Below are 126,757 nucleotides of genomic sequence, written 5' to 3'. Positions count from 1 at the left end.
CTGCTGCTTTTGATATTCCGGCTTCATTTTGTTTCTTCTTTTTATTTATTTCGCCTCTTGCGTCTGTTTTTTGGGCAGGATCCGCATTACTCCCCAAGCCAGAAATGGAAACGCGTTGGCTAACGCTCCCAGCCAAGCACTGGCCACAGTGACGCCGCAGGCACACGGCACGCTCCGCTCGCTGCCAGGCCCCAGGTGGGGAGACCTCGAACCTGCCTGGGGACCATTTTGGTCTCTCTGCCCGTCCCCAAGCAGCTCTCTGCCTCTCCAGCTGGGCTGCTAGGCCAGGAGACGCAAACGGATGCCTCCGGTTCGGCAGGGCATCTTGGAGCCTTCTCTCACGAGGGTGGTGGCAGCTGGTGGCGGTGGGGTCTACTTGTAGCTCCTGGCACCAGGAGAAGAGCGATGGGGGTGATACCTTGCGTATGCTGTGATGCCATGTCCAGCTGTCCACCCCACAAGTGCCTTGTCACCAGGCTGGCCCTGCATTGGACATCCCAGCTTTAGGGCTTGGGCATCACTGGGAAGATGGAGGAACCAGCCCCGAGGCCAGGGAGTGGGTTTCCCATTAGGACAGACAGGGCGTCCATTGCCACAGGGTCTGGGGGTCTCTCTCCGGGTTTCTTGGGGCTTTTCCTTCTGCTCCGAAGAAGGAGCCTCTGTGCTGCTCCATCTGTGGTGGACAGACAGCTCACCTGGGTTTTACTGGCGTAGTAACACCAATGAGAGGCGTCAGCTCTAACGACAGACCTTGCCTTCCCCCTTTCCACGGGCCATCCCCACTCCGGCGACAAACATCTTTTGTGGCATGTTTGAAGGTGCAGCTGAAAGATGACAACCTCGTCGGAGCAGCTGCCTTCTCCTGCCTGCTCGCGCCTGGGGGACAAAGAGTGGGCAGGAAGGCCACGAGTCCTGCTGGGGACACGGTGGGCCAGGCTGCTTCCCGCTGTCGTGCTGTGCGGCCCCTCTTCCCCCAGCTCCCCGAAGGAGCTTGCAGCAGGTTCTAAGGAGAGACGTGTGATGGCATCCCACCTCCTGCGCAAGAAACTGAATCTCTTCGTTACGAGCTCGGAGGTTGACATTTTGAACCCAGCCGCTGGGGCTGACACAATGCTGCTTCTGCGTTGGGAAGGGGGTTTCATGGCTTGAGGCTTTGGGTTGCTTCCCCTTGGATCTTCCATGGGAAGCTCAGGGCTGGCCTCTTCCTCCCCATATGCTCCAGAGGGCATTTTTGGGACTGGCCTCCGTGCTAGCTGGAGAAGCGTGGAGAAATGAGGCATCGCCTCCGGTGAGCGGTGCAGCCGGGAGTCAGCAGTCAACACGCTGCCTCTGCTGCCCTCCTCTGCAGCATCCCCAGGAGAAGCCTTGGGCTGGGAGGACACCGCTGATGGGTGAGAATTTGGGATCACAGGAATAAGGCAGGGAGGGACCCTGCTGTGCCTGGGAGCCGAGGGAAGAGCTGGCAGCTTGGGCAAGAACAGGGAGGGCAAAGTGATGGAGGGGAGAAGGATGCAGTGGATGAGCAGAGTTTGGGGCGCTTGAGGAGCCCCAGATAACAGGCAAGGAGCCCAGCGGGGCTGGCAGGGGCGGGAGGGGTGCCCGCAGGGAGCCCTGGCTCTGCTCCAGCCCCTTTCTGGGGACCGCGCAGCAAGAGGCTCCGGAGAGCTGCTCGCTGTGGGCAGAGCTGGGCCTGCCCCTTGCTCCCCTGCTGCCCCAGGGCTGCAGCATCGGATCCCCCGTCTCCTTCATTATCTGTCCGCCAGCCCTGAGCCCCCCAGGTCCGACTTCAGGAGCCGCCGAGGGCTCCTAATTGTAACCGGAGACAAAGAGAGCCAGTCTTTGACCGCGACACACACACTGCGTCTGACAGCCCGTGCCTGGAGACGCTGAAAGCGCTGCCAGCAGCCCCTGGGATGGCCGGGCTGCATGGGGGCCTGTGACTCCCCGGGAGCTGAAGGCTGGAGTGGCCACTGATGCTCAGCAGCAGGCATCACCCCCCCGCCAGGCTCCCTCCCGGTTGCAGCTCCCCACTGCTGAGCCACAGCAGTGAGGGCAGCCACGCTCCGCACGGGGACGCGGGGAGGACCCGGCTGCTGCCGCTCGTTAGTCGGGAAGCCCCCGCGAAGGCTCAGGGCCGGCCTTGGCTCGGGGCAGGACGCGGGCAGCCGGAGGAAGGTCGGGCAGGGAGCGGAGGCGGCGGAGCGGGGAGCACAGAGGGGGCCGAGGCAGGGAGGGCTGGTGTGGGCTAAACCGGCCCCGCATCTCCTGCAGGCACAGAGCGGGCATGAGCGTGTCCCAGCGGCGCTTCCACGCTTCTCGCTCCTCGTCTTTGCGGCCGGGGCTGGCTTTTGATCAGGATTTCGCTGTGTGCGGAACGAATGACTGCGACCTCTGCGGTAGCTGCATTTAAACGAAGGCTGCTTTTGTAGCACCGGCCAGGGTACACGTACCACGCAGCCGCCTGCCATGAGGACGTCTGTCTGAATAGCCTCCCCTCACCACCCCCCTGCTTTGACTCAAACCTGCCCCATCGGGGACCCTCATTTCCCCCCTCCCAGGAGGCTTTTGGTGCTGCGGCTCTGCTGGAGCCTGGCCAGGCATCCCCCCGCTCTGAGATGCTGCTGGTTCGGGGCTTGGCTACCTGGTCTCCCCAGGTGTGGGGGTCCAGCGCGGTGCCCCGCTCCCTGCCCGGCCGCCCTGACGTCCCTCCCTGGCCCCAGTGTGCCAGCACATCACTGTGGGAGTTGCAGGGTGGCAGCTGAGACAAAGTCACTGGCGGGGGGTTACAGGGACTTTCCCCCTCTTCTCCCCAGGCAGCTGGGGGCACACAGGGACCTGTCACCTCTGGGAGACCCAGAATGTGACATTACAACATGACCCAGGTGGCCGGGTCCCCACCCCGGACGGGTGACAAGGCTGGCAGCTGCTCCAGCCCCAGCGACTGTTCAAAGCCGGCAGCTGCCCGCGTCCCAGCGCCTGTCACCGAACTCGGGGTGAGAAGCGGTGGGGTGCTACCGCACGCCGCCCGGGGAGCTGCCGCGGGCCCTGGCCACCCACCTCCGTGGGAACGGCCCCGCTGCGGGTGCGAGGGTCCCGGCTACAGCATCTCGGCGGAAATCTCTTGCTCAGGTTGTGCCGTGCTGGATACGGCATCTCCATGGAAACCCTCCCGCTCAGGCTGTGCGGGCTCGGGAGATGCCATCTCCACGGAAACGCGGCTGCGGCGGCCGTGCAGGCCGGGATGTGCCGGCCGGGCACCGGGTGCCCACAGCAGGAGGGTTGGGGGTGCCGCTGGCTGCGGGGTGATGGAGGAGAGCCGGACCCACCTCCGAGGCCGAAGGGGAGCTGGGGGAGCAGGGGACGGAGTGCAGGCCACCCGTCCCCGACGCGGGGGCAGGAGGGACAGGGAAATTGGGGGGAGCGCTCCTGTGCCTACAATACCAACATAAAATCTGCCTCCCCTGGCCCACCCTCTCTGCACTGTGCCAAGCAGAGCATTCCGCCTCTGTCGGGTTTTTGGGGGGGTCACCCCCTCTCCCACCCCAGGGCTTGGCCAGGTCCGTTCTGGGGAGGACCGTTTCCTACGCCATGGGGGGGGGAGGCATTCAGGGACATGGAAATGCCCCGATGCCAGTCAGCAAGGGTGCAAGACCCCCCTCCCCTCCCCGACAGCCGGGGTGGCCCCGTGGTGGCCCCAGTGCTCGCACTCACATCCCGTGGCGTGGGAAGCCAGAGGGCCGAGATTTCACCCTCAGAAATACCCCAGATGAAATAATTTACAGGTTATTTATAGCTGCATTAAAAAAAAAACACAACAAAAAACAAACAACAGAAAACCAACCGCCAAAAGCCTTTTATTTGTTGATTTTAAATCTGCCTTTTACTTTCATTCAGCTCCTGCTGGTCTCCTGGGATGGTGGGTGCAGGAGCCCGGCTGCACCAGCAGCTCCCCAGCAGCTGGAGCGACCCTTGGGCTTGGACGGTCGGCTCTCCCCGGCCGGGTCCCTGCCCCGGGGTGGCTCGGGGGGGTACACCAGCAGTGGCTGTGCCACTTCCCCGGCATGACGCCCGGCCCGGGCATGCCACAGTGGGAGAGGCACAGCCCCACCACAGCGCTGCCTGTCCCTGCCCACGACTGCTGCTGGCTCCCCCGGGGCCGAGCACCCATGGGTGCTGGCCAGGCTGGGAGCCACCGCCGCCACTCACGGCCGGGATTAGCCACTGTTCCCTGCTGGCACCGGGAGCAGCTCGGCCGCCCTCACCGAGGCTCCCGGCTCTGTAAGCCTGGCTTTGACGTAGCCCAGAAAGTAGGCCAGTAAGAGCAAACTGCAGCCGCTCACAGCTCTCTCAAGGGACGCGGTGCTCGTGCAGCCGGGGGAAGGCGTGCGCACTCGCACCGTGGCTCCCGGGGGGTTACCGCTTGGCCGGAGGGGCGGCTGGCAAGGATGGGGGGTTTTCTCCCGGCACCGGAGCTCCTCGTACCCACCGACTCGCACATTGTTTGGCAGCTGGAGGCCGGCCCCGCCGCCGCACCGGGAAGGGAGCCGGGCTGGAACATGCTGTGGGAAGGGCAAGGATCAGGCCGGGGAAGTCCCCGCAGGGAACCAGTCCCCAGCCTGCAGCAGCGCCTGCTCCACGCCAGGGCCCCGCGGGGCTCCCCAGCCCATTTCTGCCCCACCAGCAAGCAATGACCTCCCTGTAAGGGGCTCCCCCCAGCCATGGCTCCTCTCCCCGCCCTCTCCCCACTGCCCTGGGAGCTGCCAGTGGGCATCCCCGGCATCCCCCTTCCCTGCAGCGGTTTGCAGACCTGGAATTGGTTTTTCATTTAAAAAAACCCCACATGCTGACATTCCTGTGCCCAGCAAATTTATTTCTGCAGGGATGTGGGTGGCACAACCGCTGCCCTTGATGCGGGAGCGCAGCAGCTCTGGAGGAGCCTGTGCTGGAGCGGGGCAGCCCAGAGGGGCTGGCATGGCAGCACCAGTGGCCCTGCTGCATCTGGGTCCCCCCTCTAACTTATCCCCAGCAGCTCACACTGATGCTTTCTGTGTTTAATTTTGAAGCATCTCTGGAGAGTGGAAGCCCCAGTTCAAGCCCAGTCCAGCCCAGCGCTGCCCTTCCTTGCAGGATGAGGCACATTCAGCTCTGCGGCTTGAAGCCGTCCCCTCTCAACACAGGCTGAGCATCAGCCATGCTTATGCCGCAGGACCCACCAGCCAAAATTCAGTGCGAGGCAGCCTCCAGACTGAGGGGCTGCATGCCAGTAGGTCCCGCTTGCTGCTTCAGGTGGTCCCAGTTTGTGACAGCCATAAACTCACCGATTGTGCCGAAGCCTGAGCTGGTTTCAGACCCAGTGGCCTCAGTCCTCTGCTGGATCTGCACCCCAGGAAGGGACTGCCCCGGTGTCATCATCGCCCCAGCCCCGGCGGGGAGCATCGCTCCCACTCTGGGGCAGCTGAGGAGGTGCCAGCCCAGGGTGGGGCAGGGCCAGACCCCGCTGGGCTGTGCAGCCCCTCCTCAGGGGTGCAGGGAACACACGGTGTAACGGCAGAAGACGGTCCTTTGCCATGGAGCAGGTCAAGTGTGGGGACAGAGGCCAGAGAGGTGTGCAGGGCTCCCCATCCTTGCAGACAGCTGAATGGCAGGACATCGCTCTGAAGACCCTGCTCTGAGCCCGAAGGCAGCTCTGCTCTGACCGGCATTGGGCCTGGAGGCCTCCCAAAACCCTTCCCAGCCCAGGTACTCTTTGAGCATCCCAGGACCGGGAGCTGGGGGAGCTGGCCTGGGTCCCGGGACAGCCCATCACTCCCAGTCGGGCACCATCCCGGGGGCTGGGAAGGAGGAAGGCAGAGCCCTGGGTCGGGGTGGGGTCCTGGCTAGGGCAGACGAGGGAGGGCCACCGCAGAGAGGGACATGGACAGGGGTGACACAGGGAGCTGGAAACTGGGGCTGCGGGGGAGCCCAGGGCTGGCTGCGGGCAGGCGGAGGGGCTGCACATGCCCCATGCTGGGCACTGCCTTCCCCTGGCTCCAGGGCACTTCAGCTTTTACTAAAACAAACAAGAAATCCCCTCTATCCCCCACCCTCTGACATCCCCAGGGGCCAGAGGCGAAGGTTTCCCACAGCTTTTGGGGCAGGCGGGGCGGGGGGAAGCTGGGCTCCAAGCTGGGGCCACCAGCCCAGTGAGGGGCTCTCCAGCACGGAAATGCTCTCTGCTTCCTTTTTTTTTTTTTTTTTTTTTTTTTTTTTAACCCCGGGGTAAATTCATGCAATGCAACCGCGGCCCCGTCTGCAGGCGAGTGCTATCTGGCCGCCCCAGGGCGCTGCACGGGGCCAGCAACACCCGGGCCGGGTCCCTGGCAAGGTCACGGCGCAGGCAGCGCCCAACCCCGCATCCCAGGCAGAGCTGACGCCCACGGCAGTCCCCACCTCCCTGGGAAGAGTGCCAGCACCCAGAGCAGAAGAGCCCTGCGTGGTTTTGGGGGAAGAATCGGGCCCCAGCCCCACAGGCCAACCCCCGCCTTCCCCCGTATGACCCAGCTGCAGGGGAGAAGGGCGATGGCAGCAGCTCTGCCCAGGGGACAGGCTGCTTCCCCGGCCAGGCTGCGGTGCCAACGTGGGAGGAGGCGTCCCTGGCACAAGGGACGTGTTTCCCAGGAACAGCAGCAGCTTCAGCTCCTTCGCTTGGGCTGGGGAGTGTTTCTCCTGCTGGCGTGAGCACAACACACATGGGAAGAGAGGCCTGGGGGGGCTCCCTGCCTGCCCCTATTTTACCGTAAGGCTCCGGCACATCCCTCAGCTAGTGGCGGACACACCGAGCACCCTGCCGTCACCCTCTGAGGGGTGGGCTGGGCAGGGAGGCCGGGCTCAGCGGCAGGAAGAAGGCAGGGTGGCTGCGCTGGGAGCGGAGCCAACTCCCAGTGTATGCAGAACAGCGGCACCACCTTACAGACCCGTTTTCCAGCTAATCGGGTTTATTTGAGCTGGGCAGAAGTTACTTTGGAGCTGCAGATGAACCTGAGGAGTGGTGCCCTGGGGCTAGGCTCAGGGCCGTGAGAAAGTCCCTTTTGCCAAGATTAAAAAAATTAAAAGATATATACATAAATGTTGTATTATGTATAAAAGGGGGGGGGGTATGAAAGACAAAAAGGCCAGGCAGGTGAAACACAGCCCTGAGGGAGCGCTGGCGGCTGCTCCACCCCCCTGCCACACTCCCAGCCCCAAGCTGTACCTCCCCGGCCTGACCCGCAGCGAGCGAGCTGTTCCAGCCGCTCACTCACGTTACAGCAGGCCAAAATCACCCTGCCCCGCGCGGGGCCCCAAGGACAGGCAGGAGGGCAGCAGCTGTCCTGTCCCCGGGGCGCTGCGAGGGCAGCCACCCAGACCGCACAGACAAGGCAGCCCAGGAGTTTTTATTGTGGGGAAAGCGGTAGAAGGTACCAGACAGAACCAGGAGCCTCTCCTGGTTCCTCCGCCCGCTCCAGTCCAAGCACCGGAGACACACAGGCACAGAGCTATCGCGCTCTCGTGCACGAGCGGCGAAAAGGCTGCTCTTGCCGCTTGGGCGCAATTTCTAGCGCCGGCTTGGCTCCACTGCCAGCTGCAGTGGCCACGTCGGGGATGTCCTCAGCAGAGATGGGCTGGATGATATGGCCTGCTCGGGTAATGACATGGGGGGCGGTCAGCTTCTGGAAGGCACGCTGTGTGTTCCACGTGGGGCCCACAGGTGTCCGGATGCTCTGCTCAAACTGCTGGTGCCTCTCGAAGGGGAAGGGCAGCTCGCTGACCTGTGGGGAAAGAGCGTGGGGGGGTAACTCCCCCTGCAACCCGGCCCAGTACCCCAGGGGTTGCTTTCATCCCACACTGCCAACAATTCCCACTTGCGCTGTGCTTCCAGCCCCCTGCTGACCACTTCGCTCCATCCCCTCTTCTAACAGATCCCAGGAGGGCTGGCACAGCAGCAGCCACCATCAAGGGAGCAGCCCTGTAAACTTCTCCTCCCTCCATCACCCTGCCAGCCTCGGGGTTGTCAAAGCTGGAAACTAAGCAGACGGGCAGGGATTCAGAACGTTTTGGGAATGGGTCATGGGAAGGTTTTGGGCCAGCCTGCATGCTAGAGTGCTTGCCGCTGCCACTCACGGAGGCCGGGCATCACTCACCTGATGTGCTGCCACGTGGATGTTGCGCTTCTCGCTCATGATGACATGGGGCAAATGCTGGTCCTTCCTGGGAGGCGCAGGGGGTGGCTTGAGCAGGAACCTGCCGGGCAAGTGATAAGTCAGGCCCTGGTGCTGGGCTGAGGCACGTTGCTGCAGCTCTTCCACACTTACCGTTTCACTTTCTTAGCGCTGGGCTTCAATCCCATCCCTCCCCACTCGCCCCAGCCTGGCAGCACCAGGTTCACTGGCTGCGGCTTCGCAGCCTGCTCTGCCTTGCGCTTCTCCCGACGGAAGTCAGCAACCACGTCGTCCCCAGCGAAGGCCTCTGTGATGACTCCTCTTTGGTCGATGCCACCCTCCTGTGGAGAGAAGGGTCAGTCACCTGCAGTCAACCCTGCCCTGGGACCAAGGGGCAGGCCCATCCTGCTCACCTCCTCCTCCATGATCACAGGTAGGCTGGGGCACTGAACCTCCTGGGGCTTCCCAGACAGCACAGCCTGCAGGCTAATCATCTTCTTCTTGGCTGGTGGTTTCTTGGCACGCCTGTTCTCAGCTCTGCCTTCTTTCTGCTGCTGCACTCGCTTCTCTGCTCTTGTGGCCGCCGGCTTCTCCTGCTCTTCCACACACTCCTCTGAGGCCAGAGCCTCAACGTCCTCCATTGTCCGCACCCGGCCCAGCTGCTCCGACAGCAGGATCTCCTCCTGGGCCTGTGGAGGCTGCTCGATCCCTAGGCTCGCCTGCTCCTCGGCACAGACAGGGTGGACAGGGCTGTCCCCCGGCAGTTCAGAAACTGCCTCCCTCTCATCAGCACCTATGCATTGAGGCAACAGGTGAGAAACGGTCACCCACGAGCAGGGAGTGAGAGTGCAGGACAGCCGTGTGAAACCGGGCAGAAAACAGCCCCCAGACCCCCTTTCCTTCACCCAACCCTGCAGTACACCAGACCCACACTGCTTGTGGCTGTGAGCTCCTCACCTTGTCCCTCAGGGCTCCCTGCATGCTGTTGCCGCACGTGCCGTTTCTGCGCAAAGTCTTGTAGCAGAGCTTCCTCCTCCGACATCTCCTCCTCCTCCTCTACCTCCTCCTTGCTCTCCGCAGCACCAGGCACCGCAACATCTCCAAGGCCCTCCAGCACCTCAGGCTCCTCAGCCGGGTTGCTGGGCCTGCCCAGCATCCAGGGATTAGCTCCACTGGCACCCGCAGGGACAATGGGGACAGTCACTGAGGCGATGTCCTCCTCAGGCACATCAGCTGGCTCCTCCTCAGGCAGCTCTACCCGCACCTTCTGTGTCAACTCCTTGTTCTTGGCCAGCTGCTCCTGCAAGGCCTTGCGGGCCTGGGAGGGGATCGAGACGTTTCTAACACAGGCCAGAAAAAACATGCCCACCCTCCTTGCCCCACCTCAGCTGTCTCCCCCTTCCCCAACCAGAACTGGAGACCTTATTGCAGCCTTTCAATAGATAAAGAGGGCTTATAGGTAAAGACGGAGGGAGACTTTATACCAAGGCTTGTGGTGATAGGACAAGGGGCAACTGCTTTAAACTAAAAGAGGGTAGGTTAAGATTAGATATAAAGAAGAAATATTTTTTTATGAGAGTAGTGAGACTCTGGAGCTGGTTGCCCAGAGAGGTTGTGGATGCCCTGTCCCTGGAAGTGTTAAGGTCAGGTTGGATGGGGCTTTGAGCAACCTGGTCTAGTGGAAGGTGTCCCTGCCCATGGCGGGGAGTGGGGGGGGGTTGGACTAGATGGTCTTTGAAGGTCCCTCCCCACCCAAACCCTTCTGTGATTCTGTGTTCTCACCTCCAGGTCATACTTAGCCATAATAGCTCTGGAACGGGCCCATTTTCCCTTGTTCTGGTGCTTAAGACTCATCCGCTCCTGGGGGCAAGAGGAAGAGAAGAGCATCAGAAAGAGCACCCTCACGAGCGGGGACCTCCCAAGGGGTGGGGGAGAAATGCAAAAGCAGCACCTGCATCCTGAGCTGCTCCAGCTCCTCCAGCCTCGCCAAGGCGGCCTCAGGGTCCGACTTATGCAGCAGCTCAAACTCCTTTAAGGCCTTGCGTCTCTTGCTTTTTTTCAGCACGCGATGGTACCTGCAGAACAAGGGCAGAGAGACAGCAAGTGAGACCTCATGGTGCCGGGGAGGCCTTTGGGATTGCAGCACTGTTCTGGGCAGGAGGCTGCCCAATACATTGCAGATGCCAAGAAGGAAGGGGGCAGTCCTGCCTTCCTCTGTGTTTTGGCCATACCCACACACTGGGCACGGTCAGCTCCAGCGCCAAGGCCAGCACCTGACCCTCTCCCGCCGCACCCAGCCCAGCAAGGGCAGAGCCTTACTTCTTGCTCTTGATCTTCTTCTCTCGCCGAGCCTTGGCTTCGTAGTAGGACTGCATGACCCGAGCCTTCTGCAGCTCTGCCCGCCGCTGCCGGGCCTGCCAGGGAGTGCAGACTGAGGGCAAGCACCAAGGAAGAGGCCTCCAGAGCCAGGGGATGGCAGCAGGGGGGGAAAAGCACTCACCTCCTCCAAGCTCATTGCCTGCAGTGAGGCGGTCTCCTCCGGCGTCAGGAGCGGGTCTGTGATGGGCTGCTGCGTCTTGTGGAGCAGTCCAAAGATCTCCTGCTCCAGGGGAGTTCGGGCCTGTTGGGGCAGAACAAACACAGCAAGATGATGATGAGAAAAGAACAATTGCAAGAGCCAACGCTGCCCTAGACATCCCTATCCTTCCTGGTGCCCCATAGCAGGTCCACGGGAGGGCCCAAAGAAGCATGCCCCCCTCCTCCTGGGGGCTGGGGTCACAGCCCTGCTCACGGGTCCCACGCAACAGCCTGAGGCTCGGTATGGGCCTGCCTAGGTGCCCTCCCAGCTGTCACGCCAGGTTAGGGCAGGCAGAATTCCTCCGAAGGTAGAGAAATAAATAGGCTTGCAGTCGGCAGGTGGTGCTGACCAGGCAGCACCAGACAAGAAGCAGGCAGCAGGAGTTCTAGGCCACGCGACACCACGTCCCACCAAAGTGGAAAGTGGCCTTTGGGCAGATCGAGGCGAGTACTGGGTATGTGGGGAGCTTGGCAGGGGCTGCCTCTCACCTGAGCATCTGTACAGCTGGGAGAGCTATCAGCGATGACAGTGACTCTCCTGCCAGCAGCACAACCCCCACGGGAACTCACATTCAAACCCAAAAGCATCCTTCTTTCATAATGAAGATTTACAGATGCACAGGCTTTGGCAAACCAAACACCACCACCACCGACCACCCCCCCGCCTCAGCACAAGTGGCCAAGGGCTACTAGCAAGCAGCTGGCTCAGTGCTGGGACTGAAAAATCTGCAGACTTGGGCTGTGTGTCTCAGGCTGGAAGACTAAAAAGAAGAGAGGGGACAGAGCAGGCTCCAAACCCCCTGCTCATGCCTCACCCGGCTTCTCCCAGAGAGCATCTACACATCTACTATACTTGAGGAATGAAGAAGACTCCTCTTCAAATCCTCCAAAGCTCAGCGCACACCTGCCCAGAGCCTCAGCTACAGGCTGGGCCTTCCTCACGCCTATGTCACTCCTCCCAGCGCAGCCAGAAAACGTCAAGCTGCCCCAGCCAACCCCTGGGAGCTGCATGCAACCCGACAGCACCCACTTTCCATGCTGAAGCCACTTGCTCCAGGGGGACAACTGTAGCAATCTCCTGCTTCAGAGGGAAGACCAGCTGCTCCGCCCGTCGGTTCTGCAAGACCACCTGCTGCCATTTGCCCACATCTTTAGAGGTCCTGACGTAGGCAGCTTCCCTCACAACCTGCAGGCAGGGGCAAGAAGGGAAAAAGATGAGCAGAGAAAGACTGGTGTGAAGAGTGAGAAAAGCCTGTCAGCATCAGAGAGGAGTAGAGGAGCACTCAGGGGCTCAGCTCTTCTGTCCTGTAAGGCCAGAACTTCCCTCTGCTGCCTGCCCAGGCCCACTCACCCGCTCTGCCTCCTCTTTGCTGAGTGGCAGCTCCACTGCCTTTTTTTGCTTCACTCTGGCCAGCTCTTTCTTCACGCTGCTCAGGGCAGATTTGGGACGGATGGGCTGCAGGAGCTCAGACAGAACCAGCTTCTCCCCAGAACCTAGATGAGGGTCCCGCACCACCAAGTCAAGGGGCTGCAGCTGCGTTCAGCCCAAAGACCCAGGGCAGACCCAGCAAATCCCAAGCAATCAGCTGCGGGCGGGCAGCACCGTCCCAGTCGGACAGTAGGAGTTCTGCCCAGCCTCCCAGGGATCTCACCTTTGCAGCTGACATTGAACTCGGACACCTGCACGCTTGCCTCCGTACGCTCTGCCAGCTTCCGCCTACAAGAAGAGGTAAGAAAATAAACCAAAAGGCTCCTCGCGTCCCCCCCACGTGCTTCTCCTCCTACTTACTGCTACAGCAGAGGCAGAAGCGATGGTGCCAGCGGGCTGGGGAACCGAGGGTCCTCCCTCCCACCCCCTTTTTCAAAGCGCTCTCGTGCAGTCTCACGGGGGAAACGGGGCTGGGGGAGATGCAGCGCGGCTGCTGCCGGAGCCTCAGGCCGAGCCCCGAGAGCCCCTCAGACACCCCCCACCCCCCTCACTCACCGCCTCCGTCCGGAGAGGGAGCTGACCGCCTCCAGGAGCTGCCGGTGCCGCCGCTCGTCATCCTCCTGCGCCTGGCACACGGCAGACGCGGTTAGCCTCGACCGGCGCTACCGGCAGCGGCGCCTGCCCCTCACCGCTAGGCCTCGTCCCAGGCCCCGGCTCCCCCGGCCACGCCAGGCCGCCCTCCGCTGCGGCCGCCCCGGGACGCCCGGGACGGGGTAGCGCCCGGACCTCCGCGTACGGCGGCGGCGGCGGCGGCGGCTGCCGGAGGAGCCGAGCCCGGCCCAGCCCCACTCACCTCCTCCTCGCCCTCGCTGGCGCTCACGGCCGCCTCCACGCCCAGCCAGTCCTCCGCCATCGCGCCGCACAGCCGGGGTCAGCCGGAAAGCACCGCGCCGCGCCGCGCCGCTCTCCTCGCGATCCTGCCGGAAAGCGCGCAGCCGCTTCCGCCCGGGCTGTCACCACCCGCCGCGCTTCCGCCCGCCCCGCCTGACGTCACGGTTGCCGTGGCAGCGGGGCCCCGGCGGGCGGGGGCGGGGGGGCCGCGCCCCGGCCTGGCCCCGGAGCGGGGAGACCCCGGGGGTCCGGCCCGGGACCCCCGTGGTTTCCCCGGGAAGCGGGGACGGGCGGAGGCGAGGACCCCGGGACCGGCTTCCCCGCACTGGCGGCTTCGCTGCCCCGCTGGGCCCCGGACTTTTTGGAGCCTTTCGTGGTGTTTTTTTGTGGTTTTTTTTTTTGTTTGTTCGTTTGGTTTTTTTGTTTTTACGGGGTCCGTTAGGTCGCAGAGCTGCTCCCGCAGCAGAGGCCCCAGGCATCCTTCCTCCTCCTCCTCCTCCTCCGCCCCTGCCTGCGGGCCGCCCTCCCGAACCGGGCCCCAAAGCGGGGGGGGGGGGTAACGAGCTGTCCCCCCGCTACTTGTCTCCATAGCAACAGCCGCCAGGAAAGTTCTTTTTTTTTTATTGCTTTTAGGGGTTGTTTTTCCCCCTCGGGTTTAAAGCGCCGGGCCCTGCCTCCGCCGGCAGCCACGCACCCCGCCGGGCGGGCGATCGCACCGAAACGCAGGCTCTGAGCGTGCAAAACACCGGGAAAACGGGTGTGCGGACCCAAAATGAGGGCGGGGGGGGGAACGCCTCCCCCCCCGGCGGGACCACCCCGGGGTGGGGCTTCACCCCCGAGCCCCGCCGGCTGTCCCGGCCCCCCCGGAGACGCCGCCACCCCCTTCCCCGGTCCCGGCCGGTCCCGCCGCCCCGGGGCTGCGGCCCCCGGTGCCGCCGTGCCCCGCCCCCGGCCACGTGCCGAACCCCGGGGCGGCCCCGCCCCCCGCCCCGCCTCCCCTTGTCCGCACCGGGGCGGGGGTTGGGGGAGCGGCCGCGGAGTGACGTTGCGCGCGGCCAACGGGAAGGCGGGAAGCGGCGGGGCGGGGCGGTGAGCTGTGAGTGGCCAATAGCTGGCGCGGCCCCGCCCCCGCGGCGGCGCGGGGCGTGGTGACCCCTCCCGCGGCGCTGAGGGAACGAGCGGCCCGCCCGGCCCGGCCCGGCCCGCCCGGCGCTGCCCGCACCGGCACAGGGTGAGCGGCAGTGGCGGCGGTGTCGCGGGCCCCTTCCCTTTCCCTTCTCCTCCCTTCTCTCCCCTCCCGGCCCGGGTCCGGGTCCCGGCGCGGTCCGCGGGGCGGGGGCTGCCCCGTCCCGTCCCGTCCCCTCCCCTCCCGGTGGGGCCTGCGTGGGGCCGCCCTGCCGCCCTCCCTCCCGCCCGCCGGGCTCTCCCCTCAGGGCCGAGGGTTTCCCTGGCCGCGCCCTGCCCACCCCACCCCCCCTTTCCCCGGTGGGTTTCCATGGCGACACCCCTCCCGGGGCGCGGGCGTTTCCATGGTGACGGCCGCCCCCCCCCCCCCCCCCCCCTCCCGCCGTGGCCCCGCCGGTCCGAGCCGTCGCCGCCGCCGCCCCGGTGCTGAGGCGTTCTCCTTCTCCCCCCCAGCCCAGCCGAGCCCCGCGGGGCCCCCGATGATGCCGGGGGCGCGGGCGGCGGAGGAGCAGCGCCTGGACGTGTGGCGGCCGCCGCCGCCCCAGTGAAGGCCCCGCCATGTCGGTGATGGTGGCGAGGAAGAAGGTGGTTCGGAAATGGGAGAAGCTGCCGGGCAGGAACACCTTCTGCTGCGACGGCCGCATCATGATGGCCCGGCAGAAGGGCATCTTCTACCTGACGCTCTTCCTCATCCTCGGCACCTGCGCCCTCTTCTTCGCCTTTGAGTGAGTTCCCCGCGGCGGCCCGGTGACCCGCGGCCCCAGGGACGGGGCTTGGCGGGGGCTCGTCTGCCCGGTGGCCCCGGGAGAGGGAGGGGAGCCTGGCGCGGTGCAGCTCTCTCTGGTGGGACCTGCCGCTTCGCCCTTAGCAGATTGACCCCGGAGGTTTTGGGGGAGGACGGGCCCCGCCGGAGCTTTCCCCCGGCTCTGCCTGCGGTGTGATGCTGGCTCTTTGTCCCGCACGGTTGTGCTTCCCTGCGTTTGGGACTTGCAGGTCCCTTGTCCTGAGCGCAGCTAGAGGGGACGGGGCTTTGGGGCGCGCACTCCCTGCTCGGGGACGGCCGGGGTGCAAGGGCACTGCTGCCGCAGCGGCCGAGGCCAGCGTGGGCTGAGTGGCTGGGCCGAGCCTGCATCCCTGCAGCCCCTGGCTCAGCCCAATTAGGGAGGTGACCCAGCCGGAGAATCAACAAAATAAGGAGTGAGCTTGGTGGCACCAGGGTTTAGCGCTGATCCAACTTGCCCTGCAGCTGCCTGCTAGCTAGGTGTTGCAGAGTGCTGTGCTACAGCAGACCCTCCCGCGAGCTGAAGCCCTGGTGTTTGGAGAGGATCTGGCCACCCTTCTAGGTCAGCTCGGCAGCCTAAAGAGCTGCGGCTGAAGTCTCGGATGCTGCCAAAAGAGCAGGACCTGCCCCCTCCCCGCAGCTCTCCTGGGTGAGCTGGGTTGGGGAACTGATCTGGCCTTAGACTAGTCCCAAAAAAAGCAAACAAAAAGGAAAAAAAGCCTGTGTTTGCCTAAGCACCGATGTTGCGGGGAGGGGGCAGGACTGCCCCTTTTGCCTCCTTTCAGGACGAGCTTGGATCAGCTAAACAACTATGAAACTTTCCTTCCTCTGTTTCCATCGGCATGTTTATGTTGTTCTTAGGGAGGCGAAGGTCCTAAACGGTGTTGGGTAACACAAAAGCTCTTGAAGCCAGGAAAGCAAGTGGAAGAAACTGCTCACTGGTTAAGTCCTGGCTATTCCTCCAGATACATAAAGCTCTTGGCCCAGATGCTGGCCTCCTAGACATCTTCCCCAGACCAGGGGACTTGTCTCAACTTCCCCTGGCCTGGCATTGCTTTCCCTAGCTCCTCTCACTAGCGGATATCGCTGGCAGCCTTGGAAAGGGCTTTCTGGAACAGTCTGCTGAGGCTTGCCACATCCCAACGTTAGTGATGAAGTGGCTAATGTCGGGTCTCAGTCAGGTATGAGACTGGTTTTTCTGCTTAGTCGTTGTGTAGCTTTGGAGGCAGGCGCCGTACAACTGTAATGTGAGGTGTTGGGGTTCCCGAGTGTGGAAAGCCCAAATTATCCCTGACTCAGTCTAAATTCAAAGGTATGAAATGACACCGCTGTTTGTTTTGTTGTTTGGGTTTTTTTCCCATCTGAAAAAATGGGGCTAAGACTTCCTGCCTTGCAGGAAGAACTAATAAGTGTTACTGCTCCAGAAACGCTTATTACTGCTCCAGAAGCACTTATTGCAAGGGATAATTGCTCTCACTCCCTGCGGAGCCTGTCCTTAGCAGAAGAGTGAAGCCACATCCCATTCTGCCATGTTTGCCCCTGCCAGCTGCCCGCCGTGGTTGCACAGGGCAGAGCAAACCAAGGCTGCCTTTCTAGTCCTCGGTCGTGTCGGCAGAGCCGGCAACGTGATGGTTAGTTTGGCTGTGGGTGCAGCGGGTACGTGACTGGGAATTCTTTGAGAAACCCCTTCCCGTGCTCTGGGAGGCAGAGGCCTGAGGAGGGATCGCTTGCACCCAGATGTGCAGGACATGCCTTCTGCCCAGAGCTGGAGGGTGTCCTCTGTGGTGGCCACTCTCCCAGGGGAATTTTTGCTGGGAACAGGATCGTGTCTGAATTTTAGTAAAATCGGCTGAGTGGTTTCGACTGGGGAGATGAGGAAAAGTTTGGGGAAATCCACAATATCCGTTTGGTTCTCTCAGCGCACAACACCTTAATGTTTTCTGTTTGAAAGAGATGGGTTTGTTTTGAAATTGTTTGGGGATTTTTGAATTTGGGATAGGGATGAAGTGTTGCCTTCCCAACCAGAAACACTCCACAACGTCTGTTTCACTGACCAAGCTGAGAAGATGAGCAGCTTGGCTGCTCGAGAGCCCTGCTTACCCTGTGTGCCTTCTGCCTGCGATAGGGTGCTTTTGCCTAAGGGTCTTGGCCTTGATCTTTTCGCTGTTACCTATTCATTTCAGCTTTTGGCAGATTCTTCGGCATTTGTGCGGAAAATCGTGGTCTCCCCCTTAAAGTTTGTGCCACAGAGGAACAGTTCGGGTTGTTAGGATCTGGTTTTGGAGAGAAACAGACTGTGGTGGGTGGAGGAGTCCTTTTAATTCTTGTACACTCACTGCAGGGGTGCCTGTGTTGTGAATGCTTATTTCATTCAGCTGAATCACTTGCGCAGTCACACCTTGTCTAAACAAGGCTCGGGGACGCCTGAAGCCAGAAAATGTCTTGCTACGCGATCCAAGCCAGTGCAGGTCTGATCCTCGCCCTCCAGGCTGCTCTGGCTCGGCTCTGATTACAAACGCTGTCGCTGGAGAGCCAGTGGTGACTGGCATCACACGTCATGAGATAAGCCACCGCGTTCGTCTCTGAAAGAGTCCTCCCCAGCCGTGAAATGACAGCCTCTCTGTTTGGGCTGCTGGTGGTGGTTTGTTTTTTGTTTTTTTTTTTCCTCCAAGTAGTTCTGATGCCATCGGCTCATCTGCTGTGTCTCCAGATGAATGGTCTGAAGCTGCCTCAGCCCTGCGTGCAGGAATTTTTATGTTTTTATCCCCTAGACCGCAAAGCTGTGGTCTGGAATCGGGTAAGGCTTTTCACTGGGGAGCAAGTGTGACCCAGAGGGCTGACTGAGCTATCAGTCCTGTACCTGGAGGTCCGGCTCCTCCCTCCCAGATAAAGCAGAGGGCCTTGGAGCTGTACTGGCTCCTGGGGAAGTGCTCTGCCGCGATCAGAGTCCTCTGCCCAAGGGCACCTCTCTCGCCACCAGCTTGGCAGAAAGCAGCTCCTACGGCTCAAGGGCTGAGGCTGGTCCCTGCAGGGTCCGAGACCTGTATTTAATTGGGTCTACTCTGTGACTGTAATGTGTCACATAAAATTCTGTTTAATATCCTCTTGGCATTATTTCAGACACTTAATGGGTATGTCAGCTTTCGTGATGGGGCGCTTAGTTGTCTAACTATGCTTGTGGTATTTGAGCACGAGGACAAGCCCGGGTAAAGCACTTGTGAAATCCATTCGGGAATTAAGATGATGGGATGTAGCGTCCTCTCTCTGGCTGCTGGGAGTTTCCTCTTTGCAGTTTGCCAGGATGTTTGTCATGGCCCTCCTGAAGCGAGAGTTCTCCATTCAGCTCTCCAAAGCAGCTGCAAGAGAACTGGATTTCTTTTGTCTTCAGCTTTTCAGCACGAATGCTTGACGTTTGTAAACGTTACAGGCAAGATAGCGCCAGCAATGCCAGGCTCCTGCGTGCGGAAAGGGGCTGCTGTTTGCTTTTCCAATAACCAAGCATGTTTATCACTTTATTTTTTTTTCCTACTTTCTTAGCTATGTAGAGATTAAAATTTCTTTGTTTTCTGATGAGTTGAAAAAACCTATGCTGACCCCTCATGTGACCTAATTTTTTTCTTTTTTCTTTTTTCCCCCCAAAGCCCAAATATCCAAGATTTTGCACTGATAAAAAGTTGCTTCTGAGATGGCTTTTACCTCTGGTTAGGTCTATGTCAAGCATTGTCAAAAGTTACACACAAGTTGATCGGTGCTTCTTAGTAGCTAGAGTTTCTCTCAATAGAGGTAAGCTTGTTGGTATCCAGAGTTCTGCTCACAAAGACGTTTCTGTGTGAAGTGGCTGCTCGCGGCTTTTTGAATTGCATGCCCTTTTTCTTGTACACGGGTTCTTTCTCACAAGACAACTTTGCTCTCCCCGCAGCGTGCACGTCCTCTGTAGCACCACCATTCCCCATGCGGATCTCGGGGTGCTCTCTTGCCTGTGAGGAGACTTGAGCGTAGCTGGGAAAAGAGCAATAACATTGGCATAACGTTTCTGTCTCCTGCCTGAAGTCGGCTGCTGCATCGGTTGGGTTGGAAGCGCGTGGCATGGGCTCACAGTGGAACTGCACTTGAAGTGGGTCTCTAGCGAGCATTTTCTGTGTCACTGTTGACAGACGGGGAGAGTTTCTGTAGACAGCTCCAGTTCTGCCCGAGTGCTGCTTGGGAAAGAGCCCCAGATTGTAGCATTGCAGTGCAGCGGTTACCCAGGTTTTCAGAGCAACGGTTTCCACGCTTACCGCAAGTACATCAGCCTCTGGAAGTCGTCCCAGGTCTGGGAGGTGCAGATGACTGTAAGTGCTCTGCTGAGGGTCAAACATTTAGTAAAGATACTGCTTTGCTTTGCTAGCCTTCGGGATGAGTACGCAGTGTGGTTATGCATTAGTTTAGGAAAGTTAAATAGGTGATTTGCAAGTGAGATGTAAATGAATTCTACAAAAGAGCTTCCGCTGAACCCTGGAGGGACCTGGCCGTGAGATGTGCTGCCTGATGGCTGTGGATGGAGACCACTTCCACGGGGGCTGGCATGTTTGTTTTCCCCTTCGTCTAGAGCTTTGCTTAACGGGCTGGTTACAACAGACCTTCTCAAGTGGTCGCAAAATAACCGATCAAGCAGTCCTTGCACCATGAACTCATGGCACCTCCCAGCTGCTGCTTCCTGCTGCTTCCCAGCCGGCCCCCCCATTCTAATGATGTCTTTGTTTAAGCCTTTCTCACCCCCCAGTCGTTATGTCTGTGTCTGTCGCCCACCCCACCCCCCCGCCCCCCATGATGATGACTTGTGATAGTGCTGTTATTGTCTGCTATTAGATGACAAAATGCTCAAGAACACAGATATTGCACTGGGAGCGGAGGAGGAGCAATATCCTTACATGCCAACAGTGTGTCTCTGTTGACTCTCAGCTCTCCCAAACAAAAGATCTTTAAAATGTCTGGTAGTTAGCAGTGTAAATGAATTGCCGAGCGTAATCGTGCTGTAGACAAGGCGTAGACTGAAGATTCCCCAGCACTAGTGAGTACCAAGTCAAAACCTCACATGGTGGCCTTACCTGTTGCTCAGCCATTCTGGACAGCACTTGGCTTTCTCTGCCGTGGCAGATGCACTGGGCATGTTCCCTGAAAGACACCTTCCTCAAAGCAAGGCTCTGTCAGCACAGGGAAGGATGGGAGGCACGTGGTGGGCTCAGTGTTGGGTCTCAGGATGCAGTTTCAGTGCGGTGGGGGTTTGTCTTGCTTGTGCATCTCTGACCTCGCCTGCAGGCTGTGTTTGTGCCGAGGGGATGCAGCAGCGTTTGCCAGCCCTGCTACCTGCGGAAGCAGGAGGGCCCTGCTCAGCCCCCACTGTGCCAGGGCACATCTGAGTGACGGGGTTGAGCATCCAGCACAGTGCCTGGATGTTTGCTTCGTGACGGAGGGATGATGGCAACAGCACAATGGCTTCGCTGAGCAGACATCTCATGCGCTTCAGTGAATGGCGGCCGAAGGAGCTAGCGTTAATCCTTCCTTGTGTGAGTTTCTTGGTATCTTTTCCTCATCGGACAGGAGAGCAGGCATCTGGTGTTTTCTGGGCCTTTGTTCTTGTCCTCCCCCCTGCCCACCTCCAGGCAGACAGGCAGTCTCTAGAATTGCTTCTCTCCCGTCCTGAATTGGGGACCTAACCTGCCCAGTGCCTGTGCCACGCTGGGAGCTGGATGGATGGAAGGGCTGGATACCAGCTGGATGGTGCTGTTTCCCTTGCTGCAGTGGGGAGGACGGTGGCTCACTCATCTCTTTCATCTCTTAAAATTGCAGAGGCTTCTTCCCATTCCCACGCCACGCTCTGCGGTGTGGTAACATCAATCTTGAGGCCACTCTTGCTGTGCCTCAGGGACAGCAGGACTTGCTGCATCCCCAAAGGGCAGGTTTCCTTACAAAGATGCATAGGAAATGGTCAGCAGGGAGTGAGTCACATCCCACGCTCATGCTCATACGCAGATTGAGCAGGGATCGTGCCGGTCGCTGCAGGGACTGATCCCGTTTATTCTTGAGTACTGCTGTGTAAAGCTTTCAGGTCTGTGCTTGGGAGAGTACACCCGGCACAGATCATGTGCTTGCAGGTAATAAATCTCTTTTCTGGCAGTACCCTGAAGAAACTTATAAGGCATTAGTGTATATCTGAGGCTGGAAGCTCTGGCGCAGTTTTGGCTGAGCTTTAACACAGTCCGTGAATCCATATTTTAAGCCCGTAATATGTTCATGTTGTTACAACAGTTATAAAAGCTGTTGTGTCAGCTGGACAAGGGTCAAGCTGCAGCCCTTCGGGGCAGACCGTGTCCAGCTTTTCGAAGAATAAACCCATATTCCTTCCCAAAATGGGATCCAAGGTTTCTGTTTAATTGCTGACTGACTTACAGCTCTCTTTCTAGACTTTGCCCTTGCAAAGGGAAAGCAAAGTTATCTTAGGCTGGCTGCCTAAAGACAGTAAGCTCAGCCTTCTGGCTGCTCAGCCTGGCTTCAAATGTAGGCAGGACTCTGCACGTGGATGACTTTTTGTTTTGAGTAACCGCAGAGTTTGCAGTGTCTAAAATTAACAGCACTGGTTTAAGGAACAGGCCCTGTGCATCGCTGTGGACACTTCGTGTTGCAGTTGTGGCCAAAGCATACTGTAGCTTCAGTATGCAGCCGTTTCTGTATCTTGTCGCACGCAGGGGACAGTCACTGGAGTCAAGCAATGGCAAATTAAAGCCCAGTGAGCCTTCCTGCAGCGGATGGTGGGCATGCAGAATTCAGTGCTGCAAAGGAACCAGCTGGAGCTAGAAACTTTATTGCGTTCAGAGAAGCTGTGGGTGGGAAGGCTATCTAGAATTAAATAGTTAATGCTATGGATGTTGTGGAAATTGCCTTGCTCAGGATGACAGACCCACAGGGGAGGGTAATCCCATGCCTTTCACCACAGCAGCCTTACACTTTCTTGGAGAGCAGCTGTGGAGAGTGGGAGTCTGGGTTGGATCCTGCCCTGTGGAGTCAGGGCTTACTGGAAAGGCTGGGTATGCAGCTTCATTGGGAGGAACCTGGGGAAGCAAGGCGTGCAAGGAGGGGTGAAATTTTGCACAAGTGTTGGGATTTGGGTGGGGTTTCCCTTAAACAGTAGGAAACCTCTGTAGGAGCATCACCCCGACATAAATGGGGTTTTCTGAAGGAATTGGCCTAAAAATGTTTTTTTTTCAGCCCAGTACGTCTCTAAACCATGACTTCTGTACAGGCCTTCTACACATCCTGTGCTGCAGCGCCCATGGAGACATGTTTGCGGGTGTCCAGAAGTGACACGGGCCACAGTGAGATTAATACCCTTGCTCCCTTTGCACTGCCTCAATCAGCAGGATTAGTAACACAAATTCCTCATTGGACTTTTCTGTATTTGTAAAGCAAACAAACCTTACACCGTGTTTCCTCTTTCGAGCTGGGGTTGTCTTGGGGCAAGAGCCTTTCTACTTTATTTGGAGCATTGCCTCGGAAAAGTCAAAGGAAGCCAGATGTCTTGTTGCACGGGAATGTTGCACTTCCATGTGAATCCATTCCTGAGAAGCGCAGGACGCAGTTAATCCCTGGAAAGTAATTTCTGTGGTACTGGAAGCTGCTGCCTCTTCAGGGGACAGCCAGAGATTCCCACCATTCCAATGTGCTTCCATGCCTCCCAGATCTCTCCAGCGGTGGGCTCTTGGACCAGGCCATGGGTGCTTCTCCTGGAGGTACGGTCCATCCCTTGGCAGCTGGCGGCAGCGGGTGTCCTCTGGGCAAGATCCCTCTAGCTGGCTGGTTGTGTTTCTGGCGTTACCCGTGACTCTGAGCAAAATGGGAGCTGGAAACAAAACAAAATGCTGGGAAGTATTCTGTGCCTGGCTGGTTAAAAACATGGTGGTACTTTGATTGTGGCTGGTCATTAGAGCTGCCCCAGGGGTATTTCCCGGTGGTGGTGGGATCAGAAGGAAGTGCTGAAGAGCTTCTCTACTCTGGATGTAACCAGCATTCAGAAAAGTCTGGACTCTGATGCCTTGCCAGGCTTTCAGGCCCTGGCTCGGGCAGACCTTGCAGTGGTCTGATTCATCGCCTCCTGACGTTTCTCTGCAGGTGTCGGTACCTGGCAGTCCAGCTGTCCCCAGCCATCCCTGTGTTTGCAGCAGTTCTCTTCCTATTTGCCATGGCTACGCTCCTGCGGACGAGCTTCAGTGATCCTGGGGTGATCCCAAGAGCCCTGCCTGACGAGGCAGCCTTCATCGAGATGGAGATTGGTGAGTGCGGAGCCAGCCGAGCTGGTAATAGCTGGAAAAGCCTCTGTATTTCTGGCATATCTATAGGCTACACTCTCTGCAGAGCCTTTCTTCCCGGCTGGCCCTCCAAAAGTGAGGATTGCCCCCAGTGGGCATCTTACCACCTGCTGGCTAATTCTGTTTGGCTGAGTCTCAAAAAGATGGTGCGATGTACATCCTTCTCTTTCTAGGAACCTGCTCACATGCTGTTTTCTGTCTTGTAGCTGTATACGTACAAACTCAGTTTGCTTTCAGGAAGGGGTGTTGGAAGCTTGGTGTGGGCCTCTTGATCCTTCAGGTAGAGAGGAAGTTTGGTGTATGCGGGTGACACACCATACCATCCCCCAGCCCCTCTCAATATGCCCGTGAAAGCTCTGGCATCCCTTTTCCTGTCTCCAAGCTGCCAGGCTGGCTCTGGACCGTGTGAGCAGAGCTGCAGCCACTGGCTCTAGACCCAGCAGGCTCTGATCCCACTGGTAGGAAAAGCAGGGAGGCCAGTTGTCATTCTAGGCCTGTCGTGTTGTAGCAGCAGGTCTGATCTCTGCTTGGTTCCCTCTCTCAGAGGCCACCAATGGGACCGTGCCACAGGGTCAGCGCCCGCCCCCGCGGATTAAAAACTTCCAGATCAACAACCAGATAGTGAAGCTGAAGTATTGCTACACATGTAAGATCTTCCGTCCGCCCCGTGCCTCTCACTGCAGTATCTGTGACAACTGTGTGGGTGAGTAGTAGAGGTTGCACCTGCTCCTGCACCTGGGTGTTAGGTGAGAGTCTTTGGAAGAAAACAGGTGAAGACCTGCACCTGGTCTTGGTCTGTATTGGGTCTCACACTGTGCCTGCTGAGCAAGTCCTGAATGGTGGTGTGTGAACAGACAGGGACAGTCTGCCTCATCTTAAGCTCAAGGAGCTTGAGATTTGCTCAGAACCTGAAGCCAGATGGTTCATCTTTGCCAGTGCTTCTTTGGCAATAACTAGTCTAACTTAAGTCTAACTTGTCCATGGAAATGTGCAGTCCATTTTTTGAGTTTCAGTGAACTGCTGGCCTTGCTGGGCTAGAGGGTTTCACTGGAGAGCTGTGTCTTGCATGAAGGCAGCTCCTTGCATCAGCACAGAGATTCTGCTGTTATGTTGAGTGCCCCTGTTTTTTGTTCTCCTTGCTGCATAGCAGAGGCTCTCTTAGCCCCTTTGCATATCATGATTGGCTCGTGTTCAGCATCCCTTCTCAAGGAAGAAATCTCATTCTTTTGGATCCCTTTCCTCCTCTGCATGTTCCCAGCCCTTTGAGTGTTTATGCAGTTCCTTGAACCCTCTGCTAATTATTCTGGTAGGAGTAAAGTGGCACATGGGTTAGATAAGAACTTCTGAACCCCCAGACCTTAATCTAACCTGTGTGCTGCTTTAGTAAAAGCTATTCTACCTCAGGGCTCTGGAAGAGAAGACATACCTGGGGCCAAGCTCTTAAACTCTATCTTAATGTGCAAAATGACTCATTAGTAAAATGATTTTGCACTTTCTTACCTGGCCTCCCCTTCTGGAAAGGGGGTCATGATGTGGGACCCTGAGTTAGCAGAGGGTTGGACTTGATGGCCCAGGGAGTCCTTGTCAGCCTTGGAAATTTTTGAGTTTGGGGCACAGGAATAAGCATCTGGAGGCAGGCAGGACCGTGCTAGAGCAGCACTGATCTCCATCTTCGCTTTCACAGAGCGCTTCGACCATCACTGTCCCTGGGTGGGAAACTGCGTGGGGAAGAGGAACTACCGCTATTTCTACCTCTTCATCCTCTCGCTCTCACTCCTCACCATCTACATCTTCACCTTCAACATAGTCTACGTAGCACTGAGTGAGTCTGGCTGTGGAGAGGTGGATGGCTGGGCTGGCTAAGGGAGCGGGGGGGATACAGATGGTGTTGCGAATGCAAAAGCAATGGAGTGGGAAAGGGAACTGGACTCAGTGCAATTCTCTCTTTGTATTGCCAGAATCTCTGAAGATTGGATTTCTGAACACATTGAAGGAAACCCCAGGGACATATCCTTCCACAGTGCAGAGGGGTTGGCTTCTCCAAAGCTGGGGGTTAGTGTGAGCTGCGTTATGGACGGGCTGGAGTCTTGATGCCCAGGCTTCTCTAAGGAGTCTTTCAGGGCATTTTCCCCCATGATTACAAGGCGGGGAGCAATTTTGTGGCTTTTGGGAGGAGGGTAAAACAGAAAACCGTGTCTAGGAGAAGAAGAGAGGTTAGGGTAGTGTGCTTGGGGTAGTGACAGAGCTGGGTTGGGACTGTTCCCAAGCTGTTCCCAGTCCTTAACTGTCCTCACTGTACTGGAGGTGCTCATCTGTTTCTTCACCCTGTGGTCTGTGGTAGGGTTAACTGGGTTCCACACCTTCCTGGTGGCACTGAATCAGACAACCAATGAAGACGTAAGTAGAGTCTTTCTGTTCCTCTGAGCCATCTCTGTTTCTCGTCGCTTCCTCAGTGTGTCATGGCTGCGTCCACCTTGCTGACGTGCCCTGCAGGCTGAGGCAGGGCTCCATGGGCTGGGGGCAGGTGTCGGTGGAGCAGACCTGAGCTTGTGCCCTGACCGTTGCAGATTAAGGGTTCCTGGACTGGGAAGAACCGCGTGCAGAATCCCTACAGCCATGGCAACATAGTGAAGAACTGCTGTGAGGTGCTTTGTGGGCCTCTGCCCCCCAGGTAAGCTCTCAAGGGGCAGCACTGCCATTTTTGCCCCCAAGGGTCCAGTGAGGGACTGTGAGGAGCTCTTCTTGCTTGGGCACCAGACCTGGCCGCTCTTCTGCCAGCACTGTGTGTGTTCAGGGCGTTTGGAGGTCACTTGAGACACGGCTGGATGCTCTGGGGAGGAAGGTCTTGTGTTGCTTTCCTCGCATATCTTCAGCGATTCAAGCTTGTGGTGTGCTCCCTATCACTGTGGGCTTGGGAAGCTGGTGGAGGAGTGGCTCCCCTTCCCCGGGGCAGTGCTTGGAGTGGAGGCTCTTTCCAGGGTACTTGTTTCAGTGGGCTCCCACCCTCTGAAGTGGGCTGCTCTCCAAGGGGCTTGGTTTTCACAGGAGGAACATAAACGCTGTAAACTAGGTCTGGGCTGTGCACAGCCTGTTTTGGAGAAGAACCCCTTCCCCAATGTTTGTCTTCCACCAGCACTTTTCCTGCCAGGAAAAGAAGTCTGCTTCGGGGGAGGCGTGCGTCTCTGACAGTGTGATTCTGTTCTTGCAGCGTCTTGGACAGACGGGGCATCTTGCAGCAAGAGGAGAGTACAGCTCAGGAGGAGTCGTGCCCACGGGGGCCCAGCACTCAAGAGCCCACTGCTGCTCAGGGCCCCGGTGGGCAGGCAGAGGAAAGCAGTGCTCAGCAGAAGGATGGCAGCCTTCCTCACCTGAGTGCCGTGAGTGATTCCCTCTGCGGGGCGGGAGGGTGAGTGGGCTGTGCCTTCTTGGAGCTACTGGTGTTTTGGGCCAGCAGAGAGAGAGCTGATAATGTGACTTAGCAGGAACAAAGCAACCTGTGGGGGCCTTGTCGAGAGGCTGCTGATGAAAAGCCTGTTGTGCTCTGGCCCTGGAAACCAGCGTCTCTTGATTTCCTCAAAGGAAATCACAGCTGGCTGACATTTTGGAGATGTCAGTCCTGCCATGAGAGTGCCCAGGAGCTGGCACCTATGGAGGCTAGGAGGGGTTGAGGAGGGGTGGGAGATTGCAGGCACCTTGTTTTGGCACTGAGTGCAAGCTGAAGGGCTGTCCCTGGGAAGGGCCCTGGCAGGTGTGGGATCTCCATCCTTGGAGAAAGCCATTGCCCCACTGGATGTGGCCCTGAGCAGCCTGCTCTGTCTTTGAAATTAGCCCCACTTTAAGGGTATGGTTGGACAGGAGACCTCCAGAGTGCCCTTCCCACTTACATTATTCTTTGAACATGGTGGGAAATGGCTGGGCCTACCTCTGCTTGGGCATGAGCTGCTGTTTCTCTGGTGGAAACAGTGCAGACCACTTCTGCTGGAGCAGTCCAGTGCTCCAGATCTTCATGAAGCTTCTGGTTTGTCTGTTTGGTGGCCCCTGGTTTCTCCTTTTCCCAAGCACAGCTGAGACCTCTGCCTGGTGGAGCTGGAGGCAGGAGCAGGGCAGCAGGGCCAAGTGTCTGTGTGCTCAAACAGATGCTCTGTATTGGGGTGTATTCATGCAAATCACTGCTGTCTTCTCTCTCCAGATCCCTGTGCCATCCATGAGCAATGCTGAGATGCCAGAAGAGAAGCAGCTAACGTCTGGGGAGCTCCCAGTCCCATCCCAGGACGCTGGGCAAGCAGAGCACTAGCATCTGCTTGAAAGGGAGAACTTTCTTGTTTTGTCTAATCAAAGCTGGAAGTGATAGAGGAGAGGAGGAGATGGGCTGGATGGCAGGCAAACGATTCCTCATGGCCATTTTGCTTTAGTCATTATTCACCTCAATGCACAGGCAGTGTGGGCTGGCACTGGCCTTGCATGGTGTCAAAGGATAACGAGCGTGAGTGGCCCACCTTGGTCACCGAGGGGCACTCACCACCACTGAGGCTGTCCTGCCTGCAGGCCGAGGCAGGACCTCTTGCTCTGCAGGTTGTCCTGGATGCTAAATACTGGCTCGGTGGCTGGGGCTGTCCCTCCGTCTGGCCCCGACTCTTTGATGAGACGACTTGCGGTCAAGCAGCTCAGAAGCGACGTTAGGGTCGGCCTGCTCCCTACTGCTGAGGAATCCTGGTGGAAGGGGGAAAGCAATTTATGGCAGTAGTGTCCTCTCTCCCCTCCTCCCTCCTTCCTCTAATCTGTGGCATTGTTTTATTGGTTAACGTGCAGGGGTTGTCGGGAGACATTTTGGTGCCAAGAGGGCCAAAACAACCGGGAAGGCGTTCTGCTGGCAACGATTTTTAAAGTAGCTTCCTTCCCGTGCTCCTTCTTTTCATGTGACTTAGCCGGCGTGAGAGCGGTCGAGGCAGGGGCCTCCTTCCCCAGGGCTCATGCCTAACTGGGGGCTCGAGGGAAGGAGTGGGGCAGCCCGTCTTCCTGCCGCTTGTCTCCGCCCCGCGCCGGCCGCAGAGCGGTTGTGCAAGGGGTGTATCGAGCTGCAGGGAAGGGTCTGCCTGTGCCGCTGGGTCTCTGGCTAGTGCCAGGGCTACATTTGCTCCTGGGCGCCAGTGCCGAGCACAGGCGTGCCCTCCCCTTGCCCTCCAGGCTGTGGCACGCCACTCGGCCTCTGCTCTGCAGAACCTCAGCCCCGATTCTGTGTCGTGTCGTTGTGTCCCTCTGTCCCCCCTGCCTTGCCCTGCATTTCTCAGCCATCCTCGACTGGCTTTCAGAGCCTTCAATCTCCCCTGGGCTTTGCCGGCTGTCCTGGGGCTGGCTGTGTAGTGTCAGCCATCTGCATCTCCTTGGCAGAGGAGGGAGGAGAGGCCAGGGCCAGGCGGTGGTGGGAGACCTCTGTGCCATGGCCGGGCTCCTCTTCCACTGTGACGCTCCCTGTCCCACGCTTGGCAGCCGGGCTGGGAAGAGCCTCATGTCTGCAGGGTTACCACAAAGGCCGGCGATGGAGGGAAGGCCAATTTATCCCCTGGCAGCTCTCCATCCTGTGCTGGGTACTTCTGTGTCTCCCTGCAGACATGTGGTGAGTGGGTGGCAAGTGGAGGATGTCCTGCTGGGGCAGTCCTGCTTTTTTCTCCGTGATGCTCCTGCCTGGCAGCGTGAAGTTGCTGCTGCTTCTTCCCTGGCCTCATTTGCCATCCCGCTTTCGACAGCGGAGTGAAGCAGGGAGCCTCGTCCCTCCGGAGCCTGATGCATGCCTCCCGACTTGCTCCTCTTCCCTGGCCCCTCCCAGCGTTGACCTGGGCTGTGCCTGGCAGCAGGTGAAGTGGTATTAAGGTGGCGACTGGTGCTGCCCCTCTCCCGTAGTGCCGGGGTCCCCTCTCCTGGGTGAGAGGGCAGAACTGCCGCCCTGGGCTCCGGCAGTGGGTTCACAGTTGCCCCGCAGCTGCCTTCAGCTGCTCCCTGCTGGCACTTACCAGGGAAGGAGCCCTGGCCTCCCACTGCCAGCAGGGCCATTGCTGCCTGGCCCGCAGCCGCTGGCACCCTGCAGCCAGACCTGGCCAGTGTCCCCCCCCCCCCCCCCAGCCAGGGCAGGGGGGGTCCTGGGACCAGCCCCGGGTTGCTGCTGCGCCTGGCCCCACGCACACCCTGCTGGCAGTGGGAGCCAACCCTCCTCTCCCACCCGCCCCAACACGCTACTGACCAAATCTCAAACTCGTTGTGAAAAAGTGTATTTTTTGGTTTTACTAATCTATTTTCTAATGCGGTGTGTCGAGTGCTGCCTGCTGGGGCCGTCACGGATGCTGCCTGCACCTGTGGTTCCTGTCTGCTCTGTTCAGGTTCTCCGTGAAGGAAGTGGGGGTAGGGCGAGGGTTGGGGTTTCTTTTTTTTTTTTTTTTTTTTTTTTTAATTTTAAAACAATGAAGGAAACTTAATTGGTTTGAAAAATGGCTGAGCTGTAGCTTCTGCCTCTGTCTGTGCCTCCCCAAGCCAGCTGGCTCTTTCCCCTTCCCTGTGACTTTTCCAGCCTCTACATCTCACACTTCCAGGGTGTCTTATCTGCGTTGTCTTATTTGCGTCCTGCTGTCCCCCCACAGCGGGTGAAAGGGGGTAGGGGGGTGGTCTCGGTGCACAGATGCTGCAGCCCTGGCTGAGTGGTGACAAATCCTGGCCGGTGCAGCTGGGGAGCGTCCTGGGAAGCTTTGTTACCTGCAGACACAGCTCCCTTCCCCAGCTCCCTCCCCGAGCCTTCCTGGCAGGTGTAGGAAGCAGGCTGAAGGCCGGAGCAAAACGGTCTTGCACGCTTTTATTGGGATTGAGCGCAATGGAACAAACTGGGCGCCCAAAGGCTGATGCTGCTGCCCAGGAGCTGGAGATGATGGCATGCAGCAGCGAGAGCTGGGCTGAGGGGGGCTGGGGTATGTGCCCCCAGCCGGGGACTAGCCTGTGTGTTTGTTACAGGCTGCCCCATGCTCCCGTGTGGATGCCTTCCCTTGGCAGCCCCTGCCTCGGCTCCTGCCTGCCCAGGGAGGCCCTGTGGGGCCCTGGCTGGGCTGCAGCTCCCCTGCCCCTTCCCGGGGGCGGGGGGGAGGTGCGTGCTCGAGGTGGCTGGTGCTTTGGGGGATCCTGCTGGGTGACAGCCTCACCTTGCTGAGGCTGTCTGCCTGTGGGGCAGTGGGGTGGTCGCTCCAGCCCCCTCTCGTAGCACACACACACGCACACACACACACACCCCGGACCAGGCTTGGTGGCAAGCTGTGGGCAGCCTTTGGGGCTCTCCTCAAGCCAAGGGAGGGGGCTCACAGTGCCCTTGCTGGACTGCTCTCAGCTCGGCCGAACCTCTCCCCCCACAACCCAAACTTCCCAGCAAACCTTTCCCTGCCTGCTCTGGCTGTGCGAGGAAGACGCTGGAGGAAGGCAGCGCGGGCGTCCTCCCTGCCGGCGAGGAGCTGGGCTCGGTGCGACCTCTGCCCTCTCGCACATGGCTGCTCAGCGCCGGGTTTGCTCCATCCCTGCCTGACACGGATCTCCCTGTCCTTGCGGGCTCCTGCGCGCTCAGCCCAGCCTCGGTAGGCGAGGGCTCCGGGAGAAGCTCTTAAAGCTGTGGATAAAGTGAGGCAAACCCCGGAGAGGCAATCCAGGCCCACGGCATCTCAGGGGAGAGCACGGTGCCCCAGGGTGCCTGGAGCACCCGCGTCGGGGCAGTGGTGCAAAATGTCCTGGGGGCAGCAAATGGGGCAGCCTCGGGGGACCGAGGGCTGAGCTGCCAGCAGCCGCGCAGCACCTGCCTGCAGCGCAGGGGTCCCACTGCTGGGGTTCACCTGCTTCTCCCACCTGCAGCCCTCCCCTCCAGTCTGGACCCGCTGCCAGGGCCCGAGCAGGAAGCGGCTGTGGGATGTGCCGGCAGGCAGGGTGGGCTCAGGAGGATTCTGCCAGGGAGAGAGCCTGCAGCTGCCCCTCGGGACCCCCCACCTCGGCCTCATCCCGGCTGCCGTCTAGGGTCTCCGATCCCTCGAAGCAGCCCGAGTCCCGGGGAATGTCCCCCTTGGGCTCTGAAGGAGAAGGCTGGGCTTCGGAGCTGTCACCTTCCTCTGGCTCGCTCGCTGCTGGTAGAGACGGGACGTGGTGTTAGCAGGCAGCGAGGCCGCTGCTGGGGCTGCCCCGGGGCAGGGGCTGTGGGGTGTCTCCCACTCCCCCCAGTTCTTACTGTCGTAATCCAGGAGAAGCTCGGCGGCCGTGAGCAGCTTGGCACGGTGCTGGGGGTCCGTGATGTTCAGCTCATTGAGGTGGGTCTCCCGCAGCTCCTTGAAGTCCTCCAGGGTCTGGTAGCCGTTCAGCAGCAGGGTGGAGGTGTGCTCCTGGGGCGGGAGGGCAGCGGGCAGCGCGGCAGAGGGATGAGCGGACCGCGGCATGGCTCACCCCAGCTTTCTCCGCCTGGCCCTCGGGGCTAGCCATGTGGCTCCCGCCTTGGCGCAGGTCCACGGCGGCCACTCGCCCAAGAGTCATCCGGAAAAGCCCCATGTGTCCCCTCTGCCCCCCCCCCAGTGGTGCTCGGGTGTGAGTTGGAGGGACCCACGGGAATGGGGGATAGGGAAGGGCTGCTGGGGAGCAGAGGGGAGGGTGGTCCTGCTGCTGGCACCCTGGGCTTGTGCTGGGTGCCGCTGTCTCCCCAGGCACCTTACCTGCAGGTTGATGCGCTCCAGCAGCTCATGGAGGGTCTTGGGCTTGAGCCGCTTGCTCTTGCTGGGGCCCCGGCTCTTGCGGGCAGGGGCCGTCTCCTCGGGGATGACGTCCACGTAGATGAACTTGAAGGAGCCCACCCTGCTGTTGAGGAGCCCGGTCCAGGTGCCCACGGGCGGCTTCTCGATGATGCTGATGATGTCCCCTTTCTGGGCCAAGGGAGATGGGGGTGGAGGCGGGTGCAGGCTGCCTTTTGGGGGGGTCCCCAGCCACCCTCCCTCCCCGGGGCCCACACCGTGGTCCTGCCCTTCACCCCAACTCTCCCCAGCCCCGGGCTGGCTGTGGTGTGGCTCACCCGCAGCTTCAGCGAGTCCTTGTCGTAAGGGCTGGGTGTGAAGTCGGTGTGGACACGGGCCCGGCCGCAGAAGGGGCCGCTGTAGGCTGGACCACTCTCCTCCAGCCGCAGGCTGTCCCGGTTGCTGCCCCCGGGGCTGGAAACGTCGCTGCCTGTGGAGGGGAGGGAGATCAGGATGGAGCCAGCTGCAGGGTGAGGGGCCGGTGTCCTGCCGGGACCAGGCTCACCGCTGGACAGCTGGCGGCTGACAGATGGGTGCCCGTCTTCCTCCATCTCCAGGTAAGACAGGGGCACCTTTTCGTGGCTCGGCTCCTCGGTGCTGCCAGCTGGGGACAGGGGGCACAGGGACCCCTCCTCCTCCACGTCTCCCTGCTGAGGGGACCAGGATCAGGCCAAGGGAGGGGGAGCTGCCTCCCGCCTGCCCAGGCCCCCCCACTCACCTTCCCCTCGGCTAGTGCTTTCACGGCCATCCTGCCCATCTTGCGGTTCATGGTGCGGGAGATGACGGCCCGCCACTTCTTGCTCAGCTTCATCCCGCTGCTCCGTGCAGCATCATCGGGGATGGAGCTGCTGGACTCATCCTCGGGGATCTGGCAGAGGGATGAAGAGTGAAGGCAGAGCCCCCCCGCCCCTGGGCAAACCTCAGATGGCTGCAAGACTCCTTGGGAAGCGAGACCCCAAATCCTGCCAGTGCTGGAACCCCTGGGGCTGCCCCATGGCATGTGGGCCACCAGTAGAACCAGGAGTTTGGGGAAACAGGCTCTGAAAAGGGCTGTGACTGTCAGGAAGGTGGTCCTGGGGGAACAGGATGTGGCAGGGATGCTGCCACTCCATGGGGAGGCCGGGCACTCACGTCCTCCTCCAGGTTGAACTCCTTCTCGCTTGGCACAGGGGAGCTGACTTTGGACTTGGCGAAGTCTTTGAAGCTGCTGGAGCGCTGGAGGGAGAGCTGGGGGAGACAGAAAGGTGTGGGGGTTCTCCCTGTGCCCCCAGTCCCAGCTCCCACCCTCCTCTCCGGCAGCCGGGCTGCTCAGCAAGCCAGAGCAGCCCTGGGGCGATGCTGGTGCTTGAAGAGTTTTTTTGGTTGTCACAGCTTCGCCCTTCCTGCCCCAACCCCACAAGAGCCACTGTGTGTTGTGAGCCCCCCCCGGGACCTGGGGTGCAGAGACCCAGCAACGCTCTTGGTGCTCGGACATCGCCTTGGCACAGCGTCCCCAGGGCAGGGGCCACCCAGCACTGTGACACTCGCTGCTGCCGACCGAGCAGTGCTGAGAGCCCTGGCTCTAGCACCCGCTGCGGGTGCTCCGGCACTGAGCCTGGCACCGCCGAGCTGGGAGCAGCCCAGGACTGCGCCGTGCTGCTGTTGTGGCACATGGGCTGGGCGTTTGCTGGGAAAACACAGAGGCTCTGCGACACAGCCGCTCTGCTCAGCACCCAGATGTGAGCATCCTGCGCTGGCCCAGCCCCTGAGCCAGGGATTTTGGCAACGAGAGCAGAGTGAGACCTGCCTCATGCTCAGTCCTGCTCCTGTGGTGGCTGTGCCGTGGGTCGCTCCCTCCCTTTCCTGTGAGTATCTGACATCTAAAGGCTGTTTTCAGCAGCTGAGAGCATGTGTGCTGCCGTGCCCGGGCTGCTACCCTCACGTTCGGCTCCAGGCCTGAAAGTTGCCCATGTTTTCTGCCTGTGAGCATTGTCTCACAGCCCGGAAAGCACCTCCCCTGCCAGCATCACCAGCAAGCTCAGTCCTGCCTTTGTGCCAAAGCCACCAAAGCAGGTTTTGTATCTCAGTCGTGGTGCAACCCTCCATCACTGCTTCTTCCAGTCTTCTGTGAGCCCCCTGCCTGCCTCCCTGGCTCTCCTTCCTTCCTCTCCCTCTTCTCAGGTGCCTGTCCCATGTGGGAAGGAGTTCCAATGGCCAGGAGCACCCTCGGTCCTGGCCAGCCGGGATCCCTGCACGGCCACGCAGTCCCAGGTCTCCCTCATCCCCGTATGCCCCGCACCAGCGCTGTCAGCTTGCGTGCTGGGGCTGGGCAAGCTCAGCTCCTGGCTGCCAGCACCCTCGCAGCACACACCATGGCGCTCGGTCTTGCCTCGACCGCAAATGCAGCAATTTCCTTTTTTTGAGTTGTCCTGCCTGCCCCGGGCTCCTGCTTGCACCAGAGGTGGCCAAGGCCCTATCCAGCCCCTGCGCAGCCTGGTACTGCTCAGGCACGGCCCCGCTCCTTTCCCTCCTCCTCCTCCTCCTTTTTATCGACTTGACTGAGCATCCTTTTTCACTTTTTTTTTTGCCATTTTCTTATAGAGGGCCAGCTTGGATGAGGGAGACCTGGCTCCATCCCCAGTGTGGCTTTACTTAGCAGGACCAGCTCAGTGCATCTGTGCAGAGGAGATGCTGGTGATGTGCTCTGCTCCAGCCCCAGCACCCTTGAACCCACCAGACCTGGCTGGCTTGAACCCCTCGGATCTCCCCCTGCACCCTTCAGACGAAACAACTTTACGCCCTGTGCCCCCCCTGCAGCTGGGAAAGCTGCGGCTTCAGCCGTTGCCCCAGGGCCGGGGGTGCAAAAGCAGCTGCGGAAAGCCTGACAGTGGGTGCCCATGGAATGGGGCTGCTGGGCCCACCCTGGGGAGGACAGCAGGGAGAGGGAAGTGAGAGCAGTGGCTGCGGCTGAGCAAGGGCAGGGGATGCCCGCCGGGGCATGCCTGGCTCGCTGGGCCACCCCTGGCACAGGGAGGGGGGGGCTTCACCCAGATTTCCCCCTGGGGAGATTCCCAGCATGGAGGAGCTGCCGTGGGGAGGTTCCCAGCATGGAGGAGCTGCCATGGCGTGAGGCTCTGCCGGGATATCTGCCCGCCGTGGGCAGGACCACAGCACCAGGCGCCATCCCCCTGCTCCGAGGCCGAAGCCAGCCCACCAGGGCCTGGCAAGAGCCGAAGAACCTGCCGGTGCGAGACCCAGCGGGGGGACCGAGGGGCCGGTTGTGGCCCCCACCGCTGGCTCCAGCCCTCCAGGCGGGGCGGCACGTGGCCCCGCTGTGCCGGGGGGGGCTCTCGAGAGCCCGCGGTGCTGGCAGCCGGTGCCGCCGGTGCGGTGCTGCCGGAGGAAGCGGCCAACGCACGTGACAAGAGCTGCAGCCTCGCGCTGCCTCGACCGCAGACACCTCGCTGCGCGGGCTGGGCTGGGAGCTGCGCGCCCGTCACCACAGCCGTGCCCCCCCATCCCTGGCAGGAAACGGCAGGCGGCCGCCCACGCGCCGTGGGGAGCCCACGGGGAGGGGGAGCCGCTGTCCCCCCACCAGCGCCCCACGGGTCCCGCCGGCACCCTGGCTCACACCCATGCTGACCCCAGGGGTCCGCGCATCCCCGCTGCCCGTCCCGCCGGCGTGGGAGCAAGGCGCGGGATGAGGCCAAGACCATGCGCCGGCAAGGCCACGGTGGCCGGCGGTGGCGGGGACTGACTGCCGGCGGTGCAGCCCCCAGGCTCCGCGGAGCTCTGCCCCGTGGCTGCCCCAGCCCCCCCGGCACCAGTGTTGCCTGCTCAGCATCCCCGGGCTGACGCTGGGCGTGCAGGGACACCGGCGGGTGCTGAGGGCAGCCGGGCACCGTCGGCGCTCACCTTCTTGTGTCCCGGCTCCTTCTCACCGGCGTTGGAGGGCTTGCGGCGCAGCATGGTGCTGGGGCCCGGTGGCAAGGGTACAGTGTTGGGGCAAGCGCCTGGCACGTCACGTACCGAAGCACCGGCACCGAGGCCGGGAAGCACACAGGAAGCCGGCGGTCACATGAGAGGTGCTTGCAGCGGCGCGGATCAGGGTGCCTGGCGGGTGCGCAGGCTGGGGCAGGAGGAAGGAAACCCTCCACGAAGCTGCCGCCCTGCCCAGGGCCCCCCCCGGGGTGGGGGATGCCTGCCTGCACCCTGCCAACCCGTGGCTATGCTGCCGCCCCTCGGTGATGCTGCTGGGGGGGCACCGCGTTCCCCACACCCCCCGCCATGCAAAGGATGAAGGTCCCCAGCCCCTCCACTGTGCCCGCTCCTTCTCCCTGCCGGTCCTCCTGGCTGGGCATCGAGCCCAGGTGGGATGCGCACATTGGCACCCTGCTGCTGGCACCCGTGGGGCAGCGGGGACGGCCCTGGTCAGGCCGCCTCCCCCACACCCTCTTGCTCTGGTTCCCCCATCTCTGCTCCCAAGCATTAAAATTGCCCTGAATCCGCCTCCTCTACGCCGGTGCTGACTAGGCCACCCCAGGGCAGGGCAGATGGCATGAGCTGGGGGACACGTCTGGGGCCGGGGGCCACGTGGGGCCAGACCCCAGCCCCACACCAGCCAGCGAGGCATCGGCCAGGCTGGCGGCACACTGGGCTGCTGCGGCAGCGGCAGGGCACAGCAGTGCGCAGGCACCCGCCGGCATTGCTCGTGTTTAATCACAAATGAGCAAATGGAAAACAAAAAAAAGGAAGCGAGCGGCAGGGAGAAGAAACGGCCGCGGCAGGGAGGGGGCTGGCGCAGGGTCAGGCCTGCAGCCCGGTGAGCAGCGCGGAGAGGAGGGAGGCGAGGGCCAGCGTGCCCAGGGTGGCGGTGGCAGTGGCAGCACTGCCCAGCGGGAAGGGCTCGGTGTTCCTCTGCAGCCAGCGGTACTCCTCCTCCAGCCGCTGCCGCTGCAGCTCTGGCCCCACGCGCGCGCGGATGGTCTCGTAGTAGGCGTTCAGGTACCGGATCTGCAGCCAGGCACCGCGGGGGGCTGCGGCGGGGGCTGCCGCCGCCACCTGCCCCCCCTCACCACCTGCACCCCCTTCCCCTCCCCCCCATCCAGCTACCCCACACCCTGATCACTGGCCCCATCCGCAGACCATCCGTTGCCCCTCTCCATCCACGCATCCATCCCTGCCCCGGCCCCGTTTACCCACCCTGACCTCACGCCGTGGTCCTGGTTTCCCACTACGTCCACTTCCTCAGCCCCCTTTGCTCTCCCCGTACCCCAGCCCCACATCCCAGCTCTGCCCCCCTGCCCCGAGCACCCCATACCTGCTCCAGTGACAGGAGGCTGAGGTCGATGAGGTTGCGGTCATAAGGCACCAGGGACACCACCTCGAAGGTCAGGAAGGGCTTCTCCCCGGTCTGGTGCTGCCGCAGAGAGCTGGCGTTGGGTGCCCCCAGCCCCACCGGGGGGCCATGTCTGCCCCCACCCCTGACTTGATGCAGCCCCCCCGGTGCTGTGCCACCCTCACCAGCCCAGCCCCATTGCGCTACCTTGGTCTGCGCCTCCACCACGAGGGCAACGTCCTCGATGCGGATCCCAAACTCGCCGTCCCGGTAGTACCCGGGCTCTGGGGGCCAGGGAAGGTGCCCGGTGAGTTGCGAGCCCCAGCAACTCCCCCAGCCCATCCCACCCCAGAAGGGCAGGTTCTGGCCCCTGAGCGGGGCCAAGAGTTGGATGCTTCATCCCCTGGCTGGGCTCCACGCCTCAGGGACACCCCTGAGAGCCCGAGGCACCAGTTGGAGCTGTGGGCGCGCGTACCGATGGAGGTGAACATGCCGGCCATCAGGGGCACGTTGTTGGACTGGAAGCCCACAGGCCCTGCAAGGGACACGGAGTGGGTTACAGCTCCTGGGGATTGCACGTGCCAAAGGGACACCCCAACAAGGACCGAGGTGTCACCCCAGCAAGGACCACGGGGCCACCCCAGCAAGGACTGCAGGGCCACCCCGGCAAGGACTGCAGCATCCTGCAAGTAGGGGACACCCGCCCACAGCAAGAGGCTCAGCTGGGCTATCAGAAGCCCCAGATGAGCCTTTGTCCTTGTCCCTGTCCCCTGGAGCTCAGCCCATGTCCCCAGCACTGGTGCCGGTGCCGCAACACCTACACTCATGGACCGAGAGGAAGTTGCCGATGCCGTGGCCAGTCCCGTGGCCATAGTTGAGTCCCACGTTCCAGAGTGCCCGGCGGGCGAAGGACTCCACCACTCGCCCTGGGGAATGAAGAAGTGGGAAGGAAGGGGGCCAGCGAGCCGACGAGGGCCCCCCCGCCCTCCTCCACCCCATGCCTGGGGTCACCTAGGCAAGGCTGGGCTGCCTGACACCTGGCTCAGCACCAACCTGCTGTGTTGGGTGGGAAGATGAGGCGGGACAGGTCAATGTTGCCCATCAGCACACGGGTGTAGGCTTCCTACAAGTGGCATGGCGGGGGGACTGAGCGTGGTGGTGCCCGGATGCCTCCTCCTGCACATCCAGCCCTGGCTGGGACTTTGGTGCCGAGTGCTGCAGGGGGATGCTGGGCACCACAGGGGGATGCTGGGCACCGCAGGGGGATGCTGGGCACCGCAGGGGGATGCTGGCTGGCGTGGGAGAGGCTGGTACCTTCTGGAGTGCGGTCGGCACACCCCAGTGCATCGTCCGCGTGATGTCTGTCGTCCCGTCCCTGCAAAGGGGAGATGTGAACTGGGACGATGCAGCCCCAGCGCTGCATTTGAGGCCCTCTGCCACCACCCAGCGCTGGGGGGATGGAGAGGGGATGGGGGTCTGCACAGTGCTGGGGGGGGGGGGCTGCACTAAGGGCTACGCACAGATATTGCCCTCCGGTGTCTGAAAGGTACATCTCATCCACAGACAGCTTCCTGCTGCTCCTGTTGGAGGGGCTACGAGGGGAAGGGTTGTCAGAGCCCGCTCCCAGCCTCCGTCTGCCCAGTCCCTGCTGCCAGCCCTGGCTCCACCGGCCCTGACCGGGGCCGAGCCATACCTGTAGTGGGCCAGTGCCGCGTTGAGCCCGCTGGCGGAGATGGACTGGAAGCTGGGCCCACGGTTGTGTTCCTGGGCCCTGGAAGGCAGCAGGGAGGGAGATGCTGGGGGTCCCCGGCTGCCCTAAGCCAGGGGAGGGGGGGGGTCGTGGCGGCAGCACTGACTGGCGGAGCATGTCGATGTGCTGTGCCCCCGAAAACTCGTCCACCTGCCCCTGCGGGACCATCTTCTCCAGCCACAGCAGGTACTGGATGACAGCCACTGCGTCCCGAACCTGGGGGTGGCCCAGTGGCATCAGGGAGGGGCATCAGCACCCTGCTTCTGCCAGCTGAACCCCACTTCTGCTCAGGTCTGCGGGGACGGGGACAGCCCTTACGTGAGCAGCTCGCAGCAGCTCCTGCTCCTTGGCGTTTTTCACAGCCTTGGCCAGCATGACGGGGGAGTAGCTGTCCTCTAGCAGCTTCTCCTGCAAGGGCAGGCTGGGGGTGGCACGGCCGGGCACGGCCACCCACCCCCTCATGCCCCGGGGACGGCTGCAGCACATCCTGCACCCCCACATCTCGGTGGCACGGGGCCGTCCCCGAGCCTGGCAGGACCCACATTGCCCACGGCCGGGCTCAGCGGTGCAGGTGCCAGCACCGGCGCTTGGCGGTGTCCCACCTGGGGAATGACGCCGTAGAGGCCGTAGGTGGTGTACTCGGTGCCCAGCCAGACGGTGACGTTGCCCTGGGCGTAGCGGCGGAGGTGGGCACGTGCCTGCCCGTATTCCTGCAGCTCCACGCACAGCGGCCCCGGGCAGCCTGCCCGCAGGGACTGCCGTGCCGCCGCCGACAGCCGCATCTCGTCCACGAACAGGCTGGGGAAGGATGCGGGCTGGGGTGGGCGCAGCCGTGGCGTTGGCCTGCCGCCTTTGGTCCCCACCGAGCCCAGCCACGTGGGGCACGCCGGCGGAGAGGAGGGGGCTGGGGGCTGGCTGGGGGGCTCAGGGGGGATGCTGGGCTGGGAACGGAGGTCGGCCTCAGGCTGTGCTGGAAGGGAGAGTGCTGCACCCCAGGGTGGGCTGCGAGGCGGGGGGGGCTGGACCTGGGAATGATGTGGGGCTTGGAAGGGACACACAATGGGGCTGGGCACTGCAGGATGTGGTGGGCTCAGGGGAGGGGGGCAGCTGGGCCAGGGTAGGGTCCATTGGGTGCTGGCCCTGGAAGGGAAGGGGGGTTGCTGAGCACCGTCCATGCCCCATGCCCACAGGGAGATGCTGCCCACCTTATGCTGGTGTTGGTCAGCAGGGTGTAGGAGTAGAAGACGGGGTTGTAGGGAATGTCATTTCCGCGGAGGTTGAAGAGCCCTGCCAGGAACGAGACCTCCGAGCCTGTGCCCACTGTCTGCCCTCCCACCCCAGGGCTCAGAGCCCATGGCACCCTCCACAGAATCCTCCACGGCACCCGCCACGGCACCATGGTTACTCACAGGCCGTCTCCTCCAGCCCTGACAGCAGCACGGCCGTGGGGCGTCGAACATGCTGCTCCATCTGCTGCCGGATCCCGGCCACCTTCTCCTGCCAGCTGCTCCCTGGAAGGAGAGTGAGCGGCCAGCTCAGCCCAGGGATCACCACGGCCCCCCGGGCTGGGGGCTGCCGTGGGCGGGCATCCGCCTGGCACCCTTGGGGAAGATGGCAGTCATACCCGTGAATGCTGCTGGGAGGCTGTAGATCTCGCTGGAGGCTGGAGGGGGTCTCTGGTCACCCCACACTTGATCTACAAGGTTGGTCTCGATGGGCAGCAGGGTCCTGCCAGAGCCGTGCAGAGCCTGGCTGTAGCTGTTCCAGGTGTCTGAGGGAGGGGAAACAGCCTGCGGTTGGGGGCACCTGGTAAATCCACACCCGGGAGCTGCCCTCACATCAGGCAGGGTCACCCCATGTGATGGCCAACCCTACCGATGGAGAAGAGGAAGGGGTCCAAGCTGATGTTCGCCCCCACAGGAACTGCCTCCAGGATCCACAGCCCGATGGACTTGATCCAGACTGCAGGAGAGAGCTGGGTGGCACCACGAGGATGAACTGCATCCTAGCCCACGCTGAGCCCAGATGAGGCCGTGGCGGGGGCTGGGGGGGTCCTGGGGGCAGGGGAACGCAGCAGCCCCCCAGCCTCCCCCCCACTGACTTGTCCTCTGCAGCTCCCAGTTGCAGTCCAGCTGCCTCTCTGCCTGGGTCCAGTAGCGGCTGTCGGTCCACAGGGCAGCCTTGTCCCACGTCACCACTGCGGTGCCTGGGACAGGAGTGGGGGCTCAGGCGTCACTTCTCCCCCGCCTCCAGGCAGCCGGCAGGGACCCCCAGGGATCCCCGGCCTGACCTCCTGTGTGGAGCAGGACCATGCCCTGCCCTGAGGAACCCCAAGGATGAGGACCAGCAGGCAGACGGGTGCTGGATCCCCCCCCAGCAGGGACTCCAGGGCGGCAAGGATGATCTCACCTGCAGAGCCAGTGAAGCCGGTCAGCCAGCCCAGCCGGGAATCCCGCTCGGCGATGTACTCGCTCTGGAGCCGGGGATGGAGCCGTGAGAGGTGGCCGTGGGTGCCGGCTGGGGAGCCGGTCCTCAGGGGCACAGGCAGGCTGCTGCCTTACCATGTGGGCGTCCGTGGAGGGCACGATGTAGGCATGGACTCTGTGGGCTCGCATGGTGCCCCGCAGAGCGGCGAGCCGCGCCGTCGTGTTGATGGCCGTAGGAGGCAGGTACTGGTGGCACAAGGGGACATGTGGCAGGGAGGGCACCAGCTGCAGTGGTGGGGCTGGGGGGGATGATTCCATGGGGGGTGTCCCAGGAACAGGGAGGGCTGGGCACGGCGGGGCTCACCGGTGGGTCCGTGGAGCAGTTCCGAATGTCGGTCCTGGTGGAGGCAGCCTGCGGCAGCCGGTCCGTGGCACAGCCTGTGGGCATAGGAACGCTCTGGAGCCTGAGGCTGCAGCCCAGGGTCCCGCTGGCCCCTTGCTCCAGCCCAGAGCCAGCACCGGGCAGCTGTGACCCTTTTCCCCAGTCCCAAACAGCAAGCCAGACCAGCTTTGGACTTTTTTCAAAAAACAGCGTTTCTAGCCCTAGGACTGGTGAATGAAAACCAACAGCATCACCCAGCTCAAGAGGAAGTAAACGCTCTCAAGCATGGCCAACACCCATGGCACGCATGGAGATGGCCCCAGCGGTGTGGTAGGATAGATGTGAGGTGCAACCAGTGCCCACCATGCCCGGGAGTTGGGGAGGGGAGTGGCAGGAGCCAGCCCTGAGCATCCCTGGCGCTGAGGCTGCTGGAGGACATGGCCAGCAGCCAGGGATGTGCCCGGGCATGACCTGGCCTCTCCCCAGTGCTGCTCTGCATCTGGTGCCACCACCGGCACCGCCTTTCCCTGAGCTTTCCATCACTGTCACCGCTGCAGTCTGCGGGCAGGGAACTGGTTCTTTATCTCAGGCCAAAGGCACCAGGCTCTGGTCCGTGGGGCAATGGGTCGCCCTTACCATGGTGTGGCCTTGGGTACCTGGTGTCCTTGCCCCCAGGAGCTGCTCCTTACCCATCACCTCCCCAGAGCTCATCCCTGGTGTCAGGCAGGTAGGATGAGCCCCTCTCCGCAGCCCGGCCCCCTGCCCAGCGGGGCTGGATCAGCAGCACACCCCTGGCTTCCTTAGGGCAAACCCACCCTTCCTGCACCCAAAGTTGTGGTTTGGGCTGCTGCGAAACACCCCTACTTCCTCCACGCTGGGGCCTGCCTGGTTCCCGGAGGGGGGTCCCAGGAACTGTCGTCCCCTGGCAAGCCCACCCCACCTCCCAGCCCTCCGACATACCGTGGAGCAGGAGTACCCAGGCTGCGATCCACTGCGGGGGGTGCATGGCTGCCCTGGGGGTGCCCAGCAGGATGGGGAGCGGAGGGGACCTTTCCACAGTGCTTTGGGTGACAGGTCCCTCCTCCTGTGCCTTTGCCCCAGGGGTGGAGAGATGCTGGATGGGAGGGCCAAGGCCCAGAGCAGATATGGGGGGGCGGGGGGGAGGGGGGGGTTGTCCTATGCACTGAAAGCGATTCCTGCTGCTAAATAAAAGCAAACAGCAAAATCAGCACAAAGTCCAAAGATCCTCCCAGAGCAGAGGTGGGGTTGTGCCAGCTCAGCCTGGCACGTGCCAGCTGCCCGGGGTTCAAAGCAGGCGAGGAGCTCTGCTCTGCTCCCTTGTGTCCCTGGGGAAACCTCTATCCCCTGGAGCCACGGAGACCTGACATGGGGGTCCTGGGGTGAGGGCACCCCAGGGGAGCCACGCTGCCAGGGCCAGCTGACTCCCGGAGCCAGCCCTCCTCCTCCACCAGGACATGGAGTGGTGCAGAGCATCCCCCGGGCACGGCCGTGCTGGTCCCCAACCCATCGCCCCGTGGCACCCCCGAGGCTGGAGCTGGCAGAGGCCGGAGTGGGGGTGGGGGGGACTCCAGAGCAATTGCTAAATATCACAGCTGTCACGGGGAGGCAAAAATGCCCTTCCTCCCTGTAGGGCCCTAACTGCACGAGCAGGGCTGGGAGCTGGCCAGCAGGGCAGCCAGAGCACCGATGAAACACGCGCCCCAGTTTTTGGCTCCTGCGGATGGCTGTGTGCTGGTAACACACGGTTTTGCATCCCCTGGCCACAGCTGGGCCCCTGATTTTTTTTACATGGCTGTTCTTCCACTGTGGCTCTAGTAACAGGGTCAGCAGTCTGGCACCAGCAGGCTTTTTATGCCAGGGAAAAGCCAGTCGGCACTGAGGACCACGTCAGTGCCCGTACCACTCTGGCTGCTCCACGCTGAAACCTCTGCACCCCTGTGGTGAGGCAAGGTGCCGGCACCCAGCCGTGGGTGGGAAGGAGCTGACCATCCTCAGCGGCGAGCTCTGAGCTCCCCGGGAATGCCTGTGGGCAGTGCCACAGCAAAGCGGGGCGAGAAGGGGACGGGAGAGGAGCAAGTGACGGCACGGGCAGCAGCGTGGCGCACTGTGCTTGCCGATGCTCTGGTCTGCAGGCTGGCTGTGGGTCCCACGCACCCCCAGATGCTTCGGGCTGCATGAGAGGTGGTGGTGCAGGAAAACCCTGAATGCTCTGGGGATGGGACAGGTCTCACTGAGTATTCCTGGCCTGAGGGAGGCTGGCAGGAGGGCACCCAAAATCCTGCCGTGGACTGCAGAAGGAGCAGAGGCAGATGCTCCCACCGCTCCTGCATGCCCTGCCCAGCCCCTGCCTGTGGGTAGGGGCAGAGCCAGAGAGAGGTCATGGGGGAGCACGGGGACCCCGCAGGACAGGGAGATGGTGTCTGAGAGGAGCGCGGAGGGATGGGGCCAGAGCACGCATGGTGCTGGCATCCCAGCTTTTAGCCAGTGCGATTACACAGAAAAGGGACTGGGCTTTGGAGAGACAGAGCTGAACGTCTGACCCCACCTCCAGTGTGTGGGTACAGGTTTCTGGGGAGCAGGAATACACGTGAGGCCTTGAAGGTAAGCACGGGGTAACTGCAGTGCTAGCAAGAGCAAATTGTCCTGCTAATGGAGTAATAGGAATAATAAATTTGGAATGCATTAGTGGGTCGGGTTGGAAACGCTGGCAAAGGAGACAACGGCAATATTTTAGCGTCGAGCAGCCTTACGCGATCAGAGATGTGTTTGGCAGCAGCGTATGGAGGGAGGGGAGCATGCTGGTGGTGAACAGACTGAGCCATGCCGTGCAGGCAGGGTACCAGCCCCTGCCCACACCCTCGGCACAGGTCTCGGGGACCAGTGGCCACCTCCGAGGGCTGTGCTGGGACCCCGCTCCCTAGGATGTGCCCTTTGTCCCACCAAGCCTGTGAGCTCCAGACCGCTGTGGCATTGCCTTGCTAAAAAGCTCGTTATGTTAGTCATAATGAGCCTTGACCCCAAGGCCTGTCACTTTTATTGCACACATATTTCCTCTAACTGGTTTGATGACTTCTCTGTGGTTATTGAAGAGAAAGGCTGGCTGAAGGACAGACCTGTTGTTGGCAGGCAGCAGAGGTGTCCGTCCACTGTCAGACACGGACCTTCAGGGGAGGATGCATGTACCCACCCAGGACAGGGGTACCCGGAGGAGTCCCTGCTGCAGAGTTGCTCATCACAGACTGTGAAGCTCCTTTTCACCGGCCGGGATGTCTCACAGACCTGCTGCACCACAGAGTGGCTGCAGCATCACCGTCACAGCCAGCTGACTGCCAGACAGCCCCGGGGCTCTGTCTGAGGGCACAGCCAGCTGCTTGGCACAAACACACATTTGGAAGAGGGTAAAAGAGAGAGGGGACTGGGTGAGGCGTGGGGCAAGGATGGGAGGCATGCTGAGAGCAAACACCAGGAGAAGGCTGGAAGGACCTTGTTACCGTTGCGGCAGCACCTTGCGCTTGGTGGCTTGCACAGCAGGATGCAAGTTGCAGGAGATCTGCTAGGTCCTACAGTAAATGAACAAACAGGTGTTTTACAAACAAACCTCCCTGAAAATATAAGAGGTCCTTCAGGAAACCTGGGCAGCAAATCGCTGTGGACCCCCAGTGAGATGGGCAGCGAGGAAGCCCTGCCCGGCTGGCTCCTGGGCTCTGATGGCTGCCTGCCACCCTTCCCTCCTCCTCACAAGCCTCTCTGCATGGCCAGACCCCTCTCCTGGGATCACCTCCAGCACTGGGCTGTGGGTCCCTGCACCATCTCACACGAGCTCTCTGCTTCCCCTGTGCGGGCACAGCCACAAGGCTGGAGACAGCCGGGCCAGGGATGGAAGCCACGGACCCCCTCAGAGGCGCTGCCTCTTTCCAGCAGCATGTCATGACCTGTTGGACAGCCAGTTTTTAACCCATTTAACGTGCTGCCACGTTAGGCAGCACTTCTGTGGTATCCTTTGAGCCTCATGAATGGCAATGGAAAACCTTCATCGGCCCAGGGCAGCTGGCATGTTCCATCCCGGCGTCACGGCAGCACTAAGGGAACCGGCACAGGCTGCCTCTCCGGGCGCTGGGATTTGGGGTGACCAGGCTTGTCCCCCAGAGTGGAGAAGCTCACAGTGCCAGGACAGCAAGGATGAAGGGAACCTGCTGGGCAGTGGGCTGCAGCCGGGACCGGCTGCTGCAGCGCCTGCCAGCACTGGGACACACACCGCGGCCCCTTGGCCACCTTCTTGTCCCAACCTGGTGCCCTCGACCCTCCAACCCTACTTTTGCTGGCATGAGCCGGCTAGTCGGCTCTAGGGGCTGGGGAGCAGCCTGGCCCTGGGACTGGAGGGTTGGGGGGGGGCAGCGTGCCCACATGGCCACTGCCCGGCTTTGCCACCAAGCCACTGCTGAGGCGGTGTGGTGGTTGCCTGGCCCGCAGAGGGATTGTCCGTGTGTGCCATTGCGGGGGCTGTTTGCTCCATGCGGTGACCGTCTGTCCAGCTGTGTGTCACCGCAGAGACTGTCTGTCCAGCTGTGTGTCACCGCAGAGACTGTCCAGCTGTGTCACTGGGATCCTGCTCACCACGAGGTGGCACCAGGACTGCGCTGTGGAGCCGAACAGACCCCTGTCCCCCTGTCCCCCTGTCCTGTCCCCTGCCCACTCACCCGGTCCTGCCACAGCTCCGGTGCAGTGCTGGGGCCGGCAGCAGCAAAGCCTGGTGGTCCCGCTGCCATCCCGTCCCTGCCTGCGGGCAGGCCGAGGACTGGCGCACTCATGTCACAAATGCTCTCAGGCTGCCTGGCCCTGGCGTCACCCTCTGGTCCCCCGCTCAGAGAAGCCGGGTGGGGGGGGGGGGGCACTGGGGATCCCCAGCCCCAGCGCAGGCAGGATAGGGACGGGAGGGAGGGGGGACGCAGGGTGACACCAAAGCTGCCTGTAATTGTTATGGCGACAAAAGTTTCTCAAGGACGTGTGACGCGGTTGCCGTGGTGACGGTCAGGCAACAGTCTGCTGCCATCCTGCTAATTAGTGAAATGCGCTAATGATGCTTCCATCCTCCCCGCCTGGTCTCTGCCCCGTGCCAGGGTGGGGGCTGCGCCCATGGCGGTGCCCAGGCCCCCCCGGCCCCCCCAGCCCTGCCTGCCGGCCGCCCCTCACCACACAGCTGCACACGCGATCCCATGGGGTCCTCGTGGCAACAAGGGAGTCCCCCCACCCCCTTATTCCCAACCCCTGAGCTCAACTCCGCAATGCCATCCCCGATGCCACCCACCCACCACATCCAAGGGATGGGGCTGAGGCTGACCCTTTCCGTCCCCATGGGTACAGCGTCAGCGTGAGCCCGGTGGCTGCGCATCCCTCCTCCTCCTCCTCGCCCAGCATGGCGAGGGGTGGCACCGGCCATCCCTGGGGACTCCCCAGGCCGCGTGCCGCTCCGAGCAAGCCAGCGTCAACAGGACGAAGCTCATCGGCCGCCGCGCGTCCGGTGGGGCCCTTCTCTCCCGCGGGAGGTTTCCTCGAAGACGGGCCGGAGGAAGGCTTTGGGGGGACATCCTCCCTTTGTGGGCTATTGTTGGCCTTCCGTCACCTGCAGAGGCCGTGGGGTGACTCAGGCCGGGGTGACGCGCCCGGCAAACAGGACGTGGATCGGGGAGGGAGGGAGGGTGTGCGAGGCCGCAGGAATGCGGAAGCGAGCGGTGGCACGGGGATGCTGTGACAATCCCTTGCGAAGGCAGGGCCTGCCTGCCGCTGCCTGCCCTGAAGCCTGGCAGGTGATGCGTGCCCAGGGGGGGTGGGCTGTGGGGGGTCCCCACTGCACCCCAGAGCCTGGCAGCTGGCCTGCAGGGATGGGGCTCCGGCTTCTGGACCTCCTCTCGAAGAAGCATCCCACTTCAAGGTCGCACAATGCTGGTGGGGAGCAGTGACCCCACACCACGCCAGCAACAGGGGGGGGGGGGGCCGCAGGCAAACCTGCCCAGAGCCCTTGGCCAGGCTGTGGTGGTGCCGGAGCAGGGCACAGCCAGCAGGACTGGAACCAGCGCAGAGGCTGTCCTCCCGCGGTGCCTACGGACACAGGCAGGGTTGTGAAGTGGTCCCCACACACCCCCTGGAGCCCCTCCACACCCCCCCACTCCCTCCTCAGGGGCACGACTCCCTCACTCTTCCCCTGCTCCAGCATGGAGTCCCTTCCACAGGAGACAGTCCTCCACGAACTTCTCCAACGTGAGTCCTTCCCACAGGCTGCAGTCCTGCAAGCAAACCTGCTCCAGTGCAGGCTTCCTGTGGGGTCCCAGCCTCCTTAGGGCATCCCCCTGCTCCGGCGTGGGGTCCTCCCCGGGCTGCAGGTGGAGATCTGCTCCCCCGTGGACCTCCCTGGGCTGCAGGGGGACAGCCTGCCTCACCAGGGTCTTCACCACGGCCTGCAGGGGAATCTCCGCTCCGGCGCCTGGACCATCTCCTCCCCCTCCTTCTGCACTGACCTTGGTGTCTGCAGGGTCGTTTTCTCTTACATGTTCTCACTCCTCTCTCCAGCTGCAGTTGCTGTTTCACAGCAACTTTCCCCCCTTCTTAATTATGTTCTCCCAGAGGCGCTACCACCATCGCTGATGGGCTCAGCACGGGCCAGTGGCAGGTCTGTCTTGGAGCCGGCTGGCGTTGGCTCTGTCAGACATAGGAGAAGCTTCTAGCAGCTTCTCACAGAAGCCACCCCGGTAGCCCTCCCCGCGACCAAAACCTTGCCGTGCAAACCAACACATACGTGTACCTACATGCTGCCCTTAGCCACCCGCTCAGGGCATGCCCGTGCCCAGACCTAGAGCAGTCGCTTTCTGACTGTTGGCTTGCACAGCCCCGCTTGTGTCCTCGGTGAGCTGTGTCTGTCACCGCGTCAGTCCTTGGTTCGTCTTTCACAGTGTGCCCCAACTGCCCCCTCTCCAGCTGCCATCTCCCAGCCCCAAATCCCTGAGGAGCAGCATGGGGGGGGTTCCAGCAGCCCTCACCCCCAGGATGCTGGGGAGGGGAGTGTTACAAACAGGGTTGGCCCTCCCCAAACCCTCCCACAAGGTCTGCAGGCTCTGAAGGGTGACGTCCCGGCATGGTGCGTGGTCCCCATGGCCTCCCCGGCAGCACCCGGCTGCAGGCAAGGGGGTCACCAGGCTGTGGGAGACTTCGGCTCTGCCTTCGTCACCTGCCACACGACACCGTGCCGCTGGCTGTACCTGCACACCCGGGTCAATGAGGGACTCTGTCGGTGCTCAGCCAGCACCCAGGCCATGCAGGACTGGTGCCCGCAGCCCGCACCTCTGTGCATGGGGGGCCCAGGGTGCTTTAGCCCCCACCCTGGGCCCTGCACCGCAGAGCTGGGGGCTGCAGCGCCCATCCTGCAGCGGTGGTCTGTCCCCCATCCCTGCACAGGCAGAGGCACCCCGGGCAGAGGGGGCTTTGTGCCCCCCCCCGGGCAGTGGCTGGATGACCTGGAGGGCAGTGGGGGGGGCTGCTGATGTACCCCTCTGCGGGCACCGCCCTGGGGGGGGGGGCAGAGGGGCAGGGGCTGCCAGGGTCGGTGGGCATGTGTGTGGGGGGGTGTGCCAGGACAGCCTCCTGCCCCCTTGGATGCCAGAGGAAGGGGGGCGTGGGCTGGAAGGGGGGCGTGGGCTAGGTGGGGTGGAGGCTCCCAGGACCAGGCTGGGAGCGGGTCCCCAATCCAGCCTGGGTGGGAGGTCCCGGGCCAGGCTGGGAGCGGGTCCCCAATCCAGCCTGGGCGGGGGGATCCCCGGACCGAGCTGGGGAGGTGGTCCCCGAGCCCTGGGGCCGGGGCTGTGGGTGGGGGATCCCCAGGAGGGGGGTGCCGGTGGGGGGGACCAGGCTGAGGTGGGCTGGCGGGTGTCCCGCGAGGGGTGCGGGCTCTGGGGCGGGGCGGGGCGGGGGGCGGACCCCCCCCCCGGGGGCCCGGCGGCCACATGACCGGGCGGGCGGCGGGGCCGGGCCGGGCTCTCACCGCCTACAAATGCGGCTCCCCCGCAGCGGGGCCGCCGCCGCCCCCGCAGCCCCCCCAGCATGGCCGCGCCGCGCTGGCTCCTGGCGCTGCTGCTCCTCTGGCTCGCCCTGGCCGCCGCGGGTGAGTGCCGGGACCCGCGGGCTCCGCGCCGTACCGGGGACATCCCCCCCCTTCCCCGATTCCCCTCTTCCCCCGGTCCGGCATCGCCCGGTGCCCGGGCTGGCAGCGGGCAGGATGGAGGGGACCGTGCCCGGGGTGACCGTGGGGCAGGGTGGGCTGAGCGGGGCTGGGGGGAGCGGCACCCCCTGTCCGTGCCGGCCAGGAGCCGCTACCGCCGGGCTGGGGAGGACAAAGCTCTTTTCATGGTGCCAACAAACCTCCCCCTGTCCATCCGGGCAGGCGAGCAGAACAACAGCCGGCCGAGGGCCGGAGAGCCGTCGCTGCCACCGGCTGCCGGGGCACGACCCGCCTGGTGCCGCGGGTGACAGCCCGGGGCATCGCCGGGGCGCTGGCAGCGGGAGCGACGGCCCTGCCAGGCTGCCCACGGCGGGTCTCGGCCCCCTTCGCCGGGTGCCGTCCCAGTCCCGGCTCAGCATGGCACTGCCACACGTGTGCTGGGTGTGGGACTGGGGGTGCTGGGACCGGTGCTGGCACCAGAGCATCTCTGCCGGGCGCCCCGGGGAGTGGAGCGGGGCGGGGGGGGAGCCGGCTGCAGGGAGAGGGCACTGCCCAGGGAGAGGGGGTGAGGGTCTCGGTGGAGCCTGCCTGTTGCTGGCAGGGACGGGGGCACAGGAGGGTGGCTTTGGGGAGGGCTGGGGGCCAAAGCCTGAGGCTGGGCCGCTGGGTGGCCCTCGGTGAGGCCGGTGGCAGCGGCCACACGAAGTGGCCATGCTCGGCGCAGGTGGCCTGGCCGCCTCAGCGCAGGAAACACTCGGCAGGCGAATGGCTCCTGCTGCGGGCAATTCAGGAAACGGGCGGCTGCCCGGTCCTGCTCGCCTTGGGCCAGGCGGCGGGAGGTGCAGGCAAGCCCCACAGCATCCCCGTCCCACATGCAGGGTGAGGGAGACCTGGCTAATGCTCTTCCTGCCGTCCCCAGGACCGCTGGGCCAGGCGCCGGGCGGGAAGGATGCGGAGGACGGCCTCATCCGAACCCTGGTGCGGCCGCGGGGTGCACGGCGTGGGGCTGGGCACCGGCCGAGCGGCTGGAGGAGGTACCGGCGGCCCCGGCCCCGGCTTTCCCACAAGGGCCCCATGCCCTTCTGAGGCAGGTGAGGAGCAGCGGGGTGTCGGGGGGACAAGGGGACACGTGTGACATCGTAGGGAGGGAACTCACACATGCCTGGGTTTGCTCTTGTTGCAGGGTTGCCACCAGCCTTCCAGGGACGTGGCTCCCATCGCCCGCTCTGTGTCCTAGCCTGCTCTGCTCGTCTCCTGGCCCCGAGTGCAGGGTCCCACCTGTGAGCCCTCGGCTGGTGTCACCTCCTCCCTGCAGCTGTCCCTGGTGGCCCAGGCACCATGTCTGGCACCGCAGGTGCCTCCTGCCTTCCCTCACCACCTCCTAGGGCTGGCTGGGAGTGGGTCACCCATGTAGCTCATGGTGGTGCCAGATGCCGCCACGCTGCCCCTGTCCCAGTGGGTGCGGGGCTGCCCTGGGCATCGGCTTGCTGGGACCCGTGGGCTTTGCGCAAAGCACTTTGTCAGGCAGAGGAGCTTCTCTGCAGGGGTCTGTCAGCTCCCTCGGGGCTCCTGCCCGGTCCCTGCTAGTCACCTGCATGCCGGGGTGAGCACACAGCTTGTCGTGCGGAGGGGTCTATTTATTCCTGTGGTGCTAATCCCATGCCCTGGGTGACCTGCCTTCCTCTCCCTGGCGAGCATGGGGTCCCCTTCCCACTGGCAGGCCTGCCTGCTGGGGACCCCCAAGGCATGGGGTGCCCGCCCAGGACACAGCTTGGGGTTCTGGGCCCCTCTGCCTGCTCCATGCCATGGGACAGTGGGAGAATGGAGGGGCATGGGGGTCTCTGTCAAACACTGACATATGCCAAAGGGGGCCCTTGCTCTGAGTGCCACTGGGTCCTGTTGACCATGTCTCTCGTGTCTGTAAAGATTTATTCTGTGTAAATACATCTTTATAATAAAGAGTTATGATGACAGCAAACCGTTAGTTTTGGAGGTATGGGCAGGGGTTGCTCACCTGCCAGTGGGAAGGGCTCCCAGGGGTCCTCTGCTCCCTCCTGGAGCTGCCTGGGGGCAGCTGGGGGGCCAAAGCAGCCCCTTCCCCAGCCCAGTGCTGGCAGAGAAGATGTCCCCAGCAAAGAAACAAGCTGCAGGGCTGCCTGGCCTGTAAGACTGGGGAGGAGGGTGAGAAAACACAGGTCAGCACCCCTCAAGCTTTCAGAGGGGCTGGGTGATGGAGGAGGGGATGCTGGAAGGGCACAGGGATGCTGGTTCCAGCCAGGGCAGCATGGAGTGGCTGGGGCTGGGGGACCCTCAGGCTGAGGAGCAAAGACTGGCTGCAAATTCTGCCCTGAGCCCCGCTGCCTTTATCCCCATCTGGGGTTTATTTTTCTGCTCACCCGAATTCCCCTCCATGGCTGGCATCGGCTGCATGTTGAAGGGCTGAGCAGTAATAACCACTTTAAAAGCGGGGAGCAGGACGGTGGGACAGGCTCTGCCACCGAGGAGCCATGCAGGGATGCTTCATGCACAGAGAGGGGACACAGCCCGGCCCATCCTGCTCACTGTCCCCCACGTACCGTCAGGGCCTGGGTCTGGGGATTTGAGCGGTTCGTTAGCCAAAGCCTTTGCTGGAATAACGGCTTTTGTAAGGCGGTTTCTACAGGGATGTGCGGGTGCACGGATGCTCCTGCCCTGCTCCCGCGATGCTGCTGTTGCCATGGTTACCAGCACCCACGGGTGCTGGGTGAAGCTGAGGGTGCAGCACCTGGGTCCAGCAGCGCGGTGCCAGGGCAGGGAGGAGGGTTTGGGCCTGGCCTGGCCCCGTGGTGGGAGAATGAGGCCAGTGGGACAGGCGTGGACTGCGTGGCGGCTGCCGGAGCTGTCTCTGCCGAGCACCTTGCCAGGATGCTCCAGCCCCTGGTAGGGGCAGGCAGCCGTCCCAGTGCTGCGGGATGGTGGCCCAGTTCTGGACACGGCTCTCTGACTGGTTCCGTTTGACTCCGCTGCCTTCAGGCAGCCCCAGCGGCTGCCAGATCCCCCCTTTTCCCCCAGCCTGACCCCACCAGCCCTAGGCAGCTGTTCCCACAGCCCTGCACACAGGAGCAGCTGTGGGTGCCTGGTACCTGGCATCTCCAGCCCTGGCATCCCTATCCCTGGCATCCCCGTCCTTAGTGTCCCTGGTGTCCCCATCCCCACAGGGCTGTGTGTGAGCAGGATCCATGCAGTGGGTCAGGGCTCAGCAGACTGAGGGTCCCTGTAGGACCTTGCAGGTGGGTGGGGGCTGAGCCCTGCAAAGGGATGGGACCCCCGGGCACAGGACCTCCCCCAGCCAGCACCCCCAAGCGAGGCAGTGCCCATGCAGGGCCCCCCCCAAACCCGAGATTGATCGCAGCAGGCCTCCCACCAGAGACGTCCCAGGGTGGAGGGCAACTCGGCCCCGGCACCTCGGCAGGACTGTGGGCATGGGAGCGTGCCAGCCGTGGGGGCACGGGCCAGGGGGGTTGGCAGCACCGGCTGGGAGGGGGTTAACGGGGCCACTGAGGAGCGGAAAGGCTGCAGCTGCGGGGCTGGGAGCAGAGCCTGGGGGAAGCAGGGCTGGGCCCAGCTGGCCTCCATTAGCTCATCCTCCGGGACCGGGGAGGGATGTGCTCCCCGGCCACGCGCCAGCGCGCTCCCGCCACACCGCCTGCCCACGCCCACTGTGGCGGCCGGCCGCCCCGCGTGCCTGCGGGGAGCTGCTGCCGGCCCCGCTTCGACACCACCTGTGCCCCCCGCGCCGGGATGGGGTGGGTGGGTGCGCAAGGGCTGCCAGCTGGCTGCCCAGTCCTGTCCTGGCTCTCACGCTGTGGTTTCCAGTCCCATCAGCCTCCCGGGGCTGGCGTCGGCGTTGCCACCGGTGCTGTGATGGGGGGCAGGATGTGATGCTCCGGCCACAGCTCCCCCCAGCTGACCCGTTCCTCCATTGCCACCCTACGGTGCTGCTGATACTGGTTTGAACTGGGAGGGCTCTCCCATTGCACATCAAATGGTTTGCCCATCTCAGCACCAATGGTTTGCCCCCCCCCCCCGCCCTGGCTGCAGGCAGCCAGCACCCTGCTCACAAACTCCCGCGGCCAGAGTGCCTGCCTGGGCGCAGGCAGGACGGGCAGCCAGGCCCTGGCCCGGCAGCCTTCCCCGGAGCAGACTGCTGTGAGGCAGCGATGCCCCATGGCCCTGCCGGGCATCGCCCAGCCCCGAGCACGAGGGCTTGGGCTGTGGCCAGGGGATGCACAGCTGAGGCCTGACCCCAGCCCTCCCGCGCCAGCCTGGAAGGAGGAGGCCAGGGAGGACCCCCCGGTTGGGCTGTGGCCAGGCAGTGCCGGAGGAAAAGGCTCCTGGGCTGGGAGACCTAAGGAATCTCTGGCTTTTCCTGGCCTGGCCGGCTGCCCGCAGGCAGGTGGGAGGCTGCCGGGCTCGGCCATGTTCCCCGTGCACCGCGTGCCATGGCAGCTCCCTTGCATGCTGCCTGCGGTGCCGGAGCCCCTGCACCGCGGCGGGGAGCTGTGGCAGTGTGGGCAGCGGGGCACAAGGGCAGTGACAGGGACACGGGCAGAGGCGGGCAGGCAGGGAGAGGCTCTGGCTGCTGCAAGCACTGTCAGGGGCTTTCGAAGCCAGAGAGCTGCAAGGCCTCCGGAGCCAAGGGCAGAAGGTGAGCGCGTACAGGCAGCCCCCCACCCCAGGCAGCTGCCTGGCTGCTGCCCTTGGGCATGCATGCAGGTGCCAGTGCCGGCATGGCAAGGACGGGTCCCACCTCACTGAGCAGAGAAACGAGGATGCTGGGTGTGCTGAGAGAGGGGATAGGAATGGGCTGAGGAATCGCTGGAGCCCTCCATTCCTTGGGTATGCTGAGGGGATAGGAATGGGCTGAGGAATCGCTGGAGCCCTCCATTCCTTGGGTACCTCTGGCTGCATCCAGGGGAGTGGGCAGGGCTCACTGCCCCGCCTGGGGCTGGCGATGGGACACTCAGGGTGGACAAGGACACCGGCTGTGCCAAAACTGCAAGCTGAGCACCACTGCTCATGGCAGGCACATGCTGCTGGGATGCTACCAGTTACACCAGTCCCACCATCCGTGTGTCATCAGCATCCTTCATCCTCCCACATCCGTGGCGAGCTGACAGGCATCCGTGAGCCCCCCACCTCCACGCAGGGTGCAGAGCAGCGCACCAACAGCCCCAAAGGTCCCCCATGCCCCTGGCTGAGCCTGGAGGAGGGGAAGGCCCAGCCTTCAGCCCCATCCTCAGGGAGCAGCAGGGCTTCATGCTCGCTCCGGCATTTCCGCCGGCAGTGGCAGGAATGTGGTGGCCGCAGGAACAATGCCGGCACCTTGCACCGGTCCCCTCCGTGACGGTGCTGGGAGCAGCTGCCCGGGCACAGCCCTGCTCTCAAGGAGCCGGCAGGAAGCAGATGGAGATGACACCGGCGGCTGTTTCCTGCGGCAGGACGCGCTGGCTTTCTCCACCGCTGTTCCAGTTGCCGAGCCAGCGGGACCCAAGGGACCCAGCGTCCACGGGCATCGCTGCTCAGGCCTCCAAAAGCCCCGTGCGACACGCTGGCACCGGCCCGCTGCTGCGCTCCCTCTCCCAGGCCCTGCTCTGTGCCGACTCCCCTGGCTGCACCATTCCCGGTGCAGCATGTGCCAGGCCACTCTGCCGAACAGCCAAGCGGCGCTGGGCTGCGCATTGCCTGCGTGTCAGAAGCCTGCAAGCTGCTGCTTGGGAGCAGGAGCTAAACCAGCACAAACCAGAGGAAGGGAAACCTCTGCTGCTGTCCTCCGGCTCTGCCCGGCATGCTGCCAGGGTGGTGGTGATGATGGGAGAGGCCGAGGAAGAACTCGGCTGCATTTGGAAGGCTCCAGTCCCCTAGACAGAGCCCCGGAGCCGCAGGCAGGGAGGTCGGCGGAGCCGAGCCGCAGCTCTGCGTCACGGGATGCTGCGGCCCAGCAGCAGCCACCCCCAGGCCGCACGGCGCGGAGCTACGTGAGGGACGGCAGGCTCGGTGTGAGCACCCGGCACAGCCCTGCAATACCTTGCACAACGGAGGTTTATTTGGAACGAACAGTTTCCCAATAAATTATGTAATTTAAAAATTTTAAAGAAAATAACCAAAAAAAAGAAAAAAAAATAAAGAGCCACAAGGTAGGGGAGCCCCCAGCAGCTCAGCCTGTGCATGGGCACCACAGAGACACAGGGACACCCACGGGCTGAGCACAGGCACCAGTGGGGGCTCTGGGACCACAGCCCCCCACACACCCCACGTCTCTGGCAGTGGCCTCCCTCAGCCGAGGCCACACAGCCCCTGGCCCGAGCAGGCAGGACTCTGCTTAGTGTTTCCATGGGACAAGCCTCCCTCTTGCAGCCATCAGTTGCCAGCCCCCAGGGGTGCCCCCTCCCCAGCTGTGTGACCCTGGCACTACAGCCCACCCACCCCCCCCCCCCCCCCATCCAGCACAACACCCCCCACATGCCCCCCAGCTGCACCTCTGGGCCCTGGGCTGGAGTTCTGGCTCATTCCCCCCTGCCCCAGCCTTTACCTGCTGGCAGCACCTCAGGGGTCCAACACCAACACAGTCACCCAGCCCCAGTCTTACCCCCGTGGCTCTGCAAGCAGGGCTGGAAGGGACAGGATCTTGTGCCTGCTCCGTGCCACGCACAGGGACAGCTCACAGCCCTGCCTGACCCAGGGCCCTCCAAGTCACCCACCATCCCGTGTGTCCCAGAAGGAAGCTGGGGCACAGGGGAAAAGGAGAGAGAGCAAGGCCCAGGTGACAAGGGCAGAAGGCTGTGAGTGCAGGGAGAGACCTGTGTGCCAGAGCCCTACCCCCCAGGAAGGAGGGAAGAGGCCAAATGTCCAGATAACCTTCCTGTGACAGATACAGTCCAGCTTTCAGAGCACAGTGATAGGGCATCAGGGTTGACTGTGCTGCGTGGCAGAGGGTGACACATGCCCAACACCAGTCTGGGGCAGAGCACGGGGCTCTCGCCAGTACAGTCAGTACACACCAACACACGTGCCTCGCAGCCACAGGGACACAGCGTGCAGGCTGAGCACCAGCCAGCCATGCCATGACCCTCCAAAAGCACCGGCAGTCTCCACCCTTCCCTGCGCTGGCTCCAGGGAGACAAGGGTGAAAAGGAGAGAAGCATGACTCGGGGAACTGGTGACACTGCCATGGGATGATCGGGCCGCTGGCACAGTGCTTGGGTATCAACAGATCCACCCAGCTCCCAGGGAGAAAGCAGGAGGCTCTTGTCGTGGATGGCAGTGCAATGAGTGTGCAGGTCCTCTGCAGCATAGGGTACAGCGGTGGGAAGGAGAGGGGAACACATCCCTTCCAACTGTAAACACGGCACTTGGAGTAGCTTAGAGCCTTTTACCCTTCTGGAGCTGTCAGAAGCCCAGCCTCAGCGCAAGGCTGGTGGCATAGGCCTCCGCTTTGGCACACGGGCAGGAGTCACTCCTCATCCCCAGCAAGCAGGAAGCTGTAGAGGAAGTTGATGGCACGCTGGCGGTCCTGCTGAGTCTGCTTTGCCATCAGGTTGGGTGGAGGGCGCAGGAGGAGGCTGGAGAACAAGGCGGCTGCAGAGGCAGGCAAAATCAGTTACTGGTCAGGAACTGAGACCTTGAAAGGTGCCAGGAAGGGGTTATGTTTCAGTGAGGGCAGTAGGCATAGAGCAAAGAAACAACACGCTTACCGATCATGGCGACACTGACGTTGTTGTCTTCTGAGTATCTGAGCAGCTCTCGGAGGAACGACATTAGGTACCGAAATACACTGCGATGGCAACGAGGCAGCTGAAAAATCACCTGCAGAGAAAACAGAGACAGGAAACTCTCCCAGCCCACGTCGCTGCAGCCTGGGCACGCTGTGGCACTCTGGACTCCAGACGGGCAGCTTTCCCCCTTCTGCTGCCTTGAGGCCACTGCGTGACCACTGGTGCGAGCCACAGGTCCAGAAAGCAAGCAATAAGCCACCAGCTGTAGCCTAGTGCTGATGGCACTAGTGGGCTTTGGCTCCTGGTAACACTGCCTCTAGGACAACTGTGTCACCAGGCAAAAACTACAGCTGCCCTGGGACTGCTTCCTGCTCATTTCCAGTCAGATCCCAGCTCTTACCCCATGGCTGCACAGCAGCAGCATGAGGACCAGGACAAGAGGTTTCCCGATGCCAGTACTGAAAATGTGCCCCAAAACTTCTTCCTCTGCCCAAGGACATGCTTGGCCTTGCTTGCTGCCCCACCAGATATTTTTAAGAGCCACTCAGTCATAGTCCTTAAGGGAAGCACAGGAACTGCAGCTCTGAGCAGGTGTTTAAGCCCTTGAGACCAGCAGAGGCTCTTCCACTCCCCAGGGCTGCTATTCCCCAAGTGCTCAGGGTGACACAGGGCACACTTGGGGTCTCTTTGGAAGCCACCAGGACTGCTGGGAGACACTGCAGTGCCGACCCTGGGGCAGGAAAGCACTGCCAGAGCACGCAGACCATTCTGCCCACTATAAAGAACATCCAAGTGCCTGTTCCCAAAGCCCCTCACCAGCTCACAGGAAGGGAGTGGGACCCAGCAAGCCCCAGGACCAAGGCAGGGGTCGCAGCTGCAGGCAGAGCTGCCCTGAGCCTGCAGCAAGCAGATGGAGACAGAGGCAGCACCATACCTGTCGGCACAGCCGGCTGTTGTGTGACCAGTCGAGGCACCGCTGGTACAGCTCGTAGCAGATCACGGGCTCTGGTAGAGCCTCCAGGAAGATGAGGAGTGCTTCAGCCACGGAGTGGTTACTGCCCGCTGGATGGCTGGGAATCAAGGGGTATGCTGAGCAGATGGACCACCTCCCTCCCCAGTCTGCTCCCTGCTTTTCCTCCTTCCCACTTGCTTAAGTCTCCGCTTCCTCCTTGCAGGTCTTCCAAGTTCTCTGCCTGCCTAACTGATGCCTGACACCACAGCCCTCCTCCTCCACTGTTGTCCCCCATCCATGGAAAATGCTGTTCCATCCACCCTGCACTGGGTCTGCCCACCCTCTATCCCCACAAAAGTCCTCTGTTCCATTAGACCCTTCTCCAGATCATGCTCCCTAGTGTCCACCCTCATCAGCTCTTGTGCTTGGCACAGCTTTGCAGAAGCTTCCAGAGCTCTGGCCCTGTGGCTGCTTTAGCCAGCATACATTCAGCTTCAAGAGAGGTTATCTCAGGGGGAGACAGAGGGGAGCCAACCCCCCAGCAGGTATCCTGCCAGCTAAAGGTCACAGACAAGCTCTCCTGAGAGGGAGCTCTCCCAGCAGAGCTGAGATCCAGCAGGCTCCTGGGAAGTCAGGCACAGCAAGGATACGGATTGTCTCAGGGATACTGGTGTCCAGGCAGTCAATGATCTGCTCCAACTCTTCTTGCATACCTGGAGTCTGGAACAGGTCTTCCTGCCAAAAACAGCACAGGGATGGACAAAATCACCTTCCTCACAAAGGCTGAGGCACATAGTGACAGCGGGGGTGAAAGCTGGTACCCCTGGCCAGTGCCTCAAGCACAGGGGAAAAGCCCTGCCCGATAAATACCAAACTGGAGTTGATCTCCAGGGTGCTAGTGATGAATCAGGTTACCAAGCTCTCCAGAGCTTCCCGGCATGGCAGAGGCCCTCTCCCTCACCTGGTGGCAGGCATGCTTGAACAAGTGGTCCACCAAGAGCCAGATCTCCTTCGGCACCTGCAGTGGCATTCCACTTGCCTCCTCACTATCCAGGGAGCCCATCTGCAGAACGGATTTCTCCTGGTGGCAAAGAGCACACAAGGTTTCAAGGGACTTGATAAAGAAAGCTTGGAGAGGGGAAGAAGCAGGACCCAGGACTCATCTGGCCCTTACTTGCTTTTACAGCACAGAGCCATCGCTCCGTAGGTCCCAGCTCTACTCCCTCCCGCTGCCCCACAGAACAACCTGCCTGGTCCACCATGAGACTGCAGAAGACAGCCTCGGCCACGCTGCAGAGGAGTTCCCCCCCAGCCACACCAGCTCCCACAGGATGGGTCTCTCACTGGCCAAGATGGCCTGTCCAAATCACAACTCCCACCCCACACCCTGCAGCCGACACTCTGGAGGACTGGAGCCTAATGAGTCCATCTGCTGCATCATTAACATTTTCGGTTAAATCCAGCCACCACGCCCTGCTCATCCAGCTGATCTCCTCTGGATACAGAGTCAAGGACATGCCTTTCCCGACTCTTGTGTGTTCTGACCATGTCTGCCCTCTGGGCTCTGAAACGGTCCAGTTTTCTCAAGTTTCTTTCCTCATTTTCCGAAGGAGAGGTCTCTGCTGAACAGACAACCCCGATACCATTGTCACGTTATCCCACTTAATCATGCAAAGCAGCTGACGAGCTCAACTGCTCAGAAATCTCCATTAGAGCAATCTTTAACAGGATCAATGTTTTTTGCTTAGTTTTACTTTCACTTTATGATTGCTCACGATCCTGTGTGCTCCCAAGGAGGAAGCCATGCACAGCTCTCCTGAAGCACGTTCAGCAGAAGCACTCAGCACAAGCAGGAACAGAATCCAAGGACACCACCAGAGAGGAGTGCCACAAACCAGATGCGAAGCACTTCGTTTCAGCTGTCAGCTTACATGACAACTGTGATCACTGTCCCTCTGCAGCACACACAATCACTCTCAGCCAGCTGGGGCTGAGTTTGGCTTCCCCTGGTGCACTCAGAAACACCTCAGGTTGGCACGAGCCCCGCCAGCACAGGCAATAGCTACACTTGCCACACAGCACAATACAGCTTTGCTTTGCCCCGCACACCACTATATTTTACCCAGCTAGCAGACACTGGGTCATGGCTACATGTCTGCCTTGATCATCCAAGCACACAGGGAAGGTTTGGAAGCAGCATGTTAGGCAAGCGCGTTACAGCTTTCCTCCAAGAGGGAAAAGGTGAGAGCTGTGGACCCTCTTTGAGAGCTAAGGGCTCTTCAACAGAAAATCCCCAAGCCAGGGCATCACAGCACTGGAGCTGAGCGCCAGAGCAGCACTCGACTCTGCCAGACTGCCCTTGGCACGACTTGGAGAGCTGCGGAGACCCCCAAGGCAGGAGCCCCCAGCTGCTTAGAGCAAAGGAGGAGGAGAAGGCTCAGGGCTTCTCAGGGCAGAGGAGGAGGCAGCGGCGGCGCTGGGCCTTCGCTTTTCCTTGTGCATTGGCCAGGCACCGAGCGCCCTCTCCTGCCACGCGCGAGGAAGGGAAGGCACGTCCGTGTCCTCTGCGGGAAGATGCTCTGCAGAAGGATGGTCCCACAGGGCAGGCACCAAACTCCTCCCTTCCCCTCTGCTAGGAAGGAGCTTTATCTGGTTCAACAGCCGAGTTCAATCGTCTCTTGGAGAGAGGACATCCATTCCCTCTCTGTTTTACCCTGTCACTGCACTGACAGCCTGGAGAGGGACAAGTCACCCAGCCCAGGAAGCCTGCACAGAGCCAGCTCAAACAAGTTGCCAAACGTCTGAGCGGGCACAGGGAGAGCAGGAACAACGCTGCCACACACACCCCAGCATCTCCCACTTGCTCTTTGAATGACAGATTTGACTTGCTTGGCCTCCAGCGCAGAGCACAAGTGCAAAGAAAAGCAGCGATCCTGCTCAGGCATCGGTGGCTACAAGAGCCAGCAGCCCAAGCTCTGCTGCTCGAGGAAGCAGAGAAACATCTGTCTCCTATGCAAGGCCCTCCCTTGGCCTCCATAAGGACACAACAAGATGAAAAGAGCAAAAGACTTCAGTTTTCTAATTCAGCCCTCTCCTCACATGTCTGAAGAGGGTGCTATGGTCAACCCCACCTTATGTGCATGGTTAGAGCTAATTCAGGTATGTCAGAGGTTGGCAGTCTTTTCTGGAAATACCTATCATTGCTCCTAGGATCAGGAGCGTATTTTTTTTTCCCCAAAGCAAATTTGGTGAGCTTTACGCAGCTCAGATAGGCTGGCCCCATTTTGGCTATGGGGTCACTTTGTGCTCCTACATGTTCTCATCTAAGCCCACAGCTGTGCTAAGAGGCTTTGCTGGAACAAGCGCTCCCTCTGCACCCACCTCCCCTTCCCTCTTCAGCAGAAAACAAGGGAAAAACTCTCATTCTTTACAAACAAGTCATTGAGAAGCAGACTTCCTCAGCAATTGCTTGCGTTACCTTTTCTAAGAAGCTGTCTTCTCCCTGAGAGTAGTGGGAAAGAGAGAAGAGGAAAAAGTATCGTTAAGAGAGAAAATGCACTCTCAGATTAAGCAGAAACCTAATTTGCATTACAAGAACCCACTGAATGCCAGGTCCTTCACACATTTTGCTGACATGGCCAAAATTAAACCTGTGGTGAGAGATTTGCCTGCCAATTAGCAAAAATCCTGCTCACATGATACACAACCTTGTCAGGATTTCTACAAACTCCTCAAAGGGGCCTTGCAGCAGCACTACCTAGCAAACAGCCAGACCACAGGCCAGATGAGAGGTGTCCACCAGGCAGAAGTTCCCCTTCTTGAATCTTCCCGGTCACAAGTAAATATCCCTGTGTTATTTCAGCCATCTTCCCTTGTGACCAGGCCAGAGATAAAACATTCACTAGGCTAAATCTGTATTTCTGAGCGTGTGGCAGCTGTGGAGCTAACAGGCCCCCTAAGCAGCTTTGTATATAGTCAGGGAAATGAGTGTTTGTGCTCAAAACCCCAGGCTGCTCGTCTGTCTCAACCTAATAGCATTAACACACTGCAAGGAGGAGCATGCCAAAGCCCCCTCCAGGCTGCATGTCCAATCCCTCAGGCGATCCTGAGACACAGCATCCGTTTACCAGTGCAGTGCAGGCTGGCAGTGTAAGCTACTGTTTAGTGGAGTCCACAGGAGGAAACAGAAGCAGGTTGCCCAAGCTGAGTTTTGGCAGATCAGCCTTTCAGGGTAGGAGCATTCAAGGGCTGAGCTGGAAACATAGCTGCAGCTGCCACAGCACAGGGCATGCCTGGGAGGGAGCAGCATCTCAGACTCCCCTGCAACTTCTGCAGAGCCTGCTTCCTTTGGAGGCTCACTGAGTTTTAACACAGCCACAACAGACCGGCCTCTTGCAGAGAACAGCTTGCTCCAAACACGAGCTGGCGCAGGTTTCTTCTTCCAAGGCACAGGGGGAGGGACCGCAGTCACAGGTTTGGGATGCCAGATAGCCACGCTGCACGGGAGAGGCTCGTTTCATAACTGGGTGAGTCATCTCAACAGTCTCACTACCACCTACCTGACTGCTTGCCCTGCTGTTCACCTCTCTTCCTGTAGTGTTCAGCACGATTAGCTTTGTGAGACTAACCTGCTCCTGACAAAGATCCTTCAAGAGGATTTTTAAAGTCCACAGTAGGATCCCAAGAAAAAATAGGATGAGACACTAATACTGAAATCCCAAAGGCGAGATGCTCAAGTGTCAGCAGCTTCTCCCAGGAGAACTAGGAGAGTCGTTTTCAAACAAGCTCCCACCTACACTTTACTATCCTGCATCAAACTGCCTCTTAGACCCTTACTGACCTGCATTCTCCACATCTCTCTCTGCTGAAGACAACAGATACAGTCTAGCCAGACTGAGAAAAATGCTTGATGCAGTGAATGACAAGCCCTAACACTACATAAGTGCAGGAGGGAAACTGGTTCTTAACACACAAACACACTGCCTTCCTTGCACACAGTCTAAATGTCAGCTAATTACACATAACTGGACCAAAACGCTTCTGGGCTGCAGAGTGGTTAGCACATGCACCACTTTCCCTTCCAGGAAGTGCTCAGCTTGTCCCGTCTCCAAGAATTTCTCAACTCACAGGCATGATCAAAACCGAAAGACCTAAAATAGCTCTAACATGACAGTAGCTTTATAATCTAAGCAACTAAATTTTGCTTTGGGCTGTTACACATCGTATTCCTTGAGTTTGCTTAACACATTCCGATTGAAGTACTGCAGTCACACTGACCTCACTGACACAAGAGGCTGTTTCTTTGCTTCAGATACTGGGACAGGGTGTTCTTCTCCAATTGTTTTGCTTCCTGCACTTCTATATGTTTCACTGAATAACAGAAGAAGGAAACCTATAGGTAAAGGAAGCAGAAGCAGCCTCAAAGTACTCTTAGAAAAGTAATAGTGTGCGTCTGTGAGGGCAGAAGCTAGGAGTCTAGGCCTGAATTCCTATTCATCAAGCAAGAAGTCAGTGTTGAGCACTGAGCACAAAAAAGGGGAAAAGCCACCAAGACTGATGAAATGCTCCAGACCAAGTTCAACACTTTTCTAGAACAAGACTGACTTTCAGTTGAATCCTGAAAAGTATGAGAAGCCTGAGGCCTGGATTAGCTGCTAGAATTGAGGCGGCAAACACTGTATCTTGCCACCTAGATTCTGCTTAGCCTGATCTTGTGATTATAAAAATCAAAATTCTGGTATAAAAACCTTTCTGTACGTTGGGCCTGTGAGAAAAGCAGACACCTGGAACAAAAAGTGGGAACGGGAAGAGGCAGCAAGAGGCATGGTGCAACTGCTAAAGGGAAGAGAAAGAAGTGTAAGCAGATGGGAGTGGAAGCTGTCAAATCCACAGATGTGAAAAAGCAGCAGATCACTGGACAACAAAAAATGCATATAGGGCTGAGACTGCAAGATACGAGAAGAGAGAAAAGGTATCACATGTCAGAGAGACTAAAAGAACTGGGCTAATCTTTCAGGTGAACAAAAAAGAAGTTTAGTTTTCCCCGCTAAACAAGAATGGGTTGGTAGACAAACTCAGGAACTGTTAAACCTCACTGAAGCAAGGCCAGGAAAGGCCATCAGAAGAGAGGAATGAACACAGGCTGAGAACAAGAATTAAGATCCCCCAAATGGGGCTTAATCTCAGAAACAGCCATGAGACACCAAAAAGACAAAAGGTGACTAGGGCACAATTGCACCCCCTCACACGCACACAAGTAGCTTCAGAAGGACGGATATTGATGCTAGGGGCCAGTGAAGCTGGGGGAGAGGAACAGTTATCTCTGCACCGCAGAAGAGGTTGCTCACTGTGGTTGGTGTGAGAAGAACTGGCCAGAGAGGCTGCTAGACTGGCCATTTGCTGAGCTGTGCTCATCAGCACACCTAACAGCATCAAAGTCCTTTCTTCAGTCCTCCTGCTTCTGCTTGCTCCTTCCCGAGCAGTGCGAATGCCGCAAGTGTCCAGAAGAAAAAGAATCCTGGGGCCCTTGTCACTGTAGAAGCAGGCTAGGCACCTCGGAGGAGAGCATTTCAATCGTACCTCTTACGACACACCAGTGCCACCCAGCTGAGCCTGCCAGCACCAACATGACAGTAACACAAAACAGAAGGTGCTGGGATCACTTTTTTGTCCTACCAAACAATATTTAGAACCTACTCAGAAATAGGGCATAAAGTACAGGCTGTCAAAAGCCACTGGTTGTGGTGGACAGAAATAATACAAGAGCACCTCAAGCTCTGGAAAAAGTAAATCAGAGACAGCACAGCTGACCCAAGCTGAAGGCATTACTCCTGCTTTTAGGAGCAAACAGAAGGGAATATGCTCTCTCCCTCTTAAAAGAGCTGCTCCAGAATGTTGTTACTCACCAGGTCAATGAGTTTGGTGACTGGAACTTCTCGGATCGGTCGTCTCATTCGGCATAAGGCCTCCAGGGAGGTGCCAAAGCAGCTGGGCAGGTATGTCCCACTGATAGTAAGGAAATAGTCCTTCCCTCGGTCCAAGTGAAGGACAAGAATATCCTCAATTTTATCCTCACCAGAGTTCAGAAGGGTTACTGAGTCCTTACTGACGTACACGTCCAGGGAGATGTCTGTGCTCTCATCTGCAACAGACATGAGCTCTCAGGAACACACAGGCACTCTCCAAAAGGGATCACAAGAACAAACATACAGTGGCAGGGACAAAGGCCACAAAACTGAGAAGACAAACAGACAAGGATGATGGCAAGAAATGTGAAACACGGGAAAGATGGGAAGGACTGAATGGAGATGGTGTGGCAGTCTACATCAATACACGCTGTAGAAACCGTGGTAAAACTCACCTGGCTCCAAGTAACCTTCACAAGGCTCAGCCCGAAGCCATGGCTTACAGTAGTGGCTATCATTGAGCTTTGGGATGAAGGAGAAGTGACAGGTGACCTGCCCATTATTGGTGATCTGGAACTTCTGCTTCTGCAGCTGACGGAACTTCACATTCTCAAACTCAAACTGCAGAGCAAAGAGAAAACAAGTCACGTTAGTGGCCACAACGGGACACACAGCTAGGCACCCAGACTCTGCAGTGGCAACCCATGACTGAGAAGCGCCCACACAATGCAGAACTCCTAACAGAAGACCTGCCGAGAAGCCAAGACAAGATGTCCCTTCTAATCCAATTCCTGATCATAAGAGAATGGATAAAGTTCAATTTCTTATAATCCAATTTACTGAATCAGTCTTTAAAAGTAGTTCTAGCACTTCTAAGGCTGCTGTGTTTGGGAAGTGGACAGTGATTCAGGTTTCATCCTCACTTCTCTCCTGCTTAGCTCCAGCGAAGGAAGAAAGTCATTCTCCATTCTGTCCATTATACGAACGATGTCTTCAAACAACTTCCGATACTTCTGCTCATCCACAACCTTTACCTGTGGAAGATCAGAAAACACTCAGCGAAGTTCCTGACCAGCTTCACAAGAACTCCTTTTCACTTCTGCAGTTTGCTCATGACAATTATTTCCCTAAGCACTTGCTACATGCAGCTGAGAGGCTAAGAGAATTAGCATGCATGGGTGCACCTTCAAGCCGCATGTGCAACTTTATGCGCATTTTACGCCTACAGATGTTGCTAGGGTCTTTCTGGCCACTGATGACACTACTGGGAGATTACTAGGGGTGATCTCTGTGGGAGAGCATCGGCATCCCACAGCATTACTCATGATTCTCCAAAGAAAGAGGAGAAAGGCTCTTCTTTAAGGAGACTTGAGCTACCCAGGGAGGAGGATGCAGCAAAAATGGACATGGACTGTCTCTATTCAGTAAGCTAGTAAACCCAAATCTGCTGCCAGACATTCGCCAAAGAAATTCAGATGTGAAACAGTGACACACTCTCTTAACTCATCAGAGGCAACATTGCAACAGCAGGTACAACTATTTACAGGTTTCTGCTACGTCTCTTTGCAGAGGAGAGAAAACAGTAGCTTACCCATTCTACTACTAGATATCATGGGTTATACCTCAGAAGCTAAGCAGCATCATTAAAGCAGTCAACAGGAATGTCTTTCTATTTACAACATGACCACTCCTGCTTGGGTAAACTCCGGCAATCACCTGCGTTATTGTGGCATAACACTGTCCCAGTGCTACACAGCTAAGCTGTGCTGCACATGAAGATCACAGCTGCTGAGTTGTTTGCTGAGCAGAGGCTGGCACAGCTGCCAAAAAGCAGCTCACCTACACAGTGGACACACCTTATTTTTATTTACTCTGTCCTCTTGCAACAGCATTAGCAGAGGTGCCTTGACTATATACCCACCTCCCGAAGGAATGCATGATAATATTGTGATTCTACCCTAGCATATAAAAAAAGTTACCCCGATGCGGAAAAGCGCGCTGACTGGCTTGTGGTCACTAGTCTTCAGGTCCATGTGACTGCAATAACGGAGCTGATTTATGTTCCCTCCTCTCCAAAGGATTCGATCACACCACGCTGGCACACGACACTTTCCACTACGAAGAAAAACAGGTTACTAGGGAAATCCAACAATCCTAATAAACCATCCAAGCTGTTTCTCTTCCCAGCCAGGCTGCTCCCTCCACCCCCGCTGTCAATGACCGTATCACCAGTGATGAGATGAACTCCTATCACTTCCCTCAACTTGAATACTACGTTATTTCTTCTGCTCTCTTCCCCTTTCCCTATACAGTAGATAAAATTCCCATCCTTTCCAGCATCAGGAAACAAAACAACCTCAAACAAGACTGTTTCCACAGCCTGAAGCCATGTGTACTGTGACCCAAGCTGCACTAGTTTCTTTTGCTGCCAGATCTTTCTGCCCACTACAATCTGATCCATCGCTTATTGTTTCCACTATGGAAAGTCTACTCAGCTATTACTATTATGTTACAAAGTCTGAATCCTGGGTTATCCTTCTCCAGATTAACTACTGTGCTGATTCATAAACATGGGCAGAGTAAAATCCAATTGCTATATGGTTTGAAACTCCTTCTTGGGAGTTTCTCCATTTTAGAGCAAGCTTCTGCAGCAGATGCATAAATGCCTGTGGGAGGCACCAAGCGGAGAGCAGCAAGCAGGAACCACTGCTGCTATCGCAGCGTAGCCACCCCTGCGGGTGTGCAAGTCAGGGGACAGGATGACTCAGAGAATGCATTTCCTTCTCTCTTCAATCCCTTTTATATACCGTTTGTCTGTTCCTGATAGCAGAAAAAACCCTCCAGTACAGGGCCACCTGTGAGTTCACGCTTTACCTGCTTTCATCTATTGGAATCAGCAGCAACTGAGGTTTAAGGCATATGCCTGGTCAACATATACAGGGTCTGCTTATTTCAGAAAGTAGGGGAAAGGAGGGAGTACAAACTTGTCTGTCCACTCCAGCCATCACCATAACACTGAGAGGTACCTCCAGGTCTAGGAAGGGAAGTCAAGTTTTGTGAGAAAGTGCTTTTTATGTCACAGGTAAACATGTCCATCGGCAGCCGATTTACCTGGAGTCCCAGCGATCTGTTTTAGAGTCATATTTATATGTGGGGATGAATTTAATTTCTCCCTCGGTGAAATCTGCAAATGCTTTCTTCTGAGTGCGCTGAATATTCAGCTAAAGCAGACAAAGAACACTTTTTCAAAAAACCCAACAGAACAAACAAACCACTCTAAATACCACCCCCCACCCCCACCCCCAGCAGAGTGTCAGAGAACAGATCTATAGGCAGAGCAATTGCAACCTGTGGCCATGGGATTCACCAGACATCCCCCAAACTGCCTCTCAGACCTTATACCTTTAACAAAGGTAAAAATTCAACACATCAGTGGAATGTTTTCTAAACAGACTGAATACAAATTGGCACAGTGCTGCTTACCAGACCATGCAGCAGAGAGCATAAAACAACAGTTAAGGGAAATATTAATTGCTCCACTTGTGCTAAATGCCTTCATTAGTTTTCAGGCTTAAGCATCACCATCATTAATATTTCACTGCCAATCATTTTAGGAAAAGCCTCCAGGAGTGCATTTGCCTGACAACCTGACACTACCTTCCTTTTCTCATTTACTCTTCTGAAAAATTTCCTAGTTGTTCTCCTCATAAAAATCTAAGCTACAGTTGTTTTCTGCATGAAGCTCCACAGTACAACAGAAATAAGCTACAGAACAGAATCAATCAGATTTACTGTTAAATTGTGTGTCAGAGATGATATTACACTATTTCCGTTCATGTTTCACAGGTACAATCCTTCATCATAAAGGCACATCTGGTGCTGTCTTGGTTTTCAGTGTGCTGCAAAGAAATGCTGAGCGGGGAAGACTACAGCACAGAATTTAGGTCAAACTGGCTGAGCAGAGAGCCTTGGCTACAAGTGCTGGTCTCCAAATCAATACCTCTTCCAGAACACTGATTACAGCAGCTTTTGTTGCCGTTACAAATTCCTACGTTCTAGCTTGTGGTTTGTACGTAAGAAAGAACTCTTCCAATGAGATGCAGAGATACTTCTATGGTAATTGCCCGAATCATCCAGTTAACCCTAGTATAATGTACAATCTATTTTTGTTTAGGGGGTTGATGTCACCAGGACACCCAGAGTGCTCTCTGTCTAAGGTCTAGTGTCTATGCCTACAGACACTTATTGCAGAGGGTCTGCCAGCTCCTCACAAGCGCATCTTAAACGAAGATGACCTCACAAGTACGGAGAAAACATAAGCGGAGTTCACTGACCTGGTCGTATGTCAGCAACTTCTGAAGATCATTCTTAGTGATAAGACTTTTCACTTCACTGGCATCAGGGAGACAAAGCCTGTAGTTCAAGTCTCCTAGCCAGATGACAACACTGAAAACAAAGACAAACATGGAAAAGAAAAGCCAGGAGTTAGTATTGCAGGCTGCACAGGGAAGAACTGGTGTAGGAGAATAGATGGAGGAGGTGGTTGCTAGTGATTAAGGTTGAGACATGTGGAAGACAAAAGGAGACATGACAGATCGAGTCTGACAGCAGAAATTTCTAGTGGCAGCAGATACTACAGTATAAGTCCATCTCCTTTGGAATCCCACATGGGATTGAACACTTAGTTTAATGGGAGATACTTAAGTTTGCCTCAGTCTGAAGAAAGCCTGAGAATACCACCAACTCTCCATTGAAGTAAAACCAGTGTATCTCACCACACTTCATAACCTCTCAAGCTACACAAGATCCCTCTAGTATTCAGGCTCTTCTTATGTACAGAAGAGGGCAATGACAGAGCTCGTTAAGCAGACCCTGCTTGTCAACCAGTTAGGCAGGCTGATACACATGTATCTGTGTGCTCATAGCTCGTGTGATACCATGGTTTTACCAGTTCGTTTTCCACCGCCTTTCTTTCAGCCAGATCAGGCTGCTACTGTGTACTCTACTTAGCAAAGACTGACTAATGCAGAATTGGCAAAAGCAGAGTTAGGTTCCTGTTGAGTTTACGACCCCAAGAATGTTATTGTCCTATCTCACCCATCTGCCATACCTCATCAGCACCTGCTCTTACTTTGCTCCTCTCTGGGCTTTCAAACAGACCTATAGCCTTCTCATTACCAGCAGCTAAAGAAACACTTGTGGTATTCACTCTTTACTCCATAAAGGTTTCATTCAAAGATTAAAATCCAAACCCCTCTCTAGTATCAAAGCTCTTCCTATTTATAGTCAAACCTCAAAATTTCCATCAGTGGATTATCAAGGATAATCTAATATTTGAAGTTTTTTCTGTACTAATCCACTCTACATTTTATTTTCAGTTTTTAAATGGTTTAAATTTAACTGTTAACTACAGAATTATTAATCATTTGTATCAGGTTTAAGAAAACTTAATTTATATGCTTTGTTGTACACACATTTGAATTTGATTTGGATTATTCAGCACCACTGTCACCTCATTAAAAATAATAATAATTAAAAAAATAATAATCAAGTATTGCCTGGACATCATCCAATTAATTTAAAAAGAAACTGAAACAGCAATTGTAAGCACTTGCTACTCAAAAAGCCTAAACAGCATAGCCTCTGCCCATCCTGCTATCCCTTTTCTTCCCCTATACATACTCCCATCTCCCATCACAAAAAAACCCCCTCAGTTTCTTCAAGCCCTGCAATGTTCAGCCATTGACTCAGGAACGGTGCCTGCTGGAATGGAAGTATTACACACAACATGCAAGGAAAGGGCCATTAGAGACAGGTTGCACAGGTCACTGCAGTGAGAAGGTGACCACATAGTTTGACTGCAGGAGCTGTAGCACACCATCAGCCTTGGCATTTTCAGTTATATTATTAAGCCAGAAAACTTATCTGCACAAAATCTCTCGTTGCTGTGATCCTGTCTTGATTTGGATTATTCAACACCACTTCAAAAGGGAAAACAGCAAAATAAACTTACTCGTGTTTCATGATGTTGAGCTGAGGTAGACTATCATCAGGGGTTACAAAACTCATGCGAGCACAGATATCCTTATAATCCTGATTTCGCCGCTCGAAGTCCTCCACGTGAGCAGCGAGGTGGGAATTGACAATGCAGAAGGTTGTGTTGTGGAACACGAACCTCACCGCCACACCACCCTTGTTGCCCTGGGGAGAGCAGGTGTCAGTGGTCGTTAGAGAAGGCAGCAGGTGAAGCACCAGGGAGGAGACAGGGATGGCACAGACAGGTGAACAAAACCAGACTGTGCCATTTCTTGCATGGATACACGGAAGCAACAAACTGGTCTCCATGACTCACCATCTTTCCCATGATTCCCGTGCCCACAGACTCCGTCATGATCTCTCTGATATTGCTCAGCTGATCCTTCTTAGCAAATATAAGCAACATCATCCCAACTAGACGGACCATTTGCACCTGCAAAAATAAAGCGGATCCCAAGTTCCCAGAAAGGCAGTGGAAATGCAGTTCTGATTTGCCTGCTCTGTCTGATGTTCTGCTTCTCTGGCTCTCCCTGTTCCTCATCATGTTTTGTACTCAATCCCTGGTTGCAACACCACCCAAAGGACCTCCTGTCCCAAAGCAAGGTTCTGGAGACAATCTATCATCCCCCAGTAGCCATCAGCTGTGCTGAGCTCACTACATTCCCCACTCTGGTGCTTCCCTACAAACAGGGCTGTCTTGTGAGGTAACAGAAACTTAACTAACACATAGCAGATCTGTTTGTGAAGTCTCAGCCTTGTTGTAGAACAACCAGAGGAAGATATTGAGTGCTCTAGGTAGGCATGTCGCAGACAGCTGCTGGCTATGGCCGTCAGTGAGGGCTGCAGGTCCAGCTGGGAGTCAGTGCTCACCTTTGCTTACTCAGAACTACAGCAAGCCAGTGACATGCGCTAGAGGGGAATGGACAGAAAAGTTCTTAATTCCCAAGGCAAACATGCCTGACACAAGGGGTATCAAAAGGCAGCCATCTCTGAGCTATACAAACTGCTTTTCAGAAAACACTTGTTCTCTAATGCAAAGAGTCTCCTTCTGCAGGTAAGAGGTTCTCCTCTACTGTAGAGCTCAACCCACAGGTGTTAACACAGTGCTGACACACACCATCCCAGCAGGGATCTCGGGTCTGCCGCTGATTCTTTTACACATGCTAAGTCAATGCACTTCCCAGTCTATGACCTCCCTGTACCTTCAAAACAGTGGGGTCACAACTCTGAAAGCCAGCAACAAGGCATAATCTTCTTAAGCACACTCTATACGCTCACTTTAGAGGCACAAAAACATTAAGATGTGTTGGGATTAAGTCTACTTAGTGAGGGCAGAAGCTGAAATCAGAGAATTCCACCAGAAGAGCCCAAGTACTCAGTCCACTTGCAGGAGTGGAATTTGCATGTAACCACAAGTCTTATCTACGTTTTCAGCCACTTTCCCCTGCCTGCAGCCACATCCTGTTCTCTCCCTTTCACAAGGGTGGGGGAAATTCACCTAAAACTCAAGCAAAGCAAAGGGACAGGAACATGAGCCTCTCTGCAGTTCAGGTCACGACCCCTGACTCCCTCTTAATGAATCTTGGTTCAGCAAGGTGCTCCGTTTTCCTACTGTGACTACCTATAACACGTGCCACTGAGCTCAAGTCAAAGCAAGCAGGGCAGGGGTGTGACAGTGAACACATGGGCTAAGGAGGAAGGTGAAACCAGTTAATGTATTTAAGGGCTGGTACCTACAGCAGAAAGGTTTGCTACAACAGAGATAAAATATAATGGCTTGCTCTAAACCAGACAGAATAAAGTCCTGCTGCCACAACTGAAGCAATTCTGTCCCAAGGTAGCAGCCTCTGGAAGATTTCACTTCATAAATTATCCCATTCCTCCAAGGTAAAGCTATTCATTTAATTTACCAGCTCAAGACACACCTTGCTTCTATAGTACAAGGGTGAGAGGGTAACACAAATAAAGAATTTGAACCCACTGCTATGATTCTATTGAACATACTACTTCCCTGACACCTACCTCATATTTTATGAGGTTACTTTGATCCCCATCTTGATAAACTTCTGCTTCAAAGTACAATGTATCCCTACAACTGTGGGGCAGAAATAGACTCTCCAGATTTAACACATGCACAGGTATACACATGCCAAGCACACACCCTTTGTTTCTCCAGTCACCACTCTTTGGGTCAGGTGAGGCAAGGGGAAGCACATTTCTCTTTTCCTTCCAATCATGCCAACTCTATGACAAGACCCCACAACACTGAACAGAACTCACTTTCTTATACTTAGCCTGAGGGTGCAGGGACTTCTCCACAGCAGCCAGCCACTCTTGCTCCTTTGCTGAATCAAAGTAGAAAAAAGCCTCGGTGCTAAGATCCAGCTCCTGGAACCTAAAAAACCATGCCAATTTAGCACATCCCACCTCTCCTACAGATCACCCTCTTTCTGCAGAAAGGTCCAATGTGAAGCCTCTAGCAACAACTCTTCTTTGGAAGAGAAGGTCCTTATTCCCACTTGCTAAATAACGCAGCAGAATTTCACCACAGTGCTTCTGAAACCCTACTGCAATACGCTCCAGCAACCGTCTCTCCGAGATGTATTACTTCAGGTGGAGGACTACCAGAGAGCTCTGTGGATGCCTCAGGGAAAACCTATTCTGTTATGTCATGCCAGCCTCTTTTAACCCGATACTCTGTCTCATCCAAATGGCTCTTTCCCCTCTTTCCCCTCAGACAGCTCTTCTGAGACACAGCTCAGCTTTGTGGAACCTCTGAGAACATGACAGGAACTTAAAACAAAAGACAGTCCACCAGTATCCAAGCAAGAGCAACAAGAAACCTAGCACCTTAAGTAAGTATGATGTCACTGCTACTCACCCGATGCAATAAAAGTCTGGAGCCTCTGTGTCACACACCAGCCAGGGTTCCAAACCGCTGTCTGGAGACTGCCCATTCACATTCCACGTTCCCACAAAAAATCTACAACACAAAAGCAGCTGAACTGTTAGAAAACACAATAACAACCACATCAGCCCAGTCTCTCTAGTGCACACACAGCAGCATTCAAGCTGGGAGCAGACATGACACACAAGCTGTCCATGGGCAGGGCCATGCCAACTATGGGGTAACTGAAAATTCTTCTAGGCTTGGCTCATTTTCAGTGACAATCATCTTGGGAATTTTGCAGAATGCTACAAAACTGAAGACATTTCACCGGGGCCAGCAAGCACCTGGCTCTTTCAAGATCATGTCATGCAGGGCAACACTAAGACAGTGTGGTGGGATGGCTGCCTTTATCCTCCTTCTGCCCAACTGCTTCAGTCTTACTTAAGGGTCAAGAGATCTGACATACATAGGGAAAAAGATGCAAAAGGAGAAGCTGCACCGCAGGCACTTATTGACTTTCAAGTCTGCATCGATCCTCATTTAGCCACCCAAGCTGGCCACACATCAGCAGTTGTCAGATTTCAAACCTGGGCTAGATTTGAGTTCACAGAAGAGATTAAACAGCTTTGTCTCTACATACACCGTTCCACAGTCACAGCTCTAACCTGAAGTTGTGGAGGTTGACGTATGCCTTCTCTCTCTTGGCAAGCACATGTTTGATGAGGCCTTCTCTTTGGCCCGACTGGGTGCTGGGCAAAAACATTTTGCGCATAGTGTTTGTCACTTTTGGCTGGTCTCTGGATGTACCCTCTTTCTCTCGGTAAAATCTAGGAAGGAAGCAAGAGCAGAATTAAAACTGGTTCTGCTGTCTAGGAAGAGAAGGAAAAAAGGGAACAGATTCACCATGTAACTTACTGCCTATTTTGAGGCACAGGAGGAGGTGGGGGTTCCCGGCGAGATCCCATTTGGTGGTTTTGCATGTTTCTTTTCTCTTCTAGGCTTAGAGTGTTGAAGTCATCCTCAAACCCCAGGGCTCCTATAATGAAAAAACCAAGCACAATACCCTGAGAAACCATTTAAAACAGCTCAGCTCAAGAAGGAAAAAATGTAACTCCACAGAAAGTGAAAAAGCAAATGATAATAGCAATATATCAACTCTGCTGACTTGGGGAACGAGAGAAAGGGGTACTAACCACAAGCCAAGGCAGGAGGGAGCTTAACATACACAAACCAAGGCACCAGGCAGAAGACAGCACTCAAGAAGGAAGGAATGGTCCAGGGCAACAGACTCCGAGGACCGATATGTTTTATTTTGTGCAGGGTGAAGTGGGGCAGAGGCCAGACTGCCAAGTGCAGGGTCAGACACAGCTCCCTGTCCCCAAGTGCCCCGTTACTGTACAGATCACAGAGTGTACAAAGGTGACAGTCAGTTCAGTACCTGAAGAAGAGGCCTGCGATAGACCTGGGAGGTTCTTCTCTACCTGATGCCAGCTGGCTGAGTCCTTAGATTCAGGAAGAGAAGCTTTCAGGTGGGCTGGAAAAAAAAAAATTAAAAAAAAATAATCAGCCCTGTCAAACTGCTGGCAGTCAGAGGATTTCACAAACACAACTACAGCTCTGCTTACCTTCCTGTATGCTCTGCACTTCTGAAAGGAATCCTAAGCAACGCTCCTCATCAGGGATTTCAAAGAGCCGTTCTGCTGTCTCATCACCTTGTATACGGACCTTACAGCCTGCTTCAGGCATAAACACAGACTCACAGAGTCAATCAAGGCTGGTTCACAGATATTATGCCCTGAGAGTGACCAGGCTTTCTAGGTATCCTTTGAGCTCATCAGCGAAAGCCAACTTCCAGCTACTGTTTCCGATGGAAATCTGCACCTAAGCTAGTTTCCCTGTGCTTCTGAGATCCACCTCCCTGCTTGGGGTATTATCAGTCATGTTTTCCTTGTTTTAGGAATACTTCTCCCTACTGCGATCTCACAGAGAAGGGCTCTAAAAGTAGTAAGAAAAATTTCTTGAAAAGGAAAGCAGAACTGGTGACTAGAGAGAGCGTTGTCAACACTGAAAAAGGCAGATGGTAACCTAGGCTCAAGTACAGGTCAAAGAAATGGAAGGGAGATGAGAATGGTTCAAACTGCAATGCAGGGCCTTGAGAAAAGATTTAAGAAGTTAAAGTTTGACCAATTGCCAATACTTCAATCTGGGCATTTAAGACCATGTCTGTCATGACTGACTGAAAGAGCCAGACAACAACATTAGGGGAAATACAGTCCCTGCTTGATCAAAAGACAAACACAAAGCATGGAGTAAGATTATGAAGTAATAGGTAAAATAAGCATGCGTCAGTGCCCAACAGGCAGCCTGTTTCCTGAAAGGAGCTTTAGCCGCGCGACTGCAGTTATAAAACTTACTGTTTGTAGCTATATCAATCAGTAGAGTTTCTTCTGCCTCTGGAAAAGAGAAAAACAGGATCAAGAGAGTTCACACTGAATGCTGCAGCAATTGAGGACTCAAAAAAGCATGCTGCCTGCTACTAGCCACAAAAGAGCCCTAACAAAGTAACAAACGGCTTTAAGTTATGTCTGTACTATTAATAATGGCCCAGGTAGAAAGAACGGTCATATCTGGACAGTCATTTCCCACAGTCAAAGTGCTACAGGGGAGACTCCTAATAGTCAGAGTTCTCACACACCTGGATGGTTTGTTCCACATCAGTGTAGCTGCTTTGGGAAAGACCAACCCGACAATGAACTTCAGAGCCTGTCGACACAGCAAATATGATGGGCAGAACCACACTGAATTACACAGAAGGGTATAAGCTAACCCAGGAAAAGGTGCTTTTATTCCTGAACAAGCATTTGCTCCAGGGACATACACTGCTATTTAAGTTCTTTCAAGACAAGGCCTAAAGCTCTTTCCCATTCCATGGGTGGCCGTTTGGACTTGACAGCTTGCCAGACCTTACAGAAGTTTCAATCTAAACAGGCAGGAATCAGACTAAAGCTTCCAACTCTTGCCATTATGGAGAAGACAGACAGGCAGACATCAGCAGACAGCAAATTTCAGCCATTGCAGGCAGGCACTGAACAGGCTGGCTCTGCATGGTGCCGAGCCCACCACTCATTTGAACTGGCCAAGTTCCTCACAACTGTGTGCTGACATAGAAAGACTATCCACTCGCAGGAGGAAGAAGCAGGATTCCATAAACTGCAAGTTTTAGTTTCACGGGGAAGCATTCAGTCTATAAGGGTGCTCAGGAGACAGGTCAATAAATGCCACTAAATTTGGGTTTTGCCGATAAACAGCAGCAGATTCCTGCCACCGCAAGAGAGCCCACGCCAGAAGAGTCAGTACCTTGTACGCATTTAAAGCGGCTGTTGATAGGAATATAATCCGGATCGGAGTTTCCTTTCTCCTGTGAATGGATAACTATCCTGGAGACAGAAAAAAGGCTTGTAAAAACACTGAAACATCTGCCTCCTTAAACACTGACAAAGGTTAATACGGTCACGAGAGCTGTATTTACAGAGAAATGCAATGTTTGAATTCTGTTGCTGGGGATAGAAGAGAAAGGGAAAAAAAGCTCAGAGCCACGCAGGATGTGGGTGCACGGGGTGAGAAAGTAAGCGCCGTCCAACTTTCACTGCTGCAAGGCAGTCCCAGCGTGAGGGTGGCAGTGGCTCTGGCTCCTCGGAGAAACCCAGAGGAGCAGGGGAACGGCACGGGAACACGCAGCTAGAAAGCAAGCTTCTCATCTCCCCGTTCGCAGGACGCCGTCTCCCACGGCGTAGGGAGAACGCCGTGGGAAGGGAGGGCCGCCAGAACCCGCTCTGCCTTCCGGCCCCTCTCCGAACACAGCAGCTCAACAGCTTCTACGTTTCCCGGGACAGTCGCAGCGGCCGTGGCCAGCCCGGTAGAGGCTTGGCGACCCGGGGGAGAGGGGCTCGGCGGCGGTGGAAGAGAAAAGAGCCGTTCCGGGACAAGGCTCCCCCCGCACAGCCCCAGCCCCCCGCAGCGGCAGTACCGGCCTGACTCACCGGCACAAGCGGCCAGACCAGCCGGGCTGGCGGCACCTCCCGCCCGGCAGGCAACCGGGCCCGGCCCGGGCCGGGCCCTGCCGTCCCGCTACCGGGACGAGCAACCCAGACCCGAGCTGCCGCCCCCCCCCCCCCCGCGCAGGCGCGGCCGTTGAGCGGCCGCCAGCCCCCGCCGCGGCCCGGCACTCACCCGTAGCGGCCGCTCCGCCGGCCCAGGCTCAGCACGCACGGCTCCCGCCGTCCAGCCCGCACCTCCGTGCCGGTGACGCTCTGCGCCACAGCTAAGGAAACCGCCGCCGAACTGCCCTCCTCCTCCTCCTCCTCCTCCTCTACCCCCACCTGCCCGGTCCCTCCCAGCCCTCCCCGGCCCCGGGGCACAGTCCCGGCGGATACGAGGAGGCCCCAGGCCGCGGCGGGCGGCTCCATGGCGGCGCCTCGGTCTCCCGGCGACTTACGCGCTGATCACCGGCGCGGCGCAGAGAGGCGCCCGCCACCCCCCACACTGCCCCCTGCCGGCGGGGGGACCGCCCCACCCGCGTCGGTGATGGCGGGGGCGTGCCCGGGGCGGGGCCGTACCGGGGGAGGCGGGGCTCCGGGGAACAGGTGGTGCAGCACGGGGCGGGGGACGACGACTGCGGGCCCACCAGGTGCTCCGCACATGGCGGGGGGGACACACGGGGACACGGGACGGGTGCCGGTCCCTCGTGTTCCCGCCCCCAGGAAAAGGCACGGGCAAAGAGGGGCGGCCACCGGCAGCAGCGCGGCCCCGCCCTTCCCAGGGAGGCCCCGCCTTTCCCCGGCGCTGATTGGCTGCGGGCCCCCTCATTTGCCTAACCCCAGCCCAGGGCGGCGCGGTGCAGGACGGGAAGGAGTCGATGTTTGAAGCGCGGGGCGGCAGCCGGAGCGCGCGCCATGGCGGCCCTGGGGCTGGCGGAGGAGGAGCGGTACCGGGGGTGAGCGGCGGGGCGGGCGGAGGGACGGCCGGCCGGCCGAGTAGGACGGGACGGGGCCGGGCCGGGGGAGCGGAGCGGAGCGGGTGTCTGTGGGCCCGAGGGGGCAGTGGGGCGGGCTGGGCTGGGCTGGGCTGGGCTGGGCTGGGCCGGGCCGGGCCGGGGGAGTGGAGCGGAGCGGGCGTCGGTGGGCCCGAGGGGGCAGTGGGGCGGGCCGGGCCGGGCGTGGGCAGTGCCGGTGCGGTCGGTGCCCACGGTGACTCTTGGCAGGCTGGTGAACGGAGCGAAGGCGGCGGCGGGCAGCGGGGAGCTGGAGGAAGCGCTGCGGCTGTTCCGGCTGGCGGCCGCCATCCGTCCCAGCGAGAAGCTGCGGGGCCGCATGCAGCGGGTGGAGGAGGCGCTGGCCGCGGCGGAGCAGCAGGAGGAGGAGGAGGAAGGCTTCGTGGACGTGTGTGGCAGCGGCCTGCTGATCTACGGGGAGATGCACGGGAAGCTCTTCCAGCACCAGCGGGATGGCGTTGCCTTCCTGTACCGCCTGCACCGGGAGGGCAGGCCTGGTGGCATTCTGGCAGATGACATGGGCCTGGGCAAGACCATCCAGGTCATCGCCTTCCTCTCGGGCATGTTCGACGCCGAGCTCATCCGCCACGTCCTGCTCATCATGCCCACCACCCTGGTCAGCAGCTGGCTGGCGGAGTTTGCTCGCTGGACCCCTGGCTTGCGCGTCAAGGAGTTCCATGGCACCAGCAAGGCGGAGCGCACCAGGAACCTGGAGAGGGTCCAGAGGAAGAACGGCATCGTCATCACGAGCTACCAGATGCTCATTAACAACTGGAAACAGCTCGCCAGCAGCTACGAGCAAGAGTTTGTCTGGGACTACGTCATTCTTGATGAAGCGCATAAAATCAAGTGCCCGTCTAACAAAACGACCAAGTGTGTATATGCGATTCCTGCAAGGCATCGCCTCCTCCTCACGGGCACCCCAGTGCAGAACAACCTGCGGGAAATGTGGTCCTTATTTGACTTTGCATGCCAAGGCTCCCTCTTGGGAACGGCCAAAACTTTTAAAATGGAATATGAGAATCCTATTACTAGGGCAAGGGAGAAGGATGCAACTCTAGGTGAGAAAGCACTAGGGCTAAAGATATCTGAGAATCTAATGACCATTATAAAGCCATATTTCCTCAGAAGAACCAAAGATGACATCAAAAACAATCGTGCTGACAAACCAGACGCCCCTCTTCCCGAGGATCCAAGTAAGAACAGTGCTCCTGTCATGCCATCTCTCACTAGGAAAAATGACTTTGTTGTGTGGGTGTACTTGGCACCAGTGCAGGAAGAAATCTACAGGAGCTTCCTCTCTCTGGATCACGTGAAAGAAGTGCTGATGACAACCCGATCGCCTCTGGCTGAGCTGACTGTCTTGAAGAAGCTGTGTGATCACCCCAGGCTTCTGTCTGCAAGAGCATGCATCCAGCTGGGCTTGGAAGAACAGGAGTACTCTGAGCAGGATCACGGGACTGAAGCAGGTACACTTTCATGTGCTAATAAAATAGATCATCTCTCTGATGAGACTCTGATTCAGGAGTCTGGGAAAATGCTGTTCCTCATAGGGCTTCTAGAAAGACTGCGAGAAGAGGGACACAGAACCCTGGTATTCTCACAATCAAGGAAGATGCTGGATATCATAGAGCATGTCTTGTCTTGCAGACATTTTAAGATCATGCGTATTGACGGAACGGTAACCCACCTAACTGAACGGGAGAAGCGCATTAACGCCTTTCAGTGTAACAAGGACTACTCCGTCTTCCTGCTCACCACTCAAGTTGGTGGCGTTGGTATAACCTTAACAGCAGCCAGCCGAGTGGTGATCTTTGATCCCAGCTGGAATCCAGCTACAGATGCTCAGGCTGTAGACAGAGCTTACAGGATCGGGCAAAAAGAGAACGTAGTAATTTATAGACTGATTACCTGCGGTACAGTGGAAGAGAAAATATACCGGCGACAAGTATTTAAGGATTCATTAATAAGACAGACTACCGGTGACAAAAAGAACCCATTTAGATATTTCTCCAAGCAGGAACTGAGGGAGCTCTTCACATTAGAAGATACTCGAACATCTGCAACTCAGATCCAGCTGCAGTCCTTGCATGCTACCCAAAGAAAGACTGACCTGCAGCTGGATGAACACATTGCTTATTTGCACTCTCTGGAAATGTTTGGCATTTCTGATCATGACTTGATATATACAAGGGAAATAGCTCATGAGGAGCAGGTTGAGAGTGAAGAAGCCCATCAGTACATTCAACGGAGGGTACAGAAGGCCCACGAGCTAGTTCAGTTAGAGTCTCAGCTTAGAGACCAGAGGATGGAGGGCATCAGAAATGCTTGTGAAGAGAAGTGGCAAAGACCACCAGAATTGGTTTCCGAGCCAAAGAAGTTGTCTCCAGGGTTGAACAACATAAATCGCTTTGTGTTGCCACCAGTAGCTGATAAACAGGAAAATGACAAAGTTATTGATCTTACAGAGGACAAGGAGGTCCAGGTTCTTAATGTCAGCTCCAGAATGACAAATCTGACTAATGATGACTTGGATGAAGAGAAACTGGCACAAGATGTGTTTAGTATGGATACAGAGCTGCTTAATACCAGCAAGACAGGGAAACAATCCAATATACAAGAATCTGAGCAAAATCTTGAATCAAGCATTATACTATCATCACCTGGACTTCATCCACTTGATGAAGAGAGTCAGAGTCTCAAACACAAACAGTGTTCCCATGTAAATTCGGACAGCTTGACTGAGGCAGGGAATGGCGTGTCTGGGCAACGACAGCATTCCTCTAATGACTCTTGTGTGGCTGATGATCCCAATAGCTTAAGAGATGCAGAAATGTCAGATCAGGTACTTGACCCACGTGCTGCCTTGGGGACGGATACAAATGACGTTCCTGAGTTAGCTTTGGCTGCCGCAGTGCCCAGCTTATCAAATGTTACACCAGAAATCCATGCTGGGCTCCAGAAGTCTCATGTGTTGGAAGCCAGCTTGGACGATATGTGTGTGCCTTCTCTCCAGGATCAGGTTGACTTCAATCTGGTCTTGGAAGAGTCTGAAGATGGATGGCAAGATGCCTCAAACAGGGAAAGATCACTGGGACACCCAGAAAAGGAGGGCTTCCAACTAAAAGGAGAAAGTTTTTGTAAGTCTCCAACAAAAAAATCTCCAACAAAAACTTGGCTAAGTGAGAACAGTAACTGCAGAAAACCCTGCCATGCAGCTGAAGAAGAGCCAAATAACTCCCTGCAAGGGAGTGAAGCATCAGATGAAAGCAGTGGTGCCTTTGTTTTTGGTAGAAAGAAATGCTTAAACAGAATTGTTTCAGACAGTGAGGATGAAGACCATTCCATTATGATCTTGGAGGAAAACCAGTCTGAAAAAAGGCCCTCTCCCTTCAATAGCCCTCTGCATCAATTTCTGGAAGGAATTAGTGCATCCACTCCTAAATGTGACAGAAGTATAGCAAAAGTCATCTTTTCTCCTGGACTAACGAACAGCGGTAACAGGTCTAACGCTTCCAGACGATCTCTAATCAACAGGGTGGTAGATGAGGTTGAGGATATTGGAGAAATCATGGGAACCACTGATGAAGATGATGATAGCAATGAGGAGAAAGATGACCTTGTGGAAGAAGAAGCTGAAGAGTGTAGTGGGGAATCTGCTGAGCCTGAAGAAGAACCTGCTGGAGAAACGCTTGATACAGCGGAAGAATCCTTCCATCTAGACTGTATGCTCTCTGAGAAGTCTGAAACAGATGAGACAGAGTCATCTCAGGAGGAATCCACTGGTGATGCTGAGCTTCAGTCAGGTGAGCAGATAGATTATTTCACCCAGGAAAGTGTCTCTGAAAAAGAGCCTCGTCAGAGTTCCTCTCCCACTGTAGGCAATTATAATACCTTGGTAGACAGTGGGAAGAAACTTAAGGATGATGGAAAACTGCAGGAGGCATTGAACTGTTTCCTGCAAGCTCTTGACATAAAAAGTGGAGATCCTGAAGTTATGCTTATGACTTTAAACTTGTATAGACAACTAGCCCAGAAATGAAATCTGTACACATTTAAGTACAGTCTTATTTTTTCTCATTAAATGTTTGTCTGAACTATATCACTTTTAAGCTAGTTAAAAAAAAAAAAAAAAAAGACTGATGGCTGCAATATACCTTCTTGGTGACTGAAGAAATTCAGCATGTCCTCCTGCATCAGGAAACAGTCTAAGAATCTAGTTGTCAGGTGCTGGGGAAGGGACTTCACTGTGGACGCAGTTCACAAAGATGGAAACAGTTCATGCTACTGTCTAATTATTTAATAAAGTTGTCTTTTATGTTTAAACCCCTCTCCAAGCTTGCAGCCCTGGCTTCATCTTTCTACCCTTCAGTCACTGCCTCTTTCCTGAGAGGATGCTGAGGGTGTGGTTCTACAGCAGCTTCACAATCTAAACTCAAGCTCCTGTAGTTCTTCCCTCCTTGACTTGAAATAAGCCGATTTGTCTGCCTCAATGTCACTCACCATTTGGGTGAGCCGGCTGCTGGTGCAAAGGAAAGAAAAGAACTACTGCAACCTGGTTTTAAGTTGGTCTGAGAATGTGTTTGCTGTGGAGGAGAAAAAAAACAAGTTGGTTACTGCTATAAATCCTCCAAGCACTGGAGGCCAACACACCATCTGCCTGGTGCTAGGTCTAACATTGAATGTGGTACTGCAGAAACCCTTCTGCTCAAATCCCTGCCAGACTGCGGTTGCTGTAGAAGGGGTAAGTGGCGGGATTGCAGAAGGACTGGAATAGCAATTAGACCTTTGCTGCAAGGTGCTGGACACCTCAAACCTTTTGGTACTGCTGGAGGAGTCAAGGGCTTCAAAAGAGTCTCTTGTTTGGTGTTGCCATTGTTCTGCTCCCTCCCATCTTTATTTCCCTCTGAGTAGTACAGTTGAAGCCTGGTCTTGCATGAGGCAGCAGGAGGGGGAAATACTGGTTTTAAAGTTTTGATCTGCTTTTTCTCTGGTTAGGAAGTCCTCTAACCCTCTTCCCACATACAGCTTAGCTGTGGTAGATTAAATATTTCCCACTGGTACTGTAGGCACGATGAAGCTATGAAGTGGGTTTGTAGTTCAGAACCATGCAAGCTTAAAATGAGAAGAACCTTGTTCTGGCTTCTAGCAATGCTCTGCTTACCTGACTTGCCCTTTGCCACCACACTGATAAACTTGGCTTGGGTATGCTCACCACTATGACTATCTTCTGTACAGTCTTTCCTCATGACAATAAGGCAGTGAATTTTGATGCTTCCTCATGCCAGGTGCATGTTTAGTGCCTAGCAAGTTTGCCTTCTGTATTACAGTGTGATAGCACGGAACGCTTTCACACCTTGCTGAGTTTTGCAGTTTTTGGAGAGGAAACTGGTCTGCTGAATTTGAATCCTTTGTGCTAGGAGACATGACAAATACAAACAATGATCCTGTTGGTACAGGAGATGTGCCAATGGGCTTTTGCTAATAGGTAGAACAAAGCTCTGGTAGCCTGGAAACAAGCAATTTATTAATAGAGCATTCCTTAAATGAGCCCACATCTGCTCTCATGCTGCAGAAAGGCCTGTCTGCCTTTCATAACAAAATATTAATGAACTAGAGCTGTGCAATCATTTGTTCGCCTCTCTGAGCTTTCCATTCTCTTAACAAAACAAACACCCCAAAAAGTGAGGGAGGAGAAAGACCTGCCCTGGTTTCAGTCTCACCTCTTCCTTGTATGCTGACCTTGGGAAGGGCCTCTTGTTCTCTTTGATGTTTTCTCCTCATCTTTGAGCCCTCTGATGCTGCACGATGCTCGCCTGCAAACAAAGCTGGTGTCTGTTGCTAGACATGTGCCTAGTTTGAGTGCTGTCTTTCAGCAGGAAAGGGATCACTGCACTGAGATATTTATTGCTAAGGTCCAAGAGGTAGGAGACGTAATGTGCTATCTCAGTCACATCAATCATGCTGTTCTTCAGGTAGTTTTACCAGAACGATGAGGCCCAGCCTGCTAGGCTTGAGACATGTACTGCACACCCAGCAGTAGACAAATGGAGGAAGCAACAAGCGAGCATTTAGTGGCTTTTCTCTCATTCAAGCCTGAGTTACACAATTTCTTTCCCCAGCTTCCCATGGATAAGATGTAGCTTGAGGTATGGGCACCTTGGTATTCAGGAGGACTTCTACCCCCCAACTCCCCTTCCCTGCTCCTGCTCAGCCAGGGTGCCTCCAGCCCTGGCCTGACCCACACCTCTGCTGGGTAACTGCAAGAACAAGTTGCCTGCCCCGGGTGGTGACCTCTAGCTCTAGTGTTACCCACCCTCTGCCAAAGAGACTGTCCTCCCAGTCCAAGCCTGAGCTCTGGAGCAGAAACTGTAGCATAGGAGCCATCTGCATCTCTCTGGCGAGGATGGGGATAAAGATCAAGGCCCTGGGGAACCCCTCTTTCCCTTTCTGGATCATTTACATTTGCAGATAAAAGCCTGAGCACCTTATTCAGGTGGACAGGTCATTGTCTCTGCAAGGGGAAAGGCAAGAAGCTGGCTGGCCAGGCAAAGCAGATTTCAACAACTGTGAAAAGCTCTTAGTTCACCTTTTCCAAGGAATGCTTTACCTCTCTATGCAGGGCCCTATTCTCTGCCAGCTGTAACCTGTGTGTCCTGCCAAGACAGCAGGGACAGCCGGCTGCCTCCAAGCCTGCTGCTGGTTATGACCGACTTGCTCCAAGATCAGGGTGTCTGGGAAGTTCTCAGGATTCAAGCAGTCAACAAGGTCATGATCATTCACATTTTATTTTCTGCCTTCCACCATGATGATGTGATACCCAAACTTTGTTTTTATGGGAGGGTCTGTATACACTGGCTTGTCCATGCTGCTCACGGGCAAGGCAAACGCTGCTTCCTGGAAAGGTCCCACCATGGAGCCTCTGGTCATCCAGCCCAAGTCTCCCTGGAAGAAGGAACCATCAGAGTTAAGCTTTGAGAATCTCACTGCAACAGCAGCCTCACCAGCTAGGAGGGTGGGTGATATGGCCATGGGACAAGAAGCCTGTCCCGCAGCATCTGTCTTGGCAGCGTGCACTGCTGTCAGAGAGGACAGCACACAGACGAAGAGCTCCTCATGCAGGGCTGCCTCTCAGCAAGGGCTAGCTGGCTAAAGCCACGGCAGGCTTACGCTCTGCCCTCCCTGAGCACTGGCCTGCTGCTGCGTGGGGCTCACATACCTCAGCCCTGCTGCAAAGGGTTTATGGCTGAGCTACTGGCACCTGCTTGTGCCTTCGCTTAGCTGTTAAGGCTGCGCCCGACCAGTATTTGCCCGCCCCTCCACTGGGCACGCTGTGCTTGAAGCTACTGAAAGGAGCTTTTTGAAGGCTCCCGGGAAGGACTTCCCAATGGCAATCTCCTTCAGGCAGGTGAGGGTGGCCAGCACGGACCCGGTTCCCCCAAAAGCCGCTGTCCCCTCCCCTGAGAACAACCCCCCACACGTACCCCTTGCCTGGCTTTGTCCTCGCTGTACTGCGAGGCGACTTCGCTGAACCGCTGGCCGGACTTCAGCTTCTCCATGGCCTCCATGGCTTTGCCTTGCTTTTCGCAGAGGATGTGCCGAACCTGGGAGGGGAGAGCGAAGCGGGGCCGGAGCAAGCGGGCCAGGCCGGCCGCTGGCTGCCCGTCTGCCGGGGAAGGAGCGGGGAGACCGACACCCCCCGCCGGGACCCTGCCCGGCCCCCGCCGCCCCCCGGGCTCACCTTCACGGCGCTGCCGCCTCCCTTCGGGCCCTGGGCTTTGCCCTCGCTGCTGCCGCCGCCGCCGCCGCCGCTGCCCCCGCCTGTGAACACAGCGCCCTGAGACCGGCCCGGCCCTCGCCCCGCGCCCGGCCGGGCCGGGCCGCCCCAGACCCCGCCGGTCCCCGCTCACCCTTGCCCGCCTTGCCGCTGCCTTTCCCTTTGGGCGCCATCTTGCCGCCGCCGGTGCCGCGCCGAGGCCCCCGGGCTGCCCGCGGCGCGCCGGGCTGGGGCCGTCCCTGCCGCTGCCCGGCGCCCGGCGCCCGGCGCCCGCCCGGTCACCCCGAACCCGCCCCGCCGTGCCAGGACCCCGGCGCCGGCCGTTACTGGAGGCTTCCTGCGGCCTGGGCCCGGCGGCCGCCACGGGCTGTCCCAGCAACCCGCCCCGGCTGTGCCCTGCGCCCACCCGGCACCCCGGGCTGTCCCCGGCACCCACTCGGAGCTGACCCCAGCACCCAGCCGGAGCTGTCCCCGGCACCCCGGGCTGACCCCAGCACCCTTGGCTGTCCCCAGCACCCATCCCACCTGACCCCAGGACCCCAAGTCCGTCCCCAGCCCCCCACACCACCCCCCGCACCCACCCTGGGCTGTCCCTGACACCCCGCGGCGTCCCTGTGCTCCCCCAGAGCTGCTGGGGACACGGGGGTGCGTGGCAGATGCTGTGAGAGGCCCCAGCGGATGGGGCTGCACGGGCCCCGCGCTTGCCAGCGTCCCCTGGAGCCACCCGGGGGGGTGTTGGGGTGCCCGTCCCTCCCACCCAGCACCCTTCCCCGGGGCTCCGGCCCCCCTCGGCACGCCCCAAGAACCAGCACGCATAGGCAGCCGTCAGCAGGGAGCAGTTTACCAAGCTGGCGAGATTTAAAAAGTACAACATTCAGAAGTACGCACTGTGGCGGGCCGGCCCCCGCCCCGAGGGACCAGGGGTGGTGGGACCAGGGGTTGTCACCGCCGGCCGGGCTCTCCCCAGGGACCCTGAGCTGCTTTTCCCACAGTGAAGCAGCTGCGGAAAGGGTTCTGCATCCACAGCCAGAGGGAGGAGGGAGCAAGCGGCCAGGGACCAGCTCTCAGCCCCGAACTGGCCAGCTTCGCCAGGAAGAGCCCATTCCTCCGGCCAGGGAAATGAGGATCTCCATCCCACAGCTCAGCAGCCAGGATTCACCCTGGGCCTCCCAGACATTTCTTATCCGGTAGCGGACGACCGCTTTCGCTGCCAGGAGTGCTGGGTTTTTGCAGGGGTGTCCCCTCCCCGTGCTTGTCCCCAGCCCACTTTGCTGGCTGCCATCGCCGGCCACCGCCTCCACCGCCACCGGTTTCCTGAGCAGTCATGTGCAAAATGTACCCGATCCCAGTGCTTCCCTCTCCCGTCCCCAGGGCCCCTCCCCACCACACCAGCACCCTGCTGCCGGGCCCAGGAGCAGCAGGAGGGCTGGGTGCCGTGGGATGGAGATGAAGCATGGAAATTTGTTAGAGCTTTTTTTTTTTTTTTTCCTGAGTTTCTCAGCCTGGATCTTAATTACAGGCTTAAATCTGCAACCCTGGGAGAGGGAAGGGAGCAATGTGCAAGTAACGGGAGGGAGGGGAGGGGGAAACAACCGCAAGGACAGCAGAGCCTCTTTTAGGGTCAAATCCAGCACAGGTGTGTGGATAGGGAGGTGTTGGCAGAGGGCTGTGCTCCCCTGCAGGCCAGGCTGTGTGCAGAGCTCCTGGGGGGGGGGGGGTGTGTGCAGAGACCCCCAGACCAGCTCTGGCCCCTCAGAGGGACAGCTGTAGTGCTGCCGTGGTGCCTTCCTTTCCCCACCGCTGCCTGGATGCAGCCACATCGCTCTCCCCCTGCACAGGAGGGCTGGGGTATGCCAGAGCTTGCAGAAATACATCAAGAAATAAAGTGGAAGTTTTCCTAAACACCCTGTTTGTCATCCACAGTCTGGCCCTTTCTCCTTTGCTACAGCCATGCAGCCATGTTCTTTCTCTGTGCTGGGGCTGGCATTTCCTCTCAGTCCTGCCCTCCTCCCAAGCTCTGCCCTTGCCCCAGCAGCTGTCCCTGCCCCGCTGCCCCTCACCGTGGCCCCTGTCACTGACAGCTGAGGCTCGCAGGCTGGAGCCAAGCCAGGAAGCAGCAGCTGAGGGCAAGGGGGACGAATCCCACCCTGCGTCTTACATTGTGCCCCGGGCAAGGGCTGGGGATGTGCAAACCACCCCTTCGGCAGGGCTGGGCAACACGGCCACGCCAGCACCGCATCCCCCTGCGCCGTGGTGCAGAACGTGCCACTTCCTCGCAGCACCCACACGGGCAGCCTCGCGGGTGGGCACACACCATGCAGGGTCTGCTGCATACCTTGGCAGTGCGTCCTGGCCCACGGGACACTCAGGGGAACGCGGTCTGGCTGGCTGGGGGACCTGTGTGTGCCAGGGGGAGGGTGGCATTGCCAACAGCACTCCCTGGACAGCGGCGGGGTGCAGCCCCTGCTTTGCCAATGGCACTGGCACGCATCCTGCTCGGCCTCGCACAGCTCCCCTGCAACCAGTGGGCACAGGCGGAGGGGTGGGTAACCCGGAGGGACTCCAGGAGTCACCTGGGAGGTGGCTCAGGTGACGTCTGGCTGGGTTTGGCCAACAGCTCGGTGGCAACCTAGGACCTCTGGGAGCTGACGTGGCAGACGTTTGCAGGCGATGCTGTCGCAGGGTACTTTGGTGCGATGCAAGAGGCAGAGCTGGGGAAGGGCTTCCCCGGGCAGCGCTGGCCTGCTGCAGCCCTTCCTTCCCGCGGCAGCAGGGCCGCCCACACCCCGCATCACCCGAAGTCGACAGCCTGGTGCGGGACCCGCTCACGCTGGGAGGCTGGTGGGGAGCAGGGAGGCCGGCGCGGAGCAGGGAGGCTGGCGGAGCTCCACGTGTGGTGCGGCCGGTGGGGCGAGGCTCCCCCGGGGCTGGCGGTGGAGGCAACCCTGGGGTTTGCTTTTGGACCAAGAGCTGAGGAGCTCTGAAATGCAGCATTTTGGGGGCTTTCGAGGGGCTGGATTTTGGCTTGAGGTCGTCGCCACTGGCTGCGGACGCTGGGGTGCCTGTTCCCCGTGTGGCGGGGAGGATGCTCAGGATGACGAGGGGGAACCGCTTGTGGCTCTTCCAAAGCACCCTCAATTCCAGCCAGCTCCTTTACATCTTCCCAAAGTACATGTCCGTGTATCCAGCCGAACTCAAACCTGGGATCTTTGCCTGGGAAACTCAAGATACAACGTCAAATGAAAGAGAATAAAACATCATCACGACTGTGCATTAGAAAAGCCATTTAAAGTACCACATGCCGAAGTGACCAAACAGTTTCAAGCTAGCTTTGCTGCGGGTGCTGAGCAATGCTGGGGGCTGCAGTCCCGCTCTGCTTCCCGAGCAGGTGCCTTCGGTCCCGGGAGCCGGCTCAGCCAGGGACGGTCCCAGCAGCGGTGCCACCTCTTCCCTCCTGGAAAGGGCCCAGCTCCGCCAGAGGCACAGGGCCTTGGGCTCCAAACGCTGCCTCTCTGCCGGCGGCTCTCCGAGGAGGAAACAAAAGCAGAAGAAAACCCCCAGCGGGACACATGGACTCACCCGGGCAGCCAGGGCACCCCTTCTGCAGCAATACTCCTTCTGCAGCCATATCCAGCCCTTCATGGCCAGAAGGGACCACGCACGGTTAGGGCTGGCTTTTGGGGCTGTTTGCACCATCTAGCTCGGGGGCAAACTCTGTCAGGACCCTCCGAGCCAGTGGGTTTGTGGTCTTGAGCAGTTCAGCAGCAGATGGCCGGGTACCGGGGCTGGTTTTGCTGCTCTTCTTCTGGAGCAGAGCTTTAAAGTCTTCATTCCTGCTGGAAGACTTCCCGGTGCTGCCTGCTGCTACCGGGGACTCACTGGTTGGGGATCCCGAAGTCTTCACAGGTGAGTGGGAGTTGGGCCGGCTGCCAAAAGTGTCACCAGGCTCTTTCCGCCCCAAGACCTTCCTCTTCGACCTAGGCACCAAAGAGACGTGCGGTGGGAGCAGCCCTGGGTGGGACCTGCCACTCCTCTGGATGGGGCAAGGTCCTACAGCAAAGGGCATGACACCTGCCCGGTTGTGGCTGTGCCTGCTCCGCTGGGGCAAGAAGACAGCCCGTGCACGGCAGGCGAGGCACCTAGTTGCTGGCAAAACGCTCTCCTGGTAGCTAGGTCTGATGGAGCAGTGGACCCCCCTGCAAGCTGGTGACCCAGCCTGGCTGCAGACTCGGGGCGCTAAACTCTGAATCGCTTAAGGCAGCAACAGCCAGGTTGTCCCCATGTGTGAGCATCAGCCCCAGTGTGGAAAATTTAGTGTCATGATGCAGGGGGACACTGTGCCCGGTCCTGTGACCATGGCAGGATGCGGCAAAGGGCTGTTCCCACCCAGTGCCACGCACCAGCCCTACCTGTGGATCACAGTGAAGAGATCCTCTGTGGTGCGGGATGTCACGAATACGTCGTCGTCCTCCTCCGCAATGGAGTCAGCCGTCTTGTCGCTGGCGAAGCTCTTCTCCTCCGTGCCGGCCTCCGCCGAGCTGCCTGCAGGCGGGGAGAAGGAGGCAGCTGTGAACCGCCCTGCGCAGGCATGGGGGGACCCCCCTGTCCCTGGGGTGAAACCCACCATAGAGGCGGGGAGACCCTCACCTTGCTCTGAGGCGGGGTCGCTGGCTTGTGCTGTGCCCAGGGCCTTGGGGGACGGCGGGTCCTCATCGTCGGGGTTGTAGCAGGTGGGGTAGGCATCCAGCGTGATGATGGGGCTGGGGGTGGGTGGCTGGTCCCCCATGCTGGCTCCCAGCTGTGCTGGGGCCAGGGCAAGAGGCAGGTAGAGCACGCTGGGTTTTTTGGGCACCGGCGGTGGCACCTTGGCCTTCCTCCGCTCCCCCTCACTGGCACCGCTCCGCTCTGGCCGCGGTTCATCCTCCAGGCTGCCCTGCGAGAGCCGCCGGGGTCCTGCCAGGGTCAGGGTCGAGGGGAGCTCTCCTGGACCCCTCCTCAGCTCCCCTTTCCGCAGCACCACAAAGCTGTCCTGTGGATGCCCCTTCTCCTTGGTGGCAATGCCCGGCGGGGACGTGGGGGACAGCGGACCCTCCTCCCGCAGAGCTGGGGGCTTGGGCAGGATGCTCGGGGGCCGCTTGGCCAGTGGTGGCTTTTCTGCCACGGGTGGCTTCACCTTCCTCTCCGGCCCCGGGCAGGGACCACGTGCCGGCTCGTCGGCGTGCTCCGGGCCGTCGGCATTGTCCTCCGGCTCCGAGCGGCTGATGGAGCGGAGGCGGACGGAGCGCAGGTCGGACTGCGTGACCACCGGCATGATGGGCGTGATGGGGCTGGTCTTCTGGGCCAGCTTGGAGCCGAAGGTGGAGTCGGAGTGGTGCCGGCTGACCTTCGTCTTCCCCTTCAGCGAGATCTTCAGCCCCGAGAGGTCGAGGTGGGCGGGTGGCGTGAGCGGCAGGTCGAAGGACAGCCTGGACTTGGGGCTCCTCTCCATGGGGGACGTGGGGGGCAGTGAGGACTTCCTCTCGGGGACCAGCGGCCTCACCCGCACCTGGTGCGGGGAGTGCCCGAGGATGGCGGAGGTGGGGACGGTGGGGGTTGGGGTCTCTGACTGGCTGGAGTACCCGCTGGATGGAGACATCAGCCCCGTGGGCCTGCCTGGGGAGGAGGTCTTGAGGTCTGCCTCGGCGGAGAGCTGGGAGGGCGTCGTGGCCCTGGAGACGGAGGGGGAGGCGAGGGACTCGGAGCTGCCCCGTGCCTTGGCGCACTCGATGGCCGTGGTCCCTGTGGCCGTGCTCGAGCTGGAGAGGGACCGATAGGGATCGCTGGCCTTCCAGTCCGTGAGGTGCCACTGGTGGGGGACAGCCGTGCCGTCGGGCTCCCTCCCCGCGCTCCCCTGGGGGTCGGCATGCACCAGCCGGTGGCCTTGGGGCTCCGGTGGGATGCAGAGGCTCTTGGGTCGCTGATCCTTGGGCAGCGCCAAGCCGGGCCCCGGGGCAGCATCCTGCCCCTCTTTAATCAGAGAGACGCTGCGCATGGGCGGCGAAGGCTTCTTCTTCGCCTTCTTGAGGGAGATGCTCTTGGAGCGCCGCCGCCGCTGGCCCTCCTGCTCCAGCCCCAGGGAGACGTTGTCAGTGCTGGTGCTGCCCTCAGAGCTGGCGCTGGGGTAGCCCAGGGCGTAGTTGGCGCTGCCCCGCCGGGTCTCGGCGTACGCGATATCCACAGAGCAGAGGGAACCTGAGTCGGTGGGAACCGACAGCGACCGCTCGCGGAACCGGCACCCTGCCCGCTCCACCTCCAGCCGTGCCGGCTCGGCCGCCGGCTCCGGCTCCTCTTGGCTTCCCGGCGAGAAGTTCACCTTGGCTTCTCGGCCCTCGCACCTCTGGCCACCCCCAGAGGTGGGGGAGGACTCAGGCACCGTGGCGGAGAAGGAGCTGGGCCCGTTGCTGCCCACGCGCTCCTCCATGGCAATGAAGAAGGAGGCGGCGGTGGCGGCGGGCGAGCCCGGGCTGGGTGAGGGGCTGGAGCCACCCGGCGAGGTGCAGGCAGGCCCCTTGGTCTGGCTGGCGGTGGGGCTGGGGGGGCTCACGTAGCCCAGGGTGCTCCAGGGTGCGGGGAAGGGTGTGCCCTGCGGCCCATTGCAGGCGCTGGCAGAGGGGGTGGCCGCACCGTCCACGGCGGCGGGCAGCTGGCAGCAGCGGGCCCCGAGGTCGCTGAAAGTCTTCCTCAGTGGGGCAGAGAGGGGCTGGTGGGGGCTGATCTCCTGGGGCGTCTTCCCCCCACTCGTGGCCTCCGGCACGAAGCTGCAGGAGAGGGACTCGGCGATGGGCACGCGCGCGTTGAACGTGGGGCCGTTGGCACTGCCTGCGAGGAGAGAGACAGCCTGGGTGAGCATCGTCCCGCTTCGCGCTCTGCCGGCGGGTTCGGCGGCACGGTCCTGCCCCGCGTGCCGTGGGGCCAGGACTGGTCCCACCCCGTGGCCGATCTCTGGGGCTGCATCTCTGCCCAGGCGTGAAAGGTGCCCATGCGCACTGGAGGGGACACCCTCTTACCAGATGCTGTCCTACCCCCTGTACTGGTGTGGCCGCAACCCAGCTGGGGACAGCCCATGGCCTGTGTTAACCCTCCAGCTTGGGATCTCTTAGCTGGCATGTGCCACGGACAACTTAGCAGTCATGGCAGGAGTCTCTGTCCACGGGGACATCAGCCCCACAGTTACCACAGTGCTGCCCCAGTGCTGCCCTGTGTGGGGACACAGATTGGGACCAGGAAGAGCAGAGCAAGGCATCGCTGCCCGGGTCGTGGGGGGATGCGATGGCTCACGGTCCCACCTCATCTCAGAACAGCCTGGATGGGGAAGGACCTGGGGACCCCACTCAGAGCACTCCCGGAATGATGAAGGCTCCAGTGGCTTGAAGTCTGACCATCTCCAAGGGAGGAGCTGTGGCAACCTTTTGGAGGTTTGACCACCATCATGGTGAAAAACCTTCCTCCCACCCAGTGACAATTCCCCCGGTGCATCTGGCACCATGGCTTCTCTTCCTCCTGTCCCTACCTACTTCCGAGAAGAGGCTGGCTCAGGCTTCTCTACACCTCCCATACAGGATGGCACGACAAGACCCCCCAGCCGGGATGGCTGCTGTCCCCACAGGGTCCAACACCAGTCTGTGGCCATGCTGGGAGTGCTGCAGGTGCCCTCAGCCACGCGAGCCGGCTCGCCAGCCCCGGCAAAGACCCAGGCTGGGTGCGTGCCCCGCAGCCCCGGCACCCTGCGTGCGGAGCCTGCCCACAGCCGGGGAGGGCGGGCACGGGGCAGGAGCTGCCAGAGCTGAGGCCAGGTGACTCCCATCACTAGGAGAAATTTCGGTGGCCTTCCCACCCCGTTAAGTGTGCAGGACCCTGATTTGGGGTGAAGGGGCTGTCCCCAACGCCACGCCAGCCCCAGGACCAGCCCGGCATCACCAGTGTGCCCAGCACCTCGGTGCCCCAGGAGGGTGCAGGACCAGTACGGTGGCCTTTACCTCCCTGAGGCCGGCGCATCCCCGGGGAGCTAATCTGTGCCCGGGCTGGCTGCCAGCCCCCAGGGTGGCTCTGCCCACCATCAGGGCACCTCCAGCCAGTGCCAGCCCTGCCCAAGCGCTGCCGGGGCATGGAAGTGGCTGCGCGGTTCTTGCCGTCACCTTGGTCTCGCAGGGACAGGTTAGGGAATCCGATAATGGTCCGTCTACGCCGCAGGGTGGACTTGGGGTTCATCGTGGTCTCTGTGTTAAACAGGGAGTGACGAGCACTCGCGTGCCTAGCAAAGTGCTGCCCTGTAGCCAAAACAAACAGGCTGTACGCAGCGGTGCCGGGAGGGGCTGCCGGGGTGGGGGCTCGGCCCCCCTCCATCACCGCCTGTGCCCTGGGTGTCCCCCAGCCTGGGATGGTGACTGCAGGCAGGAGCCTGGGATGGCAGGAGGGTGGTGAACCATGTGGGGTGATCCGCGGGGGAGATGGAGGCACGGTGGGTGCTGCCAGCCAGTGGGAAGATGGGGTTGCTGCAGATGGAGATGGGATGCATGGAAAGCTGTGGAGACCGGCCCTGCTCTGTGTGACAGGCTCTGGTCTGTGTTGGTGAGGCCGGACCCCGCACTGCTGGTCTTTGTTGTTAATGGGACCAGCGGTGCTGAGCCACACTGGGGACGTGGACGTGAGAAACAGAGCGCAGGGAGAGGGACCAATGTGGTCATGGCACGTCTCTCCCTGGATGAGAGGGAGAAGGAGTGAAGAGCCATCACATGGAGGGAAAGAGTGCAGAGACATCTTTGGCCTTCAGAAGGTGCACCTTGCTCAGCCATTGGCCCCAGGCTCCCACCTGGGGGCAGAGTGTGGCACTCAAGTCTGCAAAGACTGGGCAGGACCATGCTGCTGGGAGCTGCAGCCCCAAGAGGATGGACGGACAGACGGACAGACAGGTGAGACAGGCTGGGAATGTGGTGAGAGCCAAGGTGACAACAGAACCGGCTGGCTGGGCAGCACAGCAGAAACAAGAGACTGGATGGCGGCATCACCGGTGGATCGGAAGCACAAAGTTGTGGATGACAGGAGAGATGGCTGGAATGACAGATGCCAGCGTGGCCCTGCTGTCCCCTGCTCTGCCCCCGGTGCCGGCCTGGCCCGCGGGGACACAGGCTCACAACCCCAGCCCCCCTTCCCACCGTCCCGCACCCCACCGCAGTCAGATGCCGGGGCACATCTTTGCCTGCACCCCGCATCCTCCCCTCCGGTGCCGGCTCGGCGCCGGGTCTGCCTCTCGCACCTCTCCTCCCACCGCGCCATGGGGTTGCTGCCCTACCCGAGACATTGATGGGGATGATGTTGGTTTGGATGGAGCAGGACTGGTGCCACTGCTTCTCCTCCACGGTGGGCAGGGGGAAGGCCCTGGTCCAGGCCAGCTGCTTGTCCGGGCTGGTGGGGAGGCTCAGGGAGGCGTCGGGCAGCCGAGTACCAAGGGGAGTCGTGCTGGCGATCTCCTCTTCGGTTGCTCGCCGGCTCGGGGGCTGTGGGGGGAAAGGCACGTAACCCACTGAAGGGACAAAGGTGGGACACAAATGCCCCCCTGCCCCAGCCCTGCTGCCTGAGTGGCTGCACCAAGCCCTCTCCTCCGGGCGATGCTGGGGCTGTGCTGCCCTGCCCTGCTGCCCCGGCACTCACCATAAGCACAAACTCAAGGCGTTTGGCAGGCGGGGGTCGGGGAGACGGCTCGGGGGGGGTGTCGGGGGGCAGGTGACTGGCGGCACGGAAGGTCTGTCCGGTGACCCTGCTCTCGGCGTACTGCTCCTCATACTCCTCTGCAAGAGAAACGGTGCCTGGGACCCTGTTCCAGCCGCTGGCTGGGGGTGAAAGCTTTGCTCCCGGGCCAAGAGGAACACAAAGGCATGGGCGGCTGTCCCCAGCTGGCTGTCCCAGGGCTGGGTTGCCGTCCCTGCTCAACACAGGCAGCTCAGGAGGTGGGGAAGGGAGACCCCAAGTCGGAATGCCAGGGCTGGGGGCGGAGTTGAGGCAGTGCTGAGACCCCAGCAGCCCACCCCGCTCCTCCCAGGGGTCTGCCTGGGGAGGCAGTGGGTCCCACAGGGAAGCAGAGCCCTGCCGGGGACAGGCAGGAGGGAACTCACTGTCTCCCCATCCTGTAATTGTTGAGCTAATTAATGCTGGTCGTTATGGCCTGGCGGAAACCAGGTCTGCTCAGGCTGACTTAATGAGATTACAAGCCAGGGGAAGGCCGGGCTGCTGATCTAATCGATGCCTGCAAAGCATCCAAGCCGAGGCCGCGTGACTGCTTGGTTAAGAAATTGGAAGGAAACAAAATCAACGGCCACACTGATCCGGTTAGACAGATCGGCAGCCGGGTCCCCAAGGCCCTCGTGGGCAGAACCGCACCGCGGTGGGACTGGTGGGCGCCCTGGCGGCTGGTCTTGGCCCCAGTTCATTTGCCGCTGGCAGCAGTGACTTGGGAGCAGAGATCAGAGAGGGGCTGCTGGAGACTGGGACCCCCTCCCCGGGACCCAACTTCTGCAGCTTGGCGAGGTCTGAGGAGCAGCTCGCACACGTGCACGTGGAAGATGACCTCGCTGTTTGCATGGCGGTCGTGTACCCAAGGCAGCACCCATCCCTGCTACCCTCACCCATCCCACCGCCGGTCCCTCTTGCCCCGCTACCTTGCAGCAAGCTCTGGAGGTTGAGCTGGGCCTCCTGGTGCAGCTGCTCCATGCCCGGCGGGCGCCCGGCTGCCAGAAAGACGTTCACCGGCTGCTGCCATGACAGCTTGGTGTGGGCAGCTTTCTTGCTCTCGAGGTCCAGGTTAGAGGTGGCTGTGGGTGAAAGGGAGCAGAGTGAGAGGGAGGCAGGCGGGCGGCTTCCCTTCAAGGGCTGCCGCGGGCTGCCGGCTGACGCCACACCGGCACAGCACGCTCATCCTGTCTTGGGTCTCTCCAGGAATGCAGGGAGTGGGATGTGGCTGTGTCCCACCCTGGCAAAGCCACCCAGGCAGGCTGCTGCTGGGTGGGACCAGACCCCATCACCGGCACCGCTGCTGCTCCAGGGGCTGGACACTATCCCCACGGGCTGCCAGAACAAGCCAGGAAGGGCGCAGGGTGAAATTGGGGAAGGAAGCAAGCCCTGTTGCCCCGGGTGACTGCCCGGCTGTTCCTGGGTGCAGGAAACGCCCCATGCTCCGGTGAAGCAACCTCCTGGCTGGAGAAGAGCAGAAGTTGCAACTGAAAAGGAGAGAGCGATGGGGACATGGCGCCTTTCATCACACTGGTTTCAGCCTGCTTGGCGAGGTTAACTCGCCCTGCCCCGGCGGTGGATGACCCACAAAGGTCTCCTGGGAAGGAAACTTCTGCAGGGATGGGCCAGGCACTCGCCCAGACCCTCTGAAACACCCATACAGGTGGAAAAGTCCCCAGGAGAAGGATTTGGGCTCGCCAGGGAGCTGGGCGTGCTGGGAGCTGCAGCGGGGCTCCGGCAAACAGGCTTTGCCATGGGAACCCCTGCAGCCCCAGCACCTCCGCTCCGGAGCAGCGCTGGCCCCGAGCGGATGTGGGTTTCCTACCCAGCACGGTTTTGCACCGAAGCCAAGGGAGTGCTGCTGCCAGCATGCTGCCGGTCGAGCGCATCCAAGCCCCAAACCAGGCAGTGGAGGCAAAGAGTGGGTTTGTGAGCTTTAAACACGGGGCTCGTGGATGACCAGGGTGTCATCCGTGGGGATTTGCGGCTAATTCTTCTCCAGCTGCCCCTGGCGTGGGCAGAGGGATGGCCACTGTTGACACCAGGCACTGTGCGAGGTCCTGTGCCCAGCGTCACTCACCGGGCTGGGTGTCACCCCTGGGGACCAGGGCCTGACATCCTTTCACCCTGTCTGGTAGCTGGGATGCACCCGCTCAGCAGTCAGCACCGCTTCATCCACCTGGCCAGGGGGATGCACATCCCAAGTTTGACTCACATTTTGCAGGGAAGAGCGGCAAGCATGAGGTGCCGAGGGCTGAGGGCTTTCCAATGGCGCTGGGGATGCAGGCAGGCTTTGCCTGTGTGCCCGTCCCCATCCCCATCAGTCGAGACACTCCTATTACCAGCGTGACAAACACTTCCCCTCTACCGCCTGCAGCATGCGGGGCCACAGGGTGCCCGTCCCCAGCGAGCACGCCACCGCCCCAGCTGCCAAAACGCAGCCGCCTTTGGCCGCAGCACCCTGCTTCATGCCAGACCCCAGCCAAGATAGCGACGGCAATCCTCTTTGCCTGGGTGAAGGGTAGTGGTCCCAAAATGGGGCCGGGCTCCCCAGCACCCCTGCACGTGCCATGTCCCCCTCCTCCTGCGGCATTCGGTCAGCCATGCCCCGGCTCACCCAGCACTGCATCCCGAGCATCACCCCTGCTGCCCGCAGGTGCAGTCCTGCCCACGGGTGCCATCCTGCCTGTGGGTGCCATCCTGCCCACCCTCCCCCCAGCACCGGCTGATCAAGCGGCAGAGCCTGCACAACGCCCAGCACCCGAAAGCAAGGTGCCACGTCCCTAGCCTAGTTACTTTTATAATTTGTGTTACCATAACGACATGCCTTAACATCAGGCTTTTTTTCTCCCCCCTTTTTTTTTCCCTTTCTCCTTTAAATAATTTGACTCGTTTCCATATCAACCAAGAAGTGTCGGGGCGTGTGTGCGTGTGAACCACGCTGAGGCTTTGCCGGGCTGCAGAGCCCCGTGCCAGAGGGCAGGGCTGTGCAGCTGGCGACGAAGTTTTCCCTGCTGCGGGTGAAGGCAGCCCCCTTTTCTCACGCAGGGATGTGGCTTTTCCTCTTCTCACCCCCCACTTTGGTGCCTGCCAGGTGACGATGCCCAGAGGGGCCGGGGGGGTTCCTGGCAGAAGGAGCCCCATGCCCTGGCCTCTGGCTCACCCCATGTGCCCAGTCGTCCCCTGGGGATGGGAGCCCGGGCACAGTTGGGGCATCTCCCCAAAAACCTGGCCTCCAGGGCCACAGGAAGGGAGCTGGGGGGCCAGGGACCACACATTCACCTCTGTAGACCCCAGCCCCCCAACCCGCTCTCTTTGGCGAGGTGGGGGTCCGCTGCCACCCCCTCCATTTCTGAGCGCACACCAAGGGTGGGCCCCACACCCCACCTCGCTGCACCCCTCTTTGGCTCGGTGGGTGCCAATGCTCCTTGCCTGCTGCCCACACATACCACCCCCCCACACACCCAGCAGCAGCTACTCGGTGTCCCCCCAGGACTCGGGGACACCCCCAAAGCACAGCCCCCCACTACCCCCCTGCCCCCGCCACCTCCCCGAGCCTCCCGGTGCCAGCATCCTGCTGGGGGGGAAAGCCCCCCGCTGCCCTCCCCGGAGCCGCAGTACGGGAGCTTACCTCCGTGGCCTCGGCCCCGCTGCCGGGGCACCCCCCGGCACCCACCCTGTGGGCTCCAACCACGCGGGCAAACCGCAGCACCGAAACCCGGGGCCGCCCTGGGGTGAAGCGGAAGCGTGCCCAGGCAGCTGGGGAGGGGGGGCCCAGCACCCTGCCCTGCCCACACACACTGCAGGCAGGGAAGAAAGGGCAGCATGGCCAGCCATGGTTGGGCAATTGAGGAAGAGGCAGTGCGGGGCGGCTGAGGGGGGTCCCTGCCCTACGGGGCTTTCCACCCTTCGCAGAGACGCGCTCCTTTGGGAACGCGAGCGAGCTGGCGCTGCCCTGAGCTGACGCAGGCAGCGGCGCGGGCATTGCCGCTGGTTTCATCCTCCCGGCAGAAGCAGCAGCTGAGGAGAAGGGGTGGGAAAGGGCAGAGGAGCCAAGCATCCCTTCAGCGGCCCAGGCACCCCAAACTCGTGCCCCGAGGGGCTGCACCCTGCTTGCACTACCCTACGTGCAAGAGCGAGTGTAACACCCTGATGTTTTGGCTTTTGCTGCTTGGGAGCAGTCGTTCAGAGGCTTTTTTGGGCGCAGCTCCGGCAGCCGCTCACGGCCCAGCATCACGCGGTGGCTCTGAGATGCAGTGCGAGGAGCCAGCAGCCCTGCTTGTGGCGGGGGCTGATAAAGCGGCACTGCTGCCAGTGCTCCCGACGGCTGGGCTGTATTCGGAAGCAGCCTGGTGCAGGATCGCTGCAAGAGCGGGTTTGGGATGTCCGTGCAAGCCACGGCTGCCACCCACATCCATGGGGCTCAGGATGACCCAGCCGAGACGGAATGCTTGGCGGGAGGACATGGTAGATGGCGGGAATGGTGCAGCCAGAGCAGAGCCTGCTGCCCTTGGCGGTGACCCTCCTGCCAAGCTTATCAGTGACAGGCTCGAAATACAAAATGCCTCTGAGGGGGCCCTCACCCTGTGGCAGATGCCTGCGGGAGGCAAAGGGTGTCCTGGGAGAGCAGAGCCAGACAGCCGGCTCCCCAGCACTCTTGACCTGAGCCTGGCCAGCCTCGCTGCTGGGGGGAAACTGAGGCACAGCTGGTGGAGAGGCTCACCCCACACGCAGCTGGGCCCAGCTGCCTGCTGGTGTCAGTCCCCCCTCCCTGCCCCAGGGTTTGCAGAGGGGAGCAGGCAGCAGCCCCAGCTCTGTCCGCAGACAGGTGCAGGCATGGGCAGAGGTGTTACCGACAGGCGGCTGGAGGCCAGGGCTGCCGGAGGCTGCTCCCCACGTGTCCCCGTGTCTCCCAGGGGGTCTATGCCCTCTCAGAGCTGCAGGCTGGCGGCAGCGAGCTCTGCTCCTTGCCCTGGGGCTGGAAGCAGGGGCAGCGCTGGCAGGCAGGGCCATAGCACCTGGGAGGGTCCCTGCTGGGCTGCCCCAGGCAGGGGTCTGAGCCAGCACCATCAGCCACAGCGGGTGCTGCTACCTCTCTAACAGCTTGCAGAGTCTTACTGAGCATGAGCGAGTGTTCAGGCTTGGGATGCTGTGGCCACTGTGGGGGTATAAGGACCGGGCCTGAAGTCAAGGGGAGCTTGCTCCAAGGAGTGCTGACCTTCACTCTCTCCTGGGAGAAAAGCATCCTTGTAGGATCCCCAAATGCAGAGGACAGAATACGTGCCCTCCACCAGCATCTCCCCGAGTCACCCCCGCTCCACGCCAGCATCCCTATTTACCTACTGCCCAGGCATCCCGAATCCACAGGGAGATATTCGACAGAGCCATCAGGAGTTGTTTCAGTTCAGGCCGAAGCTCCCATGAGACGATGCCTCTTGCTCAAGCTTGCCGCCAAACTTTTCCTTCTCAAGCTTGCTCCAAGTGAGCGGGAAGCGCTGGCAATGCAGTCGGTGCTGCTCGGCCCCTCGCTGCCGATGCAGAGGTACCACAGGAGTGATGTAACGGCAGCAGCAGGCGATGCACCATTAGCAGAGCAGCCATGGCAACGGGTATCGGCACAGCGGCAAGCCAGCCGCTGCCGCCAGTCCTCGCACACCGGAGGATGAGGACTGCGAACTTGGAGGCCGAGACTGATTCCGACAGCAACCCAAACCCCGCCGGCAGGAGCCGATGCGCCGCAGTGCCGGCAACATATGCCGCCGGCTTCGAGCAAGTGCCCCGGCCCACCGCCGGCACCGCGACTGCTCGCTCCCGGCGCGTGCGGCTTGATGACATTCCCTGTGGTACAGAGCCAAAGCGCACGCTGCTCTGCGACGAGAGGAGAGGAAGAGAAAAGAGCAAACAGCGGGAGCTGGCAGCAGCCGCAGAAAGCACCTCCTGTCCCAAGCTCACCCCCTGCTGAACTCGGACCCGCCGGTCCAGCTGTCCTGCTGGGATGCAGAGCGGCATCCGTGTGTATGGCAGCTCCGGGGCCGGATGCCCACCCAGGTCCGAACGACATCCCAAAGCGACACCCCACTGAACATCCACACGCCCGATGCCACGAGGGAGCGTCGCTCACCGGGCAGACCTGCCCACCTTGCCGCAAGCGCTCGCCGCACGCGTGCTGGAGCATGCCCAAGATGAGCCCTTGTTGGGATGGCTGACATACTGTGCCCTGCCCAAATCCGGACCCTCCCCAGGGTCTGGATTCCTGCCGTCTTGCAGGCATAGCTCGGAGCCCTCAGCGAGGCAGAGCCATCCTTACAGACATTTGACCTGCTGGTGGTTGAGGCCAGAGGGGCTGGAAGCTTTTTAGGGGGGTGCCCATGCCAGGACTCCGATGTTGCCCTGCACAGCATGTCTGCCTGCTCCTGTGCAGGTGCCCAACAGGACTGTGGGGTGTTGAAGAATATAACGCCACCCTGCTACACTGAATCTGCCAGAGGCTCTTGGCTCTTCTCGCTCTCCCGGTTTAACATGCAATCAGGTGATTTTTGTACTGACAGGAGATAACAGCACTGCAGAAGTTGCTGGCAGGGGTGGTGGGTTTGGCAGCTGTGAGGGTCACTCAGCTCGTGGGAGAAGGGTGGATTATGTGAGAGGTTTCTATTAAAACCACTAGCAGCAAACCAGTCAATAATGTCACTGTACGTCAGTAGGGCTCAAGGGTTAACAGTGCGCTAGGGCGCTTTGCCTGCCTGGCCCTGTGATGAGACCCCGTAAAACAGATAAAAGGCCTCCCTCCAGCCAGTTCCCAAGTGATCCATCACCTTCGCCTCGTGCCTTGCGTAGAGCAGGACCAGAGGGGACGCGTGTGCTCCCCACGGATGGTGTCAGCCATGACCCCACACAGGCAGGCCACGGGAGCCTCCTGCGGTGGGGTGCCCAGCTGCGGTGGGAGCAGGGTGACAGGGGAACAGCTGGCACTGGCTGGTCACAGTCCCCGCCAGCTGCAGCACCGCTGCCTCGGTGACTGCCCTTGAGCCTGGGGAGCAGGTGGGGGCCGCCGGTGAAAAGCCACGCTCAGGTACGTTTGGCTCTGGCAACACGAGCCGGGAGTTTGGGCAGGCCAGGGGAGGTGCGTGTGCTGCGGGGAGGACTTGGCCGGCGAGCCTGGCACAGGAGGAGCCCCGGCGTGCCATCCGCCTTTGCTGCGGGGATGGGAACCACCCGCGGCCGTGCTCACAGCGGGGCTTGGCCCGGTACCGCAGCCGGCCAAGATGAACTCACGCCGCTCCCTGCCAAGGGGCCGAGAGCCACCGCTCCTGAGGATGGAGCAGCAGCCCCAGTACTGGTGGGGGCTGCTCTGGGCTTGGCCGTGGGTGCCCTCATCACCCTGCCTTTGCCACCCCAGAGCCTGGCCAGACCCAGGTCCCTGAAGCAAGCCATCAGCCACGGGTGGCAGGATCAGACCCCTCGGACCCCTTCTCCCAGCCCCGCCGTGGCTCCCTAGCAGCCTGGCTTCCTCCTCCTATCGCAACCCTCGCTCTCATGCACTTCCTAGCCAAAAAAACGGGCGCGAGCCTTTCCCGAGAGCCTCAGGAAACCCGGCAGGGCAACCTGCCAGCCCCAGCTGCTCCTTGGCACCCCGGCACAGCGTTGCCACGCACCGTGGCCAAGAGTACCCCCAGGCACGGGGTGGCCAAGGCCAGCTGCCTGCTAGCCTTCCTCTGGTGATGTCCCCAGCCTGGCCGGGACTGTTCAGCCGTGCGCGGATGCTCGGGGCTGCTGCTCGCAGCAATCCCAGGCGGGCCGGCTGCCTGTGCCGGAGAGGCTGCAGCCCCTTGCTGGGCAGGGGTGCTTCCAGGAAAGCGCCGTTTCCCCTGTGCCCGGCTGGTTTTACACTCCGCAGGGCCGGGACAATGCGAGGAAGTCGCCTGAGAGGGGAACGCGGCCAGGCCCCAGGACAAAGGGGCCCGAGACGTGAAATCAGCCACAGCAGGAGCGACGGCGAGGGCAGCGAGAGCAGCGAGGGCCCGGGCCGGCTGCAACGTTTGTGTCGACCCACGGTCCTGCAGTCCCCGCTCCTGCTGCCACCAGCAAGCGAGAGCCACCAGGAGGGTACAGCGTCACAGGGCCAGGCAGGATCCATCCCAGTGGGGCTCAGCCCCAGCCTGAGGAGTGGTCAGTGGGGCGTGCGGGTGGGGGGTCTCTGTGCTTCTCTTGCTTTGAGAGCAAGGCCACCCCAACGGGCTGGGGAATGGCAGCAAGGATTTAGAAGGGCAGGGAATGCACCACAGTCAAGGCCAGGCTGGGAAGGGCGGGACAAGACCCGCGCTGCCGGGTGGCACCGACCACGCCGTGGCTATCGCATGGCCTCTGGAGATGAGAGCCCATGCCCGACAGCTCACCCCGACCCGGGCTCTTGCCCTGCAGAGCGAGCGGCGCCCGCAAACTCCACCGCCCTCGCTGCCCGCTCCTCTTGGAGGGGGCTGCCCCGCCGCCTGCCCCTGCCCACGCTGCCTGCCTTACCTCCCCGGTGCCAGGGTGCCAGGAGCCACTCTGCCTTGGCCATGGCTGTGGGCGCAGGTGGGAGGCTGCTCGCTCCTGCGCCCGGGAGCCCTTGCTTCGAAAAGAGGCCGAGGAGAGAAGTGAGCTTCCTCCGCCTTCGGCCAGCTCCAGCCCGGGGGGGGGGGGGGGGAGAGGAAGCGACCAGGAACTGGCTGTTTGAGTCAGCGCCACAACCCATTGTCCCGGCCCCGGCCCCTCTTCCTTCCCTGCCACCGGCCCGGGGGAGGGATGGCGGAGGGGCCGTGGGTTTGCGCAGCCCATCCTCCGTCCACCCACCCTGACAGCGGTTCGCCCAGGGGTCCTGCAAAGGCGGCCGATCGAGGCGGAGGGGCTCGTCCCTTTCTCCGTGCATTCCTGCTGCAGTGCCCGGAGAGGGGACAGGGTCCTGGGGGCCACGGCAGGCACAGGCTGGGCTGCCCCCCCCGGGGCTGAGCAGAGTCATGGAGCCAAAACATCCCCCAGCCATGGCTGGAGCAGCAACCGGCACCATCTAAAAGCTGTTGGTGACTTGGGGGGACACCAATGCATGCTGGCTCATCCCTCCAGCAGAGCGAGGCTGTACCTGCGTGCCCCAGCAGCCTTCGGCATCCTCACCTGGGAAGCAGCACCCTGGAGTCTGCCGCTGCCTGCCGGCTGGGTCGAACTGCTCTCCCCCTCCAGCCTCCCAACACTTAGGAGCTAAAAAAAGCAGGGGGCCTTTCTGAATTCACCTGACACTGCCCTGGAAGCTGCAAGAGCCCCCAGAGCTTCCTCTTGCTTTGTCTCCTTCCAAAAGCCTCAAGCAAAGGCTCCACAGGGACCACTTTCCCAGCACCCCAGGGGTTTGTAAAGCTGAGCTTGGTTATCCCAGATGATGGAGGCCCTGGGGAGCCAGGACTGCAGCAGAGATGGGAATGCAGCCCCGAGCCCTGGCTTACTTTGGGAAGTGGCTTTAGGGCCGTGGGGGCAGCGTGGGGAGCACGTGGCTTGCCAGGGGCTGGTACCATCCACCCCCGTCTGACACCACAGACCCAAATGATGGGGTGGGTAAAGGACGGCAGATACCAGCAGGGTTCATTTTCCTGCTGGCAACCCAGGCAGCACTTGCTTGTGGCTCTGACAGACGGGGGGGGGACAAGGAGACCTCCTGCAAAGGCTGGTGCTTCTTCTGGGACCCTGTCCCGCAGCTATAGTGCCAGCTGAGGACAGACGCAATAACTGGAGAGCTGCCTCCCAGACCCACCAGATTATTGGGCACAGAGACCTGCAAACTCATCACATAAGTTCCAGCAGCCTATGAGCACACTGCCTTCTCCGACAAGCCCCTCCAAACACCACCACGCTCACAAGCAAGCAGCCTGGGCTCAGGGGCGGCCTGCTCGGCTCTTCCGATGCACGAGGAAGGGGCGCGGGGGGATGCAAGCCCCCACCAGAGTTAGATGAGCATCAAAGACGCATATTGGCCAAGTGGGCAGAGCTAAGGTTCCCATGCCCCAGATTCATCCAGCCTTTCCCAGCCCATCAAGACATGAGGAAGGCTAGATTTTAATGATCAGGGATGCCAGCGTGAAGACCCCTCTGTGCGCTGCCCTGCGCTTGGGGCAGAAGAACGATCCTGCCTGGGATGAGCCGAGGTACCTCCTGGTACCGTGGGTCCCTGCCCTCCTTTCCCAGCTGGCGGGCGTCCTACCCTGCCAGCAACCCGGACCCACCGCAGGGCTGCTTCTTATCAAGTTTCAGCTCCCTCCCCTCAGCAGATAAGCTCCAGCCTGGACCCGCCGCCGCCTCTCCGCAAGGAAGCCTGCATGTAGCTGCTCAGGAATGCCCAAGCCATTGAGGTCCCAGCAGCCTGGAGCTTAAACAGCCCGGGAGCATCCAAGTATTCACCCCAGCTTCACACCCAAGATGAGTTTCGAGCTGTCCAGTGGCAAATCCCGTTCCTCCCTGCTCCCAGCAGCCAAGCACAGCTCTGTCGTCTTCCCAGGGGAGGCCAGGCACCCAAGGAAGATCTGCCAGAGATCTCCAGGCTGGCAGGGAGGCATGCCCTGAGCCTGACGACAGAGATGAACCAGCTTCGGCGCAAAGGCTGGCCTCGCAAACCCCCCTTGGGCCCTTCCCGGCAGCACTGGGAAGGTGATTTGCAGCTCCCAAGAATCCCTTTGATGATGCAGAAGCATGATTAGCTCCCGTCCCCCTCCGAGCCGTGCTGGACAGTTGCAGGGGTGGGCGAGGCAGGCACAGAGCAGGCCAGCATCCCGTGGCCTCCTCCGAGTCCAGCAGTCCCACCACTGCCCACCTCCTGTGCCCTGTGAGATAGGAGCCAAGGGCCACGTGCTGGGTACCGACCGGCACAGCATCCTTCATCCCTCAGGACCCACCAGATCAGCACCCCTCCTGATCCCCATGCAACCTGAAGCTCTTTTGCCCCGTTTCAGTCCTTTGCAACCATCACTACAACGGTGGCTGCAAAATTAGAGAGAGACAGGCTGTACTTCCACCCCCTCTGCCCGCTAATTATTAAGCTGTGACAGTCACTTGGGTTGTGACAATCACTCCCCATTTTCTTGCAGCTTCTAAGCAATTTTCCTGAGGTCTCTCCCAGGGCTGGCAGCTCCCTGCCACTGCCCGCACTGCCGCGTCTCGGCTCTCGAGCCAGAGGCCAGCCAAAGGGCAGTGGGCACGGGAGCCGAGGCCAGCAGAGTCCGGCATGCTGTGCTCCAGGGCGCACACGGGGAAACAGATGTCAGACAGGGCCCTGAGCCAGGAGCTGTGGCAGACCCCAGCCTCTCCGGTCTTCTGGCATTTCCAGGAGCTGGGCTGGGTCGGGAAGGGGAGCCAGAGTCCCTGGTGTCTGGAAAGGGTTGCTGAACTGCCTGGGCCAGCCAGGTAGGGACAAGGGAGTGACCAGACAGGTCCTGCTTCTTCGACCCAGCTTTTTCAGAGGGCACCTGCACTCAGCTGCCCGCTCCTGGCTCAGAGCGAGCCCTATGCTTGCCCTGCTCCCCCCAAATGAGCCCTGCAGATTTGCAGGGTTTTCTGCCTTCCTTAGAAAATATGTGGTATGAGGTCCCTCAGAAACACCCACTACCTTCATGATCGGTGGGAAAAGGGAACCGGGGGGGGCCGTGCAGGCACAGGCTCCCTGCCTCAGCAGGACTCACGTCTAGGGCCAGCAAATGCAAGGGCTCCCTGCTGCCCGGGGCTGGCTCCCCACTGCCCGGGGCTGGCTGCCCACGGTTGGAGCTGGCTCTACACCACCCGGGGCTGGCTCCCTGCACCTTGGGGCTGGCTCCCCACACCTCGGGGCTTGCTCCCCATGGTTGGAGCTGACTGCCCACGGTTGGGGCTGGCTCCCCGCTGCCGGGGGCTGGCTCCCTGCACCTTGGGGCTCGCTCCCCATGGTTGGGGCTGGCTCCCCACTGCCCGGGGCTGGCTCCGTGCACCTCGGGGCTTGCTCCCCATGGTTGGAGCTGACTGCCCACGGTTGGAGCTGGCTCCCCGCTGCCCGGGACTGGCTCCCCACAGCTCGGGGTGTGGGTCAGCACCTGCTCCGCGCACCGGAGGACAGTGGTGGGCCCCACCGCGAGCCCCATCCCTCGCCGTCCCTGCCAGCGAGGCCAAGCCTCAGCTGGAGGTGACCTCTCCCCGTGTCCTCCAAGCGACCCAAAGGGCACGGGCAGCCTGGGGCTTGGGGAAGGGGGGGGGGGGGGCCGCCGCAGCCGAGGCCGAGCCTCCCCCTCCCCTGCCGCTGCCGCCCGCTCCATCCCGTCCGGCGGGGGCAGCGCGGGGAGCGGCTCCGGTCCCGGCTCCGGTCCGGGTCCTGTCCCCGGTCCCGCCCCGTCCCGTCCCCCGGTACCTGTTGCTGAGCGCATCCTGCCCCGCCGCTGGCTGCGCGGCGCCTTCCGCTGCGCGTTGCCCATCCTCCGCCGCGGCTCGCCCGGCCCAGGTGGTCAGAGCGCCGCCGCCCCCGGGCCGCTCCCCGCCGGCTCCATGCCTCCCCCGCCGCCGGGCCCGCCGCGCCGCGCCGCCCCGCCGCGCCGAGCGGGGAGGAGGAGCCGCCGGGCCGGGCCGGGCCGGGCCGGGCCCAGCCGGGCCGCAGCGCATCGCACCGCACCGCACCGGGCGGCCCCCTCCCCGCCGCATCGGCCGCCGGCCCGGCCGCCCCCTCGGAGCCCGCCCGCCGCGCCGGGGCCGCCGAGCGGGCGCCCAATGGCGGCTGCTGCGGGGGACGGCCGGGGGCAGCGGGGCCCGGCGGGCGGGGGCGGCGCCGGGCTGGGCACCCCCCGGCCGATGGGGCTGGGGGCGGGCACCGGGACCGGGCAGGCCTCTGGGGTGATGGGGCTCGGGGTCCTAGGGCTGCGAACCCAGCCCCCTGGGGTGATGGGGCTGGGGGGTCCTGGGGTTGAGCAGCTCCCTGGGGTGATGGGGCTCGGGGGGGGGTCCTGGGCCTGGGCAGCCCCCTGGGGTGATGGGGCTGGGGGGGGGTCCTGGGGCTGGGCAGCCCCTGGGGTGATGGCGCTGGGGGGTCCTGGGGCTGGGCAGCCCCTGGGGTGATGGGACTGGGGGGGGTCCTGGGCCTGGGCAGCCCCCTGGGGTGATGGGGCTGGGGTGTCCTGGGGTTGAGCAGCCCCTGGGGTGATGGGGCTGGGGGGGTCCTGGGGCTGGGCAGCCAGCCCCCTGGGGTGATGGGGCTCGGGGGGGGGGGGGGGCGTCCTGGGCCTGGAGAGCTCCCTGGGGTGATGGGGCTGGGGGGTCCTGGGGTTGAGCAGCTCCCTGGGGTGATGGGGCTCGGGGGGGGGTCCTGGGCCTGGGCAGCCCCCTGGGGTGATGGGGCTGGGGGGGGGGTCCTGGGGCTGGGCAGCCCCTGGGGTGATGGCGCTGGGGGGTCCTGGGGCTGGGCAGCCCCTGGGGTGATGGGACTGGGGGGGGTCCTGGGCCTGGGCAGCCCCCTGGGGTGATGGGGCTGGGGTGTCCTGGGGTTGAGCAGCCCCTGGGGTGATGGGGCTGGGGGGGTCCTGGGGCTGGGCAGCCAGCCCCCTGGGGTGATGGGGCTCGGGGGGGGGGGGGGCGTCCTGGGCCTGGAGAGCTCCCTGGGGTGATGGGGCTGGGGGGTCCTGGGGTTGGGCAGCCCCTGGGGTGATGGGGCTGGAGGGGGGGGTCCTGGGGCTGGCCCTGTGGGATGGGAGACTGAGCATGGGGTGGATGGAGGCAAAAGGGCAGGGAGCATGGCAGCTCCAAAAGAAGCTTGAGCCGTGTGCTGGTGCAGTGGGAGTCAGGAGGATGTGGGGTGAGCTCCCGGGGCTGGCATCCTGTGGGGGGAGCCTCTGTGAGAGCCATGGGACACTGCAAGAGCCAGGCCTGTGGGTGATGGGGTCTCTGGTAGAAGAAAGGGAGGGTGTCTCTGGCTGCCCGCACCTCCAGGGTCCCCATCCCTGGCACTGAACATCCTGGGCAGTACCACACCTGCAACAAGGCTGAGCTACACTCGGGATCCGCCCCCCCCCCCCGCCCCGAGGGCTACATGCCTGGATCAAGTATTGCCCTTGAGCTTCTTCTTCCCCCCGTCCAAACCTCACCACATCCCACTGATGGGGAAAACCCCACTCCCAGATCAGGGGAAACTTGCTCAATGTGCCCTGGCCTCCAGCAAGCGAGCAGCCCTTTGCACCCAGGAGCCAGAGGTACTCGGTGATGGCTCAGCCGAGCCGCTTGCTCCGTCCCAGGCCGGAGCATCCCTTACATGCCGAAGCTCAGCAGCCGCGTAGCGACAGAAAGGACCAGAAAGCGCTGGGAGGTTGTTATGGAAACAGCCACAAATTGGATCAGTACTTGGCGCAAGGAGCAGTTTGTGTGACTGATGTGGGAGCAGGTGGGTGTGACAGCCGCAGCGGTGCGGGGGCCCCACCGTGGGCACCCCCGGCTCCCACAGCCCCGTGCCGTGCCCCCGTGCCGGGGCAGAGCTGCAGCAGCGCTTCGGCCTGTGGGGACAGCCCATGATGGGGCTGTGGCAGGAGCTGTGGGCAGCGCAGGCGTACTCCCACCTCACCCTGGCCTCTGCACACTCTCCGGGAAGACGAAGGACTGAGGCGAGCCTGGGGTGGTTCGCAGAAATGCCATCGAGAAGATATTGTCCCCCAAGCCCCTAGCCAAGCCAAGGCACACTATTGTCGAGCCAGGCTGTAGCAGCACCTCTGCAAACAGCTCCATTGAGGGTTGTGGGGCCCATGATTCGAGAGCACGCCTGTCTTTCCGCACCCTGTTCCGGGGAGCCAAGCAAGCTACTCATCACTCCGAGCTACTCATCATCTCATCTAGGGTGAAGCCCTAGACCTCATGTCCTCCTGAAGCCCTGTGGGCACATGCAGCTCGCCTGTGCTTTCCCAACTGCGCGCTTCTTGCAGCCCAAGCGAGCTTCCCGCGTGCTGTGAAGCGGCTCCTGGATGGTCCTTCCCACCGGCAGCAGGGGGACACACCATGACGGGGCCTGTCAAGGCAGGAGGGTGCGAGCGGCTGCGTGCACCCCGGCATGCCCCGGCCACCCGCTGCGGGTGGGGAGTGGGGGGAAAAGCCCGCACTGGCAGCTCCATCCAGCCCTGAGCGCGGGCTTCAGCTCAGCTCCCCGTTTCCAAAGTAGCCCCTCTCCTGGCAGAGAAAGCAGCTTCTTTGAAGAAGCCGTAAACGCTCGCTAAGTGGCCGAGCTGATTATTTTCTGGCCAAGAGACCATGTTAAAAAACAATAACCAGCGAAGCAGATGAGCTCATTGGAGAACAATGGCTCGGGGCCAGGCCGTGGCTGGGGGAGCGGGGCCAGGGCTGCGCAGGGCAGCACCCACCTCGCTCCCAGGGCTGTGGGGGACGCTGAGGGGGTCCCACGTCCCGGCGGAGTGGGTGCCCGATGGGGCACAGCCGGCAGCAGGGTCCCGGCTGAGCTGGAAGGCAGAGCCCAGGGCGCGGAGCCCCACGCCCGGCAGCCCCTCCGCTTGCCCCGCTGAAGGTGACCTCCTGCCTTCGTGCACCGCCGAGCTGCCCCGGCCAGGCCTGCCTGGCCCGGGCAGGGAATCTGCCTGCAGCGAGGGAAAAGCTGGGCCGAAACTGCCGTGCCACCTCGCGTCCCCTCCGGGTTCTGCATTCCTGGGATTCCTCCAGCGCAGCAACATATTTCCTCGCTCCGTGTCCCGGGAGCCGCGCCGGGCACTAACCCGTCCTCCCTGGGACTGGGTATTGCCGGCGGTGCCCTCCGTTCTCCTGGTTTGCCCACGGCTGGAGGAGCCGGCAGCCTGGCTTCCGCCGGGCAGCCACGTCCCCAGCAGCCTGCTGGAGCCCGCCATGAAGCCGTGGACAGGGTGGGCATATTGGGGGAGCGAGAGCTGCAAGGGGCTGCACCAGTGCGCCGACCCCACGCGCCCAAGCCCCAGAGCTCGGCATCACGGTGCCCAGCGAGCTTATGGCTGTGCCACGGCCACGCTCTTCTCCAGGCGCAGGACCACAGCTCTGCACCCCTCGCCCCCTCCAGTTGCTCAGGGGAGGGAAAACACACCGTGGGCTCAGCAACGGGGTCCTCTGACGGCCACTGTGCCACCAGCACAGGACAAGCTGCGAGGCCTCTGCTGCCCACACAAAGGTTGGGCACAGGGGACACAGGGACCCTGGCACTAATCACCCCAACAACCTGCACCCACATCCCTAGCCACCCAGAGCTTCCTCTGGGTGGGGAAAACTGAATGCACCCCAAAACGGCTGTGCCAGAGAACCAGCGCAGACCCAGACTGCCACCATGTGCCGTGATGCCATCACTGGTTTCTGTCATTTATGAGCCCATCATGGGAGACATGGGGCGCAAGGCGTGGCACAGGCATCTCTCCTTGCGTGGCCACCAGATCCCCCAGCGCCTCTGTCCACAGCGGCAGGAGGCGGGCAGCAGCACAGGGACACGCTGGGCACTGTCCTTCCCATGGGGTTCCTGGGGATGCTCCCTGCCCCAGCCATAGTGGTGGGGAGGAAGAAGAGGGACACATCCAGCCCTAGGGCTGGGCACGGGCATGGGTGCTGCCCAGGGAGCAGAGGGCACTGCATCCCCCCCATGGGGCTCTGCCCGCTGTCACCATCGGTGTGTCCCGGTGCTGCGCGCCCTTGCATGACAGGCAATGAGGCACCCAGCCAGCCCCATCCCGCCAGCCCCATCGCTCAGCACATGTGGCTAGGAGCCAGAAGGAGCCAAGCAGGCAGCTTTGCCAGCCCTGGCTGTGCGGGCAAGCCCTGGGGCTGCCTGCTGCCAGCACCCACCTTTGGAGATGGCTGCCCATCCCATGCCATACACCCACCACGCTCCCTGCCCTTGTCCTGCTGTGCTGCCAGCCTGCTCCCCAGAGTGGGGCAGTGAGCCCAGCAGGCGGGGAGAAGGATAAAACTTCTACGTACCCAGCTCTGCCTCCTCCTCTTCCTCTTCTTGCGGGGACTGAGGCCACGGGGGACAAAGGCTGCCCCGTGCCCCACCAGCTGCTCCAAACCCCCATGGCCGCTCACGGGGTGAGCTGGCAGCTACCCTGGCTGGGAGCGGGGGAATGGCCACGGCACCAACTCTGCCGCTTGCTCACTCGCTCGCTAACGCTAACTCGATCCAGGTTTGCTGGGAGAAAGGCTGGATGGAAACGCTTCTCCCACCCCAGCCCAGGCCCTTCTTAAAGATATAGCTACATGTCCCTGCTGCGGATGCCGGAGCCATGGAGACAGAGCGGGGCCGGAGTGTCCGGCCAGCCTGTCCCGCACAGCACGGCTGCTAGCTGGCATCCGTCTGGCAGGTCCCGGGAACCGCAACAACGGGCGCGATCGGTGGGACCCCTGGAGAGGAGATGCCAACCCACCACCCGTGCTGTCGGGCCGTGCCAGCCCATGTGGCTGCCGTGGGCAGCACCAGCCTTCCCTCTCCTGTAATTAACAGGGATCAGGCAGCTACGTGAAGGGCTTTGCTCCGGACTCCTGCCTGGAGCAGCTCGAGCAGCTCCCCCTTGCCTGTCTGTGGGGACAGGATGGCCCCACAGTGCTCCCCAAGCCTGCAGCAAGAGCACTGGGCTCAGGCACGCTCCCAGGAGGGCTTGGGGAAAGGATTTAGGAGACTATCGCCAAAGTACAGGTGGGCAGCTCATCTTGGCACAGGCTGATGGGCACCATGCGCAGCCTGGCGCAACCCACCAACCTGCCCCTCGCTGCCTGCCCAGTGCTCCTGGGTCTGCCCGGGGGCTTCCCTTAGCCACGGCCCTTCCCTGGGGCTGGAGAGCTCCTGGGGGAGCGGGGCGACGTGTGGGGCAGGCAAGCCATCCTGCCACCCTTCCCCTACCTCCTGCTGCGCCTGTCCTGCAGGTCAGTAGAAACCTGGGGCCATCGGGCAGCTTTTGCTAGCACAAATCCCCCCCAGCCTTGAGCCCGACTTCTTCCAGCTGAGCGCCCTGCACCGTGAGTCCTCGGGCTTTCCACATAAGCATGAAACAAGCCATTCCCATGCACACAGCACAGGTATCCACACCCCATCCCAGCCAAACCAGGAAAAGAGGGTTTGCAAAGCCACGGGGCTGCACAGCCACACGGAGCTGGTGTGGGCTGTGGCAGGGAAGGCACCGGTGCTGGCAGGGACCCTCTGACAGCTCTTGTCCTAAGGCACCCACTGCCAATTCAGGTGTGCATTAGCCTCGCTTCATGCTACTGCTGCCTATTCTGCTTGCTGCAGCAGAAAATCCCCGTTAGCCTTTTTCTGCCACTTCAGGAAATGATCTGGCAGCTTCTGCCTGTCTGCCAGCTCTGGCAAACAACTCCTGGGCGTACGGCCCCATCACTCAGGCAGTGATTTGGGCACGTTTGGAAAAGCTGTGTGTGCTCATGACGCGGTGTGCAAGCAGATCTGGTGTGTCCGAGATGCTGCCTGGCTGCTTGTGAGACAGCGGAGGGCAAGGATGCCAGGTGGCAAGCCTGGCGCAGCCGAAATGCATCACATGCATGGATGAACTGCTCGGGTGCAGGTGAACCTGGCGTGCTGGCAGTGATGCACCAGAGCATGAGCTGACATGCAGCCATGAACCATCCGTGCGTGGGTCATGCTTGCAGGACGAGATGCATCTGCCACCTCCAGACCAGACAGTGCAGGCAGGTCTGGAGGATTTTAAGGAGCAAACACAGCTCCTTCCTACCGCCACGCACGGTTTCCTACAGCCAGACATCATCTCCAACCCTGGGCCTGGGGGGCAAAGCCTGCCAACCAACTTGCTGGATGAACACACACGATCAACCCCTTCCCGTCAGCCGCTTTGGAGGAGCTCAGAGACCCTGCCCCTGCTCCGGCTCACTCGAGTACCCACCAGTCAGCAGGGCCTTGTGCTTCATCCAGCCGCAGCCCGAACCTGGGTTACCCACAGCCCATGGGATTCTCTCCTAGCATGGGTTGCAATGGGATGAGCTGGAGCATCTCAGCCTTCCGGCAGCCCTTTGCCAAAGCCATCAGCCCCTGGGCTCACTGGGGAGCAGCCCGAAGAAGGTCAAAGCTGGCCTCACAGCCCCCCTGAGGCTGGCTGCACCCCATGGCCTTTGGGGAGGCAGCCATCCAGACCCCCCCCGCCTTGGCTGGGCTCCCAGCACGGGCAGGAAGGGAGCTGGTCCCACACAGGCAGCCCCTCGCAGGTGGCCCCGGCAGCCCACGCGCTGCCTGACGGCCGGGACCACCCGGGAGGCTGCCGGCTGCCAGCCGCAACCGTGGGGAGGGGGAACGCGCCGGGGGGGCTGGCTGGAGCCGGGGAGCCTCTCCGTGCACCGGACAAGAGTGCACCCACGAGCTGGATCTGCGAAGAGAGATCTGCTCCCTCTGCTCGGCAGGATGAGGCCGTGTGAGAGCCCCGGGGATGGCGACAGGCGAGCCCTGCCAGGCGGGTAGATGCCGGCAACTGCTGAGAAAGAGCCCTGGCCTCCAGCGCTGCAGGCAGGGAAGGAGCCTGGGCAGCCCCTGGTCCAGCGACGGGCTGGGGCTGGCAGCCATGGGAGCAGCAAGTGAGCTGCGAGGGACAGCAAAGGGCGCTGGAGCAGGGATCCTGCGAATGCATGGGGTTTGTCTCAGGGCTGATCCCACAGCAGCAAAGACCCCACAATTTCACTGTGCAAGGAGCAAGCGCGGCAAGACTACCCATGAGCATCTCTCCAGGCGCTGCCTTCCCCTCTCAGTGCCCTGGCAGGCAGGGGGCTGATAAGTTTGCCGGCGCCTGCTGCGAGCTGCAGGAACCCCTTTCCTTTGGGATTTCAGAGACCGTGAAAGCCCCAGACCAGCTGAGGCTCCTCCAAGGGAAGCCAGCACGGAGCACTGGCGGCACAGATCCCAACACCCATTGCACGTGCAGGATCCCCTTGTGTCTGCAACAGGCGCATGTGTGCACGTTCAGACATGTAAGCACATGCATGAGGATGGTGTTTGCCCTGCACCAGGGATGCAGGGTGCCCTGCTGTCCCCATCCTCCTGCCAAGCCACGGCGACACTGAGGCAGGATCCAAGCTCACGCTGGGGCTGTGCTGGTCGGTATGGATGCGGCTGGTGACTTGAGGTGCTGAGAAGGGAGGAAAATTGCCGCTAACAGCCATTGCCTGGTTAACTGGGGGAATTAGCTTGTTCCTCCCGGCTGCTTCGATCTGCCGTCATTAGATTAACTCTAGGAGCTAACGACCCGCTCCCGATCTCTGATCTCCGTACTGCCCACCATGCTCAGCCTCCCCCAACCGCCAGGCAGCTCCACTAAAGCTCCTGGAGCTGCGACCAGCTGCCAGCCGTCGCACCGTGCCAGGTTGGCAACTGCGCTGGGGGTCAGGGCTCCGGCGGAAGGGGGTCCGTCACCCCGACATGCCAGCGAGTACTCACCCAGAACCGCGCACACACCGCTGCCGGCACCCGAAGCACCAGCCTGCTCCCCCGCCAGCGGCATCTCGGTGCCTGTGGCGGGTGGCTGTCCTCGCTGCCAGGCACAAGCTCAGGAGGAGGGTGGCGGAGCCCACTGGCACGGGTAAGAAGAAGAAGAGCCGATTCTCCCTGCCAGCACACTCGGCCTGTTCAGCGCCGTGCCAGCTCTCGCTCAATCTAGTCTTTGTGCTGCCAGCGGACAGCCCCCGTGCGCGCGCAGCGGCCAGCGTGCTGCCTAGCCCCATGCCAGCGGCTGTGGGGTGCTGGGCACCACGTACCCGGGGAGCAGAGACCGTGTTGGGAGCTGGATATGTGTCCTCAAAGGACTGATGTGTTCCTAAGCAGCCAGGAGAGCTCCCTGATAGGTCCCTGTGTCACCCCTATGCCCATCAGGAGTGAAGCAGTGGGTGCCCAGCATGCACAGGAGAGCCCTTGGTGGCATTTGGGCCATGCTGAGCACTGCCAGGCACAGCCACAGCCCCCCATGGGTGGCAGCGAGGCCACAGAATGTGCCTCAGGGGGGTGCACGGGGTACCCCACTGCACAGGGGTGTCAGGGTGGGGGTGCCATTGGCCTGCCTGGAGGCACAAGCTGCAGCCCTGGCACCCACAGCAGCATGTGGGGAGGCTGGGGACTGGGGTGGGGGACAGGGTGGCATCTTCTGCCCTTGGCCCCAGTGCCATGCGAGGGACAGGGCAGCACCAGCTGGGAGGTGGGGACAGCGAGGGCTGGGAGAGGGACAATGGGACACGAGGGGCTGTGGGGGAGGATGCTGGTTGCTGGGGTGCTGCAGGTTTTGGGGACAGGACTTGTTGCTGGCAGCTCGCATCGGCATCCCCTCCCCACGCCTTGGCTGCCCCCACGAGGTGTCTGAGGGCACAGGCAGGTGGGCAGCACAGAGCCAGCTGGCACCCACAGGTGCCAGAACATTGCCAGCTGGGCACCCTGCTTGCTTTGCCAGCCCTGCTGTGCCACAGCAGCCTGGTGCTGCCAGGACTCCTGAAATCCCTGCTCACTGGGAGCCAAGGCCTGGGCTCAGGATGTGGGGCAGGAATATGGGGTGCCCTGAACACCCCAGCATGTGGCCCTGTGCCCCATGCTGGGTTGTGACGGGGCACTCCATGCACCGGCCCCGTGTATTTTATCCCTGGGAACAGGGGTAGGAGCCCTGGCCATGCCGCTGGACGCGACCCAGTCCCTGGTTGACAGTGGGGAGCCTGGCCCTGGGGTGAGCAGCTCCTGCTTTTCAGTCATTATGGTCTCAAGATGACCTTTGCTGCGTTCAGGAGTAGCACCACATTCTGTATGGAGATGGTCCATCAGGTTTGCACAGTGTCTGGCATCTGACAACTAAGAAAGTCCTACAAACAGCAAGCACCAGGGGATGAGCCGCTGGTCCACAGCAGCGCGGGTGCTTGTGGTGTCACACCTGGGTCCAGCGCCTGGCACCACTGAGAAGCATGCTCTCGAGGTGGAACAGAGCCCTCCAGCACCCGGTCACCTGCTTTCCAAAACACAGCCCCACCAGCTACTGGTGCTTCACAAAGCACCCGGCTGAAAGAGAGAGAGCCCTTCTGCGAGTCAGGATGCCCCTTTGGGCGCTACCAGAAATCCAGCCAGCAAAATGACCCTCTGCCGCTCCTTGCTGCCCGCACAACCCGCACACATGTAGCGGTCCTGCCTGCACACTCACACCTCTTCTTGCCCCGAGCATCAGGGAGATCTCTGCAGCTGGAAAATGGGTTGCCAAAGCGAGCTCCAACTCTTGCTTCCACATGGAGATGAATGTATCCTTCAAACTGCTTTAAGATGACGCAAGCTTCTTTGGAGACACATATGTGAAGCCAATCCATGTTCCTGTGCACTAACTGCTGCCATATTCACAGCTGATGTGATGTGGTAAGTGCTTCCTAAGAGGAACCACTCTACTACAGAAATACTGGTACTAAAGGAGTCTCTCTTCTAAGCCACACCGCAGGGACTGGCCCAGGCAGGAGGAAACACGAACATCAGGGATGTGCAAGGCTGCGAGGGGACAGTGGTGCCCACCTTCCCTCGTGCCTCTGAGCACTTCTTGCTGGGTGATGGCGGTCCCGAGGACCTGCTGCCCCTGATGGCCACAGCCCAGCTCCTGAGGAAAGACCGCCAGCCGGATCAGCTCTCACGTAAATCCTTTCAAAATGCTACCCAAGGGTGAAAATCCTTCCAGTCAGAAGCAGGATTTGGGTCCATCTAAGCAGGAATCCCAGCCCCAGCAAAATCCCAGCAGGAAGGGAGAGAGGTCACGGCAATGAACTGGAGATGGCACCCTCAGCGTCAGCTCCCAAGATGTCCCGAGCGTGTCCCCCCAAATGGAGCCAGGCACCGCAGGGACTGCACGACCACGGACAGTGTGTGCTGGCAGGGGGCTTGCAATCACGGAGGGTGGCAAAGCCCAGCTGGGGCTACTCTTTCCTTGCAGCAACTTCAGCAGCATAGGGAAGCTGCTGAAAGGCAGGGATGGTGTCTCCTCCTAACCACCGCGCTGCCTGCAGCCTGCATTTTCCGAGAGCGGCTATCAGCCCACCTCTGAGGAGGGCTATTGGCCAAAGCAGGTCTGGGTGGGAGACGTGCGTTGTTCATTTATCCGCCTTTTCGCTTAGCTGCTCCCGCAGACGGTTCCTGTTAAGAGGGAGGGTGCGGCTCCCCGCTCCCCCTCCTCTGGCAGCTGAAGCCATCCATCCCAGCCTTGGTCAGCTTCCCGCCTCCCGCCTGCGCAGAGGCAGCCTTTGGGGAAGCTGTGCTTTCCCCACCGATGCTGAAATAACCGCTGATTTAGAAAATAGCAGGCAGAGAAAATCTCTTGGAGGTCTGAGAAGTTTCTGGGGGCTGCTTTGCCCAGCAGAGGAGGCTGCAGCGCGTTGTGGCCAGGCTGGGCTCCCAGGGCAGGGACCTCAGCAAACTGCTTTGGCATTGCTGCGGGGGCAAGCAGCCTTCACCCTGCGCTTGCCACAGCCTGTCCTGATGGCCAAGGAGACTCAGAGCTGCGCCATGACAAATGCCCCTTCCCAGTAGTGGTGCTGGCCGCAGCGGGTCAGGGCTGATGGGAAGGAGAGCACTGGCTCTCCCCGTGCCTGTGGGCAGCGGCTGCTGGCAAGTGGAGATTGAAACCACATCTCACTCTGAACCAATCCTTCTCATCCCCTGGGTTTGGGGTGTCTCCTTCCCCATGGCTCTGCACGGCGAGAGCTCTGCACCACTCCTGGCACCTTCGCTACGACTTGAAGGGTGCTGACCCCATGGAGAGGAGCTGGCGAGGGCGGCTGCGGGGCCAGAGGGAGCGGGGCTCAGCTACCTGGCCCCCAAAACGGAGCCGTGGGTCGCCGGTAGGTTCACACGGGTGCACCCCGGGGGCTGTGGTCACATCTGTGAGAGGTGGCTGCAGCCCCTGTCCCCAGCAGTGGCTCTGCCTAGGGCCGAGGGACAGCCCAGCCACTCCAGCCTGGCAGGACACTCGAGCAAGGGGTTTTTTTAATCTCTTTCTTCCTGTCGTTTTTTTTTTTTTTAAAACTGGTGACAGGATCTGGGGGAAAACATCTGTGCCAGCCCTTACCTACCCAGTGAGGAGAGAGCCGGGTGGAGGGTGCGGGGGGGGCAGCAGTCCCTGGGTCTGGCTGACAGCTCTGCCTATCTCTATGGCTTGTTTCAAGACGAAGGCTGGGAGGTCAGAGGACGGCGAACGCTGCATATTTCGGCAAGAGCAGTAAACAGCTCCTCCTGCCAGCACAGCCTGGGGTTTCTTCCAGGGAACCATCCCCGGAGCTCTTCAGGGACGACGGTTCAAATAGCTCTCGGCGCCAGGCCCCCATCCTCTTCTTTGCTGAGATTTATTTCTAGAGCCGCTGGGTCCCGAGGGAAGAGGGCTGAGCTGGGAACACTGGCTTGTGTCACCCAGCCGGTGCTCACGGAGCCACCGACAGGCAGGAGGGCAGCTGGTTGGGGATCAGCATGAGAGCCAGCAAGCCAGAGTGCCAGGGGCTTTCCTGGGCTGCAAAACAGCCCCCACCTTCAGTGCCAAGTGCTGGCAGGAGAGCCAGGTTCAGTGCCACCCCTCCAAGACGTAGCTGTGCCGAGGGGAGCGGGACAGGGAGCCTGGTACCCGCTCTGTCCTCAGCCGTAGCAGGACACCCATGCCCAGCCCTGGCATCCTCGCCTCCACGTGCCGGTGGGCAGGATGCGCCCAGCTCCCTGGGGACAGGCGCGCACCCTCCCTGCTCTCACGCAACTGCCGATGAATAAGAGCAGAGGAATCCGACAGCCCTTGGCTGCCGTCTCACACTGGAAACAACCACACTGCCTCGTCAGATTAAGCGCTCCCCAGCCCTTCGTCTGGCAGCAACGCTGCTACACCAGCATCTTCCCCTCCTGATGAGGAAGACGAGGCAGCTCCTACTGGCTCACAGCCTCCAGACAGATGGACGGACATGTCCTGCTGCACAGTGGTGACCCGAGCTCCCCAGCCATGGGGCTTCCCTTGCCGGCAAGGAGACCCATGGCTTTTGGATCCCTTTAAACCTGCCTGGGTGGAACCAAAGCCAGGCAAAGGCTCCTGACCCAACTGTGGATGCCCAGGCCTGGGAGCTGAAGTGGCGTGAGGACCATCCTTGGGACCATGCCAACCTGAGCTGGAGCGAGCCTGGCCATTCAGGGCTGGGCAGACGACCCCGTGCCCTGCCTCCCCCCCAGGCAGCGTGGCTGCAGTTTCCTAGCTGGGGTTTGGCAATGCCTGGAGCGATCCCACTTGCTGCGAAAGCCCCGAGAAGTCTCTGATCCCCACCACACAGTGTCAGCGAGGAGGCAGAGGATGGGACTAACCCGTCCCAGTGGAGATTGCAGTGAGCAGGTGCTGCCGCTGGCGCCGTGCTGGGCTGGTGTTGGCTCCAGCCCTGCCTGGGAAGGATGGCACCTGCTCGCTCCCAGGGCCTGAACCATCGCTGTCCTTACAAGCTGGTCAGGCCAGCTGTGACATGTCGCCCAGACACCACTGGCTGCATAAAGGCTACACCAGGGAGTGTTCGGTCCTGGGTCATTTTCCCCTGCATCTCCCAGGGAGAAGACATTGGGGTTTTGTTCTGGTTTAAGAGGAGAAATGTGATTTTTGTCATTGGATCCTCTTCGAGAAATGGAAACAAGGAGGAAAAAAACCCCTAAACCCCGAGCAGGGTGTTGTTAAGTATTTGCTCCTCACTCAAGGGACTCCGCACGGTGCCGCAGCTCAGTGCAAAGCGCTCTTGCAGAGCCTTGGGCTGTCTCTGCTCTCCCCGTGGTGCTGGGGCACTGGGGGCTTGCAAAGAGCTCCCATCCTCCAGAGACATGAACCGTTCCCCTGTGACAGGCTGACGCTGGAGCTCTTAGAAAAACAAACAGCAACCGAAACAGCAGTTGGAATTTTGTTCTCCCCCTAAGTAAAGAGTTCAGTAAAGCTGGAGGCTCCCGCATCCCACCGGCTGCAGGAACAGCAGTGGTGGATGGATGAGGAGTGGGTAGGAGGGTGGGTGTGTTGTGCTCCCCTTGGGGTGTGGGAAGAAATGCAAGCCCCCCTCCCCCCAGTCTCTGCACTACCAGAGCAGGGGTGAAGGGGAGGTGTGGTGGGCACAGCTCCTCTCACTTCACACTACCCCAGCTATTCCCACAAAAAAGAAATCGAAGCAGTTTTATCACCACGCACCCCCGACCCCCAGCTAGCCAGCCAGCTCAGAGAGCTATCTCTGCACATCTGCATACATGCATATTCATGGCATTCTAATGAGGAGCTGCAGCACGGGAGAACTCTTTGCCGGCTGCGTTACGCACACTGCTTGCAACTAGCTGTGATGTTGCTCTATGAGAAACTCCAGGCGCACGGCACTGACACGCAGCTGAAAGACGCAACCCGGGGGCTACAAACCCAACCTGCCCACAGCAGCGGCTGCCTCCCACCCTCACTGTGCTACAGCCTTCCCTGCCGTCCCCCACACCATCCCACCCGCCTCCCACAGCCGCCACGGCAGCTCACAAGGCTCCTGTGGCCACGGAGAGCATTCCCAACCTGCCGGCCAGACGCAGGTGGCGAAGGACCATCTGGTCACCGTCACGGCCAGCTCCTCCTCCGGGAGACACCAGTCCAGCACGTGGGGTGACGACGCTGCAGGATTTGGCGCTGCACTGGTGCTGTGCACGGGTCAGCTTGGGCGACTGTGGTACCTTCTCATCCCTTCATTTCTCTACCGGCCGACGCACGGGACAGTGGGAGCCTCTTCTTACCCCGATAACTGATTTACTCCACCAGCATTTGCAAGAGCGGTGGATCTCCCAGGCCGAGGCTGAGCACTCCGCTTGCTCCCTGCATCCGGGAAGCACGCTGTGAGGGTCTGGCAGTCATTTCCCATGGCTCCACGCAGACGGAGCAGCAAAACAGCACTTGCAAGGGGGTTTGCAGAAAGCACAAGAGGCACGCATTTTGCCAAGGGCCTGAGAAATGCACTGAGCTTCTGGGGAAAACGTGCTCAAACAACACTCCCCCTCCCCGCCCCGCCAAGACTTTTAAAATAAACTTTTATAAACAATTCCAAAACGAGCTTATTTTAAGTTCCTCTGAAACAGGCTGCCCGCTTCTGACCCAGCACAGGAGCCTGTGCCAAACCAAAACGCTTGAAATGGGAAATGAAAGCGGTTCAGGCAAAAACAAACCCTGCTCACTGCCAGGAGAGGGGACCAGCAGACAGGACGCCTAGGCTGCAACTTGTCATTTTGCCCGGACACACGCAACCGCGAGTGAAAGCTGCTCCGTGCTGACCTGCAGCTACACGCTAGCTGGAAGCGCAGTGAGGGGACGGCCACCCCGGTCCCCTGCCCTGGGACGAGGGTGAAGCATCCAAGGCAAGGACGGCAGGGCGGACCAGCTCTCGCAGCCCGACGTCCCCGCTTTCCCAGAAACAGGCCCCGGTAATCGGGGACGCAGCGTGAAACGCGTGCTTGGCCGTCAGCCTGGAAAGTGCCCGCTGCGTGCGGGAAAATAAAGGCCAGGCAGAGAGAAAGGCTGCTGCTGGGCTGTCCCAGCCTCACCCCGATGCCACAGGCTGTCACGGTCCCCCGGCCTGCCCCAGCGACCGGGACGACAAGGGCTTTGCGGTGCCATCGCCGCTCCCCGGCTCTGCCGACGGAAGAGCGGGGACCTCGACAGCGGGAGCTGCCGTGGGTCGCCCACCACTCAGAGGGGACGCGGGGGACCACGTCGGGGGCGCCGGCGGCAGAGAACCCCCCCCCCCCGCACTGGGGAGGGGGGACGGGATCCCCCTCGGAGCGGGCGGCAGCCCTGACGGGTGGCACCCCCCGGCCGCGCACCCCCCCCCCCCCTCCCCGGGGCTGGGGCACCCAGGGACCCCCCCGGGGGCGTCGGGCCGGGCCGGGCCGGGGGTCGCCTTACCTGGGGCGGCGTGCGCCCCGCGCAGCGGCCGGCCCCGCAGCAGCGCCTGCAGGCGAGCGGCTCGACGGTGCAGCCGCCCGGTGCGGCGACCCAAGGCCAGGACGTGACCCTCGATGTCTCCCAGGAGGGCGAGCGAGTGGCCGCAGAGGTCGGCGAGCTGCCGGAGCAGGGTGAGTGCCGCCAGGCTGCAGGCGTCCCGCAGCTCGGCCAGCGGCACCGCCGGCCGCCCCCGCCGCGCCACCACGCTCCGCTTGTAGAACGGCATGGCCCGGCCCGGCCCGGCCCGGCCCGGCCCGGCCCGGCTCGGCTCGGCTCGGCTCGGTCCCGCCCGGCTCGGCTCGGGACGGCCCGGCTCGGCTCGGCTCGGCCCGGCTGCCCCCCCGGCCAGCCCCGCGGCTGCGAGGGCTCTGGGCCGGCCGCGGCGCCGGGGCTCGGGGCCGGCCGGTGGGAGGAGGAGGAGGAGGAGGAAGAAGAGGAGGGAGGGGCGGCCCCGCTCGGGGATGCTCGGACCGGCGGCGGGGCCCGGGGTGTCGTCCCGGCAGCCGGGAGGGAGAGACCCGGCCCGGCGCGCTGCGCTGCGGGGAGCGGCGGGTCCGCTCCGGGCTGGCTCCCGCCGGCCCCCCCCCGGCGCCGGCACCGCTCGGGCTGGGGGCACGGCCACCCCCCGGTGCCGGCTCTTCCCTCCCGGTGACCATCCGGGAGGGCACGGGCATCTTCCCCCACCCCGCCCGCTGCCCGCTTCCCACCGTCGGCGGTTCCTCCCAGGCCAGGGCTGGCGGGGGGTGCAGGCATTCCGCCGGATCCCCGGCTCAGCCCCCCTGGGATTTGGGTGGGGGGCTCTGGGGCTGCTGTTCTCCAAGGGAAGGGCAGAAGCCCGATAGCTGCAGCAGGGGAAGCACATTCATCTCGCATTTTTCTGGCATTCCTCTCCCGTGGATGTTCTTGGCCCCCAGCAGCTGCTCTCCTCCGCCCGTCCCCCCTCTCCCCAGCGCACACTAAAGCAAATATTTGTGCTGGCCCACAGTGGCAAAAATTCCCCTGTTTGAAGCCGTCTGCAGCCTGCCGTCCCTCTGGGGTGGCAATGGGATGCCGCCGAGGTGTACTGGCTGCTGGTGTCCCGAGTCACCGCAGGCCGCGTGTTCTCCGGGCAGCCCGGTCTGGGCAGGGTCTTGGGCAGGGTTCGAGCTTGGGAAAGGCAAAGCTGCTGAGCAGAGGTGTGGGGCTGCTTTCCGCCCCGGCAGAGGGAGAGCACCCGGAGGGACATTTCGCTGCAGCCTCCAAGCCTCTTCCTTCAGGTCCCTGGACTTTTAAGCATCATTTTACGGCCATAGTGGGTCTGTACACCACTCTGGGGGCCACACCACTGAGTGACCCAGTGCTGTTTGCCCCAACCTGTGTCCAGCCCAAAAGGGACAAGCCCGGCGAGGGTCAGGGTGCCAGGCTCAGGGGGATGAGTTGG

At 60.1% G+C, this 126,757-nt stretch overlaps 9 protein-coding genes across 16 annotated transcripts; 3 read left to right on the top strand and 6 right to left on the bottom strand.

Moving 5' to 3' along the window:
- Positions 1-7,396: 7,396 nt before the first annotated feature.
- On the bottom strand, positions 7,397-13,168 carry UTP14A (UTP14A small subunit processome component). 2 transcript variants are annotated; one of them, XM_049828251.1, is made up of 14 exons: positions 13,037-13,168; positions 12,739-12,809; positions 12,407-12,471; positions 12,106-12,248; positions 11,785-11,940; positions 10,678-10,797; positions 10,497-10,591; positions 10,129-10,252; positions 9,960-10,037; positions 9,135-9,495; positions 8,591-8,970; positions 8,331-8,518; positions 8,160-8,259; positions 7,397-7,787 (listed from the first exon to the last, which is right to left on the bottom strand). In XM_049828251.1, the coding sequence occupies exons 1-14, from the start codon at positions 13,094-13,096 to the stop codon at positions 7,515-7,517; spliced, it is 2,214 nt and encodes a 737-aa protein (XP_049684208.1). In that variant the 5' UTR covers positions 13,097-13,168; the 3' UTR covers positions 7,397-7,514. The 2 variants fall into 2 exon arrangements, 1 of the variants encoding a protein (XP_049684208.1); XR_007509534.1 differs by having other exon boundaries at positions 7,755-7,787; positions 8,160-8,518; positions 12,739-12,811; positions 13,036-13,167.
- A 1,050-nt stretch (positions 13,169-14,218) lies between these two features.
- Positions 14,219-29,767, top strand: ZDHHC9 (zinc finger DHHC-type palmitoyltransferase 9). Of its 2 annotated transcripts, XM_049828271.1 has the most exons (10): positions 14,219-14,305; positions 14,713-14,984; positions 23,186-23,346; positions 23,927-24,085; positions 25,067-25,204; positions 25,341-25,389; positions 25,677-25,779; positions 25,950-26,053; positions 26,591-26,759; positions 27,572-29,767. In XM_049828271.1, the coding sequence occupies exons 2-10, from the start codon at positions 14,818-14,820 to the stop codon at positions 27,674-27,676; spliced, it is 1,155 nt and encodes a 384-aa protein (XP_049684228.1). In that variant the 5' UTR covers positions 14,219-14,305; positions 14,713-14,817; the 3' UTR covers positions 27,677-29,767. The 2 variants fall into 2 exon arrangements, with proteins under 2 accessions (XP_049684228.1, XP_049684229.1); XM_049828272.1 differs by lacking the exons at positions 14,219-14,305; positions 14,713-14,984 and adding an exon at positions 22,480-22,806.
- A 145-nt stretch (positions 29,768-29,912) lies between these two features.
- On the bottom strand, positions 29,913-36,735 carry SASH3 (SAM and SH3 domain containing 3). 2 transcript variants are annotated; one of them, XM_049828274.1, is made up of 8 exons: positions 36,066-36,735; positions 33,303-33,398; positions 32,890-33,039; positions 32,677-32,818; positions 32,450-32,601; positions 32,097-32,303; positions 31,622-31,772; positions 29,913-31,520 (listed from the first exon to the last, which is right to left on the bottom strand). In XM_049828274.1, exons 1-8 carry the CDS (start codon positions 36,117-36,119, stop codon positions 31,333-31,335), a joined length of 1,140 nt encoding a protein of 379 aa, XP_049684231.1. In that variant the 5' UTR covers positions 36,120-36,735; the 3' UTR covers positions 29,913-31,332. The 2 variants fall into 2 exon arrangements, with proteins under 2 accessions (XP_049684231.1, XP_049684230.1); XM_049828273.1 differs by having other exon boundaries at positions 29,917-31,520; positions 32,677-32,821; positions 36,066-36,726.
- Positions 36,736-36,848: 113 nt separating this feature from the next.
- On the bottom strand, positions 36,849-43,161 carry XPNPEP2 (X-prolyl aminopeptidase 2). Of its 2 annotated transcripts, XM_049828253.1 has the most exons (21): positions 43,007-43,160; positions 42,029-42,102; positions 41,800-41,910; positions 41,648-41,711; positions 41,340-41,444; positions 41,114-41,200; positions 40,863-41,009; positions 40,648-40,749; positions 40,444-40,525; positions 39,841-40,036; positions 39,557-39,646; positions 39,345-39,454; positions 39,182-39,259; positions 39,009-39,080; positions 38,803-38,863; positions 38,542-38,611; positions 38,310-38,414; positions 37,964-38,023; positions 37,696-37,772; positions 37,471-37,569; positions 36,849-37,163 (listed from the first exon to the last, which is right to left on the bottom strand). In XM_049828253.1, exons 1-21 carry the CDS (start codon positions 43,050-43,052, stop codon positions 36,957-36,959), a joined length of 2,043 nt encoding a protein of 680 aa, XP_049684210.1. In that variant the 5' UTR covers positions 43,053-43,160; the 3' UTR covers positions 36,849-36,956. The 2 variants fall into 2 exon arrangements, with proteins under 2 accessions (XP_049684210.1, XP_049684209.1); XM_049828252.1 differs by having other exon boundaries at positions 37,471-37,772; positions 43,007-43,161.
- Positions 43,162-50,058: 6,897 nt separating this feature from the next.
- APLN (apelin) lies at positions 50,059-52,183 on the top strand. The gene is given in 4 exon segments (XM_049828281.1): positions 50,059-50,141; positions 50,143-50,216; positions 51,193-51,364; positions 51,457-52,183. Coding segments are annotated over 3 exon segments (324 nt in total). The 3' UTR covers positions 51,360-51,364; positions 51,457-52,183.
- A 4,577-nt stretch (positions 52,184-56,760) lies between these two features.
- OCRL (OCRL inositol polyphosphate-5-phosphatase) lies at positions 56,761-79,348 on the bottom strand. Of its 2 annotated transcripts, XM_049828249.1 has the most exons (24): positions 79,244-79,348; positions 79,041-79,120; positions 78,168-78,247; positions 77,225-77,263; positions 76,436-76,546; positions 76,249-76,344; positions 75,726-75,846; positions 75,476-75,637; positions 74,802-74,903; positions 74,201-74,315; positions 72,237-72,353; positions 71,898-72,085; positions 70,219-70,330; positions 68,996-69,105; positions 67,864-67,999; positions 66,808-66,918; positions 66,340-66,505; positions 65,885-66,120; positions 62,458-62,481; positions 59,941-60,060; positions 59,630-59,714; positions 58,962-59,089; positions 58,007-58,118; positions 56,761-57,890 (listed from the first exon to the last, which is right to left on the bottom strand). In XM_049828249.1, the coding sequence occupies exons 1-24, from the start codon at positions 79,274-79,276 to the stop codon at positions 57,766-57,768; spliced, it is 2,709 nt and encodes a 902-aa protein (XP_049684206.1). In that variant the 5' UTR covers positions 79,277-79,348; the 3' UTR covers positions 56,761-57,765. The 2 variants fall into 2 exon arrangements, with proteins under 2 accessions (XP_049684206.1, XP_049684207.1); XM_049828250.1 differs by lacking the exon at positions 62,458-62,481.
- A 382-nt stretch (positions 79,349-79,730) lies between these two features.
- On the top strand, positions 79,731-84,207 carry ERCC6L (ERCC excision repair 6 like, spindle assembly checkpoint helicase). The gene is made up of 2 exons (XM_049828244.1): positions 79,731-79,803; positions 80,071-84,207. Exons 1-2 carry the CDS (start codon positions 79,763-79,765, stop codon positions 83,900-83,902), a joined length of 3,873 nt encoding a protein of 1,290 aa, XP_049684201.1. The 5' UTR covers positions 79,731-79,762; the 3' UTR covers positions 83,903-84,207.
- Positions 84,208-86,629: 2,422 nt separating this feature from the next.
- On the bottom strand, positions 86,630-87,853 carry PIN4 (peptidylprolyl cis/trans isomerase, NIMA-interacting 4). Its single transcript, XM_049828280.1, has 4 exons — positions 87,771-87,853; positions 87,602-87,681; positions 87,345-87,464; positions 86,630-86,805 (listed from the first exon to the last, which is right to left on the bottom strand). Exons 1-4 carry the CDS (start codon positions 87,808-87,810, stop codon positions 86,647-86,649), a joined length of 399 nt encoding a protein of 132 aa, XP_049684237.1. The 5' UTR covers positions 87,811-87,853; the 3' UTR covers positions 86,630-86,646.
- Positions 87,854-90,904: 3,051 nt separating this feature from the next.
- Positions 90,905-125,636, bottom strand: NHSL2 (NHS like 2). Of its 3 annotated transcripts, none has more exons than XM_049828248.1 (8): positions 125,299-125,636; positions 98,329-98,481; positions 97,325-97,461; positions 96,966-97,170; positions 95,812-95,943; positions 92,285-94,495; positions 92,047-92,179; positions 90,905-91,614 (listed from the first exon to the last, which is right to left on the bottom strand). In XM_049828248.1, the coding sequence occupies exons 1-8, from the start codon at positions 125,561-125,563 to the stop codon at positions 91,302-91,304; spliced, it is 3,549 nt and encodes a 1,182-aa protein (XP_049684205.1). In that variant the 5' UTR covers positions 125,564-125,636; the 3' UTR covers positions 90,905-91,301. The 3 variants fall into 3 exon arrangements, with proteins under 3 accessions (XP_049684205.1, XP_049684203.1, XP_049684202.1); XM_049828246.1 differs by lacking the exon at positions 125,299-125,636 and adding an exon at positions 102,739-102,886 and having other exon boundaries at positions 95,812-96,168; XM_049828245.1 differs by lacking the exon at positions 125,299-125,636 and adding an exon at positions 101,031-101,326 and having other exon boundaries at positions 95,812-96,168.
- Positions 125,637-126,757: the final 1,121 nt, after the last annotated feature.

The sequence above is a fragment of the Accipiter gentilis genome, chromosome 24 (assembly GCF_929443795.1).
Source record: "Accipiter gentilis chromosome 24, bAccGen1.1, whole genome shotgun sequence".
In the NCBI taxonomy this organism is placed as follows: Eukaryota; Metazoa; Chordata; class Aves; order Accipitriformes; family Accipitridae; genus Astur; species Astur gentilis.
Note: the sequence above shows the minus strand (reverse complement) of the source record. Positions and strands in the feature narration are given on the sequence as shown.

Excerpts from the sequence above, each read along its gene's own strand:
- UTP14A (XM_049828251.1), bottom strand. The coding sequence starts at position 13,096 with ATGGCGGAGGACTGGCTGGGCGTGGAGGCGGCCGTGAGCGCCAGCGAG. Across the intron at positions 10,592-10,677 it reads AGGCAATGAGCTTGGAGGAG|GCCCGGCAGCGGCGGGCAGA; the intron begins GTGAGTGCTTTT and ends ACTCCCTGGCAG. Across the intron at positions 10,253-10,496 it reads AAGAAGATCAAGAGCAAGAA|GTACCATCGCGTGCTGAAAA; the intron begins GTAAGGCTCTGC and ends CTTGTTCTGCAG.
- ZDHHC9 (XM_049828271.1), top strand. The coding sequence starts at position 14,818 with ATGTCGGTGATGGTGGCGAGGAAGAAGGTGGTTCGGAAATGGGAGAAG. Across the intron at positions 25,390-25,676 it reads TTGAAGGAAACCCCAGGGAC|TGTACTGGAGGTGCTCATCT; the intron begins ATATCCTTCCAC and ends AACTGTCCTCAC. Across the intron at positions 26,054-26,590 it reads TGTGGGCCTCTGCCCCCCAG|CGTCTTGGACAGACGGGGCA; the intron begins GTAAGCTCTCAA and ends CTGTTCTTGCAG.
- SASH3 (XM_049828273.1), bottom strand. The coding sequence starts at position 36,119 with ATGCTGCGCCGCAAGCCCTCCAACGCCGGTGAGAAGGAGCCGGGACAC. Across the intron at positions 33,040-33,302 it reads AGTTCAACCTGGAGGAGGAC|ATCCCCGAGGATGAGTCCAG; the intron begins GTGAGTGCCCGG and ends TCCCTCTGCCAG. Across the intron at positions 31,521-31,621 it reads GCTTCTCCTGGATTACGACA|CAGCGAGCGAGCCAGAGGAA; the intron begins GTAAGAACTGGG and ends CGTCTCTACCAG.
- XPNPEP2 (XM_049828252.1), bottom strand. The coding sequence starts at position 43,052 with ATGCACCCCCCGCAGTGGATCGCAGCCTGGGTACTCCTGCTCCACG. Across the intron at positions 39,081-39,181 it reads GCGGCACTGGCCCACTACAG|CCCCTCCAACAGGAGCAGCA; the intron begins GTATGGCTCGGC and ends TTCCCCTCGTAG. Across the intron at positions 38,415-38,541 it reads CTTCCCACCCAACACAGCAG|GGCGAGTGGTGGAGTCCTTC; the intron begins GTTGGTGCTGAG and ends TTCATTCCCCAG.
- OCRL (XM_049828249.1), bottom strand. The coding sequence starts at position 79,276 with ATGGAGCCGCCCGCCGCGGCCTGGGGCCTCCTC. Across the intron at positions 66,121-66,339 it reads TGAAGGTTACTTGGAGCCAG|ATGAGAGCACAGACATCTCC; the intron begins GTGAGTTTTACC and ends TGTCTGTTGCAG. Across the intron at positions 60,061-62,457 it reads AAGACAGCTTCTTAGAAAAG|GAGAAATCCGTTCTGCAGAT; the intron begins GTAACGCAAGCA and ends CTTTGCCACCAG.
- ERCC6L (XM_049828244.1), top strand. The coding sequence starts at position 79,763 with ATGGCGGCCCTGGGGCTGGCGGAGGAGGAGCGGTACCGGGG. Across the intron at positions 79,804-80,070 it reads GAGGAGGAGCGGTACCGGGG|GCTGGTGAACGGAGCGAAGG; the intron begins GTGAGCGGCGGG and ends GACTCTTGGCAG.
- PIN4 (XM_049828280.1), bottom strand. The coding sequence starts at position 87,810 with ATGGCGCCCAAAGGGAAAGGCAGCGGCAAGGCGGGCAAGG. Across the intron at positions 87,682-87,770 it reads CAGCGGCAAGGCGGGCAAGG|GCGGGGGCAGCGGCGGCGGC; the intron begins GTGAGCGGGGAC and ends CTGTGTTCACAG. Across the intron at positions 87,465-87,601 it reads GAGGCGGCAGCGCCGTGAAG|GTTCGGCACATCCTCTGCGA; the intron begins GTGAGCCCGGGG and ends CTCCCCTCCCAG.
- NHSL2 (XM_049828245.1), bottom strand. The coding sequence starts at position 101,226 with ATGCTGCCCTTTCTTCCCTGCCTGCAGTGTGTGTGGGCAGGGCAGGGT. Across the intron at positions 98,482-101,030 it reads GCGGGGCCGAGGCCACGGAG|CCACCTCTAACCTGGACCTC; the intron begins GTAAGCTCCCGT and ends TTTCACCCACAG. Across the intron at positions 96,169-96,965 it reads CATCCCCATCAATGTCTCGG|CAACCCCATCTTCCCACTGG; the intron begins GTAGGGCAGCAA and ends CTCCATCTGCAG.